Source organism: Epinephelus moara, chromosome 14, assembly GCF_006386435.1.
Source record: "Epinephelus moara isolate mb chromosome 14, YSFRI_EMoa_1.0, whole genome shotgun sequence".
In the NCBI taxonomy this organism is placed as follows: domain Eukaryota; kingdom Metazoa; phylum Chordata; class Actinopteri; order Perciformes; family Serranidae; genus Epinephelus; species Epinephelus moara.
This window is the reverse complement of record NC_065519.1, coordinates 9,214,689-9,358,867: the sequence shown is the minus strand read 5'-3', so window position 1 is coordinate 9,358,867 and position 144,179 is coordinate 9,214,689. Positions and strand designations below refer to the sequence as shown.

The 144,179-nt window shown below is 41.3% G+C and overlaps 5 protein-coding genes, 1 long non-coding RNA gene and 1 other non-coding gene across 12 annotated transcripts in view; 4 read left to right on the top strand and 3 right to left on the bottom strand.

Annotated features, from left to right (window-relative positions):
- slc22a3 (solute carrier family 22 member 3) overlaps positions 1 to 3,871 on the top strand; it is a 9,440-nt gene extending 5,569 nt beyond the window's left edge. Inside the window, exons 4-11 of the mRNA XM_050062636.1 lie at positions 710 to 878; positions 970 to 1,087; positions 1,202 to 1,305; positions 1,426 to 1,640; positions 1,808 to 1,916; positions 2,291 to 2,403; positions 2,532 to 2,631; positions 3,009 to 3,871. Of these exons, the coding sequence (XP_049918593.1) occupies positions 710 to 878; positions 970 to 1,087; positions 1,202 to 1,305; positions 1,426 to 1,640; positions 1,808 to 1,916; positions 2,291 to 2,403; positions 2,532 to 2,631; positions 3,009 to 3,051 (971 nt within the window). The 3' untranslated portion in view covers positions 3,052 to 3,871. The remainder of the gene's footprint in view (positions 1 to 709; positions 879 to 969; positions 1,088 to 1,201; positions 1,306 to 1,425; positions 1,641 to 1,807; positions 1,917 to 2,290; positions 2,404 to 2,531; positions 2,632 to 3,008) is intronic.
- A 1,510-nt stretch (positions 3,872 to 5,381) lies between these two features.
- Positions 5,382 to 23,612, top strand: LOC126401402 (afadin). 3 transcript variants are annotated; one of them, XM_050062635.1, is made up of 24 exons: positions 5,382 to 5,644; positions 8,874 to 9,066; positions 9,246 to 9,352; positions 9,445 to 9,572; positions 9,674 to 9,780; positions 9,920 to 9,997; positions 10,119 to 10,324; positions 10,466 to 10,611; positions 11,765 to 11,859; positions 11,980 to 12,251; positions 12,550 to 12,693; positions 16,038 to 16,236; positions 16,323 to 16,411; positions 16,502 to 16,588; positions 16,673 to 16,738; positions 16,839 to 16,912; positions 17,065 to 17,183; positions 17,269 to 17,427; positions 17,561 to 17,655; positions 17,800 to 17,940; positions 19,379 to 20,254; positions 20,985 to 21,078; positions 21,208 to 21,259; positions 23,261 to 23,612. In XM_050062635.1, the coding sequence occupies exons 1-24, from the start codon at positions 5,549 to 5,551 to the stop codon at positions 23,352 to 23,354; spliced, it is 3,717 nt and encodes a 1,238-aa protein (XP_049918592.1). In that variant the 5' UTR covers positions 5,382 to 5,548; the 3' UTR covers positions 23,355 to 23,612. The 3 variants fall into 3 exon arrangements, with proteins under 3 accessions (XP_049918592.1, XP_049918591.1, XP_049918590.1); XM_050062634.1 differs by having other exon boundaries at positions 16,502 to 16,738; positions 17,564 to 17,655; XM_050062633.1 differs by having other exon boundaries at positions 16,502 to 16,738.
- Positions 20,101 to 33,910, bottom strand: dusp23b (dual specificity phosphatase 23b). Of its 3 annotated transcripts, none has more exons than XM_050062644.1 (4): positions 26,332 to 26,485; positions 24,531 to 24,810; positions 23,614 to 23,810; positions 20,101 to 20,236 (listed from the first exon to the last, which is right to left on the bottom strand). In XM_050062644.1, exons 1-3 carry the CDS (start codon positions 26,349 to 26,351, stop codon positions 23,625 to 23,627), a joined length of 486 nt encoding a protein of 161 aa, XP_049918601.1. In that variant the 5' UTR covers positions 26,352 to 26,485; the 3' UTR covers positions 20,101 to 20,236; positions 23,614 to 23,624. The 3 variants fall into 3 exon arrangements, with proteins under 3 accessions (XP_049918601.1, XP_049918602.1, XP_049918600.1); XM_050062645.1 differs by lacking the exons at positions 20,101 to 20,236; positions 26,332 to 26,485 and adding exons at positions 21,119 to 22,506; positions 33,689 to 33,910; XM_050062643.1 differs by lacking the exon at positions 20,101 to 20,236 and adding an exon at positions 21,119 to 22,506.
- A 270-nt stretch (positions 33,911 to 34,180) lies between these two features.
- trnal-cag (transfer RNA leucine (anticodon CAG)) lies at positions 34,181 to 34,263 on the top strand. Its single transcript has one exon. It is a non-coding gene; the product is annotated as a tRNA-Leu (tRNA).
- A 3,079-nt stretch (positions 34,264 to 37,342) lies between these two features.
- Positions 37,343 to 60,903, bottom strand: LOC126401103 (guanine nucleotide-binding protein G(I)/G(S)/G(O) subunit gamma-2). Of its 2 annotated transcripts, XM_050062198.1 has the most exons (5): positions 60,664 to 60,903; positions 59,415 to 59,542; positions 46,979 to 47,055; positions 40,285 to 40,403; positions 37,343 to 38,247 (listed from the first exon to the last, which is right to left on the bottom strand). In XM_050062198.1, the coding sequence occupies exons 4-5, from the start codon at positions 40,369 to 40,371 to the stop codon at positions 38,119 to 38,121; spliced, it is 216 nt and encodes a 71-aa protein (XP_049918155.1). In that variant the 5' UTR covers positions 40,372 to 40,403; positions 46,979 to 47,055; positions 59,415 to 59,542; positions 60,664 to 60,903; the 3' UTR covers positions 37,343 to 38,118. The 2 variants fall into 2 exon arrangements, with proteins under 2 accessions (XP_049918155.1, XP_049918154.1); XM_050062197.1 differs by lacking the exon at positions 59,415 to 59,542 and having other exon boundaries at positions 60,664 to 60,902.
- A 10,931-nt stretch (positions 60,904 to 71,834) lies between these two features.
- On the bottom strand, positions 71,835 to 106,521 carry frmd6 (FERM domain containing 6). Its single transcript, XM_050061894.1, has 14 exons — positions 106,340 to 106,521; positions 91,685 to 92,012; positions 90,766 to 90,856; positions 87,739 to 87,818; positions 86,755 to 86,831; positions 86,473 to 86,659; positions 83,860 to 84,015; positions 83,616 to 83,681; positions 81,992 to 82,060; positions 78,039 to 78,213; positions 77,560 to 77,868; positions 77,305 to 77,436; positions 76,953 to 77,044; positions 71,835 to 75,869 (listed from the first exon to the last, which is right to left on the bottom strand). The coding sequence occupies exons 2-14, from the start codon at positions 91,781 to 91,783 to the stop codon at positions 75,573 to 75,575; spliced, it is 1,830 nt and encodes a 609-aa protein (XP_049917851.1). The 5' UTR covers positions 91,784 to 92,012; positions 106,340 to 106,521; the 3' UTR covers positions 71,835 to 75,572.
- A 13,501-nt stretch (positions 106,522 to 120,022) lies between these two features.
- On the top strand, positions 120,023 to 125,186 carry LOC126400890 (uncharacterized). Its single transcript, XR_007571016.1, has 3 exons — positions 120,023 to 120,314; positions 121,150 to 121,558; positions 121,840 to 125,186. It is a non-coding gene; the product is annotated as an uncharacterized LOC126400890 (long non-coding RNA).
- Positions 125,187 to 144,179: the final 18,993 nt, after the last annotated feature.

The window sequence follows — 144,179 nt, the reverse complement described above, 5'->3', positions numbered from 1 at the left end:
AGCTAATAAGGTCTACTCTATGTTGTGCACTACCTGGTGCTCTGGGAGCTAGCTAACAGCGCCACTCATTCAGCATTTACCACTGGTAACACTGACCCATGGCATCGTTGCTGCAGAAAAATTGTGCATACCCTCAAGTATCCCGCAAGGTTGTGTCAGTAAGTAAACAGCTTCATTTTGAACTGCAAGAGCCCTTTAGCATTGTCATCTGTGTTAGCTCTGTTAGCAGTGTCAACACAGCTAGTGGTGCCAACATAATGTTATGCTAAGGAGGTTTTGCGCCTCAAAATTAAGTCGCTTACTCACCAGGGCAACCTTGGTCGAGACCAGAGGGTGGTCACCATGTTTCCACTGCAACACCATCCCGGCACCAGAGGTCAGGACGGCATTACCGGTGATAATCGCTGAATGAGCGCTGCTGCTAGCCAGCTCCTGCCTGGTAAGAGTACAGTGCAGATCAGCGAACTAACCTGTGGCGACTGCCGTGTTAATTTGTTTTACCACAAGTTAACATGGCTAGCCGGCTTACGGTCAGCAAAACCAAAGGGGAAAAAATAAAAGATATTTACAAAACAAAACATTAAAATTACAAAACCTCTTAATGGACAGCACTTTGAAATGGGAAGCTTATTGAGTCAGTGGAGTGCCAGACTAAAAGGAAAGGTCTCTTGTATTTTATGTCTGCTAACACATATCTTCTTTGTTACAGTGATTGAGTTCTTTGGATCAAAAAACAGAAAATTTGTATCCACCGTGAGTCGGACTTTCTACAGCACCGGCATGGTCATTCTGCCTGGTCTGGCTTACTTCCTGTCCTCCTGGAGAACTCTGCAGCTGGTCATGAGTCTGCCCTGCCTCCTGTTTATCTTATACTACTGGTACACTTTCCTCATACATGCCAGTTTCCATTTATACACAGGTAGCTCTGATGTTGATGTTGAAACCAACAGCTGTGTTTGTTTTTTTAAGGATTGTTCCTGAATCTCCACGTTGGCTGTTCTCACAAAAAAGAACCACAGAGGCGATGAGAGTTGCTGCGGACATTGCAAAATGCAACGAGAGATCTTTACCAAATAATCTTCCAGAGGTATAACAGTAATTAAAAAGACTGTATCCTACTTACATTTTCGTTTACCTTTGCCTTTGTCAATGCAAATGCAATCTGGAGATCTGATTAACCGTTCAATACAATATTTTTCAGATAATTCTTTTGGAGGAAAAGAAAGAAGTAAATCCTGTATCTATAATGGATTTGTTTAGGACACCAAGTATAAGAAGAAACACTCTCATTTTAACATATGCCTGGTAAGTCTGTTTGATGAGTTACTTCCCACTACATGATACTATAAAATATATAATGATCCTTCCTGGAGGATTTACAAGTAGTTTAGAAAATAAATTTGACTCTGTATTCCTCTCATGCAGGTTTACAAGTACTGTTGTGTTTCAAGGCCTAGTCTTACGGCTGGGGATCACAGGCAGCGACTTCTTCTTGGATTTCTTTATCTCTGCTGTGGTGGAGCTTCCCACCGGCCTCATCTTCTACCTGCTGGTCGACAGAGTCGGTCGACGCTCCCTCATGGCCATCACCAACTTCAGCGGTGGCATCGCCTGCCTCGTAGTCCCATTTCTCTCAACTGGTAGGTCAGCTGGCAGTGCACGTGGCATCAGGTGAAAAATTGAAAAATGGATTGTGATCATTTTTGAACAATTAAAGCTAACGTAAGTTCTTGGTTGGTGAAGTTGCGATGCGTCCACCTGGATCCCATTTCCATCCTTCACTTTGTCTCTTCTGTCTTCCCTACAGATTTTATCTGGTTGAAAAAGACGATAGCGATCATCGGGAGGCTCGCTGTTGCCATTGGATTTGAGACCTTGAACTTTGCAAACACAGAGATGTATCCGACATCTCTCAGGTGTGAAACCAATGTGTTGGTAGATAAATTAGTTTTTTTTTAATGTGCTGTGAAAAATGATTAACAATGTGCACATCAGACTACCAAGTACAGAAATGGACAAATTCACACAACAGGTTATATTCATATCTTTCTGAACGGTCAAAATGATACAACTTATACGGTCACACTTAACAGTTCACGATGTGGGTGCTCTCACTAAATGCCCCATCAACTCTGACCATTGACAAAGTCCATTGATAAAGGGGAATCAAACAAGACGACCAGGTCCTTAACAATGTTGACAAAAAAAGGCAGCATGACATTGGCAGTTAAAACAAACGAAATAGAAATTCTCTTAATTGTGGCTTGATCTGCTTTTCATTTTCTTGCAGAAATTTGGGTGTGTCAGTGTGCTCATCAGCAGGTGACATCGGAGCAATTGTGGCCCCATTTCTGCTCTACAGACTGGCCAGTATCTGGCAGGAGCTGCCTCTTTTTCTTTATGGTAAATTTCTCCCTATACCTGTCACCATGTTCTTCAAATACTCTCTATACATGTAAGGGACATCTGACTTACCAATGGAAGATATCTTTTTCCATCTCATGGTAAAAGGCGCCTCACTTTTCTTTCAGGTGCGATGTCGGTGTTGTACAGTGGACTGGTGATGAGACTGCCTGAGACGAATGGAGTCGCGCTGCCAGAGACCATAGAGGATGTGGAGAATCTAAGAAGGTAAATGCATATTATTAAATTAAGTCAGTAGACTGATGATCACCCAAAATTAGCAGGTTGCTAATGTAACAAAAATAGTTAGAAGTTTCAAACCAACAAGTGGAACAAATATAACTCCCCATTTCCCAAAAATGTTTCAGTATAATTAGAAAAGACAAAGGTAAATAAATAAATAAAGGAGAAAGGGTTTATGTCACAACATAAATAAGGCGTCAAGAGGGGGGAAGATGGCAGGGAACTTGTGAAAAAAGGTGACAATCTGTGAATTTGACAAGACTATGCTTGAGCATCTGTATTTACATTTAGGCATGTGCAGCAGACAGACTCATGCTTTAATCCTTAATGTGTCTTTCTTGTGTATTTGTGTTTTCTAACAGGGGGAAAGACAAGTCAAAGGATGCAGACAGCTTTATTGTATGATAGAAGCTGTGATGACCTGGAACATTACTGGTTTATTTTCTAGATATGTGCTGCGTTTACAAAACGATGTCCCAGTGTAAAGTACTGTGAGATGTACTACAGTGGTTGCTATCGCAGGCTTGTGTTACATTAGATTTTCTGAGGCTCTAAATGTGTTAACTAGAGCCTTGATGAAACACAGAAGGTGTTAGAAGATCTAATGAAGGATCCATATCTTTGCAACCTCACACCTTCAAACTGCAAATTTTTCACAGTGAAATTATGCTTAAATATAAAGAGGTGGAAGTCTTAGATGTGGATGTTTTATAGAACAGCAGGAGCATTGTTTTGGTCCGTTTTCTTGCATTGTACAGGGCTCCAGAGTGCAGCCATTTTGGTTGCATACCTGTCAAGTAAGTCACACAGGTGTGCATGACATGTATTACATTTCTAAACGTGATATAGAACCAAAGTTCACGAGCGGAAGTTCTCAAAGATCAGGTGCTGGAACATTTCAGATAAAATCATCAACATATATATATTTAATAAGTCATGTATATTTAGCACACCTGTGAGTGCTCATGTGATTCTGTTGCGCGAACCTGAAGAAGCCATGGGCAAAACAAGTTGTTCGCTCTTAATAGAGCACTCAGATCCTCACACCAGCAGCTTCTGGCTATGCCTCGATTGAGGCTAAAGGGCAAAGGGGATGGTGCGTTTGCTGTGGCTGCACCCAAACTTTGGAACAGTCTACCTCTCTCCATTAAGGATTCCCCATCTGTGGACACTTTTAAGGCTAGACTTAAGACCCACTTTTACTCTAAAGCTTTTGAGCGCTCCTGAACTCTTATCCCCCCTTTTTTTTTTTTTTTTTTTTTTTTTTTTTTAGTCTTTTGTATTTCCACTCTCCAATTTGTTCCTCTACTTTTGGACTTGTGTACATGGGACTATACATTACATTGCTACGTATCTTGATCTCTGCACTTTGTTATTTTGTGATTTTACCTTTACTGTACAGCACTTTGGTCAACCTAGGTTGTTTTTAAATGTGCTTTATAAATAAATTTGATTTGATTTTGATTTGATAATAAAATCACAGTAATTCAGTTCAGTGAACGGTGGTTTATATTGATGATTTTATTTGTTATTATTATATTTATTTGGTATCTTATAATCTCCTAGCATAAAAGTTGATTTTCAGTTTCATAGCCTGTTGTGACTCGTTGAGTTTTGGTCAAGTGTTTATTCAGTGTTTGTCCAGTGTAATACAGAAGTGTTTAAAATGTTTCTTATTTTTAAAATTAAAATAGTTTGCCAAAGTTGCCAGTGAGCAAAATGCTCTTAGTTCCCAGAAAGAGAGCCTACCTCTTACTGAACTGTGACTCCTAAACCGGGCTATGAACCTAACTGTGACTTCTGTGCACCCTTACACAACTAGTTAAGAAATTACAAATGTATATGAGAACTGAAATAAACGCTTAAAAAAACACACGTCAGTCAATTCAATGCTGATTCAGATGCTGTATTATGATTGCTTAACTGTTTTCTCTTATAAAGAAATCTGGAAGATTATGTGACCTTGACAGAATTATTTGTTTCTAGTTTATAAATGCAAATAAAAAGAATTATGCTGATAAACTACACACTTGTACCTGTCTCTTATATAAATAATCAAAACAGAAAGTATGCTACTAAAAGGCGTCTTCTCTGCACTTTCCTACATCCAGACAACAATGGTCTTGATTGTTCAGTTTTTTAAATGTTATACTGTATATCTAATTGAGGGTTTGTTTTGCTAAGGCTTTTGTTCCATTGTAGGTTTACCCAGAAAGCTTCAGAGCAGCCAACAAAAGCTGCCCTACATACATGGCGCTGACTGAATGGGAAGACATGTAACCATAAATTGTGTTGAAAATCACTGGTATGCATGAGAAGTGGGATTCCTTCAAGCGTAAATATCCGTGTCGCTACGAAAAGGAGGATGGAAATCTCTCATGGTGGCGGTGACACTGTCGGCATCACATGATGACTTCTGCAGCATGATTAAAATAGTTATAAATACATGTTAAAAGTTGCACTAGTAAATTATCTTTAGAAATCATAACATGAATGTTTGCTCATGGAAATGATATGATGACAACTAAAATCAATTTGGCAGATTCATTTTGGTGGTGGACTGTAAAGATGGGAATGATTTGTGAAGGATTGTGATTAGGAAACTGTTTGCCTCACATAACAAAGATCCACTGACCCGTCAAATGAGGGCAGAGGGGTGTGGGGGCTTGGAGAGGGCATGTGGACGTGGGGATGAAGTAGGCAATTATGTTAAGGACTCACTGCACAGTACAATGAGTTTATGACTAATGGGGAATAGATTAAAGAAGGGGTGGGGTCCTTGTGGATACAATACCCAGGACAGATACAAACATTTCTGTCACAGCATATCCCTCTCCATCTTTTCCTGAAGGAACTCTACGGCAGCCAGTCAGACAGAAACTTTGAGGTTAATTGGTGAAAAATGCCGGAGGAGAAAGAACGAGAGAAATTAGCCAAAGTCATCAGACAGTGGAACAACAACAGACTGGACTTGTTCGAAATAAGTCAACCTGATGAGGTGAGTCGCCTGCAGACATCAGACAGGGCTCATAAACCATATCAATTCTCTCTTTAACTTTGGGTTAACCTTTATTCTCTGTTAGACTGCCAATGCCACAGTTTTAGATCTGTCTTTAGATGCCAAGTTGTATTTATAACACACACACACACACACACACACACACACACACACACACACACACACACACACACATTCAAGTACATTTAACAACTGTGTTTATGTTTTGTACTGTATGCAGCAGTCTGAAGTCATAGGATGCTACTTGACAATTTCCATTTTTTAAAATGGCTAACAGAGTCATATACTTACACACACTATACTATCAGTTACATAACAAAAATATTGCTGCTTCAAGCCCAATCTCACAACCCATCAGCTATCAGTTTAACCATGATTTCACCTCTGGGAGCAATGGCCAATATTTCAGGGGTTCAGGAGAAGCCAGCAAATATCCGGACCGAGACGTCCTCTTCCTCTTGGTCATTTCAACTAATTTGTGTAATATTTGCACATAAACGCAGATAAATAATTAAAAAAAGGTAATAAAAAGCTAAATCATCTTCAGCTGATAGCTGGTGGGTTCCCAGGTGGCATTACAGTCAGTGTCTTCAGCCTCTTTCTCTCTTTACCTTGTCCTATTGCCTACTGATTCTGCATTCATATGCAGATATCTATTTATAGAGATGACTTCAGGACTTAATCATAAAGTGACTATATCACTTTGCTCTGACAAATAAAAAACACTATTGTCCTGGGGCATTGCATTGCCTGCTGCAAAGTTAGTTTAAAACTAAAAGCAGTTGCTTTAGAGAGAAAACATTACATTTCCCCACAGTACATATCTTGGGCGCATTATGTGTTGGTTACTGTTAATTTAATGTCCAAATGCAGTCTCATTTAGTCGTCACGTTTTGCATTAAAAACATAATGTCAATTGCTGTGTTTCAAATCACATACTTCCGTTGGTACACTTCCATGTAGTATACTATGTGCACTATGTACTTACTGGCGCAGTGCATGAATTTCGACAGGGTAGTGTTTTCTCAAACCAAACACAGCCGTTGTGCACTTACCGGAAATGACGACCGCAAATTAGCTAGTTAGCAAACTAGTATTAGCATTCGCGTTATTGTTCGCGGTGCCAAATCATTACAGACTGCTAAATTATCCCAATAAACATACTGCTGGCTTATATCCAACAACAGTATAGCGGTGCTTAGTGCAAAAAACACATGTATAACAACGAAGCAGCAACGTTCGCGGTCGCACAGTCCTCGGCCGCCATTTCCAGTTTGAAAAGTGGTCCCTCCCCTTCCGCTACATAGCCAAGATGGGGACCATTGAGGGCGAGAAGTGTCCATATTTCCACACTCAACTTCTTTATCATTTTGAGTGCACCATCCGGGTACTCATAGTGCACTGCATTTTTCCCATTCTTCTCAGTGTGAATGCACTTATGCACTCAAAATATTTAGTGTAGGTACAGAAGTACGCGATTTGAGACACAGCGATAGTCTTTATTAATGTAGTATTATCATTATTTTTTTTAGTAGTCTTTGGAGAAGTCATCTTCCCATCACGTACACATCGTAGCGCTGCTATCCTCGTTCACTCTTTGGTATTGATTATTGCAATTCTGTCCTCTTTGCTCTCCCTCTCAAGTGTCTTGATAAACTCTAACTGGTCAAGAATTCAGCCGCCCGTATCATTACTAGAACCTCCTCCATAGATCATATCACTCCTGTATTCCAGCAGCTTCACTGGCTTCCTGTCAAATATCACATCAATTTAAAGATTCTGCTTCTCACCTTTCTAATCAAGCCCCTTCCTACCCCTCTGAACTCCTCCATATCTACACACCCTCCCGTACGCTTGAGACCTTCTGCAACCCAAGTCATATCACCATCTGCCTGCTATAAATAAAATGCATTATTATCATTATCAATGGATGTATTGGAGAACTGGATATGGCGCCACCCTTCAGCCTTGCTTCCAATTTTTCCCAGTGACCACTCCTGGCATTGCAGCAAAAAGCATTTTCACCTGGAGACCAACACTATAAAAGTGATGTCTGTAAAACTGTTGTCAGGACGCCACAAAAAGCAAAACAAGGTCAATTTAATCTCGACTCTTTCTATCATGAATTTTTTGATCCATTGAGGTCTTATATTTGTAAAACTTTCCTCAAGCCGAGAAAAGCCATTTAAAAATCTGTGACATCATCGCAAGTAAAGTCTCCAGGCTGAGCAAGAACTCATAGGTTGGGCCAGCAGGAGAAAGCAGACTGTATACCACATAAATACACCTGGAAGCTATAAACTTTTTTTGGCATATGCACCAGGTGAGCAATTCTCATTGGCCTGAAGAGGCGCCATCTTGGAAATAATGCACCCACAGGAAATATCGGATATGCTCCTTGTTGTCTCAGCTGGCTGGAGGGGCTTTTCAGTGTTTGATTGACAGCAGCTGTCAGGTTGCCAGAGTATGATGTTCCTGGTACACCACAACCCCCAATTCTATAGGGCAACATCATCCTCACTCCCCATCTCCACCACAACCCTGACACATAAATACAGAAATAGAGAGCTGTAGCCATTAGCTGATAATGAATTGATAATGAAGATAACGGTTAGTTGCAACCCTACAGAAATAAACTATCAGACGTGTGGACAGCTTCAAGATGTACTAATTATGCAGTGAGAGAAGTAATAGATATACTACTGCAATAGATAACTCCGAATACTCGTTAGCTAGAAGTTAACACTGTTGGTCAGCAATCTAAATCTTCCCTAAAACGCTGATGTGATTTACAGCATATCTTGTTGTGATGCGTTTTCTTTTAAGCCCCATGAATCTGATTTTCTCTCATGGTATCGACTGCATGGCTGTTTTTAAATTCAGATTCAAAGCTCAATGAATGGTTGATTGTTTGGTTTAATACAAAAAGGACAAGGCAAACAAGCTATCAGATGCGTAAATTTAAACTGATTATAATTCATATTCCCTCATATCATTTAAGAGTCTGACAGGGCTAGTGGGTGGGGCACAAGGCAGGTCTTTCAGGGACATCTTGAAATCTTTTTAAATTCCTAAATCCAAAGCAGAATTTTATAAAACGAGAATATTGGCCTTTTCATTCTCAAAGTCTATTCAACAATATGGTTTCAGCACGCTTTGTGAAAGTGCAACATTGGCCACACTTAAACAGCTTTCTGTTTCCTGGCAGAACTTGGAGTTTCATGGTGTGATGCGCTTCTACTTTGAGGATCATGTTGGAGGAAATGTGGCCACAAAGTGCTTGCGTGTTGGCAGCAACTCTTCGACTCACGAGGTTATCGACACTCTTTCTGAGAAGTTCAGGCCTGATATGAAGATGCTGACTACAAGTTATTCCCTGTATGAGATTCACGCCAATAAAGGTAATCACTTTAAGTTATTACTTAATAGTTTTTTGTCTTCTGCTGAACCAGACAAGTATTCTGAGGATGAATTGATATGAAAAAAATTGTCAGTCGTAGCTCTTATTTGGTGTTGTAGTTGTTCAGTTGATTTGAGAATGTGCTCTGATCATTTCCCCATGTTTTCCATGTGAAATAAGAACGTAAACTGGATCTGGATGAGAGGCCTTTGGTTGTACAACTAAACTGGAACACTGACAACAGAGAGGGACGTTTTGTGCTCAAGAAAGACAGGGAGAGTTTGGAGGTACCGCTCAAACCATTAATTCAGTCTGCAGTTTCAGCCCTCTCTACATAATCTCACATCTACGTTCTTTTTTTATGTGTTGAACGATAAAGGAAAACTGTCACGAGAAGGAAAAAGGAGGCGTGATCCAAAGCTTCAAGAGGACACTGTCAAGAAAAGAAAAAAAGAAAGAGAAGAACAAAACTAAAGCGACTGACAAGGTTTCAGAGGATGAGAATGGGTAAAATCTTTCATTGTTCACTATTTTTACTTTCCAGACATGCCGGCCTCAGGCCCGCCTCACGGTCAGAATAACATCTACCCTTTTTAACAAATATCCAGGTCAACTGAAAAGCTACTGAACAACAACAACAGCATTTGTGTGTCTAACCATGAGAGGAAAAAGAACTGCACGGAGAACAAAAATCAACAAAAGCAGGCCGCCCCGGGTAAGTAACAGAAAAATAGAAACGATAATGAACAGTGCACTGCTTTCCATTCATTCAGTGCAGGCATATTTAACTTCCAATCAGTAAGGACTTCATTATATAATATAAAAAGGATGACTGATGACTTCTCAAAATGCAGGAGGAAAGACAGGAAGTCTTTTTCCAGACTTTTCAGATCAACCAGGATTACCAATTGGAATTAAATGCTGCGATAACTGTGAGTATGAAACACAAATGTTTTCTTCCACAGTGTTATTTTGATACTTGTCCGCTGTAAGCTCACTGCCTCCCCTCTCATAATGTCCTCCTGCCCCCTGCTGGTGCCTTTTACATTTCAGCTGAGGAAGCCTTCCTGTCTGCAGTCATAAATTACACCAACAGCTCCACAGTTCATTTCAAGCTCTCACCTGCATACATCCTCTATGCTGTGGGACGCTTTGCTCTGCAACGCCATTACAGGCGAGGCTCTCCACCCTCGGGGCAGACACTCAGCGTAACTTCGATCACGAACAAAATGGTGGCCATGACAGAGAAGGTCATCCAGGCAAGTGCAAGAAACCTCTTTTGTCATATTTTCACACATTTAAAAAAAAAAAATGTATAGCAAACATCCTACTGAAATGGACTTAAACTCATTGCTAGCACTTAAACGTCACACCTGCCTGCTGTAATGTTTGCCTTGCAGAGACAGCAGGCCATCGCCGGGGCTCTTGCCTTTTGGATGGCAAACTCCTCTGAGCTACTGAACTTCCTCAAGCATGACAAAGACCTCAGCTCGCTCACACAACAAAGTCAGCTGGATCTGTCCCACCTGGTGCACAAAGCTTACAGGTGCAGACGACAAGAAGTGACCATAGAGATTTAGAGTTTCTGATCCTAACTGAAATTGCAGCACAAACTCAACAGATTGGCCAAGAAGACCTGTCTTCCACCACACATTAAATAGGTCACTTGTATTTCACCAGTGGAAGGATGTTATTCTCATAACACTGGGCTGTCTATACAGTAGGAACATGCATATACTTTTGAAATTAGTGCTACATGACCAGAGAAAACAGAGAAACAGAGCTATGGTTTTCATTTTGCTCAAGAGGTAGAAAACCCACAAATACCAGAATGCACTGCGCCGCACCGGACCAATAAACACTCCCGATAGTGTGTGATGTAATGTGAGCTTGGAAATTTCTCAACATGAAACAATATGGCGGCTGCTTGCAATCAGCAATCTCAAATTACAGTTAAACAGTAAGATTAAAATATGTTTCTAAAAACATTTTAGGCGACTAATATGCAACGCAGTGACAGAATATTGGTTCATATTTGATCAGCACTGCTTAATTTTACTGTTGTATCTCAGTCTTTTCAGCCTCCCTTTATACAACACAGGAACCAGTGTGGCACCCACTTCCTTTTCACAAATTCTCATACTACAGCTAAACAGTGCACTAAAATATGTCCTCAAAGACATTTTACGTGAGAGATAGCCAACACAGTAACAGAATCGTGGCACCCTGCTCTCTACCTATTCAAGCCTTTGTCCCCTTAGAGGCACTGCAAACCTCTAGCCAACAAAACAAACTGCTTTAAAAAACAGATTATTTCAAACTCCAATAGCAGCCCCAAACTCCCAAATGTCAACCATATAGTACAGTATACACAAGCACGGTTATTTCAACATGCAATTTTCCCTCCTACTTTGTCTGTGAATATTGCCAACAATAAATCATCTGATAATCTGTATTAGTGAAATATATTATATAATAAATATGGGATTGTAATTCACTTGTTTCAGATAGAGCAGTATTGGTGTAAGTGGTAGAAGATGTGCAACAACAGAACAGAACTTGTTTATGAGTTTATGTAAAACAAGATGATAAGAATTTTGTAGCTCATTAGCTGAAGGCATCCAGGCAGAAAATATGTGAGGCGTGTTATACAAAATGTTAAGTTTTTGTTCCTATATGTGTGTTTTATTCCCTTGAAGTTATCTGCTACAGTGTCTACAGAGTGAATTAAGGAAGCACTTGCCAACTTTTCTGATTGACCCTGAGCAACATGGTGCGCTGCCAGCTGGTATAGGCAAGTGTTTACCTATAAATACTACAGCAATGATTATCTCACTCATAATTTAAGAGTCTTGGACAAGCTGTGAAATTGTCCCTGTTCAAATACTATAAACTTGTGTCTTGCCTGCTGCAGAGATGGTGCTCAACACCTTGATGAACACCATGTCTCTATTACGCCGCTGTCGGGTCAACCCTGCCCTCACCATCCAGCTCTTCTCCCAACTCTTCCATTACATCAGTGTCTGGCTCTTCAACCAGCTGATGAGTCCAGAGGCCGACACTCCAGGCCTGCGCTCACACTACTGGGGAGCTGCTCTCCGCCAGAGGCTCACAGCCATCGAAGCTTGGGCGGAGAGGCAGGGCCTGGAGCTGGCTGCTGACTGCCACCTCGGACACATCATCCAGGTCAGTTCTTCCCTGCACTACATGTCTGAATATTAGTACAAATAAAGTTTAGACTGGGCTTTTCTGAAATATCGAATCAGTATCTTCTGCCATCAATATGCTCAAAGTTTCTACCTCAGAAAGTCAGCAACACAGCGACTGGCTTAAATGTTCTTTTCTAATATATGAGCTTCTTTGTCAGATACATCTCTGATCTCATTTATGGTTTGGAGTTTTTATCTCAGTTTTTATTTCCATGTCAGAACACATATTTCAGTCAGTACAAGCTGTTAAAATAGCATTGCCTGGCTGTTTCTAGGCAACCACGCTCCTGACCATGAACAAGTACTCAATGCAAGACGTGAAGGCTATCCACAATACCTGTTTCAAGTTGAACTCACTGCAGCTGCAGACGTTGCTATCCGGCTACCTCTATGCAACCAATGAACCTCACATCCCCTCTGTGAGTACTTATCATCTGTCCTTCCACTCCCCTCGTGCCTCTGTTGTTCTCCCTGTTTGAAACTACGACTCTGATGCTGCTTTTTGAGACAAATTCTTGCAAGAGCTTTTTGATGTCAAGATTAACAGCCTGTAGAAATCAAAGTACTACTACTAATCACAGCACAGACATAGGTTTAAGGTTTACAGTGTAGCAGCAGCAGCCTCAACCACAGAACAGAAGCTCAGGAGTATAGATTTTGTAATGTGAATAAATCACTATGATGAATATGATAATGAATAATGTATGAAGAATATTACAGCAAGTTGTCACATAAATGCTTTTGGCTGAAATATCTCTCTTAATATTTTGCTGAACATGAGGTGTGTGTAACAAAAGCCACGGCGAGTTTCACATTAAAGGGATAGCTCAGATTTTTTGAAGTGGGGTTGAATGGGGTACTTATCCATAGTCAGTGTATCACACACAGTAGATGTCAGTCAGCTCACCTCCAGTTTGGAGAAGCAGGGCTGAGTCTGACATGGAAGCAAAGCAATGAATTGCTGTGGAGGGGTTAGAAACAAAATGTATTTCAGCCACTTAAGAAAAATCAATATCAGTTTAAGTGTACACTATATTTAGAATATTTTGATTTTCAACAGGAAAATGGAACTGCAGGAGCTGCTGGTCTACCAACGCCTTGAACAGTTACTTTATTTGTGATATTATGTGGCTTTGGTGTTTAAAAGAGTTAGTTTGGATTCACCAAAGCTCCTGTGTTCAGCCAGCTAAAATTAATGTTTTGTCAATGGAGTCTGGTGGCTTTGACGAGAGCATAGATGAGGAACTGAAGCCATTAATGGCTTCCCCCTCAGAAAGGGCAGTCTGACGGAAAGGTAAAGCAGTGAAAATACTCTGGATATAGCAAACATTCAATTTTGTAAACAACACCAGAATTCCTAAAGTCACTAGAAGAAATAAAGAGCTCAATAGAAACCAGAGGATCTGCAACCTTTGTGATGATAATCATGTGGGAGATGAGTATCATATTTTGTCTGAATGTCAGAATGTAAGCTTAATGACTTACAGAGAAAGGTATTTGCCAAAGTATTATTTAATCCACCCATCTTTGTTTAAATTAATTTTGTTATTACAATCAGATAAGCTAAAAGTTATTTGTAAACTAGATGCCTTTATGAAGAATGTCTATAGTGACTTTTAACAAAACAAAATGGGTGAACTTGTTCCAAATGCGTGTTCTGGGTTAAGAATAAACCAATGTCCAGTGTGCGTTATCTCTTTGGATTTGGTAATCCATTTTTTCTGAATACACTATACACATGTTCACCATAACATGGAAGGGTGACAGCACTGTCCATATTTAATCATTACTCCATTCAGCAAATTCAGATTTCCACAATGCTACTTTGTGTTTTCACGACAAGCTTACATACCACAGTCAAAAACTGCTTCCTTCCTATTCCACACACCTGATTTCCACTACCTGGAGCTTACCCATATCCACTTCACACATGAATGCTCAATGCTGTGTTCACTTTCATAACTGCATATGTATATTTATATCTACCTTATGTTTAGATAAGGATAAAATACAAGACCAAAAACTATTATGGCTCCAACAATGTACTTCCTTTGTTTAAGTAACTTTTGTTGTACTTAAGCCACGCCCTGTGCCATTGTTCGGTTATTGTATGTAATTTTTGTACGCCATACCATAGTCTTGAGCCAACACTGCCCTCTAGTGGAGCCTTAGTTTACCATCCGAAACAACTGGAACAACCCAATCAGCCCATAATATTATAGGCAAACATCATATTTTATAACTATGAATACCAACAGTATGAAAGCATCATTGTGCACATACCAAATTAGCACCAGTTTGTTTCTTCTTATGTACATTATGCCAGGAAATAACCTCAACGTTTTACTTTCCACCCCCATTTTTGTCTGTGTTATAAAATATAGTTGCACCTTGGGAAATGGGTAAAAGAAAACTTTAACAGTGACATTAAAAATAAATACAGTAAAAACGAGACCCCTTTTATGCAAGTAGTTAAAGAGTGAGGATTTGAGAAATATATTTAAAGCACTGTTAAAACCTACTGGGTTTTTCAAGAATTGTCAGCTAGCTTGCCAATTGTCATGCTAACTCTGGGAATTGTAAAGTTAAGCTAAAGATAAGACACCTTTGGCTATCAACAAACTAACAACCAAACAAATATTAGCCACGAACTTAAGATAAACGTAATCACAAATGGCACTAAATATTGCCCCTAAGTAGTAGTATCCTTAGCATAAAAGCATAAATTGGCCAGCAAGGTTCAACGGAAATGACATTATCAACCAGTAGAGAGCGGGATAGCGTTAGCTAGCAGCCGCTAACAGCCTCATTAGCGTTAGCTAGCTTAGCCAAACAAACAAATTGAACACAGACAAAACATCAACTCGCCTTCAAAAATAAAAGCAGCAAGCAGCACTCACTTACTTTAGTAGAGCGGGAGTCGCGGTCACAGGCTGTCGACATCAGTAAAGGAGTCCAGACCCCAAAAAATGATGTAAACATTAGCAGCAGTTAGCGTAGCATTACTTTGCTAAACAACGGCTAACGTAGTACGCAACCGCCATTGACAACCGCGATGGGCGGGGCTTAGTTAATTTAAAAATGTATAAATTAAAATACATTAGTGTTACTGCAATTAGTACTACTACAACCGCTGGCTATTAACTCTAAAAAGCTAAGTTAAGCCCCTAAAAATATTAATATAAACTAAACTTGACTTTTGAGAGAACTGCTGCTGCTGCTGTTACCATGACGACGACTGTGACTACTGCTGTTACTGTGAAATCTATTACTGCTGCTACAGGTGCTGCTGGTATTATAACCATACACTGCTTGATTGTATTGGTTTGGACAAGTGCATTTTAGCATAAAAAATATTTTAAATACCTTTTAAAAGCATTTGTGTTTTATTTTTGGTTGGTGGCCTGTTGGGTGGTTACTTTCCACCAGTGACTACTAATACACCAGTGAGTTTTTTCCTATTTATGATACTACCTACTGCCACAACTGCCTCTACAACTAGTACCACGACCACTGCAGCTAAATGACCAGGACAGTATCAGTACATTACTTTAAAGTTGTACTTTTCCACCTGTCCTGGGAGGTCAGCGGCAAGGTTTTTCTGCACGAAGGTCCAGAGTATTTTGCTCAGGGTCACAGCAGGCAGATTGGATGTCCATTCCTTGATGCCTTGTCACAGAATGACAAATGCCAATCTATACACCAGAACGACCTTTTCCTGAGATATTTCCGCTGTCTGATCCACTTGTCATCCTTGCTGCAGGATTTGATCGATGCTGTAGCGACGGCTGCAGAGGCCTCGGCAGATAACCTGATTCGGAGCGAAGGACGGGACATCCAGATGGAGGAGAGCCTTGACCTCCACCTGCCCTTCCTGTTGCCGGAGGGAGGATACTCCTGTGACACTGTGAGAGGAATCCCTCCAGGGTTTAGGGAGTTTTTGGAGCCGATTTGCCGGAAAGGTTTGGGATTGGGAATCATCAGAAAATGAGAAAATAATGTAGAACATAAAGATGAACACACCTAAAATGGTTTTATTGTCTTCCAGGTCTCTGCTCTTTGACATCCCAGCCGAACTCCAAAGGTGACTGGACTGTGCACTTCAGTGAACCAACTTATGCAGAGAGCACATACTTGGTAACAAAAATGATACTGTCTTAAATATAATTTAATTTTAACATAAAACAGGCATTTATACGTGCAATTTGTTTATGTTTTCTTTAATAGGCAGCACACGGAGAGCCAGACATTGTGACGATCACACTGAACAAACCTCTGAACAGTGGGATGGGGGTCAGCATTGTGGCTGCCAAGGTGACTGCCTTGACAGTATTCAAACACCAAAACTACCTGCTTACTGTCCCAACTAATAAATGCCCTCTCTCTCGTTTACCACAGGGAGCGGGGCAAGGCAACCTCGGGATTTATATCAAATCTATTGTCAAAGGAGGACCGGCTGAAATGGTGAGATCTAGCACATTTTAGATTTGCAATGTACAGAATAGTTTCGATGGAATTACACAAGACTGAAATAATAACACAAGTAAAACATCACTTTGTGCAGAACGGCAGGTTAACAGCTGGGGATCAGCTGCTGAGTGTGGACGGTCAAAGTCTGGTCGGCCTCAGCCAAGAAAGGTAGCTGCATAACAGCCTGTTGTACACCTGGCTGCAAGAAGTTTCTGTGTGTAGCCATGTGAGCAGCGTGACTCTAGGGATGGCATTGAATTTCGTTGTATTTATTTACAATGACAATACAGGAATTAAACTGAATCTTTATATTGATTCAGGGCAGCAGCCATCATGATGCAAACCGGCCCCGTTGTGACCTTACAGGTTGCAAAGTTTGGAGCAAGTTACCACGGCCTTGGAGCTCTGCTGAGTGAGCCGACCCCCGACCGGACTACAGGTACATACACATTAAGAGTTAAACCACTGTCCATGTTTCTTTCTGCTTTTCACAACCTGATCAAGACCTTTTCCTGCTTCCCAAGGCGATAACAGCCACCCTAAGCCAAATGGCAAAGCGCTGATGCTGTACAGTGTTGTGGATCCTGGCCCGTCAGATCAGCTCCATGGAGCCAGCAGAAGGAGAAAAGAGCAGATGATGCAGAGAAACAGACAACTGTATCGCTCCAACCCCAACATGACAGGTGGGTGAACTTCTATTTTAGTCACACATCACTGCCGGGTTCATGTAGTAAATATCTTAATGTGAAATATGATTAATGCTTGAGGCTGAGTCATAAGAACAACTCCAGTGTATTTACTCCGTCCTTATTTCAGCAGATTTCTCCCCCGAGGATAAAGATGAACCTGGTGACCCTGTTGTGAGAGGGAACAACATGGCTGCTGTCTCCAGTGTCAACCTTTGTGCTGATGTGAGATAAGATTTCTTCATCTAATTCCTCATAACATTTGTAAATGTTCATTCACTATGGAGAGGAAGGTCAGCTTAATACACATACAAGAATATGTTGTCTTCAACTGAACTTGTGTCATAACATTTTTCTGTCTGTATTCAGACATGTCACAGGGAATACTTGACACTGCCGAACCCTAAATCCCAGGACAAGAATTTATCTGACTCCAGTCGAACACAGCACACACTAAAAGTGTCTTTGAGGCCTTTGGATGGACAGAGCTCCAGTAAGAGGACCTTCATGGTAAGTCTTTATTAAACGCTACCGAGATTGACCCTCTGGTACCGAAATGTTTTATCATATATTTAGTACTGACGAAGCAAAGGAAAAGTTGACATATTGTGCACAGTGGTGGAAGGTAACTAAGAGCATTTACTCAAGTGATGTACTTAAAGGAGCAGCATGCAACGTTCAGAGCATCAATATAGCAGCAAACAATTAACCGAAGTTATAATGGGCTTTTAATTTTATACAGATACAGGAAGTGTTGAGTTTGAAATGACGGAATGATGCATTAACTTTATCGAGGCAAACGGGAGCGGATCAAAAGTAAAAATAGAAAAATACAGAGGGAATAATAAAATAATAAATAACGGCCCGTTTATAATGTAGCTTGATGCTAATGGCAGTACAGTGCCTCTGCTGTTTCACCATCATTTTTCCTTTTTGGCTACAGAGCACATCGCTCTATGTTTCTATTGGTCAAAGTCACGGTTGTGACAGGAGCAGCTGTGAACGACAAAAAGAAAATCAAACATGCTAGACTTCCTGTCGGGCATCGTGAGGCGTCCAAGACGTGGTGTCGGTTGTCGTCTACTATGACACACTACACGAGACGAAACGATGGATTATCACGTACGACACTCATTGTCGTTCACGATCCGAGCCGACACTGTACGTCACTACGTTGGGCTATATTCGGGCTGATATCGTGAATTTTGGGGTTTTAACTGAGATTTTTTTAATGTGCAAATTAAAAATAAAGCACACCTATAGATATGCTCTTAATGTCGCATGCAGCTCCTTTAAGTACAATTTAGGAGTAGACCTACTTGTATTTTACTTGAGTGTTTTAATTTTTATGCTACTTCATACTTGAAATCCACTACATTTCAGAGAGAAATATTGTACTTTTTACTCCACTTCATTTATCTGAAAGATATATTTACTTTTCACATGAAGATTTTACATTAAAAGAACCCGATAAGATTATAAAATACAATGCATTGCTTACATTAATAGGCATTTCCTTACATCTTTGGCTTGTGACTCCTTACAAAATAATAGTAACCCCTCTCAACTTTTCAAATAAACATGATTTAACAAAAAGCAAAGATTAGACAAAGTCCAATATGTGTATGAGTACATAAATATTTTCTTTTTTGTTTCCTGCTCCATTAATCATCCAACAACCCCTCAGATTGATCTTGTGACCCTTTGGAGGGGTGGGACCCCTAGGTTGGGAACCACAGGATCAAACTACCTGTCTGTACTTTTACTTTTAAAACTTTTAAGCACAGTTGGCTGATAAAAAAGATTTTTAGTACACGGCTTTTTCTCTGCTGTTCTGGTATTTTACATAAATAATAGATGTGAGTCCTTCTTCCACCACTGATTGTTAATAACATAATAAATACAAACAGTAAATGCTTCACTAATATCTCTGTATGACCCCTTGTAGCGCCAGGCTCTGTCACAGGAGAACCTGTGTGTGGACAGTGGAGGCCCCCTGCTGGACAAAAGTCAGAACATGTGGGAGCAGAAGACGCAGCGTGCAAAGCAAACAATGAGCCACTATTCATCTTTTCCAATCCGCTCAAGTGTTTCCACTCATGACATCCTCTCAGATAATTGTTCTCCTACAAAACAGCAGCAGGGCAGCCGTACAAGTGGCGCCGGTGTCTGGAGAACTCCTTTCTCACAACATCCAACACCGACGCCGTCCAACCAACCAGTACGCATAGACATCCCTGTGACCAGGGCGGTGAACGCACACACAAATCCTCCTCTCACCACCTTCCAGAGTTCATCTCTGCTGGCTGTGAGGATGAGCCAGACCCTTAAACTAAATGGAAGTAAAAACAGTCATGTTTATGCCTGTCCCGTCACTGCAGTGAAGAAGCTGCCTCACACCTCACATCTGTCATCACAGCAGAGATCCACCACACCCAGGGATCAAGCTGCAAAGCCCCAAGTAAGCATCACTCCAACAAAACACGTCTCCTTCCAAGAACCTCCCACTCAGCAGAAGCAGGGATCAGCTCCTACAAAGCCCAGAGACCCTCGGGAGCTGTGTGACCCCTGGAGGAGGGAGGCCCAGGAGAAGCTGGAGGAGCAGCAGAGGCTCCATGTGGTGCAGCTCCTGGAGCAGGAGGTGCAGGAGCTCCAGGGTAAAGCCAGGCGCACGGCGGAGGAGAACGACCGGCTCCGAAGGCTCACCCTGGAGTGGCAGTTTCAGAAGAGGCTGCAGGAGATTCAGCAGAGAGGAGAGGATGAGGAGGAAGATGAAGATTTGGACATGATGGTGACGATACAGCAGCTGGAGAGAAGAACACAGGTGAAGCCCGGCACAATTAAAGGGAAGATCCGCTTTAAAATACCTGAAGAATCTAAAAAAAAATCTGATGTTACCAAAAGCATTCTGGGAAATGCAGTAAAATCACTGAAGTAGATTAAATGGTAACTTTAGTATATTTTTATGTCCTGGGCATGTTTGCACTGTCAATGTACATTCACTAAATGTCTTAGTTTTTGCCACTGACAGGCTCAGATTATTTAAAGAGTCTGACAACGCTATGGAAATGATCCCTACAGAGACAGACCTTTTTCTTACAGAGTAGGATCATTTTTGTTTAACTAGAAACAACCATAAAATCACTACATCGTCAAACCCACCAGACTCCATTTAAATAAACAACAGTGAGTACAAAAAACAAGGTCTATGATCACATGTTAATCATATATAACAGATTAAAACTACACGAGTAACATATCTACCAACTCTGTATATAGACACTATTAATTATGACTATAGAACATATAACACACAATAAAACATGTTTATAATGTCTCAATCTGAGTTATACTAAAACTTTATATTAACTGAAAATGTATTAATAAGCTGCATAATTAAGTCAAAAATGTTATCTTAAAAATTGTCCTAATAACTTCTGTCAACAAACAATTACATCTGTTACTAAAAAAAAAAAGAATTAAAGCTGATATATCATTAAAAAACAAAAAACAACTCAATAATCTATAACAAATGATTTCTCTTCCACATTAAGACCAGGAGAAACTCTGCTGGGAACACCGAGTTGAAAGAGTTGGAAAAGCAGGCGGGAACTCATCCCTCCCAACAGGAAGACAAAACGAGGACAGGTATGTTCGCTAATAAAAAAATTACAAATACAAAATCATATAATTTGTTATTAGTTTATTCACAAGAGTCTGTGCTCAAACATATTATTCATTTTATTGTACATTGCAACATTCCCATGTTTTTGGCAGATCAAAGAGGAAGCGGACGGAGTCAGGACTTTAACAACATGGCAGCAAAAGAGTGAGTTTAAAATTTAGTCAAATCTAACAAGCAGCTATTAATGTAGCATTTCTACTCATGATGACTTAAAGGTCCAGTTTGTAGGATTCAGAGGCTTCTATTAGCAGAAATGGTGTATAATATTTATAACTATATTTTCATTCACTTCTAATCACCAGAAACTGAGGATCATTTGTTTTGTTTTTTGTTATCTTAGAGTGACTCATTTATATCTACATATGAAGCTGGTCCTCTTACTGGAGTCCACCATGTTGTTTCTACAGTAGCCCAGAACAGACAAACCAGACACTGGTTCTGGATAGGATTAACCACCGTAGTTCTCAGTGTTAGATGCCACTGAATCCTACACACTGGACCTTGAAAACATTTAAATCCTGTCGAATCTAACAAGCTTATGTAGCAATTCTACTAATGATGACTTAAAGGAGTATTTCACCCGCAAAATGACCATTCCGCGATGCCAGGGATCAGTACGCTGAGGGCCTGGCCTCTGCCTGCCGCCCAGCACCCAATGCACCAGACCCTGAATCCTGACCCTGCGGGTGTTGAGCCCACAGGGCGACGGCTCTTTGTTATCTGTTTGGGCTGAGCCCACCCGGGCCCCATGGCCCAAGTCCCAGCCACCAGATGCTCGCTGGTGAGCTCCATGTTGGGAGAGTTACTGCCTCAAGAAAGGGGGTTCATGTATCTCAGGGTCGTGTTCACGAGTGAGAGTAGAGTGGAGAATGAGATGGATCATTCGTTTGGTGCGGCCTCTGCAGTGATGCAGGCCCTGTGCCCGACCGTCGTGGTGAAGAGGGAGCTGAGCCAGAGGGCAAAGCTTTCGATTTACTGGTCCATCTACGTCCCAACCCTCACCTATGGTCATGAGCTCTGGGTAGTGACCGAAAGAATGAGATCGCAGATATAAAGCGGCCAAAATGAGTTTCCTCCATGGGGTGTCTGGGCTCAGCCTTAGAGATAGGCTGAGGAGCTCGGACATCTGGAGGGAGCTCCGAGTAGAGACGCTGCTCCTTCATGTTGAAAGGGGTCAGTTGAGGTGGTTTTGGGCATCTGGTCAGGATCCTCCTGGGCGCCTCCTGTTAGAGGTGTTCCAGGCACATCCCACTGGTAGGAGGCCCCGGGCAGACCCAGAACACGCTGGAGGGACTACATATCCCATCAGGCCTGGGAACGCTGGAAAGCGTTGCTGGGGAGAGGGACGTTTGGGGTGCTTTGCTCAGCCTGCTGCCCCTGCGACCCGGCCCCTAAGCAGATAAAAATGGATGGATGGAAAATTACCATTTCTGTAACAATATTTCACTGTTTCCTTGAATATGTGAAGAAAACTTTTTTTTTCTCGCATTCCTCTACGATGAACAAAGAATCCAAAATAGGCAAACATTGAAGTAAATGGAGACCACGTTTAATAACTGCAGAAGTATATCGAAACTCTCACACAACTTGTGCAATATAATCCAAGCCTCATTTATCCAGTCGTATGCTCAGGACTTCCCAAACACATGCAACTGGCCTTAAACAGGATTTAAACACGTCAGTACAAAATGTCTCATGAAAGGCAGAGTAGCATGCTCAGGCACACTCAGGGCGTGCTGCTAGTAGGCAGAAGTGCTTTAAATCATGTTTCAGTGAAAAGGAGTGCATTTGGGAAGTATCGGGCATACTTTTTTTTCTTCAAGAATTCATGGTAGCAAAAGGTGAGTAACTGATATGCAAATGGCCATTGTGCGGGTGAAGTATTCCTTTAATGACACAGACATATCCGTACACAGTTGTGTACGGTCACCACAAGCCTCTGAATTAAGTTTGCTTTTAAAACAGTGAGACATAACAGCAATTCATTCTTCCAAAAACTTTCAAAGTGTATGAAAGAGATCCCTGAGTAAAATACACTCTATAAATATAGTTTTAAAACAGCACAAGCTACTGTTTATGACCCCACACATGAATTCCCATTAGTACTATTCAAGTATTCCTGCTAATATCTGTGTTTATTTACAGAAGCCAGGAGGAGAAAATCAAGAGAGCGTCGGCTCCTGAGAAGCTCACATTCAAGGAGCGTCAGCGTCTCTTCTCTCTGGCATCCAGTGCTTAAATAAAGGTTAAAGCCTTGTAAACAGAAACTTCGAAGCAGCAACATGTTCACATAAACAGAAGTAATGATGTGATAGCAAAAGGACAGTATACAGTACCATGTTAATGACAGTGTGAGGATGTATTCAATGCAGTCGTAGTGTGTAGTATTGTAAATTCTAGATAATAAAGAGTTCATTTGGCAATATGATCGAGGTTTTAAGCTTATCAACTGTAAAACTTGTGCTACCTCTGCCTCCTCTCAGAAGCAGAACAGTTACCTGTGTGAAAGCTACTTTGTGCGCTGATAAAACTGCACCACAGCTTTCTCTTGTTCGTGAGTTTCGATCGAGCCCCATCGCAGCCTGCGGATCTCATTGATGGCGTCGATGCCGGATAGCTTCCTCGTCTTCACCAGGTAGCAGGCCAGCATGGTACCTGTTCTGCCATGTCCATGCATGCAGTGTACTCCCACACCCTGAAGAGGAACAACGCAGTGTTTACTTTGTTTAATCATCAGTAACGCAGCACACAATGTCTGCATTAGTCGTTGCTGGGAGACAGGAATTTGTTGAGCTGTTGAGCTGATGCAGGAAGTCAGTTTATTAACAAATCCTTGACTGGCTGCTTTTCTTCGTCTTGTATGATGTTAAACTGAATATTTTGGGGGTTTTAAACCTTTAATCAGACAAAGCGAGCAATTTGAAGACATCATCTTAGATAACGCCCACAGGCCACATCTGGCCTAAAGGACAACCTCCAACTGGCCCAGCATATAAAATCTGATACACCACTATGACTGAAATATATAAACTACATATAGAGTCCTGAAGTAGCTAATGAGTGAGCCATCCTGCTGCCTTCTTATCTCTGTTGAGTTACACATGCACAGTACCAAACGGGCTGGGTGTACAGATTGGTATAGCGACACAGCCAATCACATCTTTCACAAATTAAGTGTTTTGTGACACAGTTTCAGCAGCTTACTCCTCTTTTGCTTTTTGACTGATGCACTCTGGAGGAGCTGTAAGGTTGTGAAAGACAGTTTCTCTTCCACTGGTCCAGGAGATTCATCAACCTGATGCCAAATGTTTTAGGTTTCATTGCTTGTGAGCCTGCGTACAATACTAGACTCAACCCTGGAGAGTCCTGAAAGAACTTTATAAGCATAACCATCCATCAAGCACAGAGCTCTTACCTCCCCCTTGGCGTTGGCCTGCTCCACGATGGAGAGAAATCTTTCGATCTGACTCGGTGAAGGAGACGTGAAGTCCGCTATCTTGATGTGGTGCAGCTTCAACTCTGGGCACGTGTCATGGTGAGGTGGTTTTCTCTCACACAGGCAAACCAGGTGTTTGATGCCGTTGTCCAGCAGGTAGCGGTATTCACATGGCATCCTGGGTAGGGCCAGTCCGGCCACTTTGTTTGGATCGACCCAGGAGAAGTTGTGTGGAGGCGTGGAGGCCATGATTGTCCAGCTAAGAGGAGGGGACAAAGACAGAGTCAAATCAAGCCAGTTTATTTGCATTGCAACAAGCAATGCTGAAAACCTGCCATGGAAATGTGGACGGAAGATCAGAATCAGGATCAGGATCAGGGTCAGAACAGATAATTGTGAATTATAAATGCAGGAGGCCAAAGGCAGGACTGACTTCCTGTGGCGCTCTGTGGTGCATCTTGGGGGAATGAGTCTATCACTGAATTCAGTGGAGTGGGTGGGAGACATTGTCCAAGATGACACGTATATTAGACAGCATCCTCCTCTCTGCCACTGCCACCATCGAGTCCAGCTCCACTCCCACTACGTTACTGGCCTTGTGAATCAGTTTATTGAGTCTATTGGCGTCTGCTACCCTCAACCTGCTGCCAAAGCACACAACAGCAAACAGGATAGCACTACCTCACAAAACATCCTCAGATGTAGAAGTCCCTCAGCCTGAGTTCCCTCTCTGTGGTTTAAAAACACACATGGATATGCCAGGGTTAAAGGCATTAGGAAAGAGGATGCTCAGGGTATCTGTCAGCACCATATAGTTAATACACAGCCAGGTGAGACTGCAACCAATCCAACTTGACATTGGCATTTTGTAAGATAAGAAGAACAAGAAAAACCTTGGTTTTTTATTATAGGTAGCTGCATTTGTCTGCAATAGGAAGAGCTACCACTGCTGTCTCTGATTGTATGAGTGTGTGTTGAGGTGTGGCAACAGGTCTGCACAGTTTGAAAAACAGTCTGAGTTTTTCTACAGGGTTTCCTGCACTTATTAATTAATTTGTGGTGATATCCACGATATCAGCATCTGCCACCACATGTTGTTTTTCTATTTTTGGCAGAGGTGGGAGTAAGTCACACATGTGCAAGTCATAAGCAAGTCTCAAGTCATAACTTTTAAGTCTAAAGCAAGTCCCGAGTCACTGTGGTGAAAATTAAGCAAGTCACAAGTCAAGTCATACTCACAAACTTATAAAGATAATATAAGATAAACTGCACCCAGTGGTGGAATGTAACTAAACACATTTACTCAGGTACTGTAAGTACAAATCTGACCTCTACTCCACTACATTTATCTGACAGCTTTAGTTACTAGTTACTTTACAAATTAATTTGCTCTGGAAACATGAAATATTCAAGTACAGCTGGAACCACGAGTCAATTATTGAACTGATAGAAAAGACATTAGACACTATTTTGATAATAATCTCAGTCAAAAAGTGAGTAGCAGCCAATCAGAATTCATTTAAAATGCAACAAATACAACATATCATACAAAAATTCACAATAAAACAACAACTATTCAAACATAGTGGCCTCTTAAGAAAAACAAGCACATGTCTCTGTCACCACATTCTTAATGATGCCCTTAAATTCATCACTGGATATGTGTTTCTAATCTTTTAATTCAATTTGAGTTACATTTACTAGAGTAAAGGTTTTAAATACTTCCTCTCCTGCTCCAAGCCCTCTGGTCAGGGTAAAAGACTCCACTCTGGTAACATACCTGGTGCCGTCAGAGTACATGTTTGATGATAAAATACTGTTAAAATCCCAAACGTGAGTCGAGCAGGAAAGGGAGTCCAAAATAAAAAGACGCTTTGTAAACTAATCCCAATTCCTATTTTAACCCTCAATCTTAACCCTCAATCTCAAAAATCCGCGCTCCCGCGAAGTGCTGGTGCTGTCCCGATTCTCAGTGTTGAGTTGAGGGTCAAGAATAAGGGCCAAGAATAAGGGCTGTATGGCCCTCACTTCTAAGATTTTCCAGGACCACCCTTGGCAGTAAGTGCTATCCCAGAATCCTTTGCGTATCATCCGCCGAGCTCAACCGAACCCAGCCGAGTACAGACGATTCAGTCAATGCAAGATGGCGGCGACAAGCGTGAGGAAGCGGAGTTATCAATGTGAGTATTTTCCTCGTTAATAGTTGTTTTAAAATTATGATAACCATTGCATTATCTTAGTTTAACGTCATTTTATGGACTATAGACCTTTTTGTAGCGTAACACATATTTTTGGTCGCGGGCGACGGCTTGCCTGCCCCGCCGCACGTAACCCCGGTTCTCTGATAACCGAGTAACGTTATGCTGTCATTCAGTTACAAAAGTCATTTCTCAGTGATAATGTAGTTGTTAAGTTGTTTTAATATACGTGAAATGTTTGCATCGACATTTTTGTAAGATGACCGGACGGTGTCATCTCCTGTAGCCGTAGAGTCTGCAGCTGGTAACGTTACAGCTGCAGGTTAACGTTAGTGATCGTATTATCTGGTGACTTTCCGCTGAATAAGTTACGTCGGTTGTTGTGGTACAGGTTATTTGGTTGAATATCAACTTATAACCCAAAGAGTGAAACGTTAACGTGGATGAAAGTCACCAGATAACACTTGTGTGACTGTGTAAACAGCCTCACCAGTTCTGCTGGATGTTGACTACAGTATTCATTGTGATAATACTTGCAATACTGCATGAAACTAAACTAATAACTTAACGAATATCTGACAGGTAGCCCAAAAAAATAAAAAATAAAAGAAAGTAATGTTGTTATCTCTGTTCCATTTCAGGGCCACCAGACAAAACACAAGCCCTGATTCATTTCAGGGCCACCAATGAAGACAAGTTTACAAAAAGCAAGCAGGCTCCAAAAAAACTATGGGAGTGAGTAATTTGTAACTTGTGAACTGTTCATATTCATAACATAATTCTCAGTCACAACGGCAACTGTTCCCCTAGTGATCAAGCATTCTGTTTCAATATGAAATCAGCACAGCTGCAGACGGCATTGTGGAAGATTGTTATTTGGTAACTGTACATTTGTTTTGGAGCTGCGCCTAGTATATTCGTTGCAATATGTATGTTCTATTTTCACTACTGTACAAAGATGTGCTGTTTGGATTTTATGATGTCAGCATTTCAAAACAAAAACAATTCTATATCATTAATCTATCTATTATCTTAGCGAAATTCCATATTCATAAGAGTAAATTTTGTTACAGAAAAAACTTGTGCAAAATTTTTATGAATAAAATGCAGCAATACTTAGAAACTGTTAAGCACTCCACAAACTCCAAAGCTATAAAGACTCGGAAAAGATGTAAACAATTTAATTGTTTGAGCTACTGAACTTTTTTATTTATTTATTTGTTTATTTTATTTCTTTTTCTTTTCTCTTAACCCTAGCATATTTGTTCTGTTCATGTCTGTCACTGCTTGTTTTGTACAAGAACTTAACCCTAGCATATTTGTTCTGTTCATGTCTGTCACTGCTTGTTTTGTACAAGAATAAAGTGAAATAAAGAAATAAAGTGTTGGAAAAAACAAACAAACTCATCACGTCTTTTTATCGACGACTACTGATGACATATATTTCTTCTTCTTTGAACTGACAGACTGGACGGAGTTTTGGCATATTGCTGCCCCTGACAGTCTTAAGACGTATTTGCCTTTGAGGGGTGTCCCATTTTAAAGTCACAAGATAGCCCTTAACACTTGGTTTTGAGGGCTAGTGAGATTGAGGGTTGAGCTTGAGAATTAAGATTGAGGGTTAAGATAGGAATTGGGATTGGGCCTATCTCTTGACGCACGGATGCGCACAGCAAGCGCAGTACACACACTGACAGATAGTGAAGTTATGTTGGGACAGCACGCAGGAAAAGTCGTTACACACTGTGTCAGTATCAGGTCGTCGGGTCTATGGTCTGGAAGCAGGCTAGAATAAAAGCACAAGGTGAAGCTCGTGCTGCCGTAAATACTGCCATTCAGGAGGAAGTGGCAGTGTGGGCATGAATATCAGCCGGCAGGTCCTCCGCTGCTGCTTATATGTGTCATGATATTTTAAAAACTTCTCAACATCTAGAGAAATACAAATATTAAATAAAAAAGTCAAGCTCTTTGCTTTGTATGTTCCGAGCACATGTTGGAGCGCAGAGCAGAGATGGCGGTACTGAAATTAAATAATTTTATTTCTACCTCAGGCCTACTCCTGAGCAGCAGTTAAAGTGAAACTTCACCGCAGTGGTGGAAAGTAACTAAGTACATTTAAGTAGTATTCAAGTACTGTACTTAAATACAATATTCACATATTTGTACTTTACAAATATTTCCATGTTAGTTTTTACTTTTAACTTCATTACATTTATTTTAAAAATGCAGTTACTTGTTAATTTGCAGATTCAGATTATTACTACAAAACGTAAATATAAATAACAATGTATTAGGGACTGTTCTTCATTTATGAGGGGGCCAGGGGTGGTGCAAAAAGGGGGAGGCATGTCACGTAATATTTTAAGCATTGGAGAGGGATTTATGTTTTTTTTTAATTTTTTCTCAGGAAAGGTGCATACTATTTTAAATGGTTGCATTTTGTAGGGCTGCCCCCCAATGGCCGACCAAACGTTAGTCGACCAGAAAGGTCGAAAGGTTTAAAAATATATTTTTAAAAAAAAAGTGAAACTCTATTGTCAAAATAAATCAAAACCTATATGACTGGACCATGTGGGAATTTAATTTGAAAGGACAGACACAGGAAGTGTCCACGCTCAGCAGTCAGACAGGAGTCAGGTTAATTTCCAGGGCTGGTACCTGTGGTTATTCCACAGGCTAGTTAATAACATGTCGGGCAGGAAATCCAAAGTGTGGGATCATTTTGAGAAGGTGAAGGACGAACCCAAGGTGATATGTAAATAAGATAAAATATAGGCCTATATTAATGAAGGTTCATTAGTACGGTTTTGTATTTCTCTGTAATGTAGCACAGTGTTAACAATGTTACTGATACTATTCTTTCTCACACCTTCACCTCAAACCATTGTGGTGCCCCACCCAAAATATATACTTTAATTATCAAATTAATATCGTGCAAGTGACTAGTCGACTAATGGCCCTAAATGATGACTATTTATCGACCAGGAAAATTCTTAGTCGGGGGCAGCCCTAATATTTTGTATTTATTTTGTCACTTATTTATTAGGGGAAAAAATGCCAAAATGACACCACTTATAATAGCCAGACACGTTATCATCAGCTGCAACATAAAATGGTTGAGCACAATAATGCATTGATAATTGTGATCCAATAATATGTATGATACTGAAATGGGCCGTTTTGCATTATGAGTCATTTTATTTGGTACTTTAAGTATATTTTGATGATAATAGCCTACTTTTGTACTTTTACTCAGGTTAGCGTTTGAATGCAGTACTTTTACTTGTAACAGACTAGTTTTCTACACTGTAGAATTGTTACTTTTACTTACAGGTAAAGGATCTAAATACTTCTTCCACCACTGCTTAACTGCCCATAACTTCATTAAAAAAAATAAGCTGTATGTTCTGTAACAACAGTGCTGTTGTCCAACGTTTACTCGTCTAAAGGTTTGCAACATTGATCTGATCGGTGCTGATCAATCCCACAACAACAACAAACTGATTGACTGATCAAACTCAACAAACTGCTGTTGAGGAAAATAAAAACTTTGCCTTCACTGTACCATGAAAAAACACACACACACACACACACACACACACACACACACACACACACAGGGCAAACAAAATTAGTCTCTTTCTAAAATAGTGTCAGCAGTGTAGAGGTGAGTAAATAAGTGAGTGTCGTTAACAATAACCATAAGTTAAAGTCAAATAAATCACATAAAAACCTTTGAATAAGAGCACAGTATTTACCCTCAAAAAGTCACGGAATACATTGCTACAAAAACTGATTTAGTGAAGTTTTAAAATAATACTTTTAAACTCTTTAAATATAAATGTCAACTAATTTCCGGGTTTTAGGATTCATTACTAAAAAAAACTGCGTCACTGTTTGCTTTTTTTCTTACCTCGAGGTGCCCCCCCCCCCTAGTATAGCGCAATATAATATAGTATACAATAAAGCCCAACGGTTGTAGCGAGCATTTTTAGTAAATATTACCTTTCCAACGAGTTGAATAATTCCTGATAAAGTGGTTAAAGAGATCGTGAGAAAACAGTCCAAAAAGTAAACATCTGCTGACTCACAGGAGTGAAGACATTTAAATATAAATGTCAACTAATTTTCGGGTTTTAGGATTCATTACTAAACAAAACTGCGTCACTGTTTGCTTTTTTTCTTACCTTGAGGTGCCCCCCCTCTAGTATAGAGCAATATAATATAGTATACAATAAAGCCCAACGGTTGTAGCGAGCACTTTTAGTAAATATTACCTTTCCAACGAGTTGAATAATTCCTGATAAAGTGGTTAAAGAGATCGTGAGAAAACAGTCCAAAAAGTAAACATCTGCTGACTCACAGGAGTGAAAACAGTCCAAAAAGTAAACATCTGCTGACTCACAGGAGTGAAGCTTTTGTTCAGCCACCATCAGCGTGCTGGATAGACCAGTGCAGTGTCTCATGGACGGATTAGTTTTAATAACATGAGGGCTTGATTTGGAAATACTCTGTAGATCTCATCAGACTCCACCTCTTTCTTTTCTTTCCTCTACTTTCTTTCTTGTAGTACTAATAGATTGATAAGATGGCTGTCTGCTATGGCAACAAGTAAACACTGTCACCAAGGGCTGGACTATCAGCTCTACTCAGGCATTGATCTGTTGCTTTGACATCGGTGGGAAGCTAATTTGTAGTTGTTTTATACCTGATCAGCTGAAATATATAATTAAGAAAAATAACTATTCATACTCGCTGCTACATCAGAATTCTCAGTCAGTCACATGGTTATGTGAGGATCATGTTATTCGATTTTTCAAGCACATTCAACAGTATCCGACCCCCCCATACTCAGAGACAAACTTGAGGAAATGGGGTTGGATCCCTCCCTTACTGCCTGGATTTCAGACTATCTGACAAGATGACCACGGTTCGTCAGGCTGGAGAACTGTGTCTCTGGGAAAGTTGTGAGCAGCACTGGAGCTCCACAGGGGATTGTTCTATCTCCATTCCTGTACACACTGTACACAACAGACTTTAAATACCAGTCTGAGTCCTGCCATGTTCAGAAATACCGTGATGACACACAGCACTCTGATGAACAGAGTTCATCTTGCTGATATTTAAGTATAATTTGTTGCATTTAAACCATGTATCCACCTTCATCAGTTACACATTTAGACTATTTTGCAAATCATTTAGATTTTTATTAGACAAAAATAAATTTGTATCATCATCAGCAACTAATACTTTGTGAAAAATGCCAATGGGAATTTTCAAAATCTTGAATATACAGTATGAAGAGGAGTGGCCCTAAAACTGATCCCTGGGGAACACCATATTTGATGATTTTACTTTGACCATTCACATACACATACTTCTTCCTTCTTCTTCCTTCCATACATATAACTTGTGAACTAAATAAACACTGTGCCTCTGACACCATTATGTTGATGTTTGCTTAGTATTTCAAAGTCATTAGTAAGGGCTCTTTTTGTATTAAAAGCGAGCCCTAAGCAGCAGTTACTACAAAAATATGTTAAAGCATGAACACCCGAAACAGCTGGGAAGTTCTAAACCAGTTATACTCAAATCCATTTAAAATGCACTGTTACTTCCCATATATCTGTATTTGTGGTGTCTTGCCTATAACTAATGTTTAGACTGATGGAATAAATGTCTTAGGACCATTTAGTAGTCAGCATTGGGGTAGTTTAGTTTGGGGGTTAGGAGTTTTGTCATTTATATATGTCGCTGTATATTACATGCACTTTCTTTTTCCTAAAGCTAGCCAATGCCTTAGTAAACATAATTTAAAATACTGTAGTGAGGAAAGTGAGTGCTGTTTGCAACTTTTAGTGATGCTGGCAACGAAGAAACTAAGTAGGGGAGCCGTTCCTATGCTAGGAGGGGAGGCTGGATGCCTCCTTTAGGTAGCAAGGGACCTGGGTGTAGAAGGTGTCCTTTGCCAGTGTTTTCTGGAGCTTCAACTACCCTGTTGCAACACATTGCCTCACGCCGCCACGCCACTACAAACAAGCTGTCCACCATCACTGCCTCAATGTCCTGGCTGCATCAAGTGCTTGTTACTGTGGGCACTTACTGACTCCATGGGAGGCCCCATGTTCATGTCGTTGCCAGGGTGGGAAATATAAGTTCAAAAACTTTAATTCTTAATGTCAGATGTCGTTTTGTAAGAGTTATTGTCCTAGTCCTTTTATGATTTGTTTTAAGGTAGCTTTTAATGATTTGACACCCTGCCAGGGGCCCAATAAGAGGCAAGACTAGTGACTCGGTTTCCCCTCTGCCTCCCCCTAGTGGTTGAAATCGTTTTGACCGGCCTACAGTTTGGAGCCTCATTGATCGCTGGGTGTTTTGATATTGTGTACCAGTAGTGTACAGTGTTTCTCTGAATTTTTATGAATTTGTATTTTCAAAAAAATACTATTTTTGTATTCTACACCAACTAAAATGTATAGCAATACAATTTGCTTTAAGTCTGGGTCTCTATTCTCAAGCTTTAGAGAGCTTATCAGGGTGTCCTACTTCACATCTTCATTTTTTCTCATGAACTCAGACTGAACTCAGTGGTTTCAGTGTAGTGTGGTTTAACATTAACTTCAAACAGCTCTTCAAACAGTGGTGTACAAATAGATTAGAAAATAAAACAAAAGCGTAGCATATAGTTTGACGTTAGCTAACTTAACCTATGAACAAATTAAGAAACCAACTAGCTAAACAAACAGAAGCTGCCATGTATTGACTACTAGCACAGAGTCGCTGCAGTGTACCGTTACGTTGCTGAAAATGCGACATAAAGCTTCGCCATTAGCTTAACGTTAACTGTTTGTCCGTCTATTAAGTTATGCCTATCTATTTATTACACAGCCATGTATCAGTACACCGTCTCTCCCACAAAGTACTCCCAAAATTACTCACAGTTTCCCCGTGTTAGAGGACTAGATATTCCGCTGCTGGTCGAGCCGGTGCTTCCTAACGGATCGTTACCATAATGGCTCCCTCCACCTCACAGAGGGAGCCGTTTACTACAGCATGCTAACTGCTGAGATAACGGTACCGTTATGTAACAGAAGCTAGCTGTCGCAATGCTAGTCAGAGAGCAGCGTAGCCTTTAGCTGACCTTTAGCCAAAGTTAGCGTCTCATCAGGGTGGACAGATGTCGGTATAAATCAGGTCTGAACAATATAATGAACCAAAATGGCGGATTAAAGTTAGCTTGTGGAAATACTGTTAATTTGAGAACAACGGCTTCATGAGGACGAACCGAGGTTTTAACGGCCCCTGAACTTTATGATAGTCGACATTTTATCACCATTTTATCACATATCCTGTTTCTACAAACTAATATCAACTGTATGAAAGTTTTTTTCACGACATCAAAATAAATAGGCTGTTACAGTTGTAATATGTGTCAGGATGGCCGAGCGGTCTAAGGCGCTGCGTTCAGGTCGCAGTCTCCCCTGGAGGCGTGGGTTCGAATCCCACTTCTGACAATAACCTTTTCTCATCGGCTTCACTTGAGTAGGGCTGAGTGCTGCCATTAAATCACAGGTCGTCAGTCCAGCTTTCTCCTTAATCGCAATGGCTCCTTTCTAAAATTAAAGTCACTGAATAATTGTGATGTCAGCACAACTATACCCTGCATTAATTTATTTACACATTTCAGTTTTCAAGGCCTTTCTCAAGACAACACTAACAGCTCACAGTTGCATGATGGTTCACAATCACCAACAGAAACTCATCAAATCAACGGCACCCCAGCAACTTCCTACAACTTATATTAGGGATGCACGATATTAGAGTTTTTTTTGCGAATATATGCCAGTATATAACAACTACTTTGACCGATACTGATCTCGATATATACAATTCCCCCCCCCCCCAACTAATTTTAGTGATCTTCTGTAGTGGAATTAACATCACATTACGCATGCTTACTCTTATCATGATGGCACACCAGCAGATGGAGACATGAAATACAATACTCATATTCATTCATTCATTGTGTAATACTGTGTGTAAGAAAAAGCATGTTGGCCAGTTCTAAGCTGATATCGGCCGATACCGATGACATGCCGATAATACTGTGCACCCCTAATTCCCATAATACCTGAGTGACAGAAATGTCAACCTTTTTTGAATAAATCAATGCATAGGTACACAAGTGTGTGCAGGAATCACAATTTTTCATTGAGTTTATTCCCTGCACCACTAAATAAGCAGGAGGTGTGGCGTTGTCTTCGACTCCCACTTCCAAAATTCTCCATCTTTCCACGACCAATCAAGCTGTCAATCTTTACCATCTTCAAAGGGTTCGTTTAGGATTTTTGAAGTGGGGTCACGAGGTACTTAGAGGTTATAGTACCTGTCCATGTATGTGTGTCAGTGTGTGAGTGTGTGTCAGTGTTTAGCCGGTGGCACCTTCTAGGTAGCCTTCAGCAACCAGTGTGTGTTTTGTGTAAAAGGAATTAAAGGCCTGTTCCATATAGACGCCCTTTAACACAGCTCGCTGGCAGGCCTCGAAATACCATCTAGTGGGCTGCGGCGGTACTGCATGTTGTTTAGATGAAATAAAAATAATAATTACAAAACCAGTTGTTCCTATCACAAAAGTAGTTATTTTTTAAATCTAAATATGCTCAACACTTTTAATAAATAAAAAAAAGTCTAATCAAAATACATAATTTCAATGGTAAGTTAGATTTGAGATAATTATCAATTATCTTAAATCTTTATGGAAAGGTCCTTACCTGCAGATTTGTAGCTGTGTCATTCATTTTTGTTGTTTGTGCTCCTACAGTCTGTGTGTTGAAGTATCCCTGGGCAAGAAACTGAACCCCTGCTTTCTCCTGATGGCTGTTGGTGTGCGGATTGTTTGTAATGACGTGGTGTAAAAGAACCATGAGTGATTGGAAGACTAGAGAGAAAGTCCATTTACTAGTTACAGTGCATGTCATTGGACTAATCTCTATGGAAAGACCCTAAGTTTGCACATTTGTAGCAGTGTCATTAACATTTCCTTTTCTTGTCTGTTTCACTTAAATGATCAGTAATGTTAGATAATTATGCAGTTTCACATCTACAGAGTGCAAATCTCCTGCAACAAAATGCTCTTTCTGGAATGTAAAATGGTGCTTAGAAAGGATAAACTCAGCTGCTGGAGATATTGCTGGGTTCAATTTTTCAACCAAGCCCTAATCGAAGCCAGAAGTCGTAAAAGATGCCAAATACTATGTGTCAGGGTGAGTTACTAGGACAGTTTTACAAAGTTTTATTCCCATTTAGGGCTACGGTTGCAACAATACAAAATGGTGTCTTAGATTTGTATATTTCTCTTCGTGTAAGTGTAACACAGCTTCAGTTAAACCTGTGAAAAATGGGAGCAAAAACAAAAGTGTTGCATGTAAATTTGTGTCAAGTTGGTTAGGTTTAGGAAAAAACAACAGGGTTAGGCTTTATGATCTTAGAGGACACAAACACCACTTTCTCGGGTGAAAGTCCTGTTTGTTAGACCACTCCCAACCGCCCCACTCTGACATTCGCTGCCTTAGGGCCATTTCATAGTCGACGGATGCAAGGCGAGCAAGCGACGCGAGCAACGCACTTCCTTTCATAGTCAACACATTGAACACAAACAGTACATCGCTCACGCAATCGGGGGTAGCAGAGTAATCGGTACATTCCAGCTAGCTAGTACTGCTGTAGCTAGCTAGTACTGCTATTTTATTAGAGTGCAGGGCACTAGAACTGTCATATAAATGGGGGTGTGCCCGTACTAGTTCACAAAGTTTATCCTCCTCGCCCGCCATATTTTATACCTGCTTCTTATGTGAATAACAAAAAGTGGTTAATTTCAAGTACGTCGCTTGCATTATCATCCACGCTGGCAACGCATGATATTACACGTCGCTGCGTCGCGTATCTAAAAAATGGACGACACATTTTGAGACACAAGCACGCATCATGGCGGCCAATGCGTTTCGATGCGTCCCAATGCATTCGCGTCTGCGTGCCTTTGCGTCGACTATGAAACGGCCCTTAAGTTTCGTCCTTGTCCTGCTGCGTTTCCCCCTGACACCGCTAGGCACTGTTAAACTAAACATTTCGAAGACTTGGGAGTGAGACCAGGCTCCAGGGAGTGAGGTGGAGGGTCTGCGGGGTGTGGTAGCTAGCTAGTTCTTGTCTCTCTGTGGCCTGATACACAGAGAGAGAACTGAACAGTGAGTTAAGATGAATAAATCAATTTATAAAAAAACGCTGTTACTGTATGAAGTGTGAGCATGTGCTTGTGTTCGTCTGATGGGAGGGGCTTAGGACAGAGAGAGGAGAGCTAGGTGTGTTTTTAAATTCGGTCAAGTTCTGCCTACCCCAGCTTTAAACCTGTCCCCAGTGTTATTTATATGTGAGAGACGGCCTGGTTGAGTCTGTATTGAATCATTCTTGTTTTTAATGTTTTGGCACTTCCTGACGGAGGCCGCCCTGTTTCACACAATCTGCACATGAAAGAAAATAAAGACGACTGTTTGTCTGTTTCATGCAATAGTTAATGACACAAACACAAACATCCAGAACTCACAGCACAGCACAGTTTACTTGCTAGTTATTTTATACAAACAGTAGAAAGAGGGTTCTGTATCTGAAGGAGACAAACTGCATCACATTTGCCGGATAGATGTTGATACATAGAGATCAGATTTTTCAGACAGGTAAAGAAGAATCACAGAATCGAATGTTTCAAACATCCCATTTAAAAAAGCTTTCACTAACCTGTTGGTGTAAAAACAAAAGAGAGCTGTTGCACGTACAGTTATAGAAAGATATCTAGGTGATAGGTAAAGTTGAAATAAACATAAACTTAAAAAACATTCCAATAATCAGGTGGCGTCTAGTGGTAGGCGTATTTTAGTTTGCTGTCCTACGTTGCTCCGCCCACCCACAAACCATTTAACAGAGGAAGTCCCAAAAAGAACCACAAAATATTTTTATTCTCACTTTATCTATTTTTTTTGTTTTGTACACATCACAACCTGAAGACTTGGTAGGTTGACTGGTTGTCCGTCACGTCTCTAGGTTATCATCACACATCATCATCATCATCACCCCTTTAGTGTCATCTAAAAGCACAGACCCCTTCAACATGCTGCAACACCCCTCAACAAATCACAATCACAACCCCTTTAATGGTTACATGTAAACTCTGTGGGTTTTAATTTTCGCACTCGTTACGTGCCATTCGACAAAGGGGGGGCAATAATCGCCGTGCCCTCCTACTAGAAGATTTCTACGTATTTTGAACGTCCACGTTCAAAGTCCCACACGGAGCAGACTGCTGAAGGGCCATACCGAGTTTACAGGATGGCACAGAAGAACTTCTTCTCCCTGAACGGGTTCTCTGACGCTGGCACGGGCGATAACAGAGGGTCCTCTTTGGCATGAGCTTCACAGTATGACATCAGGTCCGCTGCTGCTTTTGACACCTGTGATTAAACAGATACACATATACAACATGTCAGTGTACAATGATAAAAATAAAGAAGTTTGGGGAAATGTTCACTTGTTTTCCCAGAGTTAGATAAGAGGATTGACCACTCTCATGCCTGTATGGTAAATATGTAGCTGGACCTGGACCCTATTTTCCCATGTTCTTCTGTCTCAGTGACTAATGGAGATTATAGTCTATAGATTATAGAGATAATTAGTCCATGATTGAGCAGGACAGCAGCGAGACAGGCTGTAATAAAGTTCATGTGGGCAATTGACCTCTCGCTAAGCCCCGCCCCTTTGTGATGGTCCGACAAGCTGTCAGAGTAAGCATGGAGCCCACACTGTACCAAACTGCACTCCCTGAAGAAACATTATCATATTTTTGGAAAAATGAAAGAGTGATTCCAGAGAGAAGCAGACAGAGGCGTCTACAGTCTGTGTTTGAAGGATATATCCAGGATGTCAAACTGACTCAGCAGCAACAACAGGTTAAAAAGACAAAGATAGTTAGAAGCTAAAGCTAAAGTCTGTTAGTGGCAAAAACACTTTTAGTGGATGTAAACTGACGATGTGAACAAGCCCTAACTGGTTACATTGCAGCCTGTTTCGCTGCTGCTGGCTGCATTGCTCTCACTCAACACTGGACCAGTTTCAAAACTTATTGTTCCCATTAGTCACACTTAGACACAAAAAGTGGGAAATTAGGGTCCAGACTGAAAAACACCAAAGTTACCCATTGAAATCAAACAGAGTCAGGTAGGCTGTTCCACCAATCTGCACACTAAGATAAGCTAAACACATATTTAACCAACAAACATTTATGTACCTAAATGTACAGTATTGTCAAACACTGCAGGAGGGTGCAGGCCTCGTTTTAAAAACATTTACCTGTGTGAAGGTTCAGGTGTTTGACGCGTCATCGTCGATAAAGCACAAGTGTGACTAATAACAGTACATTAAGGTGTGTCCCTTCTCCAGAAGACTGATAACACTCTCATGTGCTTACCAACTAAAAGCAGAGGGAAACAGCTGACCTGGCTCTGTCCAAAGGTAACAACACACACCTACCAATACATCTGATGCTCACTCATTAACATGTTTTATCTCGTTTTCTTTAGTCCATGAACAAACAGAAAAGTGGAGGGGTAACATGCTGTAACTGTTTCCTCCTGCTTCCAGTCTTAATGCTGAGCTAGGCTAGTCACACCCCACTCAGAGTGAGATTCAGATTCTGTATACAATATTAATAGTTCAACACAAATTACACATTTAAACAGCTCCCAAATACAAAAAAATGTCCCCTGGGATCTATATGAATCAACAGATTAGTAAAATCCTAAATGATTAAGTTGTTTTTTTTTCCACCTGGACCTTTATGCTCTGCCATTTCTCCTCTAATCATCACACTGTAACCTGTGACAGGCTGTTATGATACCACAACGACACCGACTCCTGTGTGCACGGCGAGAGAGGAGAGGGAGAGACGCTGTGCTGCTGCCAGAGGAGCCGCTGAATGAGTTCCCTCTGAGCGTAAAGCCACTAAAAGAGTCCGGGGCTGTTCATAAAACATTCAGGACGCCACTGATTATCAGATTTTGATCCTCTGCCTGACCCTCCTGCGTCCCAGGCTATTCATCTATTCTAAACGGTCTAGGTTATCTAATTGTTGTATATCATCATGCTATCATTAATATAAGCAGTGGACTTTAATCCAAAGTGGTAACCACTGTAAGTGAACGCATGAATGGGTCGGACCTGCAGCACTGGATCTGAAATGAACCGTAATGAAGTGGAGCCTCTGAGCTTTGATCACCTGCTGTGACACAACTTGACCCTCATCCATTTATAATGCCCATTAGTTCCTCTGAGGTCATTTTTCTTAAAATAGTAGTGTAATAAGTAACTTGCCCGACACTGGCTGCAGTATCTCAGTAAAGTTCATGGAAGTTGATTCTACTCCCGAACAGGCACAAACAGAAACCCAAAATCCACCAGCAAAGTCGGTTCCTCAGTGACGTGTGTCTGCTCACCTTTATCCTGTCGATGTTCGCCTCCATCTTCAGCTGCTCCACCAGCTTCCTGGCTTGTGCGATGCTGGCCGTGTTATTGCTCGCCATGGGCGCTGTCAGTCAGGTCTCGTGTGCTCTGCCTGCACAGAAGACGACACAGAGATTCAAACATCCCGAACACTGTAGTTGACCCACGGCGTGCCGCTGATGAAGACCAGCGCTATAATATAGCAGGCATGCAAAGAGGAGCGCTAGTAACAGATACCCTGTTGATTATCACATGCCTGTGAACACACACACACACACACACACACATACCACAGACAAAGGCATATTATTTATGGTGTCAGTTGCTAGGCAGCCCATGACAGTGAGGGGGAGGAGGGGACTGTGGGAGAAGAGTGAGGGGGCAGTGCTTTGTCCAGCACCGTATTTAAAACAGATAAACAGATAACGAACATGACTGCTTTCAGAAGAAAAGAAAAACTCTAAATGCTGCTCTGGTAATGGTGAGTTTCTTCGAGCCTGCTCATACTGGTCATCATTTCTTAGTCACTGTGTCACAAGAGCACAGTGTCCTCCCTCTGCATCATGTGAAGGACGATAAATCAATGAATTGATTGTCTTTGATCTGAGGTGAGACAGGTCACCTCACAGGCAGCAGATGGTACAAGGCCTCAAACATGCTTCATCTGCAGTTCTGTTCCTGTTACTGTGAAACACACACAGCTTTACTGTGGTGGAAAGTAACTAAGTACATTTATCACAGCACTGTAGTAAAATTATTCTAATATTAAAATTATAGTCAAATATTTAAATGCTAAAATTCAGCCCATTATTAATATTTACACAGGCTTGTGCATTGCCAGTGCCTGTCAGTATGTGGTTGTTGTACATGGTGTCCACTAGGGGGCATTCTAACATCAATGATAACCATTTAGAATAAACAGGTGATAAAATGCGCAGTGCATCTCAGATCAGAGCTGCCATACAGGGATGTGGGAGAGGTTAGCCTTCAGTCTTTTCAGTTTAAACCAATAACCATAATCTTTAATCTAAACCTGACCAAGAGGGACTTTCTGTGAGCAAACTTCCCCCAACCACACAGTCAGAAACAGAGCTAAAAGAGCTAACAGGACGGCTAACGGCAACAGTAGCTGTTTTCAACTAAAAAAAAATTGATACATGGTCACAGAAGACGGTCAATGTTGGACTTATTATTTTAAATTTCCAAGTCTCCAAAAAAGACACGGCAGTTCACAGCTGGATTACAAAGCATCTGAAAGCGACACAGTCACACCGGAGCAGCATGACAGTTGGCTTCTGGGGGATGCCAAGTGAAAACAAGATGGCAGCCATTTCTGCCAAGTCAACAGTGGACAAGGTCCAAAACCTGATCACATTTAATGGTTGAAACTTGTTTATTTATGATTAATAAATATGACCAATTTCAGCAACAGTAACAAGCTAAGACAGACAGGAAGTACTTGTTTGAGGACATTAGGACTTTATTAGTGCTGACAATGTTTAGTTTTTTACACTTATCAGGTCCTACTGATCCCAAATACCTGGGAGGAATTAAAAAAGTAAACCAAACAAAAGTTCGGGTCTCAGGAGCATATGTTGTTTATTACATGCACTTCTGTCTTTTAGTCGAACACACAGTCCCGTCCAACTTCTATCTGCACAGTTCCTGGCTATGACCTCCAACTTCAATTGAGTACTGAGTGTAATTTTAAAGTACTTGTACTTTGCTTGTGTAATTTCTTTTTCTGCTACTTTAAACTTCTACTTTTCAGAGGGACATATTAAACATTTAACTTCACTATATTGATTTAAACTTATCCCTTTCATGTATGAATTATTACGACCTCAGTCAAGATTTATTTTATTCCTCTTTTTAAACATGCATTTCTCAAGGAGTTTTTCACATGTCCACTCTGGTGGACAGCAAGCGTTGCAATTTAAAAATAAAAAATAAAAATATATACATTATGTGAGACATAAAAGAAAATTAATGCTGTTTAACTAGTGTGTTCAGTTTTTAACAAACTAACAGAAACTGTACATTACCTTCTAAAAACACAAATCAATTGATTTACAGCCAAAAAAGTCACTGCAGATGAAGTATTTTCAAGAACAACAAAGTTGCAGTGATAGTACTGATTGTAGTTGAAATATATCCAGCGATACATGATGCCCACTTTAGTGGACAGATGATTAATTTTAATTTCCTCACAACATATAATCAATATTTAGAAAATTAAACAACTCTATAACTCCTTAGATGCTACTTTATTGTTCCAGATTTTATTTACCTGCCAGGATCTCCTATTATAAAAGCATTGGCAAGATATTCTTGAGCTGCACAACGTTTCTTGCATTCTGTCAGCCATCTTGGTTTTGAGAGATTTGTGTTGCACTGACAACACCTGGCCAGTGGGTGGCAGTGTATGGCATGTATGGCATGACGCACTAGGGTCCACTGTAGTGACTTAAAACCCAGGCAGATACAAGAAAATGGCTTTTAAATAGCTGTCCACGACAGGTGAAAGGGTTGAGTTACTTTGCATATTAAGATTATGAATAAATATAATAAAATATAATTCAACTAATAAACTACAGACTACAGTACTGATCAGCTGCAACATTAAAGTGATGTATACATTAATGCATCAATAATTAAAATCCAAAACCTAATACATATCATTTTGAAATGATTCTGCAGAGCCTGTACATTTATTTTTAATAGTATATAAAGTATAACTTGATGAGGGATGCCACAGTAAGGATGTTTTCCCACCAGATAATAAACTAGTGACAACACCGGAGTGACTGATCATAGCAGACATTTTACAAGACAAGATATTCATCGATGATGCTCAGTATCTGCAGAGCACTGTATTAAGTTACTGCTAATGCAAACTGAACATTTCCTACTGCTGCAGCTTCTCATTAAAAGCATTTAATGGCGAAATACAAGTTTACTTTTATCATGAAGAAGTTGAAAAGGAGTCAGAAATGTGTCAAAACAAGACACCTTCCATTTTCAGCACTCAGCCGATCAGTTTGCGTTTGATATGTTTCTTTTATCCAGGTTCTTCCTTTAATTTTTCACCAGACAGTTTTTAGGCCCGTGTCCTCAGATGCTCCCGTGTCTTTTATAACCTCTTTGATTAAATGGATCAAGCTGTGGGTGCTTTAAAACAGCGTCCTCCTTGGTGTGTGATCAATCTCCCCCCTCCGTCCTCCGTCTGTATGCACTGTGGTATGACTCAGTGTGGGGTTAAGACTGATCTCAGCGAGGTGCTGCAGCTCAGCATGAATATTGATGGTCCACGGTGGCACACCTGCTCATCGAGCCGGTGAACTGCCGCTGTCACACCAGCCCCGACCCCGATGACCTGATCATCAATTAAAACCTGTGCAGGGTCACTGCTTACAGCTTGTTTGTTTCACATGGTAATTAGATTTATTAGTGTCTGACTGTTCGCAAGAGTGTCTGTGAACACGTGTACCGGCTGAATCTGACAAAATTAGATAACATACCTGTTTTTTTTGTCTCTATTTTATCTTTTTTTCCCTCTGCTCTCTTTACTTGTACCCTTGCAACCTGCCAGAACAGCAGCTTTGGGTCACTGACGCACTACAGTTAATTAAAAGTGATTAATACTGGGAATTCCACATGCAGTTAGTCGTTTGATTTTTATTTATTTTATCGAACCAACAGCGTAAACTTATAAATCTTAACATTAACATTAATGGGTTTACACTATTGGTTCACACTACATTTAGTAAGCTAGAGCTAGATCATTTTGTTTGATAAAAGACAGTTACATCCCTTCTTATCATCACTACCTCACTGGGCTTACTGAGAATGACCACATTTACAGTGAGAGATTCTGTCCATGTTGTACTCAAAACAAAAGGGATAATAGATGTGGAGAGTTTCTACCTCATAGACTTGTATATAATCCGCTGTCAGTTTAAGAGTCACTGGAAACAGTTTTAAACAAATGTTGAAGTGAAATTCCACAACTTTAACTTTATTCACACATTTTTAGGACGGACACATTTCCTCTGAACCGGGCTGGAAAAACTCGACCCGGTGTCAGAGCAAACCAAACGACAATCTGAAGAGGATTTATGAGCTCAACGTGCCGCAGACTGCCCAGTATTAACAGTGTAACATAAACACTGTGTTTTATAGACACTGCAGCTGACGGATCCTGGATGTTCTCACTCTGAGGACTGTGTAACCTTTTAGGGTGTTTGAATTCAGGTGGGAATCAAAAAACAAAACCTTTTTTTTGTTGCAATGAAATCAGTTGGAATAGAAAAGTAGGTGGTAAGCCCTGTCTTTACAAAGGAAATAATCACTATATACAGTTTTTTTTTTTTTTTTTAAATAATTGTTTGAACATTTTACGATTTCTTTTCCTGATATTTTTTTTCGTTCTAAAAAAAAAAGGCAAAATAAATAAATAAATAAATAAATAACTAAAATAAAAATTAAACTTAAAAAAGTGGATATTTTCTGAATATTTTTTTGAAGTTTTTACTAATATCTTTTAATTAATATTTTTTAAAACTTTTTGGACATTTTCTTAAATTTTTGTAAATTTTACTAAAAACTTTTTAGACATTTTACTTTAAAAAAAAAAACATCAGTTTTTTTACATTTTACTAATATTTTTAAACTTTTCTGATATTTTACTAAAATATTTTTATTTTACTTACTTTTTTTTTACTTTTTTTTTTTTTTGAACATTTTACTTACATTTTTCAGAATTTCTGACATTTTACTGCCATTTTTCAAAAATCTTACTAAAAAAATTGCTTTTTTTCCCCCGTGAAATTGTACTGATTCTTTTTGGATAAGATTAGATTAGATTAGACAGAACTTTATTAATCCCTTGGGAAGACTCCCTCAGGGAAATTAAGATTCCAGCAGCATTGGATAGCAGCACACAGGGTAAAGAGCACACATGGTATCAAAAAGTAAAAAGTAAAAACAATTTGCAAAATATAAATATAAGATATACAGAGAATAAATGAATAATTCCTTATTATATTCCTTATTGCAGAGGCTACTGGCTTCTGGTTACTGCTCGCTTTTGGACACTTGTAATAATATTTTAAGAGCCATTATAGAAAAAGTAATAAAGAATTTGTTTTAATTTTGTGGGACTCCAGACCGTGTACACATCTACGGACACCTGGGTCTAACATAATGGTATTTTTGTGGGGTTAATCTGGTGTCCCTCTGTGGAACCAATGCGTCGACAACTTTCCTACAATATCCTGCAATCACAGACAGATTTGTCCAGTACATTGTATTTTATGTCAGGTTAATAATACATGTGTACAATTATCTTGTACACTTTTGTCCTTCACTGAAATAAAAACAGGCCAGAGATTTACTACAAAGGTGTGACTGACAAGTAGAAATTAGTCTGTGGCGTTCTTTCATATCGAGGCCATAATATTGTTTCAACACTCAGGGGAGCTGTCAAAACAGGCCAGCGTATATATCACCAGACTATTGATAGGGAGACATGTCACTCTTTAAGGTTTCTGGGATGTCTAAGGAGAAGTAGAGCTCTGTTTTTTACAAAAACAATCAGACAATGTGACACAATAGCCCAGTTTGAGTGGAAATGATGGGGAGAGATGATGTTCTAAATAAATACCATTAAAGCAGATGGAAAACGGTGTCTCAAGGGGCTGGAAGACGACGGAAAGAAATACCCAGTTTTGATTGTGTCCTTGAGAGAGCTAAACTCTTTGGAAATTAAAGACTAGTATTTAAGAGACAATTAATTTCTTCACACTGCTTAAAGTCACACTAGCAGCTCTGTGAGACTGTACTTTAGCATTGAGCTTAATGCTAATGCCAACATGCTAACATGCTTACAATGATGACAGTGACATGCTCATATGTTAGCAGGTGTAATATTTACCGTTTTCATCATCTTAGTTTAGCATGTTAGCAGCTAACAGATTAACACTGCCATCCCAAGAGCTGTGAGCATGGATAAAAAGACCAAACCTAAATAACTTTCAGATCTCTGCCGCATCTAAATGACACCTGCATTCATTTTGTGTTTAGGTCACTTATATTTTCACTTGGCTGTGAAAACGCAAAGAAAGGCAGGACATAAAAGATTTAGCAGAGCTGTCACTGTGTCTACAAAGTCATTTTCCTGGTTATTGTTGGTGGAGCGTGCGAAAATGCCACCCTGACATTTTCATATCTGGAGAGGGAGGGGTGAGGAGATGGTTGCATGTGGAGGACGTCCATGCATGTGTCGACTCCTGGAAGAATAGCTGCTACCTTAAAGACTACTGAAAGTGAACAATAAAGACAGCAGATTGTTTCCTGTCTTGTCTTTTAGCTCCGGGAGCTTTTCTGATTGTCATGTTTTCTGTTATGGGACATAATTTTACTGCTTCTACTCTGCTCATCTGTAAATATGAAACCACGTGTGCTTCCTACCTATCAGCATCCCAAAATACCACCCTGGGATGCTGCACATAGTGTTAACATACTGATAACTGTGACATACCAACAGGCACTGATAAATATTCAGATGGACACAGGCCTCAACTGTCCACAACTCTGTGGAAGCTGTGATACCACTCATGGTGTAATATTATGAAACTGGCTGATGTTATCATGCTACAGTGCCGCCCCCTTTTTGTCTTAACTTACCTTGTCTGCTAACTCCTCCGCACTCTGCACTGGTGTCTGCCTGCACTTCAGTCAGCACTTTGTGCCTGCCCAACTCTCTGCAAACAGACAAAAGGAGATAAAGAGAGGTTGGAGAGAAGAATGAGAATCAGATGCTGAAGCTTTTTCCATTCCTGCGTTTCTGATAAGTCTGGTGTCCTCTGATCACCGTGTGTCAGAATGTCACAGCTCGCTCCTACAAACTCCACAGAGGAGACACCACAACAAACTACACAGGGAAATGCGTTAATCGTAATGAGAGGACAAATTAGGAACAGTTAAACATTTTGGGAAATATGCTGATTGATACCACTCTAATATCTGTCAGCTTAAAATGAAGCTACCAGCAGCAACCAGTTAGCTTACCTGGCATAAAGACTGCAAATCAATGACAGCACATAAAGATGGACAACGCCTCTCCACTTCCTCCAACTGTACAAAAATTAAGCCAAAATATCCCGGATATGGGTGCTGCCATCTTGCACTGATGACATCATTTGGAGTCTGTCGTGATCTTAACGGAATAGTTCGACATTTGCAGATTAATTAACGGCCTTGCCAAGAGTCAGATGAGAAGATCGATACCACTCTCACTCTCTGTCTGTCAAATATGAAGCTACAGTCAGACCTTTTTAATACCACTTTAGATGAAATTTAAGACCAAACTTATAACCACATACAGCGAGAAGCAGCAGCAACCCACCGACTGAAAAAACCCCCCCCACAACTTGTCATAGTGTCATGAGTTTTAGAAGTGCTGTTAGGTTACCTTTGGACAGAGCCAGGTTAGCTGTTCTCCAACATTTCCAGTCTTTATGCTAAGCTAAGCTAAGCTAAGCTAACCAGCTGCTATAGCTCCATCTTTATATTGAACAGATGAACATGAGTGTTGTCAATCTACTCATTTAACTCTGGCAAAGGAGTGTATTTCCCAAAATGTTAAACTATTCCTTTAATTTGAGCTTCTGTAGGTGCCGACCCATTCACCTCTCCTCCTCTTCCTCACTATCCACTCCTCTTCCTCTGGTCCAACAGATTCATTCTTGATGTATCTGCGACTCTGCAGCTTGGTTTTCTGCTGCTTCTGATAAATGGGCCAATTACACTGTATGAGCAGATCTGCAGAGGAAGGGAGTTCCACCCATTGTAAATCACGGCAGCGTGCAACGTTAAAGCAACGATACAGTAAGGCATCCATTAACAAAAAGCTTGCCAGCAGCGGCCGAAAACCCTGAGCCAGAGGGTTTTAGCAGCGTCGAAACTGCTTAGAGTTTAAAAAACAAAGCAAAGAAGAGCAGATCTTAGTGTGCAGTCACCTCTCCTGATTCACTGGAGCCATTAATCTACACTGTTACTCCGTGTAATGCAAGCTGTATAATCACTTTTATCAGGGCAGGGATTCTTTGACTTAGCTGGGGCGCTTCACGAGACAAAAGCATCTGTTTTTATACATTTAAATCCTGGGGAGAAGGTTTTAAAAATGTGCCAAAGTCAAATGTCTTAACACAAGTAACCATATTAGGACTTTACCTGTCTAAAGTAATCTAAAATTAGCAAACTTTTGATTTAAGTCTGATCAAAAAATAAGTACAACGCACCAGATGTTTGCTGCAGCATTTAGTACCTTCAATAAATGATGCTCAGGACATATTTCAGTCAGTGCTAGAAATGCACTAAGGCTTCATACTCTCCATTCGGTCTCTTTTGCCAGAGAAACTATAAAATAATCTTTTCATCAATCATGTTGTGAACACTCAGTATATAAAGTTTCATGTCCCAAATGGAAGAGAAATGAAAGCATCTGCTCACATTTCGTTGGCGACTAACATATTACCACTCCTTTAAAATGTCACCAGAGAGACACTGGAGTCTTCAGGAGTCTCACAGACAGTTCATATGTAAACATATCATGAACAACTACACAGGTTTATTGACATTACCTTTCCAGCTGACAGACTGTAAACAGTGAGAGTCACATAACCTGTAACTGTAACACTTACAGTGTCCGGCTCATCACACATCAGAGACACATTTACATCTGGGAGTTTCCAACGAAAGCTACAGTCATCTGCTGTTTGTGTGCTGCTGGTTATACATGTAATAGATAAAGGTTTTATCATTTGAGTTCACACAGTTTGTGCTGACTGGTGAAAGGACTCTCGCTCTTGCTTTTTACTATAAAACACTTTATATTAAAGCTAACAGTTTTACAGGACATGTTGCTGTGTTTTAGAAACATGGATGTATTGTGTCTACTGTTGCAGACAACCCCTGGTTTATAATCATTTCCATACAATATAAAAATATTTTAGTACACTCCTGAAACTTGCCTGAATGTTATCAATCACTTCAGACAGCAGTCTGTATTCATTTCTGTCAATGTTACAGAATCCGTGAGAGGTAATGCAGTGCATTACATTTTAAACTCAATCTGGTTGGATTACGCAAGTCAAGAGTTTTGAGATTCTGATAACTGATTTAAACATTAAAAACAATGTTATGTAAACCAAAGGCTGCCTGTAAAAACATATCAGGAAATGTAAAACTGTAAACAGGAAAAAATGAACATATGCGATTTGTGTTCAAAGCCCATCAAATGCACTGTTTGTACATATACCTAGGAAAAGCAATACACCACAATTCCTATATAACACGTCATCATGAGCCAGTCATTTGTGTAAAACCAATGTAATCCAGACGTCTGCAAGCAAGTGACCAATGAGCTGACAGGGGTAAAGAAGGAAGTAGTACAAAGAGTGAAAGTCCGCCAAAGGTTGGGGTTGATGGATGGGTCATAGACACAAGAGTTGCCCCCAGGAGCATTCTGTTCATGTCTCGTGTGAAACTTTGAGTTATCTTAAGGTACGTCATCCCCTGGTTTCTTTTCCTGAACCTAACCTACATAACTTTACTTGGCTAAACCTAGCCTACGTAACTTGTAATGTGACGACGCCATTTGTGGGGCGCTAATTTCTTGAATATCATATGAACTGTCGTGCATTTTCATAAAATATCATACAAACCGTTGTATTAGGATACGATGATGTGAAAGACGTTACTCAACTCTGCAGTTCCTCTCAACTCTACAAGGTATTTCGGTGTCTTTTAGCCATTGTTTTGGTTTTACAACCTAAAATTATTGTTTTGGTTCATTAAACTCAAACAACCCACTGTTCTACCTGCTCAGGAAAGGCCCCCAGGAACACCGCTTAGCCTTGCTTACAATTTTCCCAGTGGCCACTCGCAGTACTGCAGCAATGAATTCCCCTGGGGCTCAAAAAGCATTTCCTCATCGACTACCTTTTATAAAAGAGACGTCTGTAAAACTGTTAACAGGAGACCTCGAACTGCAAACAAGGTAAATTATGGCTCTTTCTGTTATGATTTTTTGATCCATGGAGGTTTTATATTTGTAAAACTTTCCTTAAGCTGACCTGAAGAGGTGATGAAGAGCCTGACGTTTTTGATGGGAGTGGGTGGAGACCAAAAACAGAGCTGAAAGAGAGAGCATATTGGCACCAGGTGGCCAGAAAACGACTCAAAATAAATGATAATGTCAGAGCTTCTTTAACTTGATCAAGGAGGCAATATATCTAGGTTAAGGATTTAGATTTGATTACTGCAGCTGATCCGAGAAGATGGAGCTTTAAAAATGAGTACTGCGATATTTAAAAAGTTGTGTACTGAAGCAGCACCAAAGTGTCAAAGTCCTGACGGCACTCTACACATCTTTCACTGTCTACTTTCTGTTTTTGTCTCCACTCTTAGATCAGTTTACTGTACGCTGCAAAAGAGGGCAAGAACGCCGATTGTTCTTAAAAAATACATTTAAAAAAATGTTGCTGAATTTGATTTCCCTGTGAAGTGTTTGTGTCATCATATTTATGTTGCAGAGCAGCAGTGAGAGACACACAGTGTTAAAACTTATCTTAATGCTTTGGCAATATTGCTCCCTACTTTTATGCCAGTGAAGCATCTTGAACTGAACTGCACTGTAAGACAGAAAAGGTGCATCATGGGACGTGACTGGTGATCCATTTCTCTCCTGTGTTCGAGCCTTCTGCTTCTAATCCCTCCCTCTGTGGCAGACAGGTGTTCAGTGATGGGCCTGAAACACCCCCAGCACGCTCCGTCCTGCTGCTAACACCACCAAATCAATCTGACCCCCTCCGCCATCCTTCCCCTGCCATTTGGAGTCGTTTTTGAACCCCTTCCTCCGGGTTTTCGGGGGGTCTATGTTCGTGACGAGGCCCTCCACAGATGTGATTATAGCTGATGCTCGACTGCGGGTGTCGTTGACTTAAAGGGTGATTAAGCGCCGCAGGAAACATCCTGGTGAGGAAAATATAATTCCTGGCCTGTCGAGAGTGATGATCTCTCATGCACTCCCACACACGCTGACTCTCAGCTCGGCTCTACCCCTTCCTCTTTCTGCACACACCTTATCATTGTCTTTTTTTTCCCCTACACCATCCAAAGAGATAAATTAAGGCGGCCAGGCAGGGAGTGTTCTGTCCTCTGTGATGCCAAGGGTGTGAAATCAGAGCGTGGTAATTAAAAATCTGTCCCCAGCTCAGCCATCTGGACCCTGGAGAGCCACTGATTAACCTGCAAGGGTCTGCAGGGACGCGAGGAGGCAGGATGGGACCCCTGCTCAGAGATAACAGAGGCTATGTTTTGAGGGCCACAAAGCCACGCCCCCCTTAGTTACTGTTGCTATGCGTGTCAAGTTTTCAAAGACAATAGTGGCAGATTCACTACTCAAAACTTTTAGCTAGGCGCTCCTTCAGAAAATGCCCAGTGCTTGAGAGCGCTTCGGAGGAGCAACGATTTTTTAAACTGGGATGCTTCGGTTGTGTCTGGTTGCTATGATACGGAATACCTGTGGTAATAAAAATGTTGGCACAAGGTAGAGTACTTGCTCTGGCCTTTGCTCTGGATGTAGGGAAGGCTGAAGGGTGTACGGAGAAAGTACATAACCTGCCAGTCTGTTTGGGTTTATAAGAGGAAACATACATAAACATATATACAGTCTATTAACATGAATTCCTCCTCCATTGTTGTTTTTGTTCAGCACTTGGCATTGGTCTCGCCCCTCCTCCACTGTGATTGGACAGCTGGGTAAAAAGTGACAGTGACAAGTGCAGCGTTTTACCTACACATGTAATGCTCAGTGCAGAATAGGCGCACAGCACCTTGCTGGCGTTTGTGGCGTTGCGTTAACATACCGCACTGCCATTAAAAGAATTTAAAAATTTGCTGGCCTCAGGAAAAAACACTTCGGTGGACATGGTCCCATAGTAATCTTTGAAACAGATGCAAACAAATTCACCGTCTAGCCAAGAACTCTTTTATTGACTGAAATAACAAAAGACACCAGCAGATTTTATCAGCTGTAGTTAACAAGCTAATCAAGCTCATGTTAGCTCAGTAAGTTGGTTGACCTTTGGGATGCACGGATTTCTTGGGTCTGTGGTTAACACAAGGTTAAGAGACTTTTTTGCGTTTTGTACTGCAGCATAAAATACATCAGTAAATACCCCACTCATGAACTTTGAGGCTTTTGTGTCTTAAAAAAGGCGGTTGCTAACAAGAGGCTAAATGTGACTACAGAACGTCATTATGCCGCAGTGCACAGAACACGGCTTTACAGGTTCGTTCTGGTGGTTTGTTGATAGCCTAGCGTTAGCTTTTTACTTCTGCGAGTGGTGCTCATTTGTAAAGATTATTTTGTTGGACAAATCGTATAAGTATGAAAACAGTTTGTTTGTTTAAGCTTTTTTTTTTTTTTAGCAATAATCCAAAATCCAATGAAAAAATCCCACTGGCTTTTTGACAAGGGAACCAGTGTGATGCTAACTTCCGTGTCCACCTACAGAAAAACGTCATCCCTGGGGCACTCTATAGCTGTTTTCCCCGTAAAAAACAACCTACACAGGGGGTCAATTTAAATTAAACTTAAAATAACTTTAATTTTAAGGCTCAAAGTTAGACATATTGAAGGGCGTGGCCACTTAAGTGACACACTGTCTGTGAGGCATCACCACAGTGTATGAGTCAGATCCACTCTTAACTCCTCCACAGCTACGACCTCTCGTCCACGTCAGTCACCTCTGGCTCCAAAATACCAAGATGGCAACAACTAAAATGCCAGATTCAAAACAGGAGTCCACAAACCAATGGGTGATGTCATTGTGGCTACGTCCATCACTTTTAAACTCTATAAATATGTCTTGACAGTCAGTAAGTGGAGGCAATTTGAACCGAGAGCCTTGGCTTCATCTCAGTTCATAGGTAGATACCACTAGCTGTAGTGAGAAAATGTTTCCTCATTATTTGGGTGAAATGACCCTTTAAATAAGGCTAATGCATGTCCTGCTAATAAACAGAAACTGGGATGCTACTTTGTTTATCACACACACACACACACACACACACACACACACACACTATAAGCCCCTCCTGACCCAAACTGTGTTACTGTAAAAGCTGACACGATACATTTCTGTGCTGACTGAGTCATTTCTTCTTTGTGTGTTTTACTACAAAACCAAAAACCCCCACTGCGGATTTTCAAAAAATGCAAGGCCTGTTTTTTATTACTGCTTAAAAGACAAGACAGCAGTGGTGCATGAGCACGCGAAAGCACTCGCACGCATGCAGAAAGTTCAGTCATCACAGTGTGACCAAGTGACTGTACCATTCTCAGTGTGTCATAGGACAATGAGGTACAGGCTGCGATGTCACCGTGAAACAGGACGCGGTGAAGGGCACATTCAGCCAAACTGACAGAGTCATGAATTGATAGGAGAGGTTACACAGATCCAGTATCAATGAATAGGAATAAAGTTTATCAGGAAGATGAAAGAGGCCGAGAAGTGACGGTAATATCTTCCTCCAGAGTGGCTTTCACAGCGACCGCAGCAAAGGAGGAGTAATATAAAACTGACCTCCGGAGTTATTAATGAACACGATCAAGATGGATATTGACTATTGAATGTAATATAGCACGGATCCCTGCCCTTGAATAGGAGAAAGGACACCCCTCCCTCTGCACACACACACACACAAAGATAAAGAGATGGGACACAGAGAGCAGAGCTGTCAGGCAATGATTGTCTGGGGAGATGACGCCGAGTGTGACAGCTGAGCGTCCTTCTCCATCACTATTTCTGTTAGAGACCTGGAGCCGACCTCCAGGCTCACATCACAACAGCTATACAGGGATATCGAACAGTTTAGTCTCGAAATAGTCGGTCCAGGAGGTTCGTATTCTGAAATATGATTAATGACACTACACTTGATGCAGGAACGTGACAAATAATGTTCATTATTAATAGTATGCTAGTAGCTAAAGTGTGGAGGTGATTTCTTCATCATTTTCGCATTTCTTTTGTCTCTTATATATTCTCATATATTTTTGGGGGCTTTTTGCCTTTAATGACAGGACAGTTTGAAGTGTGAAGGGGGATAGAGGGGGATGACATGTAGCAAAGGGCTATGAGCTAAAATCAAACCCATGGCCACTGTGGTGAGGACACTGCCCTTGTGCATGGGGCACCCACTCTGCCCAGTGAGCTACTGGGTGCCCCCTTTTCTCTTTTTGAAATGATTTTCATAGCTGCATCCTTGCGTCTTTCAAAGTAATGTTTTTGTAGAAGTCTGTCCACAATTTATTGATTTTTTTTTTTAAACTTTAATTTAATTTTTAATCTTTTTTTGTCTCTGTAAACTTGTATCAGTGTCCTACTGTGTCAAAATATCTGTAAAACTGAACTGCTTCTGTAACCCGCGTGTAACGTGTTCTTGAGATAAATTTCTTAGCATCTTATTCCTGCTATATGCTAAACTTGTATTGGTTGACGAGCGTGTACGTCAGAGGAAAATCTTATCACCGCCTTACATCTTGTATTTACAACATGTTAATCTAATTTTGATGCATCTACTCACAAATTGCCAGAAAAAAATGTACATTTCTGCAAACCAATGATATGTTTACATGTGTATGTTACCATTTAGTGAATACATTGAAACTTACACTCAAACAGCACTTTGGTTAACATGTGGTAAGTTTAGGCAAAAAAAATCCCACTTGATCATGGTTAGAAAACCATCATGTTGTGGCACAGTCACAACTGGAAATTCTGCAATGACTCGCTAAAAAAACACCAGTTTTGTTGTTTTTGGTCTGGAACAGTGGTCAACAGCTTGGTCGCCATCTTGTCTGGGTATCAAGCTATCCATGATCCCCTCCACCTTCTGTTGACAAAGTCAGCTCATATACTACGTCACTTTAGAAAACAAACCACATCTATAGCTATAGACAAATGTATTTCTGTCTTCAGATTGTGATTATTGGAAAATCTGTACAGTTGCATAGAAACTATCTGACATGTTTTCTGTTTCTATCCTGGGGCAGCGTGAAAAATAGAGCCGGTCCTTTGCTCATTGATGGTTGTCACAATTTGGAGAAATTGGTACACTGTCTTCCTGCATAACTAGCTAGCAACACTCATGATAAAACAAACAAAAAAATTAGGGCTGCCCCCTGAAAGTCCAAGATTTGAATCATCAGTTGGAGACCCCTCAGTCGACTGAGATTTTTTTTGTTGGTCAGTGCACATCTAGGGATGTTTCGGCCCCAGATTTAGCTGCAGAGTGAGCACTTCTTGCTCTCACGCTGCTCTCCGGTACAGGAAGCTGCCTGGTTAAATCGAGGCTTTGCCCAGTCACGCTCCAAGATAACATTATCATCTGCCTTCTGCATAGATGTGGTGAATTTACAGCTCCAAAACTAGCCTAAATGTGACACAGTTTCTATCTTTTGTTTGGTACCTTGTGCCTGCAAAAAAATGCTGTTGCACATTTACAATCCATCGTTAGCGTAGTTAGCAAGCATACTATTTTATGTGAGGGGAGGTCACTGTCACCCTGAATGTACCAAGTGAAGATGTTGTTATCAGTTATCTTACAGAATTAAAAACATTGAAACTGGCACTCTTCTTTAACTGTCATGAGAAACGTTAAACCACTAAAGCTACAGCTTTTGTGTCGACTGAAAATGACATAGTAGGGACAGATTTGTAACTCACTGCTGACAGGTCAGGACAAATCAAACCAAAATCTCCCAACGACACATAGCCTAACATAAACACAATGTCAGACTGAATGAAGTGAAATGAAATCCTAATTCAGCTCCAACTATCAGGCTGCTTTTTCCAAAGGAGCCCGCCCACTTCAAACCAGTGAAAAGAGGACAGAAAAAACTCAAATACAGAAATCTCTCTTATGAATCACCCAGTATCTTTCTAATCTTGGCATATAATACATACTTGCATGAGTTTCATAATTGTTTCCCCCAAAGTAGATTTGACACAACATGTTTAATTCTCAATCTATTAGCCTCTATTAAACCGTACATTAACCCTGACTCTCTCCCTCTCTGCTTTCTCATGCCGCTGCCTCTCGGTCAGACCACCACCACCCGTGAATATTCCATTAGCCCGGACATCTGTGCCACCCCCAGCATGCCCTGCCCATCCTGCCATCTTCGAGATAGTGGTGGGTGTGCGTATATAAGTATGTTTGTGTGTGTTGGGGGGTTAATCTAGGTCCCAGAAGGGGGGAGGGGTGAAGGCAGCGGCCCAGGAAATGATGCATCCCCTGGGAGTCAAGGAGGCAGCAGGGAGGAGGCTTATTGCTCCAGGGAGCACAAATGTGGTCTATTATGTTTATTAAATCAAACGATCAAGGCACGGCATGTTTCTTCTTTGTTAGATTAAAGCAGTGACCAAGTGGTTTTCTTTTCCCCAAACATTTAAAGACCCGCGTTTAAAACCTTTGATATGTGTGTTATGTAACAGCAGTGTGGTTAGTGGGGTAGAAACAATGCCTGACACTGCTGTCACAGGAACAGCTACAGACTTCAGAGGAATACAAAGAAACCACATGTTTTTGTGTGACCAGGGTGGAAAATTAACACCAGCCACCTGCCAAATAACGCTGGTGAATCCTGGCTGTGAGTGAGAGGGCTGTTTTTAATTCCCCTGGCCACTTTTGGCAGAGAACCGGCCATCATGTGGAGCTTCTTTTCCACTCTGGAAATCATATTTAGAGGTGGCCGCCAAATTTATAAGGTTAACGTCCTGCCCTGTGTGTCACAAATGATAGTTTTACCAAGCGTTTTTGTGCATTAAAGCTCTCTTCTCTTCTCAACTGTGAGGAATCGGCAGGATTTTTGCATTCGCCTTGAGTGAGGAGGGATAAACATACTTTTCCTCTGGAATCAATCAGCATGCCAAGGATAACACGGCCAGACTCCTGGGCTGTTAACAATATTACAAACATCCGGGCTTGTTTAGATTCTGCTGAGAGTTTGCTGCTCGGACTGTTTCTCCGATGTGTAAGTTTGGCTGAAAAGTACTGAAAGTGTATCTGCTTCGGGGAGCGTTCTGCTCGTCATGAGTTACATCCAAGCTGTCGGGAACATTTGGAGCTGATGCTTCCAGAGGTGAAGACGTGAGACTTGGACTCAAGTCAGACATTTCACAAAAATGCTGACTTGAGACTTGACTTGGACTTTAGTGCTGGAAGATCTGACTACCTAAGATTTAAGACACCTGGGAGCTGCACATGAGTCATAGACAGCCTCAAAAAAGAGGACGTGAGGCTCGGACTTGAGTGCTGTGAGAGCTGCAGACTTGAAAGCAAAGACATTCAAGTCTCGTGTTTTGCTCTATAGGCCTTGTGATTTGAACGTGGTTGGAAAAAACTTTCACTAAACTCAAACCTTCCTTCATAAAAACTTCAAAGCAGCTTTGGTAGACTTGAGACTTAAACTTGAGACAGACAGAAGTTGCAAAAATGAGGACTTGGAACTTGACTCGGACAGTTTTGAGACTTGACTTGGGACTTGAAAACAAAAACATTCAAATCTCATGTTTTGATGTCAGAGACCTGAAACTTGACTGAAGACTTGGTTGGAAGAGACTTGGGACTCAAAGTTAGGGTTGTCACAATACCAAAATTATGACATCAATATAATACTTAGAGTAAATATCTTGATACTGATACTGAAATGATGTCGCGGCAAAAACCATAAACAACAAAGTAATGGAACAAAATATTCTGATTGGTGAACACGTCAGGAACACAGCCTCTGGATTGGTCGACAGACAGCCCAAGGCATCATGGGCAGCTAGTGGACAGCAAACAACAACAACAACAGTTTTCAAGGCGGAAAAATGCGTAAATAACCAAGAATAATATTCAGTGTCGGATTTATCATGATAGAAAAATGAAAAAAAGAAAGTCTTCAAGTAGACACTACAGTTCGTTACAAAGCTTTCGACAGATCGCACCAGAGCCGTCGGTGGAACAGCACAACGGTTAGCTTCTGGGCACAAATATATTCAGTTTCTCGCACACTGCGTTGCAGAGGTATTTGACATTAGTAACATTCTGTCGTACACGACATTGTCCATCCCTGAATTAACTTCTATAATGTCCAATTTGTCAGATTTTTCTCATCAGTTCTGGCCTCGCACAAGCACCTCAGCTGGAAAAGCTCTGCTGAACTGATACAGTACGCAGTTTATTTTCAGATATCATGACATTAAACATCCCTCTTATTTTTGAGTGACCCTATTGGCCAACTGCATGAGGCATTTCACTTGCCAAACATGTTTATTTGCCCCGGGCGAGTGTTAATGTCGAGCACAGGGAGCGCTGCACACACACTCTGCCCTGCAGGCGCACGTTGACGCAACTCATGGGAACTTATAGGAACTCACAGCTCCTATTGAAGCACTGCTGTTCTTAAAGTACCAGTATTAATATAATCTGGTATTGTACCATTTTTAATAGCATGGTATTACAATACCTTTCTAGTACTGGTACGCTGTCAATACTATAACTTAAATAATAAAACAAAGATAAAGACTTGAACTTCATTTGAACATGACAGCTGTGAGACTTGACTCCCTTACGACTTGGCTTGAGGTTTAAAAAGTCTCATGTCTTCAAGAACTAGAGACTTTAGTTGAGACTTGGTTGGACAAGACTTGATGGTTGGCTTGTGCTTAAACACTTGAAACTGGCTTTAAACCTCAACCTAAGTCACAATAATTCAGTCAAGACTAAATCTGAAAGAAAAAATATTCATGTTCTGACCTGACAGACTGAAGACATGTGACTTAACTTGGACTTTCATTTAAGGACTTGAAACTTGGTTGGACAAGGTTTGAAACTTGACTGGACTTTCTCCAAAAAAGACTCAAAAAACAGCTCTGAATGCTCCTACCCTGACAGACCACAGCACGGTTGAACAAGCTTAAAACCCAAAATCAACACTGTGAGAAGCAAACAAGTGCAGTGAGTACAAAGGTCGAAGCCTTCAGTGTGACAACATCCTTCCCACCTCGTGTTACCTTCCCTCTGCAGTCATGTACATCTCTGAGAAACAAGTATGAGAAGGCTGGTTCACATAGAGATGACTTCAGCAAGAATGATGCTCTCAGGACACTCAGCCCAGGCTAGGATGGATTTCTTAGGAAGAAGAAGAGTGGAGAGGTAACAGTGGTCAATAAGGCGTGGACAGCTGCTCATCATTCTTCCCTTTCTGCTCTGTGACTGTAACATTCAACATCATGCTCCGGTTAAACTCTCAAGGTTTTTGATGTTTCTTGTTTATCACTGGATACTTTGTGAGCCGCTCTCTTAGTCTCAACATCGATGTGTGTGAAACAATCTGTGGCCTTGGAGCAGCTTGCCCTCGAGATACAGTATGAGACGGCCGGACGTTGAGCTCTTGCGTAATTCTGACTCTCTGTGTGCGTTTGTAACAGGCCTGGATACGCAACGCACATGATTGGATGATTTAATGCGAGTTGTACATGACGATGCCTTCGTGTGATGAGCTAAGCGTGGGGAAAATAGCACGGTTGTGTTCGTTCATTTTCTTGTTTTTCCTGTACGTGCACGCCGCTGCCAGCGACTGTATCTGTCTATGAGCAACATAAAAACACCAAACCCCCACTCCTCGTCCTCCTCCACCCCCTCCCCTTCCTCCTCCACCCCCTCCTCTCCCAGCCATCTGCCTGATACAACCACTACATGGAGCTTGTGTGTGGTCGACTGCTTTCTCCTCATCGTATGGTGGGCGAGAGAGTTGAGAATGGACAGAAAACCTCACAGGAGGCTTGTGGGATTCCTCTGTGGCTTTCTGCTGCCTTTGTCTCCCCTTTTTCATCCCCTCTGCTCGTGCAAATATCCCCCTGAAACAGATGCCCTTAATTCCTCTGGCTCCACATTATAAGATCTGCCCAATCCTGAGGGAAGAAAAAGGAGGGAGGAAGAAGAGAAGGGAGTCCATTCTCTTATTCCCCCTCGCATATATGCATGTATGAAGGGAGGTGCAAGATGGGGGGAAATAAAAGCAGCAGCTCACCTGACAGCAAGGAGGTTTTTAGCGATTATACAGGGAGGAGGGGATTCCATGATGTAAACCAGCCAGAGGCATCAATCTCGCCCCTCGAGCGCTGACAAAATGACAGCGTGGATATGAAAAGCCCCCCTCCTCCCCTGGAACACACCCTGTTTTGGATGCGATTAACCCAGATGGCATCAAAACAGAGAAATTTTACGCACACAAAATGCAAAAACCCTACCTGTTTTTGTTGTACGTGTGGTCTCGTTCCGTGACGCTAAACACATCCAGTCCTGTGGAGTAGTATCCACGCGTCCTCCCCTCGTTCTGTCACACACAAACACACACACACACAGTCAGTCAGTCAGCGAGGCAGGCGAGTACATCCACACACACTCCTCTCTCTGTATGCTTCTCTCTCTCTCCCTGCTCCAGCTGAGATCCTCCCTGCCTCCCTCCTCACTGCTGCTCCGAGTCTCCACCCTTCAGCCAAACGCTCAGGCTGCAAGAAAACTACCCTCCTCCTCCTCCTTCTCTTTTCTGCTATCAGGACACACTCCCTCCGTCTCCCAAAGGTCCACAGGAAAAGCCTTGACTATCTCTCTAAACACCTACCGTAAACAAACACATACCAGGACAGCTGGCAGTCTGGACTAGCTGGATTTCAATCTTGATAAACATTCATACTGATCCCTGCACACGTTCCAGCTACTCATTACCCCTCCTCTCAACGCACATTTAAGATTTTTGGCTGTCAAATGAAACTTACAGTAAGACTCCAGGCATTGCATGCGAAGAAATTCATTCAACCCTCAACAACAACGGCAACAACAACATCCTGCATTGCTCACACGACATGCGCCCTGCCAGATTTGAGGCTTTTACTCTGTAACCCACTTGTATATTACAGTGAAACCATCAAAGATTAAGACAAAAAAAGAAAGACTGTCCCAGCAACTGAATACACACGCATAAACAAACACCGTTGCTCTGTCTCGTCTGAGTGTTAACGTACTGGATGTTCTGCATGTACAGGATACACTCAATTAGGGCGACAAGATCAAGTGTGTGAGCGTGTGCATGCAGCTGGTGTGTATATGAGAAGGGGTGTTATTACCTTAACTAAAGAGGTTATGTTTTTATGGTGCCACATGTTTGTATGTGTCTGTTTATGTGTTTTTAAGTGAAATGTCTCAAATACTATTGGATGAATTGTCAGGATATTTGGTACAGACATTCATGTTCCCCTCAGGATGGACTGCAACGGGTTTTGTTTAGGAATGTTATAATTAACCGTTTAACCGTTAACTGACAGTAAGAATTTTGACTGATTAACACCATCAGTTCATTCAATTTCCGTAACCGCTTATCCTGTTGGGGGTTGTGGAGTGGCTGGAGCCTATCGCAGCTGACATTGGGTGAGAGGCAGGGTACAGCCTGGACAGGTCATCAGACTATCACAGGGCTGACACATAGAGACAGACAACCATTCACACTCACATTCACACCTACGGACAATTTAGAGTCACCAATTAACCTGCATGTCTTTGGACTGTGGAAGGAAGCTGGAGTACCCGGAGAGGATGCAAACACCACACAGGAGGGCTCCACCACCCTGGGTGCGAACCAGGAACTCTCTTGCTATGAGGCGACAATTCTAACCACTACCATGCCGCCCAGCTTAAAAATATATATTGAATCAAGTGGCGCTACAGGGTAGATGATGAGACAGCGGGGTCTGCTGCTTGCTGGAGTTGTCAGAGGCCGCAAAGGCAATGCCATGATGTCGCTCCTAGGAAGTGAGCACCCCTCAACAAGCTAACAACCCAGAGGCGCAGGAGGACACCTGTATGAGAGGTAGGCAGGTAGGTTCAGCATGTGCCCAGTTCGTATGAGCTAACACAACAGCAGCAGCAAACATCTGACAACAAGCAGTTAAAGGGTCCCAACAAACTTACACAGATACTATAATGCTACCCACAATGCTAACACTTAGCCGAGTCACTGTGTGGATGCAGGGTGGGCAGACTCTCATCATCTTTAGCTCTAGCAATTGTTAGCATGCTAACATGCAAAAGTTAGCATTAGCTCAATCCACAGCTAAGTACAGGTTCAAAGTAGAATAGTGTTATGCCTTGTTTCCACTTGCGTATGTGACTGGTGTCCGTAGATTGGTAAATATATGGATGATGCCTCTAGTGTCCGACGCAAAGAAGTGCATTTCTTTATGGATGGATAGAAACTACCTGTAACCATGAAGGAGATGCTAATTTTGTCCGCTTTTTGCCATCTAGTAGTTTGGAATATACACTTGGAACATTACCAGGACAAAAACAGGACCTGCCAGGTATGTGAAATGTTTTGTGAAATATTTAATTTAAAAGACGTCTGAACGGCTGAATGAGTCATAATGAGGATCTGACTGTATATAATGTATCACCATATTTTAACAGAATAACATTACTGAGCTTCACAATGTGTTAAAGCTAGATAAACAAGATAATTTAATCATACAAACTCACTCGACAATCAGCATAGGCAACTGAATTGAAAGGAATAGCTGTTAGCTAGTTAGCAGCCAGCAAAAAGTTTTAAATGTACTCGCGGCAAATTCCAGACCAAAATATTACAGAGGGGAGGAGTTTCGCAGACACATCTTGATATCATGGAGATTCCCATAGGAATGAATGGATTTCCAGTTGCCTCGTCTCCGTACACATATGTAAGAGGAAACAAGGCGTCAGACTTCCTCCAAATTTCATCCAAGCATCACCAAATTTAGTACATAAAATTTTTCTATATACCTGAAAGACGTTAAAATTCTCTTATATGCCATACAGTTTCTGATAGCCTATGGTTACCATAGTTCTTGAACACATTGTGCAATTGCAACCAAATTCAGATGACGGATTCACACATCTACACCAAGAAATCCTGCAAAAGTCAAATTAAAGTTAAATTTAAAAGAGGTTATAACTGTGGCTCACTTATAAATTTACAAAGCTCTAGCAGTCCTAGACAGGATTTCTCCAAAAAATATCAGACATTGGCCAGTCAGCACGATTATATGCCATTATGTGTATTTTTTGCATTTTATAAAAATTCAGAGGATTGCACATTATCTAAGAGCTTCCTAGTTTGTCTTGTATATGTCTGACTGTATGTGCTGAAATGAGTAAACATAAGCGTGTCTGTAAGAGAGCACAGTACGTCTGCTTCTCTGCATGTGTGTGCTTTGCCTGCAGGTAAATTCAGCTAATGTTACTCATCTTCACCCTACTGTCTGAACACAGTGTCACGTTTTCTGTGAATCACATTTTCCTCGGCTCCATTCATGCAGATGTTATTCTCCGTGAAACTTACAGTTACAGTACACATCCAAGGAGAGATGGAGAGAGAGGAGGAGGAGGAGGAGGAAGATGGAGAATTAGTGAGTCATGGTTCCTGTGGAGGCGAACACAGGAAGCCTCTGTCACCAGGATAACACAGTGATCTGTGATAGCCCTTCCTGGGTCCCCTCAGCCAATGGTTTCCAACCTTTTTAGCCTGACGTCCCCCCCCCGCAGGCCTGTCAGATGAGCTCAAGTTCCCGTTCATCAACACCATCTGTCATTTTCCAATAATGTTCTTATGAACAGATTATAAACAGGATGTTATTTAACACTGATAATCATGTATAAGTGGTTAATGTAAATATTTATACATACAATCGAATCACAAATGTTTAGTTTGCTTTGGTCTAGTTTGCATTTTTAACGTTACCTCTTGGAGTGGCAGAGGCTGGACGTTTCATCCCTTTATCCATTAGCCTACTGTAAGCTAACTATTTCAACCCTTTATCTATTAGCCCACAGTTACCTATTTAAACTGTTTATCCATTAGCCTATTTTAAGCTAATTATTTCAACCTTTTCTTAGCCTATGATTAGCTATTTCAACTGTTTACCCATTTGCCGACTTTAAGCTAATTATTTGGTTCATTTATCCATTAGCCTATGATTTGCTATTTCAACTGTTTACCCATTCGCCTACTTTAAGTTAACTATTTGGTTCATTTATCCATTAGCCTACAATTTGCTATTTCAACAATTTGTTGCTTAGCCTACTGTCAGTTATTTCAACAGTGTATCCATTATCCTAGTTTAAGCTAACAATTTCAATCTTTAACCCATTAGTTTAGGCAGCTCTTCCAACTGTTTATCCAGTAGCCTACTTGAAGCTAACTATTTCAACTATTTATCCATTAGCCTACGATGAGCTATTTTAACGATTTACCCATTAGGCTACGATTTGCTGTTTCAACCATTTATCCATTAGCCTGCTTTAAGCTAACTATTTTAACCATTTATCCATTAGCCTACGATTAGCTTTTTTTTTTAACCATTTATCCATTAGCCTAGGATTACCTATTTCCACTGATTTTCATTAGCCTACCTTAAGCTAACTATTTTAAACTAACTGTTTATGCATTAGTCTACAATTAGTTATTTCAACTCTTTTTCCATTAACCTGCTTTAAGCTGTTTCAACCGTTAATCCATTATCCTACTTTAGCAAACTGTGTTCACTGTTTATCCATAAGCCTATCTGTAGGTATTGTAACTGTTAAAATTTCGACTGTGCACTCATTACTTTTAGCCACTATTCCAACAGTCTGTTCATTAATTAAAGTTAATTATTTCAACTGTTCGCTCAGTAGCCAATTTTAGCTGTTAGTGTACCCACACACAGCTTTTTACCTACCCCCTGACAGCTGCAGAGGTACCCTGAGGTCATGTACCCGTGGTTGGGAGCTACAGTATGTCGTGGCCTTATTGAGCATCAGCAGAGACAGTATCAGTGAAACCTCTCCCGTCCTCCCTCCCTCCATCACTGGAGAAGAGATAAATCCAGAGATCTGTTTATTTGTAATCTGATTACTATGTTTTATTATCGGCTCTGGGGATCATCTCTGAACCTTGTGGTGTCAGTGCAGCTGTTTTGGTTAATAGGCTGGTTTATTAAGTGCTGTTAATCCACCTCTAAGAGGACACAGGCAGATGTGGTGGGTTGAAGACTAGAGTTACCTTTTCTGGTGTGATAAATAGATAGATGGTGCTGTTTTGTATGTAAGGGTGGAGCTGATATACATTTCAGCTTTTCAGGAACTAGGAAGAAATGTGCTGGATTCAGATTTACCAGGTTTTGTTTTTTTTATGAGGCAATGTAGTGTAAAATTCTCTTTCAGTCCAGCTTAAAATCTGAGCACATTTAAAAGGGTTTTCAGACAACAATGGTGATTTTGGGTGAGGAAGAGCTGGATGAAGGATGCTCGAATGATCCTGTACAAGCAGTGTGTATGTGTGTGTTTGTGTGCACAAGGGGTGGGGTTATCACGACTGGCGCGGGGGAGGGGCCTGGATTTCATTTCTGATTTGTGACCATCTGGCTCCTCCAGGCAGCTGCTGGCCCGAGCCGAGCAGAGCCGCCCCGATGCCCCGTGGGATTTACGGAGAGGTCACCACTGCTGCTGGAGACACAGTGTCACCTAATACTCTCAAACAATCAGCTCAAATGATCGCCCATACACACACATGCTCATAGATGAGGAGATAAGATGTATGGAGGTATCAGAAATGATGTAAATGACAGGAACACCTAGAAAGAAGACTGTAAGAGTCAAATCACTGTTTGCGTCGTCATTAACTTCAGTACACTTGTTTTAAATCTAAAAACAGCAATGCATGAACATGGCCCGAACACCTAATTCAACAAGACAAAAGAAAGGAGAGGAGAGGGGAGAAAGGGGGGAGGTGACGGAGAAAGAGAATGGATTTCCCCCCTCTGTGTTGCCATGGCGACAGCAGTGGATGGTGGATGACTGATTTCCTGTACAGCTGTGGAGCTCGGAGGGGAGAGGGAGGGAGAGGGAGACACGTTATCTGTGTCGGAGGTGGAGCTGAATAAGGAATGCATCCATGTTTTCGACACGTTACATTGATGTCTTCACATCTGTCTACATGTGTTACACTAACACACATTTTGTGTTACATTGCATATTCTTTTTATTCTTAATACTGTCAAACTTTGCACGTACCCTGGAATATATTTTTGCACGATGAGTGTCATATTGTTTATTGATTAGGAAGGCGCTCCCTGTATAATCTGTCGCTGTATTGACGGGGGTTGTTTCTGTGGCATATTGTGAAGGGAGGGAAGGGCCTTGAAAACATCCATAGCCCAAGGACCTAAAGCAGGGGTCAGCAACCTAGCTATCAAAAGAGCCATTTTTGACCAAAAATTTAAAAACAATCTGGACCCGCAGAACATATTCAAGCCTTATGGTAACACTGCATATTAAGTTTAAATTCATCTATCAACATTAAACATAGGTCTAAATGGGCATTCTAAAATATGTCTTACCACAAGATGGCTCCTCTGCAGTGGGCTATTTAGGATTATTTGGTACTTTAACATTTCAGCATTGGCGATGAAAGCAATCAAATCTGTCCATGCACAATTAAATTCTGTATTTTCCTCTGAGACTTATATGGATTTAGGAATCCATTGCTAGCCTAGCTAGGGAGGCTCAAGACAAGCCAACGCCATTGAGGTTTGTCAAAACTTTGAGGAAAGGACACCAGGCCGTAGCGTGTGATGCACATTTGACGAAATGTTACTTTTTTTTTTTTTATTCAGGGCATAGGCTACACATTTTTACAATTCATATGATATTTTTTGTCAAAGCCATAGAGGGCCACTGGTACTCTGAACTTTCCTTTGTATGTTTTGCTAATAATTTTTTTGTACTTTATGTACTTTTTTTTGTACTTCTTACATTTTAAAGGCAGGATTTTTCTTTTTACTGGAGTACGTTTGGACTATAGTGTTTCTACTTGTACTTGAGTAAATTTTGGGGGTGGGGGGGAAAATTAATTCAGCATTATTTCGTTTTATATTTTTATGGCAATAATATATTGTTATACAGACGCCAAGTATAGTTTTTAATATTAATATTAATAATATTACAAATACAAATTAAACTTTTGGTAGCCTACTAGAATAATAAAATGAATTGCCTTTTCAGTCCACTAGATAAAGTTTTCCACAACAAAAATGACTGAAGTGAGATGGACAGATCCAAAACTTTATCTTATTAGATAAAACTGAAAATGCTATATTTTGTATCTGCCTTCTGTCTGTTTGATGTTGTGTGGGTGTTTTTTTTGTGTTAGTCTATTTTTGTCTCTTTTTCCACTTTTTTTCACTTTTTTTACTTCTTCTCTTCTCTTTTATCTTACTTTACTTATCTATTTTTTCTCAATTGTTATTATTATTATTAATATTATCCTCATTATTGTTATTATCATTATTCATTTAGTACTTATTTACTTATTAATTTTATTACTATTATTATTATTATTATTTTATTTCCACGCATTGATTTGTATGTTTTTTGGTGTCCTGATGTTTCTGTCTTGTTTTTGTCTATTAACTTTAAAATTAATAAAAAATAAGTGTAAAAAGAAAAAAAAGAAAAAAAAGATAGAACTGATAAAACTAAAAACACAAAGATTTCCTTTGAGGAATTCTGATGGCTTGGATCTTTAGAAATGACTAAGGTGAGGGTGTGTGATTGTCAAGGCGAGGGTTTGACACCTGCATAGTGTGATGAAGGCACGTCGGGTGTGTGTTCACATAATTAAGAGTCCAGTCTGAGAGGGGGGAGTTGGCACACTGCACTTCCTGCTGAGGTCAAATGAAGCAGCGCAGAAGAAGAGACCAAGGCTGCTTTCTCTCAAAGACGTATGCGATCATCGTCCCTCTCACCATGACTTTAAATTCATCATGGTTGCACACTGCGAGAAAAAGTTTATTTCCATTTCTTGTCTTTGGTTCGTAGCTCGTTTTGTCCTTTGTGTCCTCCAGAGAAAATCTTTGATATGCTCTTCATGTCTGTGCATGAGTCTGTCTGCTTTAATTAACAGTTGAAAAAAGGTAAGAAATCACAACATATGGTAATATATTTTACTGCAGTACTCAGCATATCGCAACACATTTAAAATCGCAATAATAATATTATATTGTGACTTAAATATGTGTTAATATTGATTGTGGGGGCTCTGGTGATATCCATCCAGTCAATGGTCTGAATAGGTCCTCCATTACTAGCCAGATGTTAGTGTGTGTATAAAGTACAGTGAAAAGAATAAAGTCTTAACACAAGGTCTACTTACTTGGTGTTAAGGAAGCTTTAAGTCGCATCCTGTGGCCCTTCCCAGCAGATGGAGTTACTCAGCAGTGCATGGAGCAGTTCAAAGACAGAGAGCAGAACCTACAGAAACAATGAAGTTGAGAAAAGAGGATTTTAAGGCTGGCCAGCAAACTGTCTAACAGATACAAAGGTTGTTTTTTTTTGTTGTATATATATGTATATATATATATATATATATATATATATATATATATATATTTGATTTTTAGCAGATAGACGTAATACCCACTGAATACCATAATACTGTTGAATCCTCCTCTTTTCACCCCGTTAAATACGTCCCGGCTGTGGGATTTAATGTCATTTAAGAAACTGGAAAAGATCAAATTTTCTGTCCGTGGCTCAGCTGAGAAGTTCTACAAATGCTAGCAGCCTCTCATCTCCCACTTCGAACCAATGCAATCTATCCCATTAGACCAGAGTATGGGAAGTATGACCAGACAAAGATAAGTGTTTACTGTTTTGGGGTATATAGTAGGCCTATATGCACACACAGCGACATGCATATTGGTGCATTTATTGTGCAGACACAACTAAGTGAGGAGATGTAACAGTGTGGGTAACGTTACCATACATACATTTTGGATTGTGATCTTGTACGATGCAGACAAGGTTAGGTTGACATGTTGATGTTTAGTATTACCAGCTGACTTTTATTTTTTATCTTATTAAGTTTTTTAAACAATTTATTTCTGTATCTGTTTATTTTAAATTACTTGCACACCTACATTTTGTCTATGTATGTTATTCAATTATTTTTTACTTATTTCATTCATTTATCATTATCATTACCGGTGGGGGAGTGGAGGGTAAAAGAGATAATATTTCTGTTTAAAAAGAAAAACTTGAAACTGTGCTACTGTATTAACACATGTGCAAATTGCTGAATAAAATTTGGTTACAATTTTTTTCTTTTGAGAAAATACATTTCATTTGGATTATTTATGGTTTATACACACTTGTCTCTCTCGGCCTCCTGTTTTATTAATATTCATACAGAAATCAATAACAAATGAATCTACAATTCAATATATTTAAATGTATTGATTGTAGATTCATTTGTTATTGATTTAGTTTCAAGGTAACTTTACTACACTAAATGATGTTGCTCTGCTAACATTAAGCTAGTTAGCTTTAGCAGTTTAGCGCTAACTAGCTGTGCTGTTTTTTCCCATCTATCATGATTGTACTTTGCTAGTCTCATTTAGTGATGTCGAGCAACACGCCAACATACCTGTTTATCAAAATGGATATTATTGAACCACAGATAGCCGCTATAGAAAAAAATAATAACTACATTTTGCTTTAGCTAAAATAAGAGCTAGGTAACGTTATGTCAAGCTAGCCGTTGATATAGCCAAGCTAACCGTTGACATAGCAACGGCTAGCTTGACATAACTTAGCTAGCTCTTATTTTAACTGCGTCATTGACTTCCTGTGTTAGCGGTTTGGGTTCGTCGCCATTTTTGTGGCTATCGCACATTTCTCACTCATAGGTATACTTTTATAGTTAATACTTTTTGTTGTGGTAAATGGTTGTCAAAAAGTCAATCTTAACACAATGTTTGCTTACCTGTTTTCTTCCGAACATAAAAGGCTGAACATCTGTAAATTGAATAGATGTTAGCTTAATAATTAGCAGCAGGTGCAATTGCTTCCCTACTCCTGCCATTGTTTATGGCAGTTCAGTATTATGAGTATTTTTTGGTCACTGTTGAGTTTCTTGTTCAGAGAAAAATATAACTGGATTAAATAAAACCAGAATTAATAACCTCCCTCTCAGTTAGAGACACACTGGGCCTGAGTGTGATACAGTCCCTCTGCTGGAGCAGCTAACAGCAAACAGACATTTTGTTGTGTCATTGCATGAAAGCACATGTGTATTTAATAACATTAATTACAGCTGCATTCCATTCAGAGGAGGCCTTTGAGCCAGTTGCACAAAACACCTTAAGATTTCTCCTTAAGTATGACTTACTTTTTCTTACACTGAGGGACTTAAGGCTTTTACTGCACTGAAAGAGATTTTACAGTGGTAAAATACTACAGTGTCCATGATAACTATTTATTAGCTTGCTCTCAAGCTTGGGATGTTAAAAGTCTTTTGTGCAAAGGTTTAACTAGCTGTAAGGGATTCTTTAGGTATAAGCCCAAGATAAGGAGAAAACCTTAAATACTTAAGTGAACATTTTAAGGAAACCTAAGGGGAAAGACGTGGTTTTGTGACTGATTTTATGTTAAGAAAGACATGAACTACAAGGAAAATCTTACCCCAGGGTGGCTCACTGTTAAGCTTACTGGAACACTTTATGAAACCAAGCCATCGTTATTGTCATCAATTTCAACTTTGCTTTTCTTGCCTGCTGTGAAAAAGGTCCATCAAACACTCAAGAGTCAATGCCAGGCCAGTAGTGTCACAGAGATTTATGAGGTACATTATACCAAGGCTTTACTTCACCTGAGGGACAAGGCCAGCAAGGAAACTTCTGTTTTACCAGTTTTAAATTGTAGTATCAGTCAAATATGTGCTGTTGTAATTTTTATAGAACAAAACAAAAATACAGTCACTACATGTTTAAATGAAAGCTCCCACAATTAACTTACTTTATTATCCAGAGGCAGCATTAGAGTTTCCAATGTCAAAGTAGCCAGCTACTTAGTTCAGTTCAAAACCACAAAACAAAAGTTTCTATTTAATATAATTTCATTTTATTTTAATTTTCTTATGCAATAAAAGTTATTTGTGTGCTTGAGTTGATGCATCCAATCTAAAGTGGACAGGTGGCACAGAGTCTGGGTGACAGGAGGACCACAAGGCACTGCTGCTGTCTCATATGTGAAACAACACCGCCACCTTCAGGCCAAACTGATACCTACATGAACTCATAGTAACACCAGAGGGCAGCACATATTAATAAAACATTTTGGGGACTTGACACAGACCTCCACAGGGACCAACATAAAATATTTTTATCTGATAACCACTATATTTTAATAGCAGTTTGTTATTGGAGACAAAACTACTTCCTGTGTAGATTAAAGGCTTTAAATGAGCTAAATAGAAAATCTGTGTTTGTTATTTTCTCCACATATTCTATTATTCTGCATTTTGCAAACTAAACACAACTTTGAAATCACCACACAACAGCAGAACTTTGGCAATAAATGTACCTTTTTATTGGATATTGAGGGCATTAGTACCAAGAAGGCACGGACCAGACTTCATAATAACAATTTTTTTTTTTTAAACTACAGGGTGACAAAAAAAAAAATCTTTCATTTTTTCCTGAAGGGAGATCCTTTCACAGAAAGGATTATGGACACAGACATACAGACTCTTACTCAGTGTAAGTATGACCATATATTGAAGTCAGAAAATGAAGTTAGAACAAATTATGAAGACTTTAAGGACATGGGTTATGACTGTATGGCTATGTACCTCAACACATACTGTTTTAATATAAGAAACATCATCGTCCATCAAAATATGACTTTAGACACTTTCCATTAATGAGTAGAAATAATTATACGTTTAAAACAGTGAAAGAAATAAAACTGTAGGAAATATAGAAGTTGTTTTTAATTACATAGCGGTATCAAATTCATGTACTTGTTATGTGTTACATAAATGTGTTTCTTAAAACCTTGTTCAGATGCTCCGTATTGCCAGTCTGTGAGAACTGAAGAGACGTGGGGTGACTTAAGGCTGAACTGGGGTCGAAACAGCAACAGAGATCTAAAATGAGTGCCACTAAGTGTCGTGTGAGTCACACATCATACAGCTTAGCTACAAAGTCAGAGAGTAAATAAAAGTAGCTGGAGTTTGTACAATTATGTAATTTGTTTGTTTTTGTCAGCAGGCATCTTGTTACACGAGTCTCGACCCAGCTCAAGACGTCAGCCAACGGCAAAAAACGTAAGAATTTAAATATAACATCCCTTCTGCAGATGACGTAACACAGTTAACACTTAAAGGAAAAGTTTGACATTTAGGCACTGTTTAACTTTCTTGCAAAGAGTTGGATGAGAAGCTAAACAGCAGCTAGTTAGCTTAGCTTAGCATTAAGACTAGAAACAGCAAGCGTGGCTTTGTCAAACTGTCACAAAATCTGTCCACTAACTCCTCTAAAGCTCAAGTATTCACACAGATTAAACAACTGAGATATCAGGTGCTAATTAGAGACTTAAAAGGTGCTGGTAGGAGAATTTTAGCCCCGTTATGGTTCAGTTCGGCACGCTTTTTCTCCGATAGTACCAATGTAACCGTTCCGTACTGTCCCCATTTTTGGTCCCCCCTCTGTTGGGGTACCTAGCACACAGATCTGGAGTCTGATTGGTCAGTAGAGGACGGTCACTCTGCTCAGGGCTGAGTTGTGGCTGGTTTTGAGGCTCATGTAACCACTGTTCATACTGTGGAGAGTTTTATTAGTAAACTGTAACTATAAAATGAAAGGACGTTTTGCCGCCTCTCACAGCAGCTGGAGTCTGAGAAACAAATAACTTAATTCACTGGGCCAAATGCCGGCGACTTTTAAGGTGGAACGTTAACTTGTAATGTTACTCAGTGCAGGAGTTGACGACGTGAATGAGTGGATCTTCAAGAGTTTATATATATTAATTTCATCTGGATTATGTGAGCTGCATATATTCTAATCCTCACTCTTAGAAAAAAGCAGCGTTGTGGAGTGTCGTTCCTGTGGGTTACAGCAACACTAAACCCCTGAGCTTGCCTGAGAAGGACTAAATGCACAAACCTGCTATTTCTTAATTTCCCATGGAGAGAGACTCTCACTGCAGCCTGTTTTATTTTGTTCAGAAAATGTCGGCGTGCAGCCTCATTCTGTGGACGATAAACAAGGTGCAGACTGATAGAGGAGGAAATACAGTGAGTGCTGGACGGAGCAGTGAGTGACAACAACCCCGCCCACATTTAAGGGTAATGTTTGGAAACGCTAGGGTCTAGGTACCATGTCTGAAGGGTTGCTTTTGGTTCCAAAGGTTACATACCGAAAGTGTTTGGTGGAAACAGGATGTCTGTTGCCTTCACATAGAGCCAGGCTAGCTGTTTGCCCCATTTTCAGACGTGATGCTAAGCTTAGCTAATTGTCTTCTGGCCATAGCGTCATGTTTAGTGCACAGACATGTGTGTGGTATCGAGCTTCTCCTATAACTCTCAGCATGAAAGAGGAATAAACATATTTCCCAATATGGTGAACTATTCCTTTAATGAACAGCATGATCCAGTCTTTTCAACTACTGTTTTTCAGTAATCGAAATGTAGTTGTGTGGTCATGATAAACCAGTACCAAAAAATATGGTTGCATCTTTAAAAACGCTTGACACTGTTTTAAATCAAAGCTGTAACTGCGGCACTTTGAATCTGAGCTGCATGAATGATGAGTAAAAACACCTTCCTGCCCTCGTTCACACCAGTCGTAGTGTTGTGAAATCTGAGATGTGACTAATGAGAAATAAGTGCTCGTAACACATCTTGTCAGCCACAACAGGCTTCAGTTCTATTGAATTTGACTGTGGGATTAAAAATGATAAAACCAGTCTTTCTTGTTCCACTAACATCACACGTCCTTAATACTGTCACATACATTTGCTTGTAATACTGAATGACATCAGAATAACTGCTTGACATACACGAGTCTGGAGAGTTCATACAAAAACACAACATGTAAAGAGAATTCAGGTAAAACGAGAGGATGCAAAATAAAAAATGTAACAAATTCCAGTTTAAAACAATGGATGAAATGAAACAGAAGAACAAAAGAGTGAACAACAACTGAGCAGAAAGAAGGACGTACATGTGTGCATCAAAATGTACGGTTTGTTTTGGCCATCAGCCAACCGGGCTCCATTTTGAGTCTAGATTACAGGGAAGCTTTTGTGGCCGCAAACTCGACGCAAGTCGGGACATGTAGGAACCTACTCGACCTCATTCCTCCCCGGGAAACTCAGTCGGAGTTCACAGGACATCAAACAGTTTGAAATCGAGTCTTTCTGACATTTAAGAAGCTGAAAAACTGGCTTGAAGTGTGTGAACGTTTAAAAAAATCATGTGAAGCTTTGAATTCTGATGGCTTGGATCTTTAGAAATGACTAAGGTGAGGGTGTGTGATTGTCAAGGCGAGGGTTTGACACCTGCATAGTGTGATGAAGGCACGTCGGGTGTGTGTTCACATGATTGAGAGTCCAGTCTGAGAGGGGGGAGTTGGCACACTGCACTTCCTGCTGAGGTCAAATGAAGCAGCGCAGAAGAAGAGACCAAAGACGTATGCGATCATCGTCCCTCCCACCATGACTTTAAATTCATCATGGTTGCACACTGCGAGAAAAAGTTGTTTATTTCCATTTCTTGACTTTGGTTCGTAGCTCGTTTTGTCCTTTGTGTCCTCCAGAGAAAATCTTTGATATGCTCTTCATGTCTGTGCATGAGTCTGTCTGCTGTAAGCCAACGTGCACACACACACAGTCTGTTTATGACTTAATGAAGCAGGCAAACACCACGTGTGGTTCTTGAAACCAGTTTGGAGGAGACAGATTTGAATAAAAACGTTTTTTTAATTAAAGAATATGACAGGATCCCTTTTGTTTCCTTTCACACAGGGGAGCAGCTCAGGTTACGTTTTAAATACGCAGGTTCTCTTGAACTTGGTGTCCGTTCTTTAAGTTCCCTTTAGAGCCAGAATCCTCCATGTTTGTTTGTTTATTACGTTATGTGTCTGAAGTGGTAAGTGAAGGGACAGCCGACTTGTTGCCAGTTTACTCATCCTAGAAACCGCCTCTCCAACACTCCTCTCTCGTCTCGTTCCCTGAGGGCTGAAACATCTCCACATCTGACACGGCGGAGCGAACAGGGCACCCTGAGGCCTCCTTGTTTCCGCCTCCGTCACACAACGAACTCGGGAACCTCGTCGCTGGTCAGGTCCAGGGAGAAGTACTTGTTGGTTCTCTTGATGGGAAACGGGTGCTGCTCGCCAAGCATGCCGGCGCGCTGGTCGGCGAGGCCCTGATAGCCGCCTCCGCCGCCGTCACTCAGCTCCTGGGCGCAGCCGAATGTGTAGCTGTGGGCGGTGTCCTGGCAGAGCTCCGCCCACTGTAGGCAGTCCTTCTGGTAGAGCCGGACGTCGTCAAGAGACTGGCTGTGTCGGTCGGTTGAAGACTGAGGCTTCCTGCATGCAGACGTCTGCAGAAGGAAAACGACAAATCAGATATGATGAAATAAGCTGCAAGCGTTCAAACATGTGAATGACTTAAAGAAAAAGTCTGTTGTCAGAAACGTTTAAGGCAGAATTTATACTTCTGCGTTCAATCAACACTGTACCTACAGCATAGGCTCTACGTCGACGCAGATGTAGCCTCCACAAAAATAGCATTTTAAGTTTTGTGTGTGATTTATCCTGGCTTCATATCTGCAGAGAAAATCTCGGCTCATCACTCGGCTAATTTATACAATGTCAAACGCCATAGGCTTGTGCTAATAAAATTAACATGTTGTATTTGTTTGGAAAACGTGTTTAGTATAAGACAGTTGCTTTGTCAGTGAACCTTGTGAGTTGTAATGGAGCTGAATTTTGTAACGTTACCTTTGTTAAATATTGATGTTGTCCCTGGCTTCATATGAGTAGAGGGAAAAGTCCGCTAGCTGCTAGGCTAATTTATACAATGTAAAATGCCTTAGGTTTGTGCTAAACACATTAGCATGTTGTATTTGTGGGGAAAATGTGTCCAGATAAAGACAAGTGTTTGTCTGTGAATGTTGCGAGTTACAGTGAAGCTGATTTGTGTACTTGTGTTTGACATTGTCGCTATTAAGCCATGTTTAATGTGTGTTTTGAATCAACTAAACTTTACAGCACTTCACAGAAACCCCACGGCCGACTAGTGTTTTGGAGGTGTAACTGCAGAGTGACACAGACACACCACCGCACAAGTATAAATGCTCACAACCGTGTAGGCCATGTGCGTAGGCTATGGTGTAGGGTCTGCTGCACAAGTATAAATCCTGCTTAAATGTTAATGCTCATCAAGCACTGATGTTAAATATTGTCCAGGAGTCACTTTGTAGTCAAACTGTGGTTAACTTCCTCTTCTCTGTTGGATAGGACAAGATCTATTATAACTTTTTTCTACCACAGTCATGATGGACTTTTCTTAACTGCATTTCTCCAGGCATTACTGAAAGTGTTTGGACGTTGCCATATACTGTATATTGTGCTGATACGAGTGCACATGGTGCTGTAAAAACCATGCATTAAATCTGAATTACCTGCGGCAGAGACTCGATGCTCTGTCCTCTCATCTTGACGACGGTCTCAGAGGAGCTGGAGGTGGAGGAGCTGACGTCTTTTACTATCAGTCCTGTGGAGAACAGATGATATCATTTAGCTTCAGTATGAAACAACTCTTTATTACAATCCCTAATGCATCTTTATGGTTGTCTTTTAGGTGTTCAGTCAGTGCGCTGTGGGTGTGACTCGCTCATAATGCCAGAAAACTGAGAATAAGACACTATCTACCTTCTGCACACGCTACAGTTCACCCCTGAGGAATCTGAACTCAAAGTATAAAATGTAAATAAGTATAAGAAGAGCAGACACAGTGTGAGATGGCGTCTGTACCTGAGTATCCATTGGTCTGATCAGGAGACATGGTCAACATGTCCTCTGTGATGTGGATACACAGCTCCTGGTCCAGAGCCATCTCATGGAGCTCCTCATAGTCTTTGGGGTCATCCACCAGCATCTCAATCTCTGAAGGAACAAAGATTGTCTGAATTATTTCAACTCACAACAACATCCCCAGAATAACTACAACTTTCATCAACTTCATATATGTGTATCATTAAGGATGAAATATCAAATGTCCCCTCTTACCGTCATCATCTAGTATGCGCTCCTTGCCGCTGCTCTCGATGCCGGAGGTGTGCGAGCTCCCGTGGCTGGTTGTGGACGAGCTGCAGGTCCGTAGGGGCCTGTGTGGGGCCTGACCCGGGGCCCTGAAGCTGTCCGTCTCGATGCCGGAGGTGTGTGAACTGCCGTGGCTGGTGGTGGAGTGGCGGGACAGGCGTTTGTGATGAGACATGCTCCCTGCGCTGCTGCCGCTGGCCCGGGAACGTTTGTCCAGCTGGTCCATGTCCAGTTCGAGAGCGTCGCTGATGTACGACTCCCTGTACTGCTTCTTCTCTGAAATCAGTCAAACACAGGACACGTTTTCGTTTTAAAACAGATTGGATATTCTTCAAAATGTCATATCCATGTGTGATCTCTTGAGGTTTACAACTTTTATGTAACTGTGCTTTGGCACACAGTGTAAGACAAGATAATAAATGAATATATAAGTGCATTCGTAGTACCTTCATTTTCCTCCAACCGGCGGACTTGTTTGAGAACAGGCTGCAGGTTCATGTAGAGCCGGTGGCTGTTGCTGAGCAGCTGCAGGAGGTGGCGAGAGCGTAAGGGACAGCCTGTGTAGTAGATGAGCTTACGGGCCGAGGGCAGGCCATCAGGAAGGATTTCAAACTTCTTTCCCTGAGAGAGCGGGAGGAGAAAAGAAGCATGAGCGTTGATTACAGGACTGTGTGATTTACAGCAGTTCGTAATGTGAGATTTTGAAATAGGAATGTGGATTTCAAATTATGATTAAGCGCTAGAAAGGCCTGAAGGCAAATCTCAGAGGAGGACTGAAGTCTGTTCTTGAAAACTGTTCTGTAGCCAAACACAATGCAACAATCAGTCCCTGTATCTGTTCTTCATTTCTTCCTACAGACACAGAAACAAAGCATTTTTGATGGTTTTCCAAGGAGAGGACATGTTGGCTGAATGCATGGAAAAACTAAAATGTTGGTTCTGTGCTTTCTCCCGCGCTTTCTGGCAAAGGCTGGACCCAATAACAGCTGTCTTTAGTGTCAGTGGGGTTGTTTTCAATGCAGACCTATAAACATTTCTGCAAGGCTTTGGACTTTCAAAGGCGACGGGTGGGTTTAAAGGCCTGGAAAATGCAAAGAGCTGCACATTTCTGACCACAAGACTGAGCTTTCATTTTATTCAACCAGACGTTTGTAAAGAAACCAGCTTAATGCAGGTTTGTTTAACCCCTGTGCATAGGTAGGGAGGCACGTTAGAGGGATTCAGCTTTGTACAATCGGGAAATGAGTTCATAAAAACCGACCGACATTTGTTCATGGACGGTGGCTTTCCTATAAAAGATCATTTTCTCTGGGCAGAGGAATCCTTGAGGCTCAAAGATTTCCTGTTCAAATCCCTGGACCTGCTGGAAAACTCTGGGTGGGAAAATGAAGTTGAGTATTTGTCTTAAACCTCAAGCTGCCCCTCTGCGGCTCCTAGTGGTCACCAGTGAATCACTGAAGTCATACTGGGCAGCAGCTTAGTGTGAATGAGGCAAACTGAGTGAGGCAAAGCAGATTAGATGGGATACTTTATTAATCCCAGTGGGAAACTGCACAGGTTACTGCTGCATGAAATCTCTGTTCTTCCTGGTAATCTGATCTGTTTTTAGTGCTTTTATTTACTACACCTCTTAGCCAGGCATTTGCTGTTATTCTTGGGATTAGTTACATTAATCAGAATGAATGGTACAATCCCCATAGACCTCCATGTTAAAATGTTGAACTTTACAGCAGAAACAAACATGTTTACAGCCTGGGACAAAAACATTTTGGTCTCTATGGCTAATGTCCCCGTTCATGATGACTGCACAGGGGCTAAGTTTTTTTTTTATTATTACTCACCCTTTAACATTTTATCATGGCTGAAAGTTATGCATAATTAAGGACGAACTTTGAGTGACAGGCTGTCTGCTGATAGTGTCCTTCGCTTCTCGGCCCAATCCACCCCTCGCTCTCGCCCAAATATGGTCACTTCAGGCCTAAAAAAACCAATATGGCGACAGCCAAAATGCCAAATTCAAGACTTGAAACGGGAGTCAACAAACCAACGGGTGACATCACGGTAGCTACATCCATTAATTTTACCGTCTATGTTCCCATCATGCTTTGAGAGAATGAGTCAGTTAACTGTGGCTTTCTGCTGCGTTCATGTCATATTGTAATTATTGTAATCGCCAGTTTCTGACTTGCAAATCACATCATTCAAGTCGTAATTATCACAAGGAAACTCTGACTTTTCTGAAAGCTCTGCTGCAGTTCAACAAACAATATGGACCTGACTGAAAACCAAACAAACATGGACGCCTTATATCAGCTGAATTCCACCATTAAAGGTTAATTTAACCCAAATTTTATGGATACAGTGCTGTATTGTCAAAGCAGCTGTGTAACTCTCACAAAACTAACCCTGCAGTCACACAGGTGTCTTAAGAGGTTCGATGACGTCAATGTTTGCAAAGCATAAACATGGGAATCTTTCCTGTCTTTCCCACATGACATAATTGTGGCAAACACCTGAATCTCTCTTTTTCTTTGCCTGAAGATGTTAGCTAAATCTGCACCATGGAAAGTCACGACGCTTTCTACAAGAAGTTTCTGTTTGCACTCTAATTTTGAATCTGTGTGACATTTGTGTGGATGGACGGATTTAAGACTCAGAGAACAAGAGGTGCATTTTTTGATGCAACCTGCATTCATTAGGCAAAGATATTTTAAAATCCGCACATACTGAGTTAATGGCTTCCCTGATGGTGGTAACTTCAGTCCAGACCAAACACACTCAGCAGCAGAGCTGGTGTCAAGTGGCAGGTTATTAAAAGGTGTTCAGATGCCACTTAGAAAAGGTTCTTGTTTCACGCAGTACACATGGTTAGTCCATCTAAACTTTCTGCTTTGGACAGCTGGACAACTTTCTTCTCCTTCCAACGAGACCTCCCTAACAGGCCACACACATCGAAAACCCACGGGGCCTTCTGTATCCAACAATCCTTCAACAAGACCAGCATCAACCAGAGAAGCCGCCGGCGAGGTCGAGGCAGAGTTTTAGATCCAACATCACGAGACACGAGAGTGATTACTTGATTTCAGCAGAGGGGAGCAGATGAAGCTCTCACAGGCTCAGGAGGAGCATGTATGTAACTTTGTTTTCTCTTATTGCATCAGAAACACACCGAACAGAGAATGTGCCCCTCCTTCCTTTAAACCTTGATACAAAGACAAGCTGAAGTCATCCCAGCCAAACATCCTGAATAGAAAATCCCCCGAAACCGATGCAACATCTGGTGTTTATTGACCCACACGTCCCTCCGCCCTGCTCCGCGCTCTGGCTCGTTCGGCCTGTAGCTGCAGCCGTGGTGGCCGCGGTGTTGGATGACGTGACTCGTGGGTGGGGTGGAGGAGAAAGCCTGTTATTCAGGAGAAGGGTGGGACAGGGCCACGAGAGGCCCTTCGCGTCCACAGTGAAACCACAGTGGCTCACTCTCACGACGCTGCAGACAGCAGACGTGAGGAAACCACCGAAAAAACACAAGAATGAGGAAAACAGGATGTCTTCACCGTGAGCTGCGTGGCAGATGCGACGCTTGTTTGCTCCAAAATTAGGGCCGAAGCAAAGCTCGCCACAAAACCTTCTGGGACGACAAAGCAAGTTTCTCAGGGGCCTTACGGTCATGAAAGCTGCTTATAAAGTCCTCTCAGTCGTATAAAAATAAAGAAGTGGACAAAAATAGAGTCAGAAGGGCTTGTTTTTGTGCAACAGCAGTGATAAGCAGTAATGACCTCTCTGGATTGTGATTAATAGCCGACTGGCAGTGGACGTGAAGCCGTCAGAGTGAAACAGATATATACTAAGTTTCTCTGCTTTCCTGCGATAACAGGAACCCTATGGAAGCAAATTAAGCGACTGCTGTGCTCAGCTTAACGACGGGCTGACTCAGAGCACAGATGAGAAGATTTAACAGGATTTCCTTTAAAGGGCACAGGGACACCAGTGATAATTGATAAAGTGACTGAATCAAGAGGCACGTATATCATACAAGAGAAAGTCCTGCTGCTGATTACATAAAAATATGTACACATTATACAGTGTCTGTCTGTGTGTGTGTGTGTGTGTGTGTGTGTGTGTGTGTGTGTGTGTGTGTGTGTGCATGCAAAGAGAGTCTTCCTAAATCCTTGATTAGTTCCAGAGGACTTGCAGGGCTAAGATAAAACAGCAGTGTGGAGAAAAGAAGCCTTGCGTAAAAATTTCCACGACCCTGAGCAAGAGCTCGGCTTTCAAAAACATCGCCTTAGGCCAGGGGGATGCTTTGGATTTCGTCATTGCTGGAGTGAGTCAGGCAAACAAACTGTACCTTGCAAGAAAAATGTGTTGAGAAAATGTTGTGATGGTGCGTCTGACTCACCACAAATACCAGTTTTCCCACGTTGGTCCAGGGGAAGTCGTACAGCAGCTGCCTCACGGACCCGACGTTCTGCAAACACAGAGACATGAAATCAATATTTACAGGTACAGTGATACTTTTCAGCTGATTAAAATGTAACAGATACTATGACATGTTCACAATTTTAGATACATGTAGATATTTAATTTACAATGTGATGTTTACAAACTGTGTTTGCAATAAAAGTAAAAAGTAAACTAGTACGGAGACGTACTTCTAGAAAATTATTTCAAAAAAGTTTAAATAATCTGACACCACTGGCTCCTCTCCTCCTGTTTAAACTACTGTAACTCTCTGTACACCAGTATTAGTCAGTCCTCTCTGTCCCGCCTCCAACTGGTTCAGAACTTGGCTGCCAGACTCCTCACAGGTACACAGAGGAGAGACCATATCACACCTGTTTTGGCCTCTCTCCACTGGCTGTAAGAAAGGTTCTCCTGTTTGTGTACAAAGTTCTTAATGGTCTGGCCCCATCCTACATCACAGACCTCCTAACCCCTTATGCTACGCCCAGGTCCCTGAGGTCAGCTGACCAGGGGCTCCTGGCTGTCCCACGTTCCAGATTTAAGCTCAGGGGTGATCGTACCTTTGCTGTGTCTGCCCCAAAACTGTGGAACAGAACCCCCCTCCCAATCAGATCTGCCCCCTCCATTAACTTGTTTAAGTCCAGGCTCAAAACCCACTTTTATTCATTAGAGTTTCAGTCCCCCTGATGTGGCTTACTCTGACGCATGCCTGTGTGTGTTGTGTTGTTGCATTTTTTTAATTTTTTTTTTTAGCAATTTATTCCTTTTGTACAGCACTTTGGTCAAAGTGAGTTGTTTTGAAATGTGCTTTATAAATAAATTTGAGTTGAGGCTGATTTTTTTTCTCACATTTTCAGAAAATAAGACTTTCAGGACTCAATACAATAGACTAAAACTAGTACATTTGAAAATACATACAGCAGGAAACAGACAACAAAAAAAAAAGTCTAACCAGGAATCAATAGATGTGTCTCCATCCACCTCTTTTTATGTGCATTTTCAATTTGTGCATTAAAAAAAAAATCCTGAATAGACACCACAAATTTAAAATAACCTTAAAATATCACAAAAACGTTTTTACGCTTGGGGGATGTGGAGAAGTTGGTGTATTGATAAAATCTGACCATCATTGCTCAGGTCACTGCAAGCTCTCTTCGTTGTCTCTGGATGCTTTTAACATGTTTATTTATGCACACAGGGCTGTTACCAGAACATTTCATAGCACACAAAGCTGTAATAATCAGTTGTTCAAAGCTATATTTCCATTGTCCTATGTGCTCTTTGTTATTATACATCCATTGTTTTCCTTTATTTGAGGTTTGACTGGCGCCCTTTTTAATTTTGCATCTCGTTACTCCCTGTTCTTCTGACTAGAAAACTAGCATCGTCTAACGCTTATCTTGACGAACCAACTCTGAATATTCACAGAACACTAATGGATATAAAAGCACATGAATTTGCAGTTTCTTTGCTGATTTTCTGAATCTTTGGTGAAAATCTGTGCTACATTAGAATGGAAACTCAACTACTGTCTCAAAAGAAAAAGAAACGTGGATTACCTGAAATATTTGGATACCACGTAAAGTCAGTCCCAAAGTAAGAGATGCCTCTACTTCCTTCTTGTCCTGTTGAAAGAGGTAAGTTCAGATATATTTTAGGTGAAGATCAAGTCAAACCTGATGTAGTAGAATAACCTGAAATCTTATGAGCTATCAATACAACATATGCTCTCTTAGCCAGCTGAATTCATAAGCCAGTATTTATAATAATATCAAAGAGAAATCTACTAACTCCATCTCTCACCTTGTAGAGTCTGTAGTAGTGAACAGTGACGTCATCAAGCTGGGCACACTCCTTGATGTATTTGAGATGCGCCTCCGAAGCTGTGAGAGCAAACTGGTCTTTGTGCATGTTCGGGATATGCCTCAAGATATACTCACGGCCGCGCTTGGCTATCACCTGAGCAGGGAGAGAGAGAAAGAGAGAGAGCGAAAGAGAGTCAGGCTTGGCTGGTACAGACTCATTATAGCAGATTGGCAGCACAGGTTGCCAATGAGGGTAATGAAGCTTCCTGCCGCAGGGCAAACAGATGTCGACCTGGAGAGACTGAACAAGAGCCAGAGGCACCGAGCGGAAACACACTTGCTAAGCTTTGCATGTGGCTTTTGAAGATTTTGTAAGAGAGCTTTCTAGGCACCTAAATCTGCGGGAGATTTACTGGAGGGTAGCGCTCTCATCATCAAACAATTTCCTGTCACTGCTGGTTTCCAGTGGCGATAAGGAGGCAGGAGGCTAATTACAGGAAGTAAAGGGCAATCAGACGGGTGTGGCAGACACAGCCAGAACGGTGGAGGGATGGTGCTGGTGGTGGTGGTGGTGAGGGTGCCAGTGTGGCCAGAATAGCAATGTCAGCCAGAGCATTTCTCAAGATAAAAAAAAACACAACAGTGTGTGTGCCACTTCCAGGGACAAAAATAAACTTAGTGTCCCAGTTCTCATTATCCCGCATGCTCCGATGTGGAGCTGTCGCTAAGTGTTTGGTCAGGGTGATTAATGGAAGGTATCTACAGACCCACATACTGTGTGCACTGCAGGCCAGGGCACCGTACACACCCCAACAGCCAAAAACACACCTTTACTGTATATCTCAGCTCCTCAGTCAGTGATACAGCAGGCTATTTTTGGTGTTTTTCAGCTGAGACCTATTTAAGTCACTGATGTTTTACATTCACTGTGACTCACTGGAGTATCAGACAGACTTACCACAGACGGATTTACCAGTCTAATACAGTGATGTATTTACTTTATTATTCACACACAACACTGCCTTCAAGCTTCCTCTGTATGCTGCACCAGGAAGCAATTAAAATGTAGTATTAAAGCACATGTCATAGTCTTCTCTTTACCCCCACGTTTTCTGCCAAAAATAGCAAAAGTTAGCTTGTAGCTTCTCTGGAGTGCGATTTGCTGCTTTCTCTGTAATGTTTCATTATACATTGAATACATTTTGTTTTGGACTGTTGGTCAGAGAGAAAAGGCATTTTAAGACTTGGATTCGGGGAACTGAGATGGGCATTTCTCTTGTTATCCGATATTTTATAGACAAAACAAGTAATTGATTATCGAGGAAATAACCAGCAGATTCATTGTTAATGAAAATAATTCATACTTGCAGCCTTAAAGCTGTTTCTCACCATTGCAATGTGAAAATGCTGTGCGAAAATACTGAAAATTTGCATGCGAATTGCTGTATATCAACTACACTTAATGAGTACGGTGCAAATTTTCTGTGTTGCCATGTTACATTTTGGTAAAATAAATAGAAAAAAAAAAGACATTCTTCCTAAATAGTGCCCATGTCCACTCCACACTAAACACCTACACAGACAGAGAATGACACTCTCCCTGCAGTTACAAGATTCATGGCCTACAATCAGTCAGCCCTGCCTCCGAATGATTCCCACCTCTATCTCCTGGTTGATTGGGAGCATCTTTATATTATATATTATATATTACATATGGCTGATGTTGAGTAACTTAGCAACTACACCACTCAGCTAGACCAAACCTCAGCCCTCTGATCTGACCAACAGTCACCCATCCATGAGGAGACGTGATTAGCTTCTTCTTCTTACGGTATTACACCCTCACTACCATCACTCTGCTGCACTGAACACTACATAATGGCAACCAGGGAAGTTTGATTGTTTGATTAAGGTTGGACAGACTTGCACCCGGTGGTCCGATGAAGTCATTCAGCGTAAGAATTAGCCATGTGCTATGTTTGTCACTTTCCGTGAACAACATATCACGTTAGCAAGTGCGTGTCATCTACGTTAGCATCTTTATTGTATCAGCTGAAGCAGAAACCAAATTGATGAGACACTCCCCATTTTGGCAGCGAGCTAGCTGTGACCTAGAAGTATGACATCAGTTGGAACGAAGGATTTGATTGGTTAGAGGTATATTTCTGCAGGCGGAGAGCCGCTGAAACCGAGGTTCATATTTTTTCCCTGCACGAATGTTGCACAGGGTGGTGTAATCACTTATAAGAACCCACTTTTTTAATGCTGAATATATCCGAGTTAAAAAACAAGTTCTAGAAATAAAAATAAAAATAGCCATAGCAACCAACCAAAAGCCAAAGCAAATAGTCATGCATCCCTTAAATGTTACATATAATAACACGTGCTATGTATTCAACAAAAGATAGAGAGAGAATGTGTTTTTTTGTGATCAATACAAGATGTGATCAGATGTAGAAGATCGGGGAGGAGTCAGATGTGGTTTGGTGTGAACAGAAAGATAAAGGAAGCTGCAGGACGATGGTCAGCCATCCTAAATCATCTCTTCTTCACTGATAAGTTTGACATGTGAGGGTTCAGCCCACATAAGGTACTTGTCAGACACACTCACCCATGGGGGGAAGTAGGCTTCAGGTTCAAAGTACTTCCCAAAGTGCTTGTTGCGTTTGAAGTTGCCGAGGTCGGCCTGCAGGGCGAAGGCTGCCAGGAGGAAGTAGGCCTCCTCCCTTTGGATACACTGTGAGAGCAGCACCTGTTTCCTCAAGTGCCAGTAGTAGTAGTACCTGGCTGCCCGGTCACTGTGGGATCAAAGGTAAGATACAGTTAAACTGGGTGATGTTGCAGCAGGTTGTACAGGTGGGTTGTGTACAGTAAGTGGACGGGCTTTACTTGCCTGATCAATCTCCCGTTCTCAACGTAATACTGAGCTCTGAAGTGAATGATCATCGGAGGGCCAAACTGATCGATGCCCTGGAAGAGAAACAGGTGGAAATGCTTCTTTATTTGCTAAAACACAAAGAATTTAACCTGTTCATCAGCAACACCCTGTATGACTGTGTCTCAAGCTGGAAAGAGCAAATAGTAATTAAACATTTCAGCTTCATTCTCCAGGTATTATGTAACATGACATAAACAAACACAGCACATTAGTGTTTGCTAACTAGGCTGATCTGGCATCAGATTTTATCCACGAGTACAGTTATTAAAAGTGGCTCATGAAGCTCAATTTCTGTAGTATGAATTTACCCCTATCTTCCACATTGTCAGGCCCATAGAGCAAGCGCACTAGAAACTTCCACCAGACAAACAGCTAACTTCTGGTGTAGCGTGATGAGTTTTAAACCACAGACAGGCAATGTGTTGATTTAATGTGTTAAGTGTTTTGTAATGACTCTATTTGTTTGTCTTACCATTTGTCTGCTTTTACAATGTTGTCTTTTGTGTTTGGTGAGCCGAAGTCAAATTTCCATTCATGGTGGACAATAAAGATATATTCTATTATATTTTATTACCCTCCACTAACTTTCCAGTGAGTCATGGTAGATTTTAGCAAATGCCATTAGACGCAGAATTCTTTTAGAATATAGTGACAGTTTCAGCAATTATGACAAAGTTATTTTAAAATTACCAACTGTATCTTAAACAAAACAAGGTTTATACCTTAGTGAGCAGAAAAGTGGAACGACCTGACGCTGAATTTTATTTGGCTAAATCTTGAATCCCAGGTAGGAGATCTATTAAATCCAGTTTTTGAACTAGGCTGCTAAGTTGTGTACAAACTTCTTGCCAAGCGCAGCTTTAAAAAGGAGTCTTAACGTCCTCTGCTCACTGTTAAACTTTTGATTGAAAGTCAGTAATCCAGCACATCATTTCTCACCTTGCTGGCTTCTCTCTTCCATTCTTTGGGGCAGTACTTGGATAGCTTCTGATCCAGCTCCATATAGATGTGTTCATTATCTGTGGAAGGAGGAGAGGCAAAGGTTTAACACTGGAACTCATACTCTGTTTTGTTGGTATGTGTGTGTCTGTGTGTGTGTACATGCAGATGTATAGATGGCTTTATGTGTGTGAGTGCACTGAGAAATCCCCCCTGAATGCTCCCTGTTCAAAGACCCAAGCCTCAGAGTCATCACATCAGACAGCCTCTGCACTTCCCTTTGTACTCAGAGCCTCTGGTGTTCCTTCTCATTTCTCCACCTCACTGTGTCATGCATTAATCTGCTCCTGAAGTGACGCCTTTCATGAGCTGCCGGCCTGCTGATGTGACAAGTCTGAGTTTATATACAATGAACACCCGTTGAAAAGGAAGAGAAAATGAAGAGCAGGAGCAGAGGCTCTCTGGCACAACATCAATGCATAGTTTTTTAATCACATTTGTAAACTGCATTAAAGACTAGAGGATGAGAATTATGACTCATACTTAAATTCGCACTGCCCCAAATATTTTGATCCACATTAACACCTTGTTTCACTGTGTTGATTTTAAAACTCCACCATGCTGAGAAGTATGTTCCCATGAAGATAGTTTTGGTTTTACTTGGGGACAATTTGAGATCTCCACCGCAGAGACCTCTGCCGCCATCCTGATACAATTGAGGTCAATGACATTTGGTCTGTGGTGCTCAGAGAGTCCAAATATTACATTTAAAAAACCCAGCAGCAATATCTGTTTCCAGAAACAATATCCGTGCTGCACAGGCTGATCCACAGACCTCACTGTGCAAAAGGTTTCAATGAGAACTTCCTGTGGTTGTACGTCACCAGAGAAGGTCAGTGGAGATGCTTTTTAAGATTTGGGTGAACTGCACCTTGAACTTACTTATTGTGACCTTTTAACTGAATATTATGTCTTTTTTTGTGGACAGGAACAACATTTCTGACAGACTGAACTGAGCTTAAAAAAACATTACTCTGGTGGGTGAAAAGTAACATGTACAAAACTGAACTAATGAACCCAACACCACTTTAAGGCTGCAAATAACAATCATTGTCATTATCAGATTAACTTCAACTAATTGTTTGGTCTATAGATTCCAAAGAAAAAACACAGTCCAAAATGACATCTTCAAATTGCTTGTTTTTGGTGACCAACAGAACACAACCCAAATATATTTGGGCCTTGTTTACACATATAAAGAAATTTTTGAAAACAGAAATTTTCCTCTATGTTCTGGGCTCTCATCTATACACAAATAAAACAACTTCAAAGGAGCAGTTTTTTCAGAAATCCGGTTACTGTTTATCTGTTGACGTGTAAAAATGGTGCATCTGGGAAACAATGACATCATCTCCTCAATTCACACGTCTGTTGTTGCTTTGTTTAATGAGTATAAGAGACAGAAACAACAACAAAAATGGTGGACTTCACTTTGTCAGCACTCAATGGTCTAAAGACTTCTTTACACCTAAACTTAGTATTGCTGCACCATTTCACAGACGAATGGGGCCGTCTGCTACGCACAGTGTTATTTGGTCCACCTCAGCATCCGGGGTTTCGTACCAGCAGATGGTGGGATACTTTTGAGAGTGAGATTGTTGTCAATGAAGAGTGGAAGGAAAACTTAAGCATGTCCAGAGTATCACTCGAATCTTTGAATGGGGATCAATAGTGATGAGATCTCCAGTAGGTGTTTTGAAAAGGTAATGTTACCTTGTACATGTTACCATCATTGTGATGAGGAAAAACTGTGACAGCAAGTGTCTGAAGTCTTACCAGTGTGGAAGGACATACTTTGTAAGATGAAAAAAAAAAAAATCTGTATACGTGTATAAAATACTGCAAATACAATACAATACATTTGAGAGACTGGAACCAGTGAAGCATTGCCAATTTTGCTTCAAAAAATTACTTTGACATTTCATTTTTCAAAATAGTTGCATTCATTTTCTGTTGACCAACTAATCGACTAATTGTTTCAGCTCCACGCTGCCTCCGCTGGCCATTTAAACCAGCTCCTAACAGATTCAACACATTCAAACAGTCTCAGCTTGACTGTCGCAGAGAAATCCACTTTAAAAACTCTTCCTGGCACTCATCAGCATTGGACGTATTGTTTTTTTATGTGGGGTAAATCCTTTAAACAGCAGGCAAACAAAGACGTTTTTGAACCCATGTCTGGTGTGGACTCCTGGCTGTGGACACTCTGATCGGGGGGACATCGGGTGACACACAGCAAGTGGGTGGCCTCTGTTTGCCTTGGGGATTTCACGCTGTTCAGACAAGCGCTTCAGGAATGTCCCACAATCAGACCCATAGGCTCCTGCTCAACTGACCTGCTGGGCCGTCATTGGCTCATCTGGAGGCCAGCTGTCTGAAAACACTGCCTTTGCAATTCACTCTCCCTCTGCTGTTGCCTACAACTGTCACCCACCGTCTGCCGCGCCATAGTGCAGACACAGTGACTCATTCCATACGTACGACCCTCACCGTGCCGTCACCGTAAAAACAACTGTAGCCTCGCTGCACAATGGTAGCCAGTCAGGACGAGGAGGCCCTGGTTCCTGAGAGACCGCCATGGCATGTAGGTGAGAGATGCTGCATTTAGGGTAGATTCCTGTCTGTCAGCCAAGTTATTGGTCTGAGGAAACTAACTGCCTGGTTACAGTGTTTTTACGAGGCTCTGGTACTCTTTGTGACTGCGTTCACTCCACAATTTGCATGATGTAACCATGCAATTTAAATATTTTAAAATAAAAAAAATGAGGCTTTGTCCACACAACTGAATGTCATTTAGAAGATGTGAAGTGGAAAATCATAGACAACAGAGGTTGTTGTGTTCTGCTGACAGGTAACCAAGTTAAAAAATAGAAAAACTGAATACAGAACACTACAAAACAACATGTAGCACTGCACAAACAGAGACGGGAAACATTTGCTTGAATCCCCGAAAATAAGAAGTCTTACTCTGAATAACGCTGAGTCCAAACAGGTGACAGTCCTTCAGCCTCAGGAGGTCACACACCTGCACCAACAGTTCCTGGCACAAGGTCTTCACCTGAGGAGGAGAGGAGAAGAGAGGAGGGTTGTTTTTAGCTTTGTAACATCATCTGTTCGCCATTTTATTAATACACACCCCAAACACCCCACCGCTGATGTCTGGTATGTATCGCATGTTGTTATAAAACCACCAGAAGGATTTCAGTTCAAGTAGGAGCCTTGTTTTGGCCACCATCAATGAAAAGTTGTATGTAGAGCAGCTGTGATAAAATGAAAATAAATCAAACTGCTGTTTAATTAGAGATTAGAAATTCCTGAGGTTAGTGCACCGCAAAAAACACAGTGCTGTGTAAGTAGCAGCTGACAGCTGCAGAGAAATACTGACCACAATTTGTTATAAAATTAAAAACCTCCCTGAGAAATAGTTTGACAAACATATTCACTTTCTTGCAGAGAGAAAGATGAGATCAATACCATGTCTGGATGATAAATAAAGCTACAGCCAGCAGCCCTTAAATTTAGCTTAGCTTAAAGACAGGAAATGGGGGAAACAGCTAGCCTGGTAATAAAACTCACCTACCAGCAACTCTAAAGCTCACTTATTGACATGTTGTGTCTTTTTTTGATTCATCTGTGCAAAAACAAATCATAAAAATGATAATGTGGTTTCAGACAGAGCCAAACTAGGTGTTTCCCCTCTTTATGCTAAGGTAAGCTAACTGGCTGTAGCTTCATATTTAACAGAAAGATATGACAGTGGTATTGAAAAAGCAAATAAGTGCATTTCCTAAAACGTTGAACTATTCCTCTAACAGTTTGATTAATATGATTAATAGTAAAGTTTAACTAGAAAGATGGAAAAAATATGGTTTTTATTTGTACTCACATTGACTATGACATTGAGCGTGTCATCATTGGGCAAAAAGACACAGACGCAGCGGCGGTCCTGCATGGTTTTGTTGTTGTGGAAGCTCAATTTGTTCATCTTCGTGTGGCTGAGACAGGACAGGCCCCTCCGCCTGCTACCGAGGCTCCGGGCCCTCTGACGACCCGCCTCCACCACCGCAGACACAGATGATGATACTACCACCACCACCAGTCACTGTGTCCCTGCCTTAGCTGCAGCCCAGTACGGACACACCGGCACCCTCAGGCTCAGCAGGCCAAGCAGCACTCACGAGGCAGAGCATGGGGACCCGAGCTGCAGTCAGCCACTGTGGAGACACATCAGAGAGGATACAGGATATGTAGGTGTGTTATGAGGAATGAGGCAGAGGCTGCGTGGTTGACATGAAAATTATGAATTTGTTTGAAGATCTACATTTGCATTTAAAATAGCAGAAGGATGACATCTCACTAAAAAAATCTGACTTGATGGGAGAAATAAAAGACAGACAGATGGAAAAGAAGGGCAGCATTCCTGTTTGTGTCCGTGAATATGTGACATCATTTCAGGGGAATGTCAGTGACTCCAGAGGAACATGTGAACATCTGTCTGGAGAGGAACTGGTGAAATGTAATGATGGCATGAAGGAAAGACACAGACTGAGTGACTCAGAGCTGAAAACAGACTGATTTCCATCGTTTTCTCACTTAAACAGCAAAACCAGTTCTGAACGTTTAACTTCAGGGCATTTTAACAAACCAGAAATATAACAATGCGGGAAAAAAGCAATGTGTTACCGAGGTTGACTTGAACAGCTGTTAAGAAACATACGCACAGGGGTTTAGATGTCGACTGGGTGTGACTTTGTTGGCTCTGTAAGCCAAACAGCTTCACATTTTCCTCCTGGCATCGGTTTTGTCAGCTCAATGAGTTCTGTTGACATGCTTTCAGCTGTTTGACTTGAAGTTTTTACTGTCAGCTGGCATGAGTCAGACTGAGGCTTTGTTCTCGGGAAATACAGGTATGAAAAATATCCGTAAACAAAATTTTATTCTCTTTTTTGCAGGAGTATTGTCTTAAAAGAAACGCCTTCTTTTTTGCTTAAAACAATCTCTGCAATGGCAAAGTGTTGCAGGAATCTCAAAAAAATATTTGCACACTGACTTTATCCTGCACCTGGTCAAGTTAAATATTCACACTTCTATTTTATGACAGCAATGTGCTCCCTTGTTCTCTACCAACCATGCCTTTCTCTCACACACACAGTAGTAAGAGAGTACACACACACACCTCCAGCATTAACAGTTGTCCTGTGACGGGCAAGTAGCTCACAGCATGAACTGTGCCTGAGGACGTGTGAGGCCTTCAGAGGGTGTGAAAAGTCTCAGACCAGACAAAAGAATGTAAAAGAACAATCAATCCAAGTTATCACTTCTTCCTGTTGAAAGTCGCTCACCTTGAAGCCATGTTGTCATTAAAAACAGATCAGGTTACAGGGTGAAAACAATTAGCATTTAAAAAGATGCAATCAGAGAATTAAAGGTTTATTTACAGCATAGAAAAGTTCATGAGTTCAAGTCAGGCAACATCCACACATCAATTCAGAAACAATCTCTGTCCATATTAAAACAGAGGTTTTTTTGCTTGGACTGATGTCGAGGTGGAAATGTTTCTGAAAGTAGCACATGAGTATAAGGTCAAGATTAGAGCAGTACTAGCTGGGACCATCATCTGGAGGAAGTCATGGCAATGGGAAAAGGACTAGAGTACCCACAAAAGAAGGATAAAATCACAAAAGGTATGTAGACTTAGCTTAATGTTTTGACGGACAAGCTGTGACTTATAACACACTATCGGAGGGCAAATGTGTGTCTGTGTTTTGTTTCCAGAAGTCTCAAATTCAATCAAAAACAGGGTAATCAGCATTTTTAAAGGTCGCAGTTTTAGTTGGTCCAAAATGCTGAAGGAGTGTGGACACTAGGTGCAAATGTAGAAATAGTATAATGAACGTATTAGTGTGGATGCAGCCCTAGTTTTAACCATGATAGCTACAATTCAGTTTCACTGCAGTCTAAGGCAACCTTCAGCTACTCAGTGTGGATTTCAGTCGCACACTCTTTCTCCTGCCTTTAAAAGCTGCTGGGGCAATGAATAAAAGTAAAAACCTGCCTTAAAATCAGTAAATTGCCACTCTAACAAAGAAAGCAGCAGTGAACACAACACCAGAGTCACTGACTGGACTGATACCAATAAACAACAGCTTTAACTGTAGGCTTGGACTTCTGCAGCAAAGTCAGAAAGTGCTTCTCGGACTAAGTGCCCATTCAATAAGGCTGCTGTCGACATATAACACTGCTTTGTTGCAGCAGAGACAGGGAGCATTGTGGGCCGAGCAGCCATAAATACACATACTGTTGACATACAGCATCAGTTCTCATTAATGCTGGTCATTGGATGTGCAGCGTGGCAGGCAAGCAGCCACTCAGCAAAGTCTGCTGATGAACCATGACTGGGGGGCGGCAGCCTGCGCCGCTGCTGACCTTGACTGCATGCATCACTACTGCACTGCACACATACAAACATGTACATGTGGACAAAAATTGAGACATGTTATCAGATGCACACACTCATTCACAAGGGGTGTATTCCTGCTCTTGCGTCGACCATATGTCAGGTGCTACTACAGAACAGCTGTGTGATGGCAGCAGGGTTAATTAGAAGTGAGATGCGTCTAATTGGAGCACTTCCCTCCATCACTCACTTCCCCTCCAGAGATCCAGCGTGATGCCAGTAAGCTAGTACAAATTACTTCTGCAGAAAATACCTGGTATTGAATTGTTTAGTTTGTGAGATTGGTGAGCTGTCAGACAGGGAAACAATAAATTGTACCATGAAACTTAATCCATGTCCAACTACTCATCTGCTGATAGCACCACTGCAACACTAGATGTCTGTACTGTATATTATAAGGCTGTATCATGCTCATGAAAGAAAAACAATAAATTAGATGCACTGTGATTCCTGATTCTCTCTTCAAAGATTGTGTCTCAATGCAGAAAAGTTAGTCATCATGAATTTAATTTAATTCTCTACATTATGATCACCTGTAACAATTTTTGTAATACAGGGCTGTGTGTTCCTCACGGCTGTACCAACTGCATGGTGAAATGTAACTGACGTAAACGTACATGTCGTGTTTGTGTTCCAAGTGAGGCTACATCTTGAGTTTTGGTGAGGATGACTGAGCGTAAGCAACCGCAGACGGACACAATCTGACCGACAACCCCTGGCTAACATGTGGAAGCATTTTGGCTTCTATGAAGTTGAAGGTAAAAGGGACCTGGTCAGAGCCACACTTTAAAAGCAGCATATAGTCACAAAAAATAAATCATGTATACTGCAGGGTCCGGAATTAACACCTGCCAAGTGTCAAACGAAAGATTTTCCATTTGGCAAATAATTTTCAGTTATCTGCCATGATATCAGCTACTCTATTAAACTATCACCTGCTGCTGGTCATGCCGCCAGTGACTGTGATAAGGAGTGAGGAGACTGATGAGGAGGTTTAAATTGGGTTAAAGATTTCAGGTTTACAAAGCCTTCAAATTTACCTTCATGTTTGACCATAACTACATCTAACAGCAAATACTTAAGTACAGTTTTGAGATCAAGACTTCTTGAGTTGTATTGTATGTAGGCTTCAACTTATAAACTGTGATAAATTTATTAAAATAACTTTGCATCAAATTTTGCTCTGGCCTCTTCTCCAAGTTTGTATTAAACTTAATACCTGATTATCTGAATCACATGAGCTGGTACACAAAAAGGCAATTTATTATCTTGGCTGGTAAAAAAAATGCTTGGCTTTTTTATTTTTTATTTTATCCGAGCAAGAAGTTAAGTTCAGACACTGATATGTGAGATCAATATATGAGATATTAAAGTATGACAAAAACTATACTGTGAGTTTGGCCATATTGAAAAACTGTGTAAGTGATGATGGAGAGCAGGATGAAGGTTTAACCAGCTGTGACTCACCAAACTAACAGAAGTGTGTGTCTTACTTCTTATCAGATGATGACTGCAACAGAATTTTGTTGTTTAAAAGAGTATTATGAAGAAGAAGTTGTTCTCTTTAAGTTTAGGAATTTCAGTATGGATGGAGAACTTGTCAGACGTTACTTTAAATTGTTAATGTGGATTATTTTATTGGCAAAATGCATCTTCCTGGTGGAGACAGATGAGTGTGGATGTTGCCTTAGAATATGATAGAAATGTCTTTGCTGGAGAACTCAGCTGATGTCACTGTATCTGCTACTACCATTGTCTCTAGTCTGACTCACTGGATGTAGACTGCAGCTATAAGCCTGCCATTGGGAGCTGATTTGGGCCAGCATTCTCCCTGTCAACAACAACCTCCAAGCCAACAACTTAGCACTGAAAAAGACGAGTTCTAATGAAGATTTGGATCGTGCAAAAATGCATGCCTGCTTTGTTCTCATGGCGAATTGTTGTAAAGATCTACAGTGGATAAAACAACCTGTGAGTGCACATCAGAAAAGCTCAGACTCTGTCTTGCAGGATTCCCTATGCTGAACTGTTTTCTTACACAATCAGAGTTTATTTGTCACATCTTTTAACTCTGGCAGCAGCATGCACCATTGACAGTGACTTCACCGATGTACCAATCTATTCTACTTCACACAAGTTCCTGTAATATCATCATAATAAAGTTCTTCTAGCGCCACATACTGGCGGCAAATCGTCTGGGGTTTTACGGGGTCCAGTGAGCTCCTCCAGACCCAGAGTATAATCAGGCTTCACCTTTAGGGCACCAATTATTATCTTTTTGTCAATACAAGTTGAATCACACAGTGAAACACAACTGTTAATATGTTTTCTTGTGGGGGCCATTTTAATGACAGTGCACATGCAAATATTCCACCAAAACAACACGATTCCCCAACATGAAATAGAAGGAACACTGACACTGCATCCTAATGACTGTGACTGATTTTAAGAAATGAAAACAAACCAGAGCATTTTTTACCCTATGGCAGAAATATAATCAGTGATTCCAGACCTTCCTTAGTGCAGACACAGCACTGTGGAGACAGGTCTGACTATGCAAGACTACCCACACATCTACAGCCCATACTGGTCGGCTTAAAGAAGCATTTTAAGAACCATATGTCCTGGCTGTTTATTGCTGGAGTCTGAAAATCTGAGTACAAGGTGGAAACATTCACACATCCATTTCAATCTCCCTGCAGAAAAGTTAATGGGCCTTGAAGTGGGCTCTGCTGAAGTCATATCATCTTGCATTTTCAGCCAGAAATATGATCTCTGACTTCCACAGACACATCCTACTTACCACTCGTTTATTACATTGTTGAATGCTTACGGTGACAGCTGATGCCAGTGTTGCAGAGACAGGGGTAACTCAGACATAACTGAGTGCAGTCATTATTGATGGGTTTAAATGTCCATTGTGTCATGTCTGGTCTAAACATGAGACATCACCACAGAGAGAGTGTCCACTGTGAAATTGAAGGGTGGATTCTCTTACATACTGTGTGAGGGACGAGAGTGCTGGATAATGAAATTACTGCTGCTTTCCATCCCCCCCTTTTGCTGCCGTGCAAAGTGTGATGCAACACAAGTCCATCTAAAGCAGCGCACGCACAAAGAGCAGCCAACTGAGCTTCCTCTTGCCTTTCAAACAGTGATTCTGTCAACGTGGCAAACCTCAGAGTCACCAAATCCCACATTGGGATACAGAGAAAGGGCCTCTGTCACAACTACACCTCTCTCTTTCTCATTCTTTCCCTCCCCACTGACATCATAGGGGTGGAGAGTCTCTATGTCCAACTGTTGGATGGCGGAGTCAAAGAAAAACTTTCTCTGCTTGGAGACGGAGGAACCAGCTGTCACACCGCTGATTTAAGAATAGCTTCAGGTACAGCATGTCAAAGCTAAGGGAGAAAAAGAAGAGAGCGCAGAGAGGATATATACAGCAGAGAGGGAAAGAGCAGGAGGGAGGGAGATGGAGAGAGGCAGCGCTCGAAGCTTAGGCATGAAAAAAGAAAAAACTGCTGCAGTCAGGAGAATTCCTCACTAACATCTGCTTCTCATTCCAACAATGGCCGCCTTTGATTCCTGATGCACACAACGAGCAGCAACAACACCGTTTCCATGTGCCCGCAAACTGCGTCCTATGACAGCATCCTGAAACCTGCACTGTAATCCCTGATCTGGACCTCAGCACTGTTTACATGTCTTGTTGAGTTTTTGTTTGGCTTCAGCTGCTTTCAAAACTACACTGGCCATTCAGATAATCTTAACAGAAAAAAAAAGAAACTATTTTGATAATCGATTCACTTTTTTAAGCCATTTTCAAGCTAAAATTTAAAACATTATTTAGTTCAAGCTGCTCTATAGCAAGTATTTGCTGCTTTTCTTCATCATTTTGGTTTAGGTCAGATAAAACATGGCGCTTAAAGACATCACCTTGGACTTGGTGGACTTGGAAATGGTGATGGGCACTTTTCACTATTTTCCGGATATTTTATAGACCTGAGAAAATATTTGGCTGATTAACTATTATGGCGACAAAGGCTGGCCCCTTATGTTGCCTGTGTCTGGGCCAAAAAGTTGCACTTGAACACACCACAAACACCACAGCTAACTGGCAACTAGCACGTATGCTCTGCACTTGTGGGAGAAGAAGTAACTCTCCATACCAGCAGGTGGAGATAGTCTGTATTCATCATTTGCAAAGGCAAACCGGAAGACCAACAGGACAGATTCAAGATGCTAGTTAGCCAGTTCGCACATAAACAACACAACCCGATGCTGAAAATACAAATGATATTTACTGTGCGCCAGTGAACAATAACACATACAAGCACGAACTGTATCTGCTATAGAGACCAGTGGCTAAGAAGTAATCTTACATAATAAAACAAGTACGTTTTGATCTCACGCCCTCTTGACTTTAGCTGTTTGTTTGCTTTCCTCACTTCTGTTTCTCTTCTCGAGCACTAGGATGAACTTCCAATCAGAGTGAATCCACTCATTGATTGACTCCGGCTGACCCCTACACCTTTTTCAAGATGCTGAATCGGCTGAAAAACAGTTGAAAAGGGCCAACTAGTGCCAACGGTGCAGGACATACCACACAAACTAGGGTGACAGATGCTCACCGATGGCACGACACTGACCGACAACCAACTGTCTGCTAGGTGTATCAGGATCCTCAGAGAAAATAGTAGCTGCAAAGCTTAAACACAGATAGGTACTTTTACTTATTTGCTTTTAACTGTTTCTGAATCAGCCTGCTCTTGTGTTTCCTCTAAAGCAATACGTCATTTGCTGTCTCTGCGTAGGAGTTTGTTGTCTGTGTGTTAATGTTTATTTGTCCTCTCCTGTCTTTCGTTCTATTTGCTGAAACAATGAGTTAATTAATCACTTAGTTTATCAAAGAAAAAAATCAAACTGTTAATGCAGTAAAACTGCCAAATATTTGCTGGTTCCAGATTCTCAAGTGTGAGGATTTTTGCTTTTTGTTGTAAACACAGTAAACTCTTTGGATTTTGGGTTATTGGTCGAAGAAAACATCTGAATGTGTCACTTTGGGAAACTGTGCCGCTCATTATTTTGCCATTTACAGACAGTTTAAAGACAAACTGGTGAACTGATTAATGAAAAAATAATCAGATTAAGTAATAATGAAAATAGTTAGTGAGATACCCTGAAGTAAAAACTAAGCAAACGGTACCTATCCTTTAAAGAACACTACAATTGAGTTACTGCAAAAACTGTTTGGCTCCGTAGGGACGCCTAATGCCACATAATAGCAACTGAAAATCCCCCAAACCTCTAAACAGCACCTGTAAGCATTTAAAAACTTCCATCTGACACAAGTACAGAACACCACAAAATAAAACCAAGTTATGTACTCACAGAAAGAAACACTCATGTAGGAGCTAAATACAGCCTTTTCAGTGGGCTGGGTGTACGCAGCAAAAACACAAAGCAAATCCTAATTTCATGCAACCAATCATCTGGGAGGAAGCATGTTTGATGGGCTGCAGATGCTGACACAAACTGCCCTGCTGAAATATTTAAAGGGCTCCCATTCAAAGGGCACGACTTTTATAAATAGTGCAAACGGCTGGATCCGAATGGGATTTTTTTTTCCAGCCTGGGTCGGCTGCCAAGAGATCTGTTTATTCAGCTGATGAGAAATGTTGCTGAGCTGACGAGTGTCTCTAAATCACATCGGTCACAAGATGGCATTAGGCTTCTCTGTCAGCCTTCCCTCCTCTTCTCTGTGTAACCTACTGATACACTAAAAGGAGGAGCTGAGTGTTAAAAAATAAACAGGAAAGAGTACGCAAGTGGAGTGATATGCTTGACCACCCAAACCACTCGATTCTGGATCGTCTAAACATCTATTTTGGATTCTGGCTGGCTGGCCATGATGTCGGGAAGTGGCTGTCGTTAGGTACCGGAAACTCACACATACTTGGCAAATAAAGACATTCTTACTCTGATGATGTTGTCTTGCATTTGACTTTCTCTGATGACAGCTTAAACAAATAACTGTGACACTTGCTGATATTAATAGTGACTAAAGGCATGTTTAGCTGCACCCCCATAAATACCTGGATGCTGTGTGTGTTTTTTTAGCCTTTAAGCCTAATCTGAGAGACAGAGGAAAAACACACTGCACTATTTAAGACCTTGATTCCCATGATCCCTTGCCCATAAGATCATCTCGCAGATATTTGTATGTCTATTTCCACTGAGCTGGCAGGGAGGATAAACAATCCATTTCTGGCTCAGAGTCAAACTTAAAGTCTGAGAACCTAAACCAGATTTTAATGACTAATCTCAATTTGATGAAATGTAGGATCTGGATTACAGTAATTATCCACAACACAGACACACAGCAAACATAATATTCTTTCACACTAAGTATAATCTATATGTTTGCTCATATAAATACAACATCTGCCTGCATGTCTTCCTTCATCAAATGTCACGCTCATTAACCACTGAAGGTCAGGCCTGCACACAGCACGGCACTGTAATGCTATTATATAATTCAAGAAGAATAGTCAAGGAATTGGATGGTGGGTGACCTCAGGCTAAACCACAACTCCCATACTAAATGTGGCTGCAATATTTACCATACATTGTCTGAACTGGCTGGAGAGACTTTCTCACTGGGAAGGAATTTTAAAAGACTTTTCACATCATTTGGATTTTGTCTTTCAATCATCTTTTGTCCAAGATTTACTCTGGATTAAGGAGCTGGAGCGCCTGCCTGCTTGATGAATCATTTTTGGTGGAGATATAATTATGAAAGTGACAGTGTAAGTCTTACTCAATGACAGCCTTCGACATGCCAACATGCCAGATTCCCAACTGCCCTAGCTGAGCCGTTTGTTTAAGACTTGTGGCACCAGCTATCAGTGCAGAGAGATGTGATGTAGAAAGACATGTCACTGCTCAATCTTGGCACAGGCTTTATGGACAGATAAAGGTTAAAATAAGGGGTGGGAATCTTTGTGAATGTCACGATTTGGATTCATCATGCTGGCACGATTCTATTCACAATCAGTTCTGGATTCAAAAATCAATTCATGCCTCAAAAAGTAGAAAAGGGAAAGCACTTTAAGACTCTTACTCCAGTGTAACACCATTCACTCATGTCTGATGAGTTGCAATATGAAATGTAACGGGCAATTAAACAAACATGTCTTGATGAGATCACTGCCTGCAGTGTGCAGCTTTAAAGCAAATGTTAGCAGCAGTTTTTTGGAAGCAAGTCAAGTGTATCAGTATATAACAGTACCACACTAGCTCAATGCTACACACAACACTGTACAGACAGTTCTTCTGAACTAAAACACAGCCTGGACCGAGTTATTTTCTATGTCTGATCACAGTCGTCGGGCATACGTTTTTCAAAGTGGTGATGTGTGCCGTGGCTGAAGTTCAGCACTCCATGGATCACAGCATATATAGTGTTTGCAAAATACTTCACAGATTCAAAAATTTTAGGTTATTACAGTGTTTCCCTTGTATTTGTTCCAGCAACAGTGCACAACTGCATGAGTTTTATTTTATATTTAGCACATCTGCTGACACAATAAGGGCTGCAGACACATATTTGTACACAGTAATAGATGTCAAATTACATTTAAAAAATGTTAACCGGGGGCGTCGGTGGCTTAGTGGTAGAGCAGGCGCCCCATGTACAAGGCTGTTGCTGCAGCGGCCCGGGTTCGACTCCAGCCTGTGGCCCTCTGCTGCATGTCACTCCCTCTCTCTCTCCCCCTTTCACACTAGTCTGTCCTATCAATTAAAGGCCAAAAAGCCCCAAAAATATCTTTAAAAAAATGTTAACCGTACACCACATGGGGGCAGATATAAAAATTGACATCTAGCTTTTCAATCAATATTGTAATTCTGAAATTGCTTATAAAAAAATATTCATAACTGTCAACAAGTACAACACAGACACAAGTTACTTACACAAAAAATGTATCCAAACAGTTCGATAGGTTTTTGTGTAATGATATCAAAATCAAAAACTGTAACAACTGGCCATGGTCTCCCCAAATCAATCATGGGTTTCTAGTCTCAGAGACAAAATGATTTAAATCCTGGAGAAATGCAGATGAGAAAGAGCTGCTATACAGCTGCTATACGTGAGGGATGCATGATGGGAAAACAGTGTATTAATCCAAATTTTTCCCAAACGCTTGCCTTGTTTGAAGATGAACCAATAAGTGACTCTTGTGTGTATGCACAGTTCTGCTTTTTTTTTTACGGTCAACATAATGACATTGACAAAAATCTAGTTTTTAAATCTGTGAATCATAAAGAATCCAGATCTTTATGTGAATCAACTTTCTCCTCAACCTTTTTAAAATGATCACATGCATTAACATGTAGGCTAAAGAATGATCAGATGAGATGTGTTACAAAGAGTAACACAGAGCTCGAACAGCAAAAGTTAAAAACTCGGTGAACTCAGTGAAGAACAACTTAAGCTCAGTTACCTTTACGGAAAAATTATTTCAACATTCATAACATCTGGCTTTCATGTGGAGAGCGCGTGCGCACGCACACACACACACACACACACACACACACACACACACACACACACACACACACACACACATCTCAAACCGCCAGCACTGCCAGACATGTTAGAACAGAGTCAGCAGTCGCTCCCTTCCCTCCCCGCCCAGCATTCAGGCTTGGACCGAGCATGAGTAACCCAACAAAACTAGCAATCGCAGTGCAACGCACCGCGGAAACGTCAACCCGACCATTACGTATGCTCGAAATAGAGCACGTAGCCTTAAAGGAGAGGGTTAAACAATGAGCTGCAATTATAGCAAAACCCAACCAAACCCTGTTGTTTTGTTTCTTCCGTTTTGACAGAAAGAAAAGGGCTGTTGCAGGTGATCTGATCCGTTTCCTGTGTGCAGCTTTTGTATCTGGATTATCTGCTATTGTTTACACTGTCACACCTGTGGAGAGTCTGACACATGGTATGAAAAGTTAACTGCAGCATTTCATGATATAGAAAAAATACCTGCACATATATGAAACTTTGCAGAGTGTGTAACAACATACAGCTGCATGAATTCCCCTCTGCCAGTCACTTGGGAGTGTGCCAGCATTTCCTGTAGCCACAGCCTCATAGTAACCTCAATGGAAAGACAAAGTAAAGATAATATAAGTCCTTATTTGGCCTGATTGTTTACCCTACACCAAAACTCAAACAAGACTTACAACTGCAATTACAGCTGTGATACTGAGGTATAAATCTGCTGCTAGGAGCAATTCATAAGCTCAGGTATCTACTGTTACTGACCCAGGACTGAACCTGGGTCTCAGTAACATGTCTACCTGCGACCAATCTGGGCAAAATCAAGAAAATATCTGACAGGAAACACTGAGAGCTGAGGTAAGAAGCGTGTGAGATAAGCTGATAATATCCTCGGGGGGGATGCTAGCAGGTTAAATCTCTCTGGTGCACTTCCTTCAGAGGACTCAAGCTTCACTAAGAAGGCAAAGTAATCAAAGGAAAAAACACAATCCAAGGAAAGGGGGGAAAAGGAGACAAATGCAGGAAGAACTGACCCTTTTTCTTTCTTCTTCTTCTTTGGTGAACTTGAGACAAGGATAGGAGTCATGCAGCATCCCTGCAGTTGCAGAGGAGGCATGCAACACTGGTGTAAGCAATTTCCAGGACTCAAATGGAAATAATGCCACTTTTAGAAACACGAGGTAATCTTCAAAGACACATGGCCACTTCTCTGAAAATCCTCACCTCTTTAAAAGCTGACTTTCCTGAGATAACAAAGTTTGCACCCAAAAGCAGCTGCATGGACTACATAATGTAGAGTGATATGAGTGCAGAGCCCAGGGCACCTGTATAACTTACACCTACAAGGACATTTGACTGCATACACACCCACATAAAGATAACACATGCAATCAGACGGTAGGAGATAGAGTTTCTCCTTCTTTATGGCAATAATAGTAATATCATCCACCCCCATTCCTCACTTACATTGTCCTGATACTCAAAATATGATTCCCCATATACCTTATCTTCTAGCAACAAGGCCGAAGGCAGATCGAGTGATAAAATCTGGAGAGAGCCTTTTATAAACAGCTACCGAAACGGTATGAAAATATCCTCGTAGCGTGTCCTGGGCTTTCCTGGAAGAATTTGCATAGCAAGGAGACGATTATGTAAAAAGTGTATAACAGGTTATCTCCAGTTACCTATGTATAGCACCATAGATGCTTTCTTCTCCAGCTCAGGTACTGTGTCTAACAGTTTTTTTGTATTCACTGTGTACTCTGAGCATCAGTGAAAGCCAGCCTCGAGGCTAGGGATTCAGTTGAGCTTTTGATGCTGAGTTTAATACCCAGGAAATCACTCGTAAATTCAGAAAAACAACACATCCAGCATGCACTGAGGTGTGTATGTAACAGGTAATATCATATGTGGTTTCATGAGTACAAGTACAGTAAAATGTAGCTTAAAAGCTCTAGAATAAGACTGTAAAACAACTGTTATTCATATAAAGAAATAAGTGGGAGGGAGGGGATGCCTTGTGCAATTACAGGCTAACCCATCGCACATTCCAACGTAGATTCAACTGAATGAGTCACCAACCATCATTGTTCACGCATTTCCTTTTTGTTTCCTACTCAGGCAGCGCTCTTCCTGCCCAGACTACACCTGCACCATCTCTCTCTCCAATGCTGAGCCAAGGCTGTTTCGATCTCAAAAACACGAGTTGTTTTTCTTCCGCTCCCCCCCACATCTGGAGCAGAGACCTAGGTAGGTAGCATGTCACACACTGTATGCTGGGGAATGGGCCACACAAGGTAGCTGATTAACCTACCATGTGTACCGGATGAGCTTCAACTGTTAGTAATTCATACAGGGGATCCCCTGACTGAATGTGCTGGCCGACACGTTTGATTTCAGTTGTGACAAACATCCATGTAGTGTGCAACATTTATTATAACACAATGACAACAAGCTCTTTGTGACTTGGCAAAGGACATGTGAGGTGCAAGGTAGTTAAAACAAGCAACCATGGGACACAGGTTAAGATGGAAAAGCATCTCCTCTGCTGTAGTGCTATAGAGCAAGACAATAGGTCCAAGAAATGCTCAACACCTAACCTCTGACATCTCTGGAAATAATTTGTCTTTAGAATAAAATTATGGTCATCCAGCCCTTAAGTTAAAACTTTGCAGTAAAGTGTGAGGACACCCATTCACTTTTCTGCCCTGATTGCTCTCTGGTCTAATATTAAACAGAGGGGAAATTGTTGACATTCCTGAGTACTAAGACAACATCTTTGCAGTTTGTTTTTAAGGGAGAGGAAAGAGAGGGGAATTTGCAGCTCCAAAACAGGATTGATTAGCATGGCTTACACATCATTTTGTGCCATTCAAGACATCTACACATGCTTTGCAGTGCTGGTGGAGGGATGTGTGGGGCACTGAGGGCATGGTAATGACACCACAATAACAAGGAGAGGAATTTTGGCTAGGTTTCCCAAGGAATTTTGGACTGTAACGTTAGCATACAATAAATAAAGACACAAAGTTAGCATGATGTAGTCACTTTTCCTTGAGGGCACTATGGGCAAAAGTTAGCATGAGAAGAGCATAAAACAAAAGTGGGCAAACATTCAAAGTTATAAATCTCCATTAATCAGTAATCCGTTGAACATGTTTTGTCATATCAAGTTAAAACAAAATTCCTCAACTAAGCTAACAGAAAAAACTCCAGTCGGTTACTCATATTTCATGGCAGCATTCCCTGTGAAATATCCTGGCAGCATCACCGTTGGTGAGGCAACTTAACTGTTCCCACTTTACTTTGAAGCGTCTTTAAACACTTCAAAATACTTGCAAAAACTAACACTACATAAAACTATGTGAATAGACGTCATTTAAATGGGTTAGAGTAGCTCAAATATCGTAACGTTAAAGTTACTCCTAGCTAGCTAAACTCGTAACCGTTAAGATTCCCAGTGTGGAGGATTTAAAAACGGGATAAAAGCATCTCGCCAGTGAAGCAAAACTCACCTTGTTAATGAGAAAACAAGTTATTCCTTTTAAAAAGTGTTAATCCGAGCGAGCTTATTTGGCGTTGTTGAAAAACAGAAGGAAAGGAAATCCACAGTTTGGAAATACTTTAGGAAGTTTGGGAGAAGCGTCGTCGCTGTTGCCGCCTTCAACTGAAGCCACATTCTGTTCCTCGCTGGAGCCGTAACAAGTAGATAGGAATACATGTGCGGTGCATGGAAGCGGGAAAGGGGGGGACTCGGGACGACGGTGACAAATTTACACCAACGACGCTTACACACACACTTAAAGACAAACTATCTAATTTAATAAAATTATAATATACTCAGTAATATACTTCACCGCATTAAAGAGCGTGTTTATGCCCTTTAATCTCGAGGATCTCCGCGCACCCCCCCTAACAGAATCCACATTTGGTATCGCCCACGGCTGCCTCTCATTCCATTCCTCCCGACTGTGCTGGACTGGAGCTCTGCCGCATTAATTTTGGAAGACGGCGGGGAGAAATAGTAACGGCGTCGCCCGTCCGTATGTATTAAAAGCGCACTCAGAAAAAGTTTTGCGATGCAGGGGCAGTGTATTTTTACATGCGGATCACCAACACTCTGCAGCCTGGTTTCTTTTAAATGCCCTTTTCTGACCAGGACCATAATGAAACATGTATAATAAATCATTTTACAAGGATAGACGAAGGATACCAAGACCCCATTTATAAAACACCCCAATTATATGATATCATAGGACATAAAATTATCATAATGCATTCTACCATAAAATGACTTTGAACTTAATGGGAAGTCAAATTTTAACTGCCTATATAAATATTAGAGCAGGGTAAGTGAGTTTTGCTGAGTGAGGCAGTGACTTAAAGTTAAATTGACTTTAAATCAAAAGTCACTTAAATGACATAATATTAAATAGTATCAATTAATATGCACAGAATCTTTAATGTAACTGGTTGTCTTATGTCAGAATCAGGTTTATTGGCAAGAGCTTTTCACACAAGAAATGTTCCTCCATATCTTGGTGCATGTCAAAGTAAAACAAAAATAAAAATAAAACAAAATAAAACAAAATAACTCAAAATAAAATAAATAAAAATTAAATCAAATTTATAAAAATAAAAAGGCAAAGGTTCATAAAAGGCAAAAAAACAGAAAAAAATAATTTAAAAAATATGAAAAAATTGTAAAATAAATCTGTTTTTAAAATGTAAAGAGCTGTACAGCATTTAAAACAAACTACATATGCAAAAATCACTTTTGTACATTATTAGCTACCACATCAACGCCAACCTTACATAAGTAGGTACAGTAAGTAAGAAAAATGTTCAGCTCAGAGTGGACACCAGCTGTGCCACAATAATAAATGTACACATGCTTCATTTCCATGCTTATAAAGATAAATTCCTTTTATACAGGACCCTCACACTCCTCCTAAAACCCTGTCCTCCCCCTACATTACTAGCTACAACATCAATGCCATTGACAAGGACTAAGGTTTTGTTGGACACATGTAAACGGGGGTTTTGGGGTTCTCCACCAGAAAATTTTGAGCATCAAACAGTTAGTTTTCTGCATTCTGGTAAATTTTATGCATCAATTTATGGCTGAAATGTCTTATATTTTTGAAAAATAAAGCTCTCTGCTACTGTCATGTCATGCCACTGGACAAATACACGTGTTATAAATATTAAGAGGGACTTGTCCCCTGTGTCCCCCCAGAAATCTACACCTGGCAATTGAATCACTGAAGAAGAAATAAAGGAAACCTCTTTTGCAGACTGTAATGTTTTGTGCTGTATTTCCTCTTATTAAAACCCGAGCCAGCGAGTTCGAAGGGAAACTAGGAATGAGGGAAGCGGTGATATAAAGCGCCGCCAACCTTACATGAGTAGGAAAAATGTTTGGCTCTGAGTGGACACCAGCTGTGCCACGATAACAAATGTACACATGCCTCATTTTCATGCTTATAAAGATAAATTCCTTGTATATTGGACCCTCACACTTCCCCCAAAGCCCCGTCCTCCCCCTTCAACATGTCAGCCACTGGCTTAAAAGTGGGGAGCGCCCCTCTTAGTTGACATGGTGACCTGTAATTAGTGCTCGGGGGCCCAGACTCGGCTCAAAACTGCTTGTCAGAGAGAGAAATGGAGGGGCAAACATGAAAAGGGGCGCGGAAGTGTGCCTGGTCAAGCTAGGCTAAACCCCCTCTGGCCCCGAGTGCACACGGCTTTGAAGTGACATCAGAAAGGGACCTGTGGACAACAAAGGTGGCCAGAGACCATTATCTTAAATAAACTGCAGACCACAAATCCCCAATCCCTGGATCAGACGCCAAACGGATTGAGTTACTGTTATGTTTGAAGCTGCAGAAAGAGTCAAAATGTAAATCTTAATGTCATTTGGTGGAGGTGGCATAAAGTATCTGTGACACCCATTAACACTAACAGTACTTCTTTGTTTGTGCAACATATTCAAAACAGTTTCATTCATAATTTTGGTTACCCGAGCAGATTGCTGTCTCGGCCCACTGGTTCCTTGTAGGATGCTCATATAAAGACTCTTTGTCCTCTAAAACACAAAAACCCCTTTTCTAAACACAATCCAAAAACCACTGTAACAAATGCCACTCTACATATGACACATCTGACATGCTGCACAGCTTATATCCCTCCTCTTCCTCCCTCTAAAACCGCAGAGTGCTTCCAGTCTTTGTCTGCATCACCCCGTCTTGATTTGATTAGCTGTGTCTCTGGCCGGTAGTGGAGGTGCAGCGGGGAGCAGGTCGGGCTTCTGGTTGTGGCAGTATCTGACTAATTGAAATAACTCCCTCTGTGTTTCTGTCTCCCCAGGGGAAGATGAGTAGCCCTCCTCCCCTCGCCAGACTTCAGTCAGCAGGGAGAGTCCTTGCCATCAGCCCTTCCCTTGGTTTAATGTGACACATGCAGCTACTCCAGCTCCCAAAGCAAAGCAAAAACACAGCACTTTCTCTGTTCTGTTGTACTGTAACACTGAATGATAACACAGAAGAGGTTAAAGCCATTTATTGTAACAATTACAAAAGCTGTAAACAACCAAAAAAAAAATAAATTCTGTGGTCAGGCTGTTCTCATGCACTGTTCATAGGTATACAAAAAGCATATATATATATATATATATATATATATATATAACCCACGTAATCATGAGCCAGTATTCATATTTAACCCTTGTAATTGGGAAGGCTGTGATTACGTGACCCATATGCTGACTGGAGTAAAAACAGATGTAGTATAAATAGTTAAAGTCCACGTAAGGATGTGGGTTGAGGTGGTGGGTCACACAAATGTGACTTTCCCCCTAGGAGACTGCTGATCATGTTTCGTGTTAAAAAAAGTGGTTTTATTTTATGGTATGTCGTCACCACGTGTCTTTTCTTAAACCTAACCTACATAACTTTACTTTCCTACACCGAACCTCTTTACTTAAGTGTTAAATAGGTAACATTAGGTTAAGTACTTAACCTGATGATGCCCAACCATGTTTCTTTTATTAAACCGAACCTATATAACTTTATCTTTCTAGACCTAAGCTATGTAAACTATGTAACTTAACGTTAATATGTAACTTTACTTTAAGCAGGAAATGTCAGGCTAAGTACACAACATGACGACGCCCAACCAAGTTTCTTTTCTTGAGCAACCTATGTATTTTTACTTTCCTAAATCTAACCTATGTAACTTTACGTTAAGTACGTAACTTTACTTTCCTACACCAAACCTACGTAACTTAAGTATTAAGTAGGTAACACTGGGTTAAGTACGTAACATGGCAACACTCAACCAAGTTTCTTTTTTTGAATCGAACCTCCCTAAACCTAACTTGCGTAACTGTACTTTAAGTAGGTAACATAAGGCTAGGTGCGTAACATGACAACCGAACCAACGTAACTTTATTTTTCTAAACCTACATTATGTAAATTATGTAACTTAACACTTAGTATGTAACTTTACGTTAAGTGTGGAATTTTAGCTTAAGTACGTATCGTGATGACACCCAACCAATTTTTTTTTCTTAAACTGAACCTATGTATTTTTACTTCTGTAAACCTAACCTACTTAACATTACGTTAAGTATGTAACTTTTCTTTAAATAGGAAACGTTAAGTTAATTACGTAACATGACAATGCCCAACCATGTTTCTGTCCTTAAACCAAATCTATGTTTCTTTTGTTTTATTTAAACCCAAACTATGTAAACTATGCAACCTAACGTTAGGCACATAAGTACGTGACAAGACGACATCCAACCAAGTTTTTTTTTTCTTAAACTGAACTTATGTATTTTTACTTCCCTAAACCTAACTTATGTGACTTTATGTTAAGTATGTAACTTTACTTTAAGTAGGTAACTTCGGGTCAGTTATGTAACGTGATGATGCCCAACCATGTTTCTTTGCTTAAACCAAACCTACGTAACTTAACCTTCCTAAGCCTAACCCACGTAAATGGACTGCACTTGTATAGCACTTCACTCTCTACTCTTCCAATCACTCAAAGCGCTTTCAGAAGATTTTAGAACCTGACTGCTCTCATTCAGCCACAGGAGTGAGGTTGTTGCAACCTTTCTTCTGCCATCTGTTAAGTCCAAACTTAATTGCAGTGTGGTCACGATTGTTGCATTTGGAAGGTGTTGTATTGTTGTTCGAGGTAATGCATTCCTCAGATTTACTGGAAACCTTTATTTTTTCTGCACACTAAATAATCAGGCATATTTGAACTAATCTTGATGGCCCTTCTATTTGCCTTCAAAAGAATGCTTGTAAATTGCTGCAGTTTAAATCTGACAACAAGCATGTGTTTTCGAGACTTCTTGGAGCTCGGACATAAAAGTCCAAGAAGCCGTGCGTTCAGTCAGAGTGCAGCAGATGTTGTCTAATGTGGTTATCGGTGCTCTGTTATGTAAAAAGCAGCAGTGTAACTTTGGGTCAAGAGAGGAGTTTCCCGGTTTTGAGTGCCAGATCAAACAGCACTGTCTGTATTATATTGCTTGTCATATTTATTTTTTGTACTTTCTTTGAATGAGCTTGAACGTACGTAGATCCATTCTCAGACAATAAGGCAGATGGCCGGTCAGTTGCATGAGATCCTTGATTCAATATTCTCTTCCCTCAGGGAAATATGAGAGAACTAGAGGAGGGGTATCAGCTTGGAGGATAAATTACAAAGTGTTATGGTGAAAGGAAGCTCGCAAGGTGCACTCCAGAGTACAGTAATTCTATTGGAGAGCAATATTGAAATGGATCACACGAAAGTTTTGAGAATGAACGTCCTCGTCTTGCAATATTGTAAGGAAAGTGCAGCCGTAATTCTGAAGCTCTGGTGTGCTATAAAGTTAGTTGAAGAACAGTAGAAGATCCCCGCAGGCAGGCAGATAGATGAGGGCATTGATCTAAGTTATTGTGCCAAAGCCCTCTTCAGATGCTGTCTGAGAACCCATTAATTTCTCCGTGGCACCAGTAATGGCACAGTAAGCAGAAATAATGGAGCAGAGATTAGACAGCTTGTTATATTGTCTAATTATTATGCACACAAAACTGTTGTGGTGCAGCTTCTGAAAGCAAATGTCAGGAAGAATTTTTCCCATTTCCCTCCAGATTTGAACGTTGTTTGTTCTCTTTGTTGATAAAATGTGATTCAACAGTACTTGTGCTTTTTTTTTTTCATTGTTTAGCAGAAAACAATCGCTGCTGTATTTGCTGACACAAAAGCACCAAGCACTCGCCGCTGGAACGTTCAAGTCATCCTCACATCTGCAGAGTCACCAGCTCGTTGCTCAACGCACAGCAAGAGTGAGAAAGTGACAGAGGAAAATATAAACAAAGGAAGAAAGTGAGGGAGTAATGGAGGGGGGGTGGAGGAGTGCAAGTCACCAGATGGTACAGTGAAAAGAATACACAATGGTAACACTACACTGGCTTCATTCACTGTGCTTATGTAAGCCTATACCGCAAGAGTATACACAGCTCGGGTGCAGAGTGTAGCATCACGCTGGCATCACTGGCCGGAGACATCATGAGAGAAACATCCCTTTAATGCTCTTTAAAAGACACTTCTTTTATTTATAAATACACAGATATAGTATATTGGCGTACTTTCAGTCCTGGAAGTGAAAAGGTTTACAAGATATTTGTATTAATCCAATAATTTTAGCTTAAAAAAAAGTTCTAAGTTATTGAAATTTGGGTCTTATGTTGCTTTTGCCATCTTTTCTAATATTTTCTTTATTCTTTATTTGTCATATGGATCCCCATTATCTTCCACAAAGTGATCTCTAGTTGTCAAGGCAAACAACCGCCCACCTATAAAGTGGTTCTGTTTTAGGTTCCTGTTTGTTAAAGGAGGTTTTCCCCGCTGTCATAGCCAAGTACTTGCTTGTGGGGGATTGGTGGATCTCTGGAAGTGTAGGATAAGGTGCTAGACCTGCTGAAAAGATAAGATAGATGGTAGGTAGATTTTATTAATACCCTTGGGGACATTCAATTTACATGCATTAAATGGAGAGATGTCAGAGCGAGGGGGGTGCCTTGGACTGGCGCCCGAGCAGTTGAAGGTTCAGTGCCTGTCTCAAGGGCACCTCAGTGGTGCCCAGGAGGCGAGCTGGCACCTCTCCAGCCACCAGTGCACACTCTGTATTTGGTCCGGACAGGGACTTGAGCTGGCGACCCTCTGGTTCCTAAGCCAAGTCCCTATGGGCTGAGCTACTGCCGCCCCAGTGTCCTGAGTTGACTTTTGTAATGATTCAGAGCTATAAATAAAACTGACTTGACCTGACTTGTCTTCCTGCGGTGCACACACACAAACACACACACACAAAAACACCAATATCAGACGAGTAAGAGGAACACAGTAACACAGTAAGACGAGAAAATGTCATATAAGACAAATATAAAGATCTGAAAATAAATGAAATGACTCAGCCTGTAAAACAATAAATTGCAGTATCCTTTAATAGAGACAAAAGCAAAACTATCAGAAACACAAGAATCTCTTGGTCATAATAATACTGAATTTGTCAAAGCAGTTGCTACAGTAACATCTGTTTACGCAACGCTAAGATGAAGAATCTTGAGAAGTCGGTTAACAAGCCAGCAGTTTATCCATCTGAGCTTATTTTTTTGGAGGTAAAACAGACAGTGACCAGTAACAATTCTTTGCATGGTAAATCTACAGTAAGCATGATAAATTGAATGAGGAGGTCAGTTTATAAGATATACTTTAATCCCTGAGAGGAAATTCATTTTTTTCACTCTGTTGTCATACACACACACAGGCCAGTAACACACACACATGCACAAACAGGACCTATACATGCATTACATGGAGAGATGTCATAGTGAGGGAGCTGCTGGTTCCCAAGCATCCCTGTGTTCTGAGCTACTGTCGCCCCATGATGGATGTTTGCAACAGAAACTGGGAAACACATTTACTCTTCACCTTAACTGTCCCCTCCAGTAAAGTCTGGACACCCTGGATGTTTATTTAAAACCTATGAAATAGTGATGCAGCCAAAATGCCAGATCTTAGCAGAAACGATGGCTGAACATAAAAATAAATAAATAAAAAATCAGATCCAAGTTGTAATAAAGCAGAGTTATCCTCAGTGATAAAGACTGCTGGCTAGAAAAGATGGTTGTAAAGTGTGCATGCTGCAATATTTATATTTTTAAAAAATGTCTTCTAATAGTTCATGAGGATGTAAATGTATTCAAAGCATTTCTTAGACCTCAAGGATACACACTACTGTTTCTGAGAAATGCAGCGCAAGACCAGCACAGTAATTAGTCCTTGTCAGTAAGGACGACGCCAGAATTGATTATAGTTTCTCCTAAATGAGGAGCAGTTATACTGGTAGTGATCGTCTTCTAAATGGACCTGACTGTATGAGGAATGCAGTGTCTGCTGAGCCCACAGCCGAGCTGACAGAGAGCCAGGAGGCTGTGTGAATGCACGGGGACGAGGCCAGGTATGACAGCTGGTGCTTGGATCTGGCCCGTATTGACTCACAGCTCGTGGCGCGACCCCGTGTTGCTACATTCGCCACGTGGATGCCATCTCAAAACAAGACAACATGCCTCTGCACCCAAAACACACAGGAGACACACTGTATACTGTAACCTGGCTCATATTTCTGCAGGGCACGTTGAACATAGTGAGATCAAAAACTGCACTTGAAAATAACACTGACTCATTAAAAACAGGGACCAGTAGGGCATCTTTTGAAGCAACAGCGAGCTAAAGTAAAGTCTGGTTTCCTCCTCAAGCTGGCACGTGTCTGTCTTTTCTACTAGCGAGCTGCTGCTAACAAAATAATGGTTGTCTATGCTGATGTGATAAGATTGTATCACCCAGTACAGTGGGAGATGCCCTTTGAGCTCAGAATGTGTACAGAAAACCTCACAACAGGGCCAGTCTCTATATGGCCAATACCAGTAGTGATATGCATTTGCTTATTTTAGGGAAACAGGTGACACTAATGTCAATCAAAAAGCCATCTTATGTCCTTGACTATTTTATTTACAGCTAATGTACTAATAAATCTGGTGTGATGTTTCATGGTGAAAAGGCAGGTATGAAACAGTTTACCTTTTGAGACATGCCCATCTAAAGATAACTTGCAGGAACATTGCTCAGCTTGTTTGCATGTTAGTACTACCAGCTGTTGAGCAGTTATAATGGCAGCAGAAATGTGTTTCATGTCGTCCCTGTGCTTGTGAGTTTATGTGCATGCGCCATAAAATAAAATCTTCTAACATCTTCTAAGATGTCGAAATCTGGCGCATGGGCAGTGATGTCCGACATCAGACACCAACAAAAAAAGTCGTCCTTTAATGTCGGCATGATATGCAGCTGGTTGCCGTCATAGTTTTACGGTGGCCAGTGGCGGCAGGGGGATATGCGGCAGGACAAGAACGAAATTTAAGGCGGCAAAAGTTCAGGGGTGGTGGATGGGTCCAACAAACACTGACTTTCACCTGGGAGAGCCATGTACACGTCCTGTAAGATTCTAAAGCCAAACCCTGTTCACTGTCCTAAACCCAACCATGTGCTTTTGTTGCCTAAAGCCAACCAGACGGAGGAAAAAAATCATATCAAATCGTTGTGATGTACCGAAGTAGTGCATTTATTTTGAAAGAGACCCACAACGCCAATGACCAACGCACTCAGAGTACTTTGTGCATCGTACGTATCTGGACGTGAAAAGTCCATGACCAAATGTTGATATGTGACAACTATTTTCTTTGTACCAAACTACAACCACCAACCATATCACCGAGCAGCAGGAAGCGTGCATCTACTCATGGATGAGAGGCTTGTGCTCATGACAGCGTGAGATGTAAACACTGATGGCGTCCTCCTCGGCTGAGCTACAGTATAACGTCAGCTTGCTCAGTGGTGCTAGCTGAGCTAGCAGTAGATGCACTCTTCCTTCTGCTTAGTGATACAGTTCGCAGGTGTAGTTCGGTAGAAAGAAAATAGTTCCTACATGAAACTGCTCACAACAAGGTCTGTGGATTATCTTAAGTAACCAGGTCATGATTTCTATAAAGAGACTTTGCTATTGAGTTTTTGGAGTGTATTTTCTGGCACTTTTTTGGCACCACAAGCTGAGTGCCATCTAGTTCCATTATGCTGGAGTGAAGGCAGACATCTTTACGGCTGATACTTCCAACACTCTGCAACTCACACCAACACAACCTAAGGGTGCATTCAGAAATACTCAGTCAAAGTGCCAAAGTGCACTCCAGCACAAACTGAACCATTTTTTGTACCTTTAAACTCTTTAAACTACATTTACCAACCTTTTGTACCATTTGCCTTTATTTTGTACCATAGTTCATCTTGTCAGGTGTCATAGTCTTAAATCTCACTTTGAAACACTCAAACATTGACTGGAACTTTCCTAACTACTGCCCATCACTTTCATAATAGATCACTGATGGGTATATGTGCTAAATTATTAATTTCAAGTATTGACTGCAATTCTGAGAATTGCGTGATGGGGAATTTATTTGTGCTTTGCCCATGTGTGGCCTCTCTGACCATTAAGAGCTCAGGACAGGAGAGAATTGGACGACGGTGATAAACGGCTAATGGACCTTTTTATAACAATCGTAAACTATTATTGATTTTCACTGTCTGTCAGTGTTGGTTGCTGTGATTGGCCACAGCCAGAGATCAAGGACTCTGATGCTGGTCAGCCACAGCTGGTCTTTGTGCCTTTGAGCAAGGTTAGCGAGAAGGAACGGATGGACGGTTGGCTGTCCTCCGGCCAAATTCAAGCTGAGGTCGACAGAGGCTTTGTCCTTTACAGTCACAACTAGATTTCCTCTTGTGCTTGGGTTGACAATAAATTATTTTCCCCGTACTATGAGTCGCTGCAGCGTGTAGTTATTGTAAACATGTATTGAACAGAGGAATAAAAATAGCAAACAGCTGAACTATGAGATCTCAACACCTGGGGCTGGTGTGCAGGTTGTGACTTGTGCTATTAATAACTACCATATATTAATATTATGTGTTGTCTGGCAGTCAAGGTTAAAGTGTGTCAGTGAAAAGCTCCTGAGCAAGCAGTTGCCTTGTGACTGATGTTGTGCGCTCAAACACAGGACACCTTGAAAACCATTTTCCCCCCTCAAGTCCATCAGCTTCCCAAGTTACGGGCGATTAGCTGCACTCTGAAAGACTGGAGTTTATTGTTACTTCCTAAACTGAGCAGCACATCCGAAGTCCATTAACATGAATTAAGATGTTTACCCTTTGGTGAAATCCACAGCTCTCAGTCAGCGGGTTATTGTCTGTCCCACCACAGGTCACTGCTTGTCCCTGACTCATAAATCACCTTGTCCAACATCTCCCATCAGGTTTTACGGCGGATTGTCACAGCGGGAATTAGAATATCTGTTGTTGGTGTGTATCAGGGATTAGTGTTGATTGTAATCACTGATCCTTCCTAGCCATAGAGGTCACAGAGCCGGAGGCCGGGGAAAGCCAACAAAACAACAAACCCCCCTCTTCTTCAGCTCTTCCCCACCCCCGCTGCATAGAATGTGTGTGTATGTTTGTTCGTCATTGTTAACTCTCAGTATCTGCACCACCAATGTTGTACTAACTCATGTGTCATCCCAAAGAATAAATGTCAAGGCATGCAGGTTGATGTTCCGAAAAACACTCTCTGCATGATGAACATGGACAAGTCAGTATCTGCGGGATACTGAAGTGAGACCCCCCCCCTCTTTCTGTTACGACAGCAATAAAAACATTCTCTGAATATGTGAGTGGGGGGTTGAGAGCAAAGTAAAAGTGGAGATCCTGACAGAAAGACTTCACTGAGATATACACCTTAACAGCTCCAGTATTTTGGGTTACACATTCAAAACATTTCCATAAATTTGACATTGCTCACTGCAGTTTTATTACAGGGCTCAGTGGGCATATGTTTGAGTGAAGAAGACCAAAATCTACTGGTGACTAAATTTAAAGGCCCAGACACAACAAACCGACATCGAGAACTAGAGGCAATGAGAGTCCATTGCTGCGTTGCCTCTTGTTGCTGTGTCTTGGCCAAAAAGTTGCACATGAACACACCAAACTGACGGCCAATAAGCGTGTATACCAGCTGATGGTAGATGTCTGTAATTGTTACTTGAAACGGGTAACTGGGAGACCATCTTGACACTAGATAGCCAGTTAACATATTAACAACACAATCCAATATTGAAAGAACAAACTATATTTACTGTGCACCAGTGAAGAACAACGCAAACCATCACAAAATGTTTCTGCTAAATGGCTTACTGGCAGAAGAAAAACAATCTTACCTTATAACAATTTTGTTTTGACCTCACTCTCTTTCCACTTAAGGTCTTTGTTTACTTTCCTCACTTCTGTTTCTCTTCTCGTGTGCTGAGCTGAACTGCCAGTCAGAGTGATTTCTTTCCAACAGCCAAACATCAGCTTGGTGTGTCAGGGCCTCAAGAGGGGGGGATCCTGACAGAAAGATTTCACTAAGATATACGAGCTTGGTCTCCATCCAATGTTGTTGAAATCTGGCGCTTGGGCAGTGACTTCATGTAGAGAGTGTTTTTCGGAAAATTAACCTGCATGCGTCAGAAACCAACGCCAGCAGCAGGACAAGCATTTGTTTGAGTGAAGAAGACCAAAACTTATTAACTGATGACTTGTTAATTTTAAGGCCCCAAGTCTAGTGAATTGTGGTAATAACTCAACACAACAGATTTAGGCTGTCTTAAGCACACAAATGTAAATTCAGTCTTTAAAGTAGCATTATTAAATCTGTGTTGGTCACTTGGGGGTAACAGAACAAAATATTTCACCTTCTTAAGTTCATATGGCATACTTGTTGGCAAACAGTTGCCTGTTTACACCAGGGATGTATTACTAAGTGATCACGGAAAACGAATGAATGAATGAATCAGAATATAACCGGTTCCATGTTGGTAGAAAAGGGGTATGAGGGAAATATCTGGCTCTTAAGTGACTAAAATGCTTCACTTTGTTCACTAGCTAGTTGCTAACAGTGCGTGTTGGTCAAATAGCATTATTAGATTCTTGTTTTTGGCTGGAAACAGCTGCCTGCTGCTTCTGGAAACAACACTGATGAGTGCAGTGAGACTGAATGAAAGTTGTAGCAGCAAGAGGATGAAAGACGCTAAAACACTCCGAAGAGCGATGGGGAACCGCAGAGTCAGGTGATAGTTTTCTGTGGCTACATATATAACTACCATAGGTGTAGTAGTTAGTAGTGTAGTAGTGTTAAATGTGTGTAATCTGGATATTATCACTCATATTTCAGGTTATGAAAACAGCCATTTTATTGAGTATAATCCTGAAGCTATCACTGATGTTTTGCCTTTAGTGGTTAAATTTAACTGGTTATCTTTTCATTCAACAATTTCTAAGGTAATCATAAAAAGACAGAGTTAAGGAGACGGTGATCTGAGGGACGTGTTCAGGTCAAAGATGAAAAGAACAGACTGTGTTTTTTTCTATTCACATTACACTACATACATCATGCATCAGAGCAGATCTGACACTTCCAGCTCTGGTGTGAATCTGTCTCGTTCTGTCTCCTTCCCATCTGTACCGTTGTCTTCCACAGCGGTAGACCATCAAGCAAAGCTGACATGATCTGCACAGTATCAAAAGAGAAGCTTGAATCCTGTCATGTCGTCTTCCTATCATAACTCACTTATGCTGAGCAGAGAGCGCAGGGTCACGGCTGGGGTACAATGACAGAAGATGTCAAGCGTCTCTCAGGGCACATCATCCTTGAGCAGCCAAGCTTTTATTATCAGTGCTGAGTCTAAATCAGAGTCCTTGACTGTATCCTGTAAACTAAAAACTTTAGTATAATGCAATCTGCCTTACGGGACAAAACAGGATGAAATAGAGGACGTGTTTGGTAAATAGACAAATGAGCTGTGGAGAGAATGCTGTGTTGTGTTGAGGAAAAGGAAAGGGGCAAACTAAAGCAAATATTTACCCTCACTGGAGAGGTGTTTGGGTTTCGGGCACCTCGTCCAAAGTCCAGAAACTTAACTTCCCCAAACTGTGTCTGCCAGTCGAAACCGAAACAGGCAATACCAGCGAGTGCAAACGTAAATCCCTCAAAGTGAGAAGTGTGACCCCACAGGTGTTGTTTGACCTTGGATTCCAACATGCGTGTCGTTTTTGTTGCCGCTAGAATGAAGAAAGATATGAAGCCCCGAGTGTCTGCGCGGGGGGATTATAAATCCTGTTGACGCATGTCGCCAAGGCTGGGAAAGCTTCTCCACCATGCCCTGTCAGAAATACCACACTCACCGATACAGACAAACTCTCTGTCCTCCCACATGTTTGACTCGCTGTGTGTTGTGTCTCCACAGGCAGAGATAGCGGCAGTGCCAGCAGGATTAAATTCACTGAGACGAGGTTGGTGGGTGGGTGTGTGAAGTTTTCAAGGATTAGACAATGAATCAGCACAATTACTGATAAGAGGCAACTCTTAATGTTAATACCACCGTGCTGTATTTATATAACAGCTTTACTTGTCATGTTTATATGACACCTAAGTGGAAATATTTGTGCTTTTAATCCTCTGACTCGCTGCTATTCTTAGATGTACTGGACTCAAAACTCTGTGTGAACTTTTTTATTATAGTCTGTATTGTGTGAACAGTGTGCAGTATAATAGTTGGCAATGGTAGTGCAGATACAGCACAGTAGTATCAGCACTTTTGAGGTCGACTGACCACCAAGAACTGCAGCTATTACTATGCCAGCAGTGTTGCCAGATTGGGTGATTTTGGGTTACATTTTGCAGGGTAGAATAGGCTTAGATGGCTGGTTTACCATAGGTTGGGTTGGTTTTTCAATATTTTTATGTTTTTGGGTTGTATGCTTTTCATTTCTTTTGGAATATAATTGTAAGGCAACAATTCTTGTGCAGCTCCTGAGTCCAAGACGAATTTCCCTATGGGGACAATAACGTATATGATATCACATCGTATCGTATGGTATCGTATTATATCGTACCATATCGTATCGTATCGTACCGTATCGTATCGTACCTACTGTATCAAGCTTGTTAGCCAGACATGCTAATGATTGCAGGTAAGGATAGAGCAGATACACATATTGTTCAATCTGTTTTCTAGTTTTACTCTGGCCTTCTGTGCAAAATGAAGAAAAAAAACCCCACAATCCAACACTTTAAACGCATTGTTTCACCGTAACTAAAACCCTTGCTGTTTCTGTTTTTATTTAGCCTGGTTCCAGACCATAGACCCCGCCCACTCAACTGAGTAGGCTTGCATCTCTGGTCTGGCATACTGCAATGAATTTTCGATTTGGAAGGACCAATGAACGCCGGGGGTGGGGGCGGGTCTAGCGATTAGCCAATCAGCGCCACGCTGATGTCAAGCTGTGCGCCAGTGGGTAACTGGTGAGGATAGCAACAATGGCGACCGCTACAGATCCTACAGACCACATTAACGATGCTGTCGAGGTATTTCGCCACTACTCGCGTTAATGGAGGACCAAATTAAGGAAGCTGCTCAACTGGATTTAACGGCGATGCAGCTGGGCGTGCACGACGACGGAGACATTTTAAACGGGCAATGCTCGCTTGTTTTCGGCACCCCCGAGGCATGGATACTAATGACGTCAGATTCTGGGTGAGTCGTTGATCTCTACTGATTGATTAGGGAAAAATCAAATTTCCCCCCCTTGTAAATCGTCTTCAATGGAGGCGATGTCAAACTGAAGGTTCTGGGAGCTTCAGTCTGACACTCAGGCTAGTTTTTATTATTATTCTTAGATAATAGATGATCTGAACTGACCGGAACTGATACATCACTGGATACATCCTGTAATCAATAAAAGAAACACATGCATTTAACATGATTTTGACCAGTGTACACGTCTTGTCTCCTGTCTTGTGCATTCTCTGTTTCAGATATTGAAAGGGAAGAAGACTTCACCCCTCCTTCCCTTGTGGAACAAAAACACAGCGTGCATGTTCTCTGTCGAGACATTGATTTAGTGCCAAGGGGACAGGAGCCGAGAGGTCAGGCTCTTTTAGGGACGTATTGAGTGAAGGGACCGTCCTGTTCTGTCGGCTCTCAGAGCATCATGTACTCACACAAAGGCTCAATGTTTGCATCTTATGCATCCCTCTAAATGCGTCCCACACTGTCAGGAGAGGAGCTAAAAATAGCCCGGATGAAATGTTTCAAGGCCTTCGGGGTTGAGCGAGAGAAGCACATTGGTCCTGCTGAGCGCTCACTGTTAAAGGTTTAAAGGTTTGTACTATTTTTTCCATGTAACAGGAATAATGTGAGGAACACTGTGTAGGACACGAATAAGGACAACAAAAAGAACAACTTTACAGCTGAGGTGAGTGAAAACAACCAACCAGGAAATCATCCCGGGGTTCTTCATCCCCAGCTAATAACAAATTGCATTTTCAGATTGATTTCTTCCTTCCAGGCATTATTTTCTGTTAATGTAACTTCAGCATGAAATTAAATTTGAGACTTAATTAAGTGAGGTAATTCATTTAAGTAAACAATATTCTGCTTTAGTTATTTATGCTTTTGTTGCACGGTAATACAGCTGTGAGCAAGGACTGTTTCAAAATATCATCATTCTTAGTTTGTTCGAGGAGGCTTTGGTATGTCAGGAGACATTTCTTAAAAGATCAAACCGCAATGTGAAGATAATTAAATCCTCCATGATGTGTTTATACAATATATATTGATATAAATGGCCGAAATAAATGACAATAAAGGTTAGGTTTAGGCACAAAAACAACATGGTTATGGTTAGGAAAAGATCATGTTTTGGCTTTAGATACCTGGTTTTGCTGCCACTATCCTGGCAGGAAGTGCAACAATGTCTCGGTGAAAAGGCAATCACTTTTTGTAGCCCTGTCCTCCATGGAAACAAAGCGACAGAGCCAGTGGTGTACGGATAGGCCCCAGTGCATTGGCTGCCCTCTCAGCTTTTGCAAAATCACACAGTGTCTTCCATTCCCTACAGTCGGCAGGGTGTCCATCTTTCTTTATGTAAACTTTTCTGCAGTCTTCTTTAGTAGTCTTTCAACTTCCTGGCATTTTCCAACACAGTCTTTGTCTGTTATGGTAAAAGTAATCACCAACAAATTTTCATCCCTTGGTTTCTCAAGCCTCACAATGTTTGCAGGAACAACACCAGGGCACTGTGTCTCCACTAATACGTCTTCAACATCAGCTGCATCCTTTTCCTAGCGTTTCTCTCCTTTTTTCTCTGCCACCCCTGTGAAGATACTCTCTCTCTGTCTTTGTTTTCCAGATTTTCTAGTGCACGTTGCTGGTGGGCTACAGCTGTCTGTTGACACTGCTTCAGAAAGTTGTTGCTTGAAGATCTCATTTTGAACTTCCTCGTCAAGAGACTCTTGTTTGGATTTCTCTCTGTGTGGGTGGACATTCAGAAAATCCAAAGCGTTTCCCAACTCAGACCTTATTCTATCTTTTTTCCATGCATGGGGAATATTGCCACTTGTCAAACCTTCTCCTCTCGTTGACATGTTGCTTGTTCCAATAAAAAAACAAAACTAATCTTCCAAAAAATGGCCGCGAATGATAGGTGATTTCCTACAAAAATGCTGTACACCATCAAATTATCACTGAATAGCAAACATTAAGGCAGATATTTGTCGGATTGGAGAACTGAATGAGGGAAGAATGGGCTGTCCGCCATTCTCACTCTGACCTCTTCACAGGCAACTTGTCACAGTTGCCTGTTTCGACTCTGCCCATCCCTGCTTTTACACAAATAGACAAAATTCAACATATTAATACTTACAAATAGCAGAAAATTGGTATAAAACTCAATGGCAATCACTAATTAATGACTTATTTTTACACACACACTAATAGACTAGCAATGTACAGCATCTGGCTTTAGTTAAGAGGCCTCTTCAACAGCAAATGTACTGATAAGTCTTTGTTGGAAAGGTAAACCAATAAATTTATTAACTGCTGCCTTCCATTTAGATATACCAGTTTCAGAGTGCTGTCCATGCCTTATACTTAAATTAAATGGGGCTACCCTCAATGTAATTAATTCCACCTGCGCTTTTACTTCTATGTCAAAACTTGGTCTAATCATTTGGTGGACTTCACATTTAGTGGATATATTATCTGGAGTAATTGACCCTGAGTTAAATAATAAGAAGGTTTCATTGTGTTGTCCAAAGACACATGACTGTGATGGACAACCACTACTTGTTTCAGACACCGGGTCATCTGTGCTCACTAACTAAACACTCAGTGTGGTAAAGACTTGATGGTTTGTTACAGTCAGTAATTGTAGGCAGACCTGACATTGACAAAGTGCAGGGTCATTCATATCTGACATCAGGGAGTGGTGGCGGGGGTTAACGTTTACACTGTGGGTGCCCCGCCCCCCCTGCTGCCCATCAATTACATCACCATCTGATTACATCATCTCCCACTGGGACTGGTGAGACATCCCAGTGTCTCCTCATGATTGGCCCTCTGCGGTGGCGTCCTGTCCATACCACAGCGCAAGATGCTGTCAGATAAACAGTGGAGCTATTGTGAGACAGCAAAGACCTCACCCCCTGTTATTGTCTGTCTGTCCATCTCTCACTTTGTCCGCTATAATTCAACAGAACTGCGACGAGAGTTCAGTCAGAGTTAACGGCTTCACTTGCTCTGAGGCCGCCTTGAAAGCAGACAGTAATCTCAAGACTGACTGAGGCAGTGAAATACAAGTGTGGCCAAAGAAACTCAGCTTTGATCGTGTGTCTCACATAGTTTAAAGCCTGTTATTACTCTGCAGGTAAGGTTTCACTCACTTAAGTGGGGTGTTACATAAACTCAGATCGACCCCTGAAGTGTTTCACAACGGCGATGCACAGGTAATCTGAGCATGACTAAAATCATTATCAGTGGTGCTGGTTTTTATCAGTGCTTCTGAGTTTTGAAAGGTGTTTAGATATCAGTGTTGACATTCTGATGTTTAGCAGATGTAATCTTAATCATGACTATCCTAATTTAGTATGTTCGTATACTAACAGACATGCTAGCACCTTTAGCAAGGTGTGGTGTGTTTAATTTGCACTGAGAAGTCGGAATGTCTGAGTTCTCAGTTGGCAATTTCAACTGGAACTAGAAAATCAGACAAACCTCAACAACCCCACCCTCAAAATCCAATATGGCTGCCGTGAGTATCAACAGTAATGAAAGCTGTAATCGAAACTCTGGCGCCGTAGCCCCCATGTCAAGAAAAAATGTTGTGTCCAAGACCACCCTACGGACTGTCTGCGGATGTCTACGTGCCACCCCAACAACCCAACTGTCCTTGCTGGTATCATTCCAGCAGAGGTCAGATGAGAAGCAGCAACGCTGGCCCTCGCTCGAAAGGCACGGACGAGTGAATCCCACTTCCTCCACAAGATCACGACTGAGACACCACAGCGCTTGTGTCTCAAGTCCCGGTGCTCCTTTGCCACACACACCCAAGAACTGCTCCGTGCAACACCATCTAAAACCTCCGAGGCTGCCTGGGTTAAGGCAAGATGGAGGGACCAGTGGAAGTCAGCAGAACCATGACCCCACAGCAATGGACAACCCTCAACCGCCTGGAGAACATAATAACCAGCTGCCCCAAACACCGACCACTGAATGGCCGGCGTGGTCTCATTGACCTGGACGATGAAACACTGGGCTGGCTTGCCTCAACAGAGTTGAAGGTCTGAAGACATATGCCAGAAGAAGAAGGCTGTCATAACAAATGGTTAAATAGCACTTCTGCCAACTTCTATCTATATACGTGCTGCTACGGTGTTTGTATGAGCAAAATACAACGTGATGTGTTGTTATCAACTGTATTTCAAACAGTGACTTACCTGGCTAGAACTGGTATCGCTAACAACATCTTGGTTTTGTGAATTGTCCTGGAGCACAATCAACTCGGGTGTGACATCATTCCAAGCTCCGACCTCCGAGGTAAATGGAAGGCAGCCTTGTTATGGATCCCACAACTTTCCTTGGCAAGTGTCGGCATAATGTGCTGTGATTGTCTAGAACTCGTCACCATCTTTGGTGTGATTGGCTTATACCCGTCACATTGATACTTTATCAATCAATGGTTACAACAGGCTCCCAGGAAGGCCACTCACCCTTGCAGCACATTTCCCCTACAGTCCACAAAGCATTTTCCCCATAGACCACCATTATAAAAGAGACATTTGTAAATATCGTATGAGCGGAGCGGGAACTACTACATATGCCGCGTGCCAGGTGAGCAACTCCATTATTTGGGGGCCATCTTGGCCCTACTACTAGCCTTTTTTAAAACATCAAACTACATATTTGTGACTTGTATTGATGGGTTTATGTCTTTCACAGGAACCAATGAGCTTAGGTCGAGTGCCTCAGACAGGATGGGAAGTCAGAAAGCACTGAGAGATGGACTCGTGCTTCGCTTGGGAACACCAACCTTATCGTTTAGACACACAACGTGCTGCAACACTAAGATTTGTTTCCCCAGAGGACTAATTCTTGAATGGAGATGTACACAAGAGAGACAAGACTGTACCCCAGTGTTTGTCCCACTCCAACCATAATTAGTTTTTATTTTAATTAGAGAAACGAATGGTATGGTTTCCGGTATTGTCACAACAGCCTGGTGCACATATTATTAGGCCAAACAATGAAAAGGGGATTTTTGTAGGAACAGAATGTTGCATAAACAGGCACTTTGTATGCATCGAGTCAGACTGGGGCTCCACTGTTCAGCCAAACACTGCACTCGCTAATTGCGAGATTGCAGAGTTAAGTTATTCTGCTTTGAGCGGTTCAACAGCTTTGTCTGTTTGAGCAGAATATTTTAGGGCTGCATTCACTGATATTTTCTGACTTCAGCTTCTTCTTCTGCATAACTTTTTTTTTTCCTACTACAAAGATTTTCTGTTTTGTCGGCTTGACATTTTTGAGCAAATAAAACCATTCATCAGTCTGTTTCGCCGTTCAATTTGTTTTATACGGTTCAGTGTGGGCGGGTAATTGTGCACTAAATGTCATCAAACAATGAAATTACTTGAATCGGGAAATCGCTTTTTAAATTATTCATAGTCAGCTTTCAGAAGCCTCTTTAGCCCTTTTGGAAAAACAAAATGGAGGAGGCGCTGAGGAGACACAGGAAGGGGAACAGCACACTTTTCTTTGTTCCAGACGGACTGTGTTTCTACGTGGGATGATGTTGTCGTCAGTAATTTCACCTGTCATTACCCTCACAAATAGAAATCCCCTGTTTAATCTGCATTTCCATCACCCGATGCTTCTATTAGGACAAAAAACTGGAGCTAATGATTGGAAAAGATTGGCTTTTCATTCATTTAGAGACACACACACTCACACACACACACACACACACACACACACACACACACTCTCTCTTCCTGCCGGAGAGTTCGTGATGTGCCTGTTCTGTCTTGTGGTTTTATCGCTGGTTTTGATCTTTATTTTCAGCCTTTGTTCATTGTAAAACACGTCTTGATGTTTGTTTAAAGTGCCTCAGAAATAAATCCGGACTTTATTTTCCACGCCGTTGCACGAGGTCGTACCCTCATCTTTACCCCGTTTACTCAAATTTCCCAAAAGGCCTGTTTGAAAGAAACTCAATGTCCCATCACATCAGACGATCCTCGCATTGATCGACTCGATCTAAGATGTTTTGTGCCTTGTGCAAATGAGCCACAGGCTTCAGAAGATGAGAGAGGAGACGCTCATGACAACAGAGCTCGATTAAGGAACTCATGAGTGGAAGTTTCCTGGCTGCTAGTCAAACGTAATGAGCAAAGTGAAGAGTTATGATTCTCCGAGTGAATGAAATGAGCGTTGTGTGACTCATGCTGTGACTCTTCCTCCCTCAGTGGAGCCAGCAGGAGGCTTGCCCCGCACAGCAGCTGCTTGTCTCTCTGTCTAAACAACATCCATAACACTCTGTACATCAGCCACAAACTGCTTACGTTTTAAAATCTATCAGGGGACATATTGTCAGCCTGCAGATTAGCTCCAACTTTCCAATAACTCCTGGGAAGGGGAATTTTCATGTCGTCTTTTCATTTGAAGTTACATATTCATGTAACAGGCAAATTAAAATTGAGCAAGTATACACAGAGGATTTTTCAAAACCTCTTACTCAATCAAATCCAATGATTTCAACATCACGCAAATGGTCCAAAGACTCACTGTTCCCACTTAAATATCCCAATAAGTAAATTTAAACCTTGAAACAGTTGATATGGAAAGCTCGTTAGCAAACAGTTGCAATGTTAGCACTCCTTTTAAGTTGTGTTATAAGCTACCTGATGAATGTAAGTCAGCAGCTGCCAGAGGAAAATGTTGGCATTGGACATTTTTGCTAACCGTGAATACATTACATTTGTACGTTTTATATGTATTGTATTAACGGTTCTAAAGCAATGTAGTATGTTGTCGGCACTTGGATGGGATGGTGGATGGTGTGACTGTCTGCCAAGCTTCAAATCACTGCAGACAAATTCAACACCAACAAAAGCCAGTGAGCCACCACTGCGTTTCCAGCTCAGATTGTACCATGAAAAGTGTTTTATTCAACACATTCTCACCTCATCACATATCGATGTTTGGTCATGGTCCTTCCATGACCAGATGTGAAAGGTACCCTGGGTGCATTTGTTGTTGACGTTCTGGGACGCCGTGTCAAGTTCTGCCTGTTACATGTATTGTCTAATTTCAAAATACACTTCAGTTTTCACAGGAAATTAACTGTTTACGTACAGTCTCTTTCAAAATAACACCACGAATTGATGGGTTTTTTTTTCCTTCAACAACAAACGCAAGTGGTTGGGTTTAGGAAAAAGAACAGGGTCTGGCCGCTCTTACCTGCCCCACTCAGACTTTCGTCGCTTAACTTTTGTTCTTGTCCTGTTGCATTTCCCCCTGCTGCTGCCGAGTGCCCTTAAACTATAATAACAACCGGCCGTGTGTCATGCCGACATTAAAAGACAGGTTTTATTGGTGGTGTCTGACGCCGCAAGTCATTGCCCAAGTGCCAGATTTTGACGACTTCAGAGTGAGACCGGGTGATCGATTGCTTCTCCAGCTATAAATGTGCCCCTAAAGCCCGATATTTTAAGCCAAGACAGGATCTTTTCCTAACTATAACCAAGTGGTTTTTGTGCCTAAACCTTACCACATGTTAATGAAACTGTGGTTGAGACGTTAAGTTCCAGCGTATCTGCAAATGTTACATATCCATCGTTTGCAGAAAAGCGCAATGCCACCATTTTTATTTTGTCCATTGGGTTAAAGTCCATCCATCCATCCGTTTTCTAACCGCTTATCCTCTTGAGGGTCGCAGGGGGGGCTGGAGCCTATCCCAGCTGACATTGGGTGAGAGGCGGGGTACACCCTGGACAGGTCACCAGACTATCACAGGGCTGACACATAGAGACAGACAACCATTCACACCTACGGACAATTTAGAGTCACCAATTGACCTATCCCCAACCTGCATGTCTTTGGACTGTGGGAGGTAGCCGGAGTACCCGGAGAAAACCCACGCTGACACGGGGAGAACATGCAAACTCCGCACAGAGGGGCTCCCACACCCGGGATTGAACAAGGAACCCTCTTGCTGTGAGGCAACAATGCTAACCACCACACCACCGTGCCGCCCTGGGTTGAAGTCAAATTTATCAATCAATTTACTCTGTTTTAGCTCTGTTTTGGTCTCCGCCCACTCTCTTCAGCTGCTAAATGCTCACCAGCTCATTGTTAACTTTGCTTTTTAATCCGTTGTGCTGAAAACTACTACTACTACTACTTCACTGACAATGTCCCTGATGTGAGCGGTGAAACTGAACCAAAAATCACAGGCCGTACAACCAAAACACGAGCTAAAAGACACCTCAAAAGGCAGAGGGAAATTGCTGATTTGTGCAGGACATTCTGCAGCACATAGGTCATGTGATCACAGCCTCCTGGCTCACGATTACAGTGAATGAAAACAGACTGCAACATACATGCATAGGATATTCTCTGTGTTATTCCTGAGCTTTACTGAAGCTGTATCTAATATGCAGTATATTATTTCCTGTGTAAACAAATTGTTAATGTGTTGAGCATCATTATTTACACGTTTTCCTGTAATTCAGTCGGACATATTGAGGTATTTACAGACTCATGAAAAGAAAATGATAAAAACTTGACTAGAAGTCCTGTGAGTCTGAACAAAGCATGTCCACACAGTGCAGGAGAGCAGAGGTGAAAATGCCATCAACTGCTCATGTCTTAAAACCCTCTTGAGAGCCATTTTTGGAGCACTAATCTCTGACATTCAGGCCTTCCAGAGGCCCCAAAATGGAGTTGATTACAGAAGTAAATCCTCATCTTTCTTATTAAAACAAGTCTAAACTTTTGGACAGCCCTGGCACACGACTGAGTTATGATAAAGCAAAACACGGAAGGGCGGTCCCTGCTTCAAAAAGAAAAACACACCTGAGGGTACATTCCCTGTACGTGATTAAGCAGCATCCTGGCGTTGAGTCATCGCTGCAGGCTCGTCAGGTGTTCATCACTAAGAAGGAGTCCCTGGCTTCTGATTGGCTCTTCGTGTTTTTTGTTCCGGTGACGCAGCTTTGAGTGTCCTTCCTCAGACTTACATCAACATGACACGACATGAGACAGCAACACATTCTTGTTTCTGCTAAACATGAATCAGTAACTGCGTAGAATTCCTCTGAAGTTATGATTAAGCAGCACAACGTGATAAGAATGTTTACCTGCCCTGGTCTTGTTCGCACTTGCCGTCTGATCAATTAACATCATATTTAAGCACCCGAAGTGCTTCCACACACAACAGACCCCGGTGTGACTGTGTGGCAGGCTGTAATTACAGTCCTGCTAACTGTTTATTCCCCTTTAAAGCCTTATTTTTTACAGCTTTGCCTTCCATCGTAAATGTGCTTTACGGTATCTGGCAGGATGGTTGTTGGTGGGATACAAAGATCAACAAAGGGAATTTTGTGAGCCATTAATCTTCTGCAGGTCGGCCTGTTTCTCTGTCACACAGTAATGGGCTAATCAAGGGGAACAGTAACCCGTGGGAGCGCCACCCACCTTGTGTGCACCGTGCTGTGAACCATACCTGTTGTTGTCTCTATTAGGATGTCAAGTTCAAAGACTTTTTTTTCTCGTGTTAATGACGAGGAACAAACTGCTCGGCCAGGTTTCAGAAAGAATCTTGTTTTATTATGAGCCAATAAGAAAAGATGATCTCAAAGTAAATGGGTTCATTATTGTTAATAAGCAGCAGCTGCAGCAGGACTGTCACCACAATCTTGTTTCATACTGTATACTGTAGAATATTCTTGAAACATTTTATATATAGAAACTTTTAAGTGTACCTACTTTCTATTATGTTTCAGCAGTGCTTAATTTGTAAAATTAGAAGTAGGGGAACACTTTGGGCCTCTGAGAGAGCAGTGTTCCCCCACTCACCCTCTTGCGATTGGACTTTGAACTTATCCCACAGTAGTGGTGAGGCACCATAGTACTACGGTCCTCCACCCTGCAACACTAGTGACATCAGCCAATACTGTATGTAGTTTTTAGATGTGAAAAGTTCTAGACCCATGCAAATTAGCTCTGGAACGCACCAGGGCCTTTTCTGAAAAGATCCTGGTATGCGTTCCAGTACGTTCCGGCTCAAATTAAACACTGTATTTCAGTATAGACTTTATCTTGCACATAACTGTACATATTTGTTGTGTTTACTTGTATTCTATTCTTGTTTATTCTATTAATTTACATATGGTAGTTGAATGTCACACTTACAGCCTCAGCACAGTGATATATATATGTATATATCATTTTTAATATTTTTATATCTTAAGTACTAGTGTTAAACACTGTAGCATAATGCACATTATATATATATATATTTTTTCTTTAATGAACTTTTTCATTTCTATTTTATTTTATTACTTTATATTTACATACTCCTATTTCATACTCTTACTCTTTCGTTTTATAATTCGTTAAATTGCAGCGACTGTAACAAATCAAAATTTACCCTCGGGAATCGATGAAGTATTTCTGATTCTGATGTTTAGTATTCTTTCCACTGAGCACTAACTTAAAATATTATTAGTAAAGAGCCAGAAGTGACCATATCTGGACAAACTGGTGGAGCTAACCCTAAGGCTAGCAGCTAGCTTGATTAGCATGGTGCATTCACAGCTATGGTTAACTGTGATAATGCTAATGTTAACTTTTTGCTAGTGAAAAACAGGCTCAAAACCATTACTACAAAATGTAATTACCAGAAAAACAAAATATCTGACTATTTAGAAGTAGAGTACAACCACACACTGAACAAGACTTCTTCAGACTAAAGGGCCGTACACATGCTGTGTCATTAACCGCCTGGAAGACACGAGGTTGGGCGCTGGGTGCTACTTTTGTGTCTTTTCTATACCAGCTTTCAAGAGTGCGGTGGCAGGTTGCGTCTGAAGTTGCTAAGTAACCTTAACAAGCACCATCATAGCCTGTTTACCTGAAAACCTGGGTGCAGAGCTGATCTTCTTCCAGGTGCTGCTTGTAAGTGTGTAGGTTTATCGTCTGTGGGACAGATGTAAAGCTCTGGCAGCCCTGCACTAACATGATCAACTTCTCCATATTGACCCCAGACTGATATTTACAGATGATGGAAAAGATATCTGTTGGCTGTGATTGGTTGTTCCTCGTCACATGACATGCAGTGCGCAGTGCTGCATTCCAAAAGTTGAAATCAGGTAATCTCAGGGTGCAGCCATCTGGCCCTGAAAAATAGGCGCTTGGGAACCTGTGCACACTGCAACAGCGTCACTATGGTGTTTAAGCGTACCTACTGTGCGTCTACATTTTAAACAATGAATTTGAGGGAAAAAAATGCGGCTTGTGTACGGCCCCAAAAACATTACAATCAACTTTCATGAACAGCAAAGACACTGAAACAGGGACAGCTATGCTTGTATCTAAATCTGGGGTTACGCCATGGTTACATGACCTAACGGCACCTGCCTGTCATTCAAAATGGCCACGCCCTTAATTATTCATAAGTTTAAGCCTTAATTTTTTCATTAAATGGGTGAATTATATAAAAATTCTCCCCCTGTACAGTCATCATGGATGGGGAAATTAGCTACGGAGACCCAAACCTTTTTTGTACCAGGGGTACTTTTGGGGGTTATATTTTACTATCTATTCTTCTTCTCCAAACATAAATCATTTCAGTGGCAAGTTTTAAAATCTTTTTTAAAATGTACTTTTCCATGTTGACTTTACCCAGAAGTGAATCTAAACACATGAGGTAACTCACAGAGCACCTTATCATTAGATGGGAGGACACCACGACATTTACTTGTGCTTCGTCACTCTCTTCACCCATATTTTTGGAAACTTCAAACACACACACACACACACTCACAGAACAGAAACTTCAGGGCCTGTTATAGTTTCTCCTCTCTAAACACATTAGGCAATGATTAACTGGTGCCTTGTTTCCTCTCTGGGAGCCACTTCACCTCCGGCCGTCGCTGTGTGATCTTGTGCTGTGCGATTAGCCGACCTCCCCCTCCTCCCTCCTCCCTCCATCAATATAATACTTGAGTGATCAAACCCTGAAACCCCCAACAGTCAGCCAGTCAGCTTCAAAGCACCTGCAGACCGACTCCTCCCTCCTCATGACCACATTAGTCTGTCTGTCCCCACTGAAAACTGATTCTTACTGGCTGCCAGACTTTTTTTCTTCTAGCAGTGTGCAACGTGTGTATTAATGAAAGCCTTTGATGTCTGAGGAAACAACCCACCTACCTACTACAACACCTCACTGCTAAACACCAGCTAACAGGTCCATTTTGGCTGTTTTTGTTACCTCAGAATGAGCCCCTTATATCTACATAGGGAGCAGGTCCTTGTCTACAGTAGCGCAGAATAGACAAACCAAATATTTGCTGGAAATCAATGATACATCTTTCAGTAACTTTTTTTTGCGGTCACTGATGTTACTGGTGGGATTAAATGGGTTAACTGGAAGTTAACTAATTAAACAGTACATCTATTCTCTAAAGGAAGTCAGCTGTCATGTCACGTTGTCCTGTAGGAAACTTCCTAGAATCTATTAGAAAAGTACAGACCCATAAATAATCAGTTTAGCTGCTGTTGCCTGTAATGGTTCCTTCCAATCACTACGGCTCATAATATAGTTCAGAGTATTGTTTGTTTGCTTCAGGCTGCACGAGTCCACGTCTGCCTGTGTTTCTCTCTCCAGCCTGTCTGGCACCAAATCTGCAGGCCACAGGGTTCTGTAAACAACCCTCGCCTGTAGATATGTTTACAGCTTTTCTTCGAAAAACACACTTCATTGTATCCGTGCTGCTCCTGATAATCGGCCCGCGGGTCACAATGCTTGATCTGAAGCTGGCTGAGGTCATCCACTTCCTGCTAATTGTCAGGGAGATCAGTGTGGTAGTGGTGATAAAGTGGGCCAGGAAACTGGTGGACTGGGAGTGCTGAGTGGAGCTGGAGGCTAAAGGGGGACTGGGAATATGGTTAGGCCTGGAGGTGGAGTTGGAAATGATGGTGGTACTCGCGTTGGGATGCTGTTTTCTCTATCCACACTTCACTCACTTCTCTTAAAAATAAAATTTACAGCTCTCTGTACAGCTCAGTAACTTTATGTTTTGGAGCAACGGATGTGTCATTCCCTCCACTTTCTATTTCAGGGCTTCAACGGTGCAATTTACTCCTCCTAAAACAAAAGCCTGCTTTTAGTGTTATCCGCTAGTGGTCCTGATTGCTTGGCTGAATAAGGAAATTCCCTGTCTAAATGCAGAGTGAAACCACCTGCCTTTACACTAAACACAACCACAACACAACAAGAAGAAACTGCAGACTGAAGGTAGAAGGGACAGGATCTTATCCGACGGTCAAGGATAGGGAGGATTAAACCCGTTTCAGCCCAGGCTCAGGGACAATCCTGCTTTAACTTTGCTATCTCATGGCTGAACTCCCGTCTTTGGGACCTCGCTGACTCTACAGACACGGGAACGCATTACAAACAGCCCCTGGAACGACGCGTGGAATAAACACTGCGCCTAAACAGAACCAGATGTTCCTCCAGCTATGAACCGGAGAACGCTGTGATCCCTCTCTGGGTTGGGCTGATCCCCAGCGTCACTGAGGCAAACCAGCTCCAGCTTTAGGCCTTAGCAAAACAGGTCTCTTCCTGTGCCTCACAGGAGCAACTATTCCTATCCTGAGGCCCTTTATTATGCAATGTATGCATTTCATTTGGAGAATATTAACGCCGTGAGCGACTGAAATGGAGTCTTTGAAGTGACGTGGTGACTACGGCGTCTGTTACTTAAGCAGAAGTGCGTAACAAGGTTTTAGCTTTATCCTTAAGGTGGCCTGAGCTGGATATTTGCTGGATGACAAACTCAGATTACAGCCAGCGTCCAAAGTGAAAGCACAAATAAAAGAAACAAAGAGTCTACAGTCATGCTAGCAGCTCAGTGAGGCACAGCAAGGCCCCAAGAACGCCCACTCAGCCTTGCAGACAATTTTTCCAAGTGGCAACTCAAGGCATTGCAGCAAAAGAATTCCCTGCAGCCCTAAAAGCATTTTCCCCATAGACCACCATTATAAAAGACACGTCTGTAAACCTGTTAACAGGACACCTCAAACTGCAACAAGGTCAATTATGAATCCTTCTACTTTAAATTTTTGAGCCAGGAGCTCAAGCCGAGAAAAGTGCATCATAATCACCACAAACTATGAACCGAGCAGGAACTCGTGGGTGCATACTGAACTTAAGTTCAGTTAAGACAGTATAAAATATGAATTTGACCCGCTTGTGGTTCTTAAAGAAGGGACAAAGTTATTACAATCCATCCTGAAGGATACATAAATATCTGAGCCAGAATTCCAACCCAGTCACCAGAATAAACGTTGGCATTGTATGTTTCTGCAAACCAAGGATATGTCACATTTGCACAGTAATTTGTAGCAAATACGCTGTGGTTAACATGCAGTTAGGTTTAGGCACAAAAAACACTTGGTTATGGTTTGGAAAAGATCATTTTTGGGCTTAAAAACCCCACAACAACAGCTGGAGGAGCCGTCAATGTCTCTGTGGAAAAACAATGATGGGTCACTAAAAAACAATTGTTCACTCAACACATTCTCACTCTGACCTCGTCACATACCGACATTTGGTCATGAACTTTCCATGTCCAGATACAACGTGAAAGGTACCCTGGGTGTGTTGGTTGTTGACACCGTGTCAAGTTCTGCCTGTCAAATACACTGTCTTCTTTCAAAATACACCTGTTTTCACAGGAAATTTACTGTTTACATGCAGTCTCTTTCAAAATAAATGCAGTACAATAATTAACTTTTTTTTTTTCTTTCAACAAATAATGCATGTCGTTGTGTTGAGGAAAAAAGAACGGAGTTTGGCTTAATAATCTTACGCCACTCTCCTGGGTGCAAGTAGGTGTTTGTTGGACCCATCCACCACCCCTCCCACACGCCCCTGTAGGACTTTTGCTGTCTTAACTTTCGTTCTTGCCCCGCCGCGTTTCACCCTGATGCCGCCAAGTGCCATTAAAGTATAAGGGCTCATTTATGCTCCCTTTACGTACGAAAATGTATACGTCCATTTCAAACGATGTTACCGTCACTGCCCACATACTTCCATGCGCCCTTTATGTTGGCATGGATGTTAACCAATATATCCACCAGGGGGCAGCCCAGAGTCAAAAGTTTATGACGACAACAAACTCAAAAACAAACATGGCGACTGTGGAGGAGATATTGATAATGTACCTCTTGCATAAAAGACAAAAACAGAGGCAGCGTTGTAGGAGGCGGTGGTCGGTGAGGCCGTTAAATACATTGCGACTGGAGGATGGAGAATTCTTTTCTCTAGTATTGCCGATGAGAGAAATTGAATTGTTATTTCATCTTCGTGTCTCACTAGAGCTACGAATCGGGTAGTGACAGCAACACTGCCCCGACGGTTCCCGGTGGTACTGCTCCATTTGGCCCGTATCCGTAAGCTTTATGGAAACGTGCAGAAATACGGACGAAATGAACGCAGAAAATGGACAGAAGGCTCCGTCCGTATCCTATTTTAAATTAAATTTACCTGAAGTGGGGTAAGTCAGGTTAGGAGTAAATGAAGAGCAACTTAAGCACATATTAGTGTTTGATAAGGATATCTGTATTGATACGACATTTCTATAGGTTCCGACAATTTTTAAGTTCACGCAAGAGTAAATGTTAGAGGACTATACTGAAGTTATGTTTATATTTACCTTATTTATGTGTTAGAATACAGGCATAAGATATTTACGCCAGGTGGGGTGCGGTAAGGCACTTTAGTGCACATAACAGTAGGAGACTGTGGACAACATGTGTAAAAGACGACATGAAGTTTGTGTTGGTTTGGCTTGCAATAAGTTTTTGACCGTGTTATGCAGTGTTAAAGTATAATTACAGGAATACGATGAGAATATATAGAAAAAGGACAGAGAGTCGCTAGTGGACTGGACAAGATGTAAGTTTGGAAGGACTCGGCCTGTCGTTTTGTTTTTCCTTTTTGGATTCTCAATAAACCTTGTTCAACTTTTTCCTGCCTCGTGTGAGTGCTGTAGATCTCCAGAAAAGGAACAGAAACTGAGACCACCACAATGTCTTTACAAAAACTAACAGAAGATAGAAAAAATCTTTATTAAACACTTCTGCAAAGTTACAAATTCTTCATACTGAAAGTATCTGCCAAATGTTCACTGATTACATATTTAATTTATTTTCCATACAATATCTTCTTATAGCAACTGAAGCATTATTTACATTTTCATGGTCATATTTAGTTAACGTAGAATACTTTGATAAGGTTAAGGGAGGATCGACACTTTCTGGACTTGTTCCTCCACAACATACCTGGTAAAATCATTTAGTAGTATATAAATGTGATTTCTGGGAGACATTACTGGTAGAAGTTTGACATTTAGATTTGCGAAAGTAGACAACAAGGCCCTTGATATTTTGTAAGACTGTGAACCTGACGCACTAATGACAGTCCATAACTTTGGAGATGAAATCCTCGATGGCTGCCTTGGCAGGGAAGCTTGCTTTTGTTGTAACTCAAAACTTGAGCTGGGAAAGTTTGGAGAGGCAACAACTTTGTGGGATTAGTCTCCATGGCTCGTGTATATTTTCACTGAAAACAACAGATTTTCACATTCCGCTGCATCATTTATTCATCTGACAAGCATTATGGTTTCAGGCTGGCGTTATTAGATGATGCAAATATTTTCCTCTTGGGTGGAATCTGGCTCCTTTCTTTTTTTCTGCTCTCTATCTTTTCTTTTTTTTTGTCTCCTCCCTGGCTGAAGTTTTGAAATGAAGCGAGCATCCAGTTCGCAGGGACTTCACTGGATCCACCCTCGTTCTTTGGGGAGGAAACCGCTTCCATTCCCTCCAAATTGAGCCTTAGAGCCGCAGCTCCGAGCCTGCTGTTACACAACCGGTGGGTTGGAGAGCAGCATACTCACATGCTGATGTTAACTACATACGCAGCACTTTCCGCGGGTCAAACCTCAGCCTCCAAACCCACAGACTATCTATTAGACTCAAAATGAAGCTGTTCATTTGTGCTTGTGGTACAGAATTCCATTTGAGTTACAGTAAAAAAACTTTAGCTTTGTCATGGTACAGTAGATGATGAAGATTCAGTCCTCGGTAAAGGCCAAAGCCTGTGACTCATGCAGTATGGCTGGTACTTATTATGCACACTCACATGTGGCCGTGCAGCACAAGCTATGGTGCGCTGTCTTTGAGTTTCTGATGTAAGTCTGTTCCTTTTTCTGTTTAGTACATTCTGTTTATGCCAAGCTCACAGCATATGGAGGGGAAAGATATTCCAAGTTCATGACTTTCAAGCATTTCAAACACAACTCAATACAGATGTATGATCACAGAGTTGGCTCCTGTGAGTGCTAAAAATACTGTTCATTGCAATATAGCCCGTTAATACATATCCACCATCTTCAGTTTGGGTTAAAAGTGAGGGAAGGCAACTTATTTTAGAAGCATCTCTAATATTTGTTGAAATTTTCTTTACATCCCAATAGCAGGCAATAAATGAAATGCTCTGGGAAAACAAAAGAAAACAGTCAGGTATCTGTGGCTGTCGCAGGGCCCGTTATAAACCCGTTCAGGCCTTCTGTTCTGGCAAAATGAAATGATAGGATGGCTTACCTGTCTGTCAGACAGAGGGAGTTGCTGTTGGCTGTTCTACAGATGCAGATATGCATGCACGTCCCTTCGGAGTGTAAAAGTCTGACTCAATGGCGGAGAATTCTGCAGAGAAAGTCACTGCTCCAGGATTGGAAACACTGCAGAGCAAACCAAAAAAAGGAAGACGGACTAATTAAAAAGAGAGTCTGACAATAAATGAGATAAAACATGTCAATATCGGCACAGTGTTTCAGAGATGGAGAGATGTTGCTATTTGTTTAGTCTTCTGCTAACCAGAGCCAAAGGCTCACAGCTGCATTATCAAGTTTATGTTTCTGTGGCTGCTACAGACCACCTCGACGGGAGGAGCGAGGGCAACAGGTCGGTAGACGGACCCTAGTCAGAGGCGACAGCAGCCTGAATCCAGCCAGGGCAAACCCCAGCTCCAGGGCACTGGCAAGCCCCGACTCCCCACTGGAACAACAAACATGTTAGACCCCATGCTTCCGCTGGCCACCATCTCAGTGTAATGGTCAGCACTGGGCGGTTTGCAGTGGCCTGTCTCCTGAGCTGCAGCCCGCTCTCCTCTTGGGGGAGCAGTCCATATTAGTGGAGAGCAAGGCAAGAGGACGACGGGGTGGCTAATGTCAGCTTGTTAATTCTTGTCTCATTTGTGGTCTAATAAACAGAAAAGGGAAAAATGGGCCAAGGAGCAACTGAGTCAATGAGCTGCATGTAACTGGAGGCTACAATGAAATACGATTAAATAAGTCAATATATGTATATAATGTATGTCATTCACTTATTTATTTAATCTTACTTAAAGGGAATCACTGGGTTACTGTATGAGGCATGTGCATGCCTTTGGTCATCTGGCGGTGGCTTAGGACGGAAAGGAGAGAGCTGCAGGAGGATTTTTAATGTCTGCTTTTTTCCAGATTTCTGCCTGCTCCAGCTTAAATCACCTTAAACGTCACATTTTGGCAAATGTGAAGCATATTCATTTGCTTTTTGACAATGCATTCATAATATTATAATGCCAAAATGTATTTATATTTTTCCCAAATATAATTACCACTTGAATGTTTACATGATTTTTTTTTTTACAAGTCAAAAACTGGTAATTATGATTGCTCCAATATAACTTAAAACCAGCATCAGTAACAAACCCAGCTGGAGTGAGCCTATTTAAGTTCTATGGCGTGAGAAATAGCATTCTGTCTTTACAGATAAATACTTAAACAAGATAGTTGTGCAGTTTTGCTGCAGCAGTCTTAATTGTTCAGGTATGACCAGTGGCTGCCAGGCCCCCAAGAAGTGTGCTTGACTTTGAGGCCAACTACCATAGCGGTCAGATGGTGGAATTACAGCTTCAGGGTACGTCACATGATGCCACTGGGCCCAAAAAGACTTTTCCCACAGACTTACAGTACATTGTGAAATTTGTGACATAGTGTCACAACCCTCAAAATCATGATTAAATAATTGTCTTCCTTTTCAAGTTAGCAGAAGGCTAAACCAAAAGTTAGCTGCTCAGCTGGCAAAGTTTCTAGTGCACTATGGCCCCTACGATGCGGAAGACCTGTATAATTTTACACCCAAAAAGTTTGGCTTCGTGTGGCACTGAGCAACTTTCATAGCAGTGAATGGGGCCCGGCCTCCAACACTGTATCCAGGTCTCCTTATACATCTATGATGGCTCTGCTGGCTAATCTCAGCTTAACGTAACTATAAAACTGGTAATTAATATAACTCAGATACAAAGTGACATTAGAGACAAACTTGAATGGAACCTTTGTAAATCTTAAATGAGAAATAGTCGAGAAATAAAAGATGAAAACTTATAAACAATAAAAAAAAAAATTCACACCCTCATTAACATATCAGCCTTAAGGCCCTGACACACCAAGCCTATGGCCGATTGTCAGTCAATGTTGGGCTGTCGATGAGTTTCTGTTGTTGTAGTCTTTGCAGTGCGTCCCACACCGTTGGCCCTTGTCAGCCCTTCTTTTAGCAGATTCAGCATGTTGAATCTGTGTTGGAGACAAAATACGTATTTACATATTACATATTTTTCCTCTTACCTGTAGTGCTATTTATCAGTCTAGATTGTTTTGGTGTGAGTTGCTGAGTGTTGGAGATATCAGCTGTAGAGATGTCTGCCTTCTCTCCAACATAAGTGAACTAGATGTCACTCAGCTTGTGGTGCTCAAAGTGGCAAAAAATACATTTAAAAAACTGAAAAGCAATATTTCTTTTTCAGAAACCATGACCCGGTTACTCAAGATAATCCACAGACCTTGTTGTGAGCAGTTTTCTTTCTACTGAACTACACCTACTAAACGTATCACTGCGCAGAGGGACGTGTGCATCTACTACTAGCTCAACTAGCACCCCTGAGCTAGCTAACATTACGCCTCACCTGCGGAGAATGCCATCAATGTTTACATCTCATGCTGTCACGAGCATGAGCCTCTCACCCATGAGTAGATGCACACTTCCTTCTGTGTGATGTTACGCTAGTTCCATTATATTATAGACAGTCTACATCCAATATCTCCAAAACTCGGCAACTCACACCCCAAACAAATAATAGCAGTAAAAGTTAGAGGAAAATATGTATTTTTGATTTTGGGGTGAACTCTCCCTTTAAACTGACTTTACTGAAGTTGTGTATATTGTGCAGAGATTCCCAAACGAGAGAGACGTCTGGGTGACGTGACAATTGAGAAGCTTTAAGAGTCTCCAGGAAGTGTGAAATTTGTTAGAAGTTTGACACCAAAGAAATGAAAGGGAAGGAAAAAGTGTGGTTATGGTTACTGGGAGGGAAATAAGCTTTTGATGGTGTATCTTGTGTCAAATAGAGTCTCCTATAAGCCGAGCTAGAAGTGCAGTAAAGGAACGAGAGCCACCCTCAGTTTCCTCCCTGTCCTCCATTTGTCCTCGTCATGTTCTCCCCTCATCGTTAAGAGACAGACCACCAATAACAACGCTCAAGTAAATTCATACAGCTGCGGCGGGGCTGATACTGTGCATCGCCCACATCAAGACGGGTCATGAGTTTGTTCCCCGCCACAGCCAATATGTCTGTCAACAGCCATGAGTTAAACGGCCAAAATGCAAAACATGATTCCAAATAATTAGTCTTGTACAAATCCCACTGTGCTCTGATAAAGCTCAGCCCGAACTGGTTGGCGTAGAAATCTTCAAATAACCCTCCATTATCGTTCCACCGCGCTGGCATGGCCCACAGCACAACAAAAATAACAAGAGTCATTTGGCGCCCCAAACATCTCCAGCATCTGTCGAGCATGCTGAGGCTTTGATAGTTTCTGGGTCGCCCGCAGAGTAAACCAGATTCCTTTCCTCAAAATAACTGGCTGTTAAAGTAGATGATGTGTTTAAATTTGCGCTCTTATGAGGAGTTGCAAAAGAGGGAATTTCCCACTTGTCATTTAATGTGGCAGTGAAGGGACGCTGCACATAAACATATGACATTTGTGAAAACAAACCAGTCCAAGAGGTCAGAGAAGGGGGATTTCAGTTTTCTTTACAGTGTCAGAGTGATGTTAACACAGCTTTATGAACAGCATTTTCTCTGCAGCATTATTCAGAGGGGATATTTTACATGTAGAGCTCCTGTAATTAGACATTTTTACTCGTTTTGCCAGTTTAGGCTAATGCAGCAGTGAGGAGGGATAAGAATCTCTGCTGAGTTGATGCCCAAATTACTCGGGGTAGAACGGAGCATTAGTGATGCATAATTTACTATCCTCCTAAAACAAACTGTTGGAAGAACATTTTTGTTGTATGAATGGTAGACCCAGGCTATGTTTAAAGGAAAAGTTCACCCCAAAATAAGAAATACATATTTTCCCTCTTACCTGTAATGCTGTTAATAAGTCTAGATTGTTTCGGTGTGAGTTGCAGAGTGTTGGAGATATCAGCCGAAGAGATGTCTCTCTCCAGTATAATGGAACGAGATGGCGCTTGGTTTGTGGTGCTTAAAGCAGCAAAAGAAATCAGGCTTTTTCATGCACTGTTTATACATATACCTACGAAACGTAACGTACCAGAAGTCGTATATAACCCAGGTAATCAGGAGGGCTGCATTAAGGTGACCAACGCACTTAAAGGAATGAAGATGTAAGTGGTATAAAGAGTGAAAGTCTGTAAGTTTGGGGTGCTGGATGGGTCAAACGAGCACAGGACTTTTCCCAGGAGATCATGTCCCGTGTAAAAACAAGTGAACTTAAAGTACGTTGTCACCATGATTCCTTTCCTAAACCTAACCTACGTAACTTTACTTGCATGTGTGTAATTTCCAAAACTGTACTTGCCTTAACTTAACCAATGTAAAGCCCCGTTTCCAAACATTTTCAGTATGGTACCTTTGGAACCAACAGTAACCCTTCAGACATGGTACCTAGACCCTAGTGTTTCCATCGCAAACTCTTAAATATGGGCGGGGTTGTTGTCACTCACTGCTCCGTCCAGCACTCACTGTATTTCCTCCTTTATCAGTCTGCACCTCGTTTATCGTCCACAGAACGAGGCTGCACGCCAAGATTTCCAGAACAAAATAGAACAGGCTGCAGTGAGAGTCTCTCTCCATGGGATATTTAAAAATAGCAGGTTTGTCCATTTAGTCCTTCTCAGGCAAGCTCAGGGGTTTAGTGTTGCTGTAGCCCGCAGGAAGGACACTCTGTGATGCTTTTTTTTTTCTCTGAATGAGGATTAGAATATTTGCAGCTTGCATAATCTGGTCAAAATTAATACATATAAACACAGATCTACTCATTACTAAAAGTGTATGTCATATAAAAACTAAAGTAGTTGTCAAAGTTGTCACAGTGAAATTTAAGGTGTGTTGATGGATTCACGTCGTCAACTCATACATTGAGTAACATCACAAGTAAATGTTCCACCTTAAAAGTTGCTGGCAGTC

Excerpts from the sequence above, each read along its gene's own strand:
- LOC126401402 (XM_050062633.1), top strand. The coding sequence starts at position 5,549 with ATGCCGGAGGAGAAAGAACGAGAGAAATTAGCCAAAGTCATCAGACAG. Across the intron at positions 5,645-8,873 it reads AAATAAGTCAACCTGATGAG|AACTTGGAGTTTCATGGTGT; the intron begins GTGAGTCGCCTG and ends GTTTCCTGGCAG. Across the intron at positions 10,612-11,764 it reads CTGGTGCACAAAGCTTACAG|TTATCTGCTACAGTGTCTAC; the intron begins GTGCAGACGACA and ends ATTCCCTTGAAG.
- dusp23b (XM_050062644.1), bottom strand. The coding sequence starts at position 26,351 with ATGTACTCTGACGGCACCAG. Across the intron at positions 24,811-26,331 it reads ATGTACTCTGACGGCACCAG|CTGGACAATCATGGCCTCCA; the intron begins GTATGTTACCAG and ends CCCTCCTCTTAG. Across the intron at positions 23,811-24,530 it reads AGGCCAACGCCAAGGGGGAG|GGTGTGGGAGTACACTGCAT; the intron begins GTAAGAGCTCTG and ends GTTCCTCTTCAG.
- LOC126401103 (XM_050062198.1), bottom strand. The coding sequence starts at position 40,371 with ATGGCGAGCAATAACACGGCCAGCATCGCACAAGCCAGGAAGCTGGTG. Across the intron at positions 38,248-40,284 it reads CGAACATCGACAGGATAAAG|GTGTCAAAAGCAGCAGCGGA; the intron begins GTGAGCAGACAC and ends GTTTAATCACAG.
- frmd6 (XM_050061894.1), bottom strand. The coding sequence starts at position 91,783 with ATGAACAAATTGAGCTTCCACAACAACAAAACCATGCAGGACCGCCGC. Across the intron at positions 86,832-87,738 it reads GGAAGAGAGAAGCCAGCAAG|GGCATCGATCAGTTTGGCCC; the intron begins GTGAGAAATGAT and ends TTTCTCTTCCAG. Across the intron at positions 83,682-83,859 it reads ACTACTACAGACTCTACAAG|GACAAGAAGGAAGTAGAGGC; the intron begins GTGAGAGATGGA and ends CTCTTTCAACAG.